This window comes from Pelecanus crispus, chromosome 1 (assembly GCF_030463565.1).
Source record: "Pelecanus crispus isolate bPelCri1 chromosome 1, bPelCri1.pri, whole genome shotgun sequence".
Classification (NCBI taxonomy): Eukaryota; Metazoa; Chordata; class Aves; order Pelecaniformes; family Pelecanidae; genus Pelecanus; species Pelecanus crispus.
Genome location: NC_134643.1, coordinates 120825075 through 120968041, shown reverse-complemented (window position 1 = coordinate 120968041; position 142967 = coordinate 120825075). Strand labels below are relative to the sequence as shown.

General features: G+C 39.7%; 5 protein-coding genes across 13 annotated transcripts; 3 read left to right on the top strand and 2 right to left on the bottom strand.

Annotated features, from left to right (window-relative positions):
* The first annotated feature begins 12361 nt into the window (after nt 1–12361).
* CCT8 (chaperonin containing TCP1 subunit 8) lies at nt 12362–23591 on the top strand. 4 transcript variants are annotated; one of them, XM_075713098.1, is made up of 16 exons: nt 12362–12444; nt 14224–14314; nt 14900–14979; nt 15584–15733; nt 16013–16193; nt 16940–17001; nt 17686–17823; nt 18267–18445; nt 19410–19476; nt 19557–19644; nt 19751–19866; nt 21131–21202; nt 21428–21592; nt 22023–22142; nt 22590–22688; nt 23358–23377. In XM_075713098.1, exons 1-15 carry the CDS (start codon nt 12385–12387, stop codon nt 22680–22682), a joined length of 1662 nt encoding a protein of 553 aa, XP_075569213.1. In that variant the 5' UTR covers nt 12362–12384; the 3' UTR covers nt 22683–22688; nt 23358–23377. The 4 variants fall into 4 exon arrangements, with proteins under 4 accessions (XP_075569213.1, XP_075569222.1, XP_075569207.1 ...); XM_075713107.1 differs by lacking the exon at nt 22590–22688 and having other exon boundaries at nt 23358–23591; XM_075713092.1 differs by having other exon boundaries at nt 22590–23400.
* A 2252-nt stretch (nt 23592–25843) lies between these two features.
* Nucleotides 25844–46754, bottom strand: USP16 (ubiquitin specific peptidase 16). 3 transcript variants are annotated; one of them, XM_075711739.1, is made up of 18 exons: nt 46724–46754; nt 44536–44634; nt 41809–41987; nt 41042–41145; nt 38593–38696; nt 36613–36794; nt 35529–35621; nt 34703–34833; nt 34237–34324; nt 33286–33364; nt 32302–32393; nt 31433–31489; nt 30093–30260; nt 28809–29481; nt 28001–28095; nt 26685–26771; nt 26221–26377; nt 25844–26110 (listed from the first exon to the last, which is right to left on the bottom strand). In XM_075711739.1, exons 2-18 carry the CDS (start codon nt 44594–44596, stop codon nt 25986–25988), a joined length of 2475 nt encoding a protein of 824 aa, XP_075567854.1. In that variant the 5' UTR covers nt 44597–44634; nt 46724–46754; the 3' UTR covers nt 25844–25985. The 3 variants fall into 3 exon arrangements, with proteins under 3 accessions (XP_075567854.1, XP_075567855.1, XP_075567856.1); XM_075711740.1 differs by having other exon boundaries at nt 36613–36791; XM_075711741.1 differs by lacking the exon at nt 26685–26771.
* A 373-nt stretch (nt 46755–47127) lies between these two features.
* On the top strand, nt 47128–50668 carry RWDD2B (RWD domain containing 2B). Its single transcript, XM_075718779.1, has 5 exons — nt 47128–47197; nt 47318–47536; nt 47629–47696; nt 48399–48764; nt 49472–50668. The coding sequence occupies exons 2-5, from the start codon at nt 47330–47332 to the stop codon at nt 49707–49709; spliced, it is 879 nt and encodes a 292-aa protein (XP_075574894.1). The 5' UTR covers nt 47128–47197; nt 47318–47329; the 3' UTR covers nt 49710–50668.
* A 475-nt stretch (nt 50669–51143) lies between these two features.
* LTN1 (listerin E3 ubiquitin protein ligase 1) lies at nt 51144–82751 on the top strand. Of its 4 annotated transcripts, XM_075711479.1 has the most exons (30): nt 51144–51188; nt 52733–52936; nt 53271–53369; nt 54419–54649; nt 55432–55484; nt 55932–56112; nt 56795–56968; nt 58060–58250; nt 59543–59690; nt 60070–60855; nt 61368–61409; nt 62474–62666; nt 65141–65380; nt 66371–66524; nt 66807–66957; nt 67675–67876; nt 68855–69014; nt 69177–69281; nt 69542–69684; nt 71593–71728; nt 72574–72718; nt 74551–74764; nt 75039–75276; nt 76183–76257; nt 77189–77375; nt 77829–78000; nt 79143–79363; nt 79874–80068; nt 80715–80882; nt 81702–82751. In XM_075711479.1, exons 1-30 carry the CDS (start codon nt 51147–51149, stop codon nt 81762–81764), a joined length of 5313 nt encoding a protein of 1770 aa, XP_075567594.1. In that variant the 5' UTR covers nt 51144–51146; the 3' UTR covers nt 81765–82751. The 4 variants fall into 4 exon arrangements, with proteins under 4 accessions (XP_075567594.1, XP_075567598.1, XP_075567611.1 ...); XM_075711483.1 differs by lacking the exon at nt 61368–61409; XM_075711496.1 differs by lacking the exons at nt 77829–78000; nt 79143–79363; nt 79874–80068; nt 80715–80882; nt 81702–82751 and adding an exon at nt 76632–76663 and having other exon boundaries at nt 77189–77219.
* Nucleotides 82752–86003: 3252 nt separating this feature from the next.
* Nucleotides 86004–98974, bottom strand: HEMK2 (HemK methyltransferase 2, ETF1 glutamine and histone H4 lysine). Its single transcript, XM_075713001.1, has 7 exons — nt 98901–98974; nt 90713–90898; nt 89608–89697; nt 88884–88974; nt 87900–87983; nt 87164–87305; nt 86004–86110 (listed from the first exon to the last, which is right to left on the bottom strand). Exons 1-7 carry the CDS (start codon nt 98972–98974, stop codon nt 86004–86006), a joined length of 774 nt encoding a protein of 257 aa, XP_075569116.1.
* Nucleotides 98975–142967: the final 43993 nt, after the last annotated feature.

Below are 142967 nucleotides of genomic sequence, written 5' to 3'. Positions count from 1 at the left end.
GTCGACCCCTAGGGTTTTGGAGTCAGGGATACAGAGGATCCGAAGCCCGCTATATTCCAACTGAGAAAGAGATATTGGCAGCATATGAAGGAGTTCGAGCTGCTTCGGAAGTGGTTGGTACTGAAGCACAGCTCCTGCTGGCACCCAGACTGCCAGTGCTGGGCTGGATGTTCAAAGGGAGGGTCCCCTCTACACATCATGCAACTGATGCTACGTGGAGTAAGTGGGTCCCACTGATCACACAACGGGCTCAAATAGGAAACCCCAGTCGCCCAGGAATCTTGGAAGCGATCATGGACTGGCCAGAAGGCAAAAACCTTAGAATATCACTAGAGGAGGAGGTGACACGTGCTGAAGAGGCCCCACTGTATAATAAATTGCCAGAAAATGAAAAGTAATATGCCCTGTTCACTGATGGGTCCTGTTGTCTTGTGGGAAAGCATCGGAGGTGGAAAGCTGCTGTATGGAGTCCTATACGACAAGTCGCAGAAGCTGCTGAAGGAGAAGGGGAGTCGAGTCAGTTTGCAGAGGTGAAAGCCATCCAGCTGGCTTTAGATATTGCTGAACGAGAAAAGTGGCCAGTACTTTATCTCCATACTGACTCATGGATGGTGGCAAATGCCCTGTGGGGGTGGTTGCAGCAATGGAAGCAAAGCAACTGGCAGCGCAGAGGCAAACCCATCTGGGCTGCCACACTGTGGCAAGATATCGCTGCCTGGGTAGAGAACCTGGTTGTAAAAGTTCGTCATGTAGATGCTCATGTACCCAAGAGTCGGGCCACTGAAGAACATCAAAACAACCAGCAGGCGGATCAGGCTGCTAAGATTGAAGTGGCTCAGGTGGATTTGGACTGGCAACATAAGGGTGAATTATTTATAGCTTGGTGGGCCCATGACGCCTCAGGCCATCAAGGAAGAGATGCAACATATAGATGGGCTCGTGATCGAGGGGTGGACTTAACTATGGACAGTATTGCACAGGTTATTCATGAGTGTGAAACATGCGCTGCAATCAAGCAAGCTAAGTGGTTCAAGCCCCTCGGGTATAGTGAACGATGGCTGAAATATAAATATGGGGAGGTCTGGCAGATTGATTACATCACACTCCCACAGACCCACCAAGGCAAGCGCTATGTGCTCACCATGGTGGAAGCAACCACTGGATGGCTGGAAACATATCCCGTGCCCCATGCCACCGCCCACAACACCATCCTGGGCCTTAAAAAACAAGTCCTGTGGCGACATGGCACCCCAGAAAGAATCGAGTCAGACAACGGGACTCATTTCCGAAACAACCTCATAGACACCTGGGCCAAAGAGCACAGCATTGAGTGGGTATATCACATCCCTTACCATGCACCAGCCTCCGGGCAAATTGAACGATACAATGGACTGTTAAAGACTACCCTGAGAGCAATGGGTGGTGGGACATTCAAACATTGGGATACACATTTAGCAAAAGCCACCTGGTTAGTCAACACCAGGGGATCTGCCAATCGAGCTGGCCCTGCCCAATCAAAACTTCTACGTACTGTAGAAGGAGATAAAGTCCCTGTAGTGCACATAAAAAATATACTGGGGAAGACAGTCTGGGTGACTTCCCCCTCTGGCAAAGGCAAACCCATTCGTGGGATTACTTTTGCTCAAGGACCTGGGTGCACTTGGTGGGTGATGTGAAAGGATGGGGAAGTCCAATGTGTACCTCAAGGGAATTTGATTTTGGGTGAAAATAGTCAATGAACTGAATTGTATGATATTAATTGCTTTATAATACTGTATGTTATCTCTTAACTGTATGTTATCTCTTAACTGCATGTTAATATAATAATATAGTAGGTTAATATTAAGTATATAATACTGTATATTATGATTGCTATATGCCACATCAATCATATTACAGTAAGAATTGCCCAGGTTAATGAAAATGAACTTTGATGAAACCGTGTTGGAATAAGAACTGGCTTCAGCATGCAACAATCCAACACTGCACACCACCTCGCCTGCTCTGAAAGACTGTGATGACAGATGGAACCCAAAGTCATGGGCTAAATGAACTCAACGGACATTTTAGAGGGATGGCCCATAGACGAAGGGAATGATATCTGTGTATAGGGAAACCAGTGGTGATTAATTAAAACACATTGGAGAGGGGAGGGCCCGTGCATGACGTAGATGGTATAGAATAAGGGGTGGATACTGTCCTGGTTTCAGCTGGGATAGAGTTAATTTTCTTCCTAGTAGCAGGCAGAGTGCTGTGGTTTGGATTTAGTAGGAGAAGAATGTTGATAACATGCTGATGTTTTTAGTTGTTGCTAAGCATTGCTTATGCTAGTCAAGGACTTTTCAGCTTCCCATGCTCTGCCAGGTGCACAAGAAACTGGGAGGGGGCACAGCCAGAATAGTTGATCCAAACTGACCAAAGGGCTATTCCATACCATATGACGTCATGCTCAGTATAGAAACTGGGGGGGGGTTGGCCGGGGAGCAGCGATCGCTGCTCGGGAACTGTCTGGGTATTGGTTGGCGGGTGGTGAGCAACTGCATTGTGCATCACTTGCTTTGTATATTATTATTGTTATTATCATTATTATATTGTTATTATTATCATTACTATTTTACTTTATTTCAATTATTGAACTGTTCTTATCTCAACCCAGGAGTGTTTCTCACTCTTACTCCTCCGATTCTCTCCCCCATCCCATCGGGGTAGGGGGAGTGAGCGAGCGGCTGCGTGGTGCTTAGTTGCTGGCTGGGGCTAAACCACGACACCAGTATAGCATATTAATGTAAAACTCCTTAATCAGAGTAAATCAGGTAATTTCTTTAACAAGAAGTTGCCTTTGCTACAGCAATTTTTGTCAAAAAACAACATTGATTCCCCATACCATGTTCATGCAAGCCCCTAACGACATCTTTCAATTTTATGATTTTCTTCATGTGGTCATCCACAATAATCCAAGAACAAAACGATATCTCTAAACTAAACCTGTACTGAATCTTTCTTAATTTCTTTACTCCTTTTTTTTTTTTTTTAAAGTTCTGTTGGCAATACCAGCTAATTGTTTTAATACCATGAACTTAAATGCAGGCTGCCGTAGCTCCTGCTTGAGCTCTCTAAATCCTGATTCTCATGTGAGAGTGACAGGAATACCACCTTCACAGGGAGGCAGCAGTGAATACTGATCTTTAAATTATCTGAATTACAGGCTCCTGATAAAAATGTTTAAGATTCTCATCTTGCAAAATACGACATCTCTATCTATATGTGAAGCTTCATCATACTTTGAATGCCTTTCCTTTAGATGAGTAGTTAGATCTCAGTGTCTGGTAACTGTCCATTTCAGATGAAACATTATGAAACACAAGACTGCAGTCTCAAGTAGCCATCAATGGCATCATAAGAAAAGCTGTAAGATATGTGGGGTAGCACATACATTTTGGGGGGAAAATTGTACATTCCAAGTTACAGTTCAGATCATCAACTTGTCTGCCACTTGAGTATTACAAGTCTTCAAACACAGTGCAAAATTAGGAAATTACTATTGACATACCTAACACGAAAATTACTCCTGTTCCATTCACTTAGTTCCTACAGTTTTACAGCCATTTATAAAGTGACAGTGGTTTAAAATGAACAAAACTTGCTATTAATAAAACCCACAATTCCTGAAATGTCAAATCCAGTAACAGAGTACTGTTTACTAGAACTGGATAGTTTGTATTACCACAGCTTAGCAGTTGATGAGATTTCAATTTTAAAGCATTGCTTTCAAAAGTTGCAAAAAACATGGCATGTAGATATGATGGACTGCTTTTGAATTTTAAAAATGCAAAAAAGTAAGAAAAACTGTTTCAAATATTTGTTCTCTTAAAACTTTTTTTACAAGCCATAATTTGCCATAATGATTATAAAATAGTGAAAATTTCACTTGCTGATGAACCCCGCCCTTTATTTTTAAGTTCTGAATATCCAAATTTTACAAGGTTTTTGCTATTCATCTTCACACTACCACTCACAGGTTTTACCGTAAACTCACTTAAGCCTCCTAAACCCAAGAAATAGACACAAAAAGTTAAAGCACTATGTTCCTATGAGACTGTAAGATGTTATGCAGAGGATTCATTCTTTTCTCCAAGAAACATCGAAAGTACATATCTGCGATCTTTTAACACAGGCAACTAGAGATAGATGCACAACTGAAACCAACCTTTTCTTTTGAGCTGCTGAGAAGTCTGCAGGAGGGCTATTGGGGCATTTGGAACCTTTTGGAAACATGTATCATACAACAGTCAAAACCCTGTAGTCCCACTTATTCTAAGAGTTCCCTTATTTTCACCCTGCTGATGGTCCTGGGGCAATTTATCTTAACTACTGAGTCTGATCATAGATTAACTGAATAAGACACACCATTACTAGTAACTTAACCTACATCATCGGTGGGTAAAATCACAAGGATTTATTTTTATTTGGTTTTTTACAGTAAAAATACTGTACATGGCACCCTTAAAAGCATACACTCTGTATTTCACTGTTTCAGCTTGGACTGTGATTCTAGTATGTAAAATCAATTATTAGCTCTCAAATTCACAATCCTTTATAAGTCTCATCAGAATAGAGCATTTTCTTTTGTAGTTCTACTGTACATGCCAGTGGTAACAGAAATTCAAGATTGAAGACAAATTGCTGGTTAGACTGTATTATAGGGGATTGGAGGCATGGAGACGCAATGAAGTACCCTGCTAGGTGTGAGCTCAAATTTCAGGGACTCTAAGGGCTTGAAAAGCAGGCATCAAACTGCTGATAAGAGCAAAAGGAGTTACACTCGTGTTTTCAAAAGCATCGTAAATGGAATCGCACACTGCTGAATGACTGCTTTGGGTTTCCCATCTTTCCCAAAGATATCTTTCTGAACCCTATTCCACTGTATTTTTCTGAGTTCATGAACAAAGCAAGTCAAATGTCTTCTTTTATTAATAAAGCAAATTAAGTTCAAATGAAGCAAACACATAGCAGTATGGTTTGGAGTCCTGTACACTCTGCCTTCCACCACTCCTTTCTGTGAAGGTGGTGGCTTCTGGGCCAACCTATCCAAAGCCTTTGTAAGTGATCAAACAAGACAACTGCACTCTCAGAGTTTTTGCAGGTGTTGGGAACATAGATGACTCCCTCCTAAACCCACGACATGCTGATGTTCAAAGTAAGAGTGGTGGTATGGCTTACTGCCACATATTGTCCCACTTCAAGCACCAGTTTAATGTCTTCTGCTGTCACTTTGCCAGCTGGCTGACAACAAGGACATCTGTTAGTGGATCAAAATAACTGATGTGATGCTGTAGTATATGTTTTGGACCATTTTCATGCAAGAGAATGATTAGCAGAGAATCTGTCACAATCTCATACATGGCTTACTGATGCCCATATTTTAGTCAATAGAACTCAGAACCTGGACCATAAAGACGCATAACAAACATTTAGACATTCACTTCACTGTACTATGTTAAAAAAACCAAAAATAGAAATGAAGAAGCTTAAATGCGTCACAGATGAAATCTACTTTGCTAAGCAATGAACACCTAGCCTGGAGAGTTGGTAAGATAAGCAATACTGATGATGAAAAATAGTTGGAACAATTATCCTTCAAAAGCAAAAAAGGCAGAGATTTTTTTACCGCTCAATTACTGTTTCAAGGCTTTTAACCCCAATACAGGGTTTGGAATTAAATCTCGCTCATAGCCAACAAGGAAAACTACTGACACTGCTGAGTCAGGGATGTGGTGTTGCCACCTTCACCTTGGAACTTCCAAGTCTGGTAACATCCTTTTGCTTCCCTCAGCCTAGTTCTCTTGTTCTTATTTCACCCATTCATTGTGTAGTACGCAAAGCATCCAGAGATCAAATACTTAGCAAATATACGCAAATCTGAGTGAAGTAATATGGCATTTCGGTAGCTTTACGTATCGTCATAGCACAGTACAAACATTAGTTCCTGCTGATTAGATGTACATTAGGGTGATTTTCTTATTAAATAAACCTCCAGTACATTAACTTTTCTTTTGTTGTACACCTTACAACACCGGTACATTCACAATTACCTATTTTGAAAGTGTTTATTAGAAAATGTTCTCTGCTTATTCTTTATATGTAAACTGTGTTGCACTGCTTAAATGATACTTTGGCAACTGTCCATAATCATTTTATTCATATATATCTGTTACTTATTTTTCTCTACCATGGAACTTAAATAGCAACGGCATAGTCTTCAACTTAACAGGTTTTTTAGGCAGTAGGCAATGTGTCTACTCTTCAGAGACGAGATCACACTTTTGGGATTTCGCATGCAATACTGGGAACAAGTCCCGTGTGATAGTCCCAACTTTTGGCATGAATCCATTCCGTGGCCTTTGGCCCTTACTACACTATGGCATGATTCCCTTATTTGCACAACGTGCTATAGTAGCTCCTGCTTTGCAGAAGTGCACAGTGTTTATTCATTGATTTTTCTTTAAACACTTCAAGAATCATGTAGGAAAGACTATGCATTACTGTGTGAGCTATGATTCAGTTACAGCTAGGAAGGTTATGCAGTGCAGAAATGAGGGCTGCAAAAGTGTCTTTAGAATTCTTTTGATTCACAACCAAGCACAGATTCAGGCCAATTTCCTAGCTGCTGGCAGATATACAGAGCTGACAGAGTAGCAAGGAAATAATGGGACACACAGAAGTTCCCCAGGTCATGCTGGTGGGTCACGCTCTGTGCTGGCTGCAAGAAGAGTGCTCTGCAGACCCTGGGCCCAACTCAGAGACAGGTGGGCCAGGAGTCTCCCACTGACCTGCATTCTGGAGAATTAATGGATTTCTCAACAGGTATATTCAGATGACACATGATTAAGAACCCTAAAGTTAATCCCCAAATAAGAATGGGGACAATATGAGAAACAAAATTTTCAGTTACTTGGGCAAGGTCTTTAAAATTATTTGAGTAGAGAAACAAAGTATTAAAAATTGTAAAAACCTCTGTCTTTATCCTGAAGATCTAGTACTGTTTTAGACCATCCTTAGAAAATTCCAGATTGAGCATCCAAGTCAAGGCATGACACAGTGAAGAAAGAAGACCACAGATCTCAGTGGCCCAGGCACCAGCCAACATAAGTTGTGGTCTTGATCTCAGAATCCTACCTTTTAGCTACATTTTTTTTCTGCTTAGTGTCTGCAGAGCTGAAAGAAATACAAATTAGGTGTGATAGTAGCTTGTTTCCAGGGGTCTGCAGGCAGTTATTTATTTTATTCTTCACGACTTCATTTGGGTGTGCTATTTCTGCAGAAGTCTTTAGCTATTCAATCCAGAGCCTGCCACCCTCTTCCAGTATTTCCTATCTTTTCTAATTACAGCCTAAAATTACTATTTCCCTCACTCCTCAGTTTGATGTCCTCCAAGTTTCCACATCCCATAGGTACGGATAAATTCTTCCCACCCCAACAAGAAGAACTGAACTTTCAATAGCAGTTGGCTTGTATTTCCAGGTACTTGCAGGCTCCTGTGCGCTCCACTGGAAAAAAGTTCCCATATGACCACTTTGAAAAATGAAGAGAGATGTTTCTCTCGCCCTTATCTGATACCAGATTTGACCTCCTCATGCACAACAGAACTCACCATCTAGAAGACATGCCATTTTTGCCCAATTATGCTTTCTTTCTCATGACATCAAAACCAGAAAGACCTCAATAATTTTGCTTTCTCTTATGATGCTCTTGAATTGCATTTTCATGTGTACTGTACCAGTGTCACAGTATGATTTTATACCTTGATTGTACCTGCAATACAAAATCAATACAAACTGCATAGATTCCTTTCTGAGACTATTATCCTTTCCAATCTTGTTTGTTTGGAGGAACCTCTGAATTCTTGCCAGTTGTGCAGGTAGAATCAAACATACTGGATCCTTAACTCAGCTGGGGACTGTCACCACTATTTTAATATGTCAACATTTTCAAACAATTTAATCTACTGATCTCATGCAAAGGCAATATCCCTCTAAAACCCCCAGAAGTGCTTTCCAGTGACTCGAGCTAACTGGATTAGCTATAACAGAAAGCACATATACTGAGGTAGGCATACACCAATGGTAAGGAAATCTTGCTTTCCTGTCTAGCTTGCAATCCTCTGCACCAGCAAGCGAGATAAGCCCAGGATGAGGGTAGTGTTTAACCCAGGAGCTGTGGACCAATGACCTAAGAAGTACTTAGTTGATTACAAGTACTCTAGTTGATTAGAGTGCTCTTTCTCATTATGTCACAAGTGAGATAAGCACAATCTGGGAAAAGCTGATGTAACTGCTGCTGCTGTTACTAAGAGAATTATGTTCGCTCTGAATGTTCAGCCCTATGTGGTTCACAATTCTCTGTTTCATGTATAAGCATGATTCTATGCAAACTAGGTATGGTCCTCAGGCTTCCCTCAACATGCCACTCACATTTTTTCATTGGCCAGATGTCAGTGTCGTTGGACAAACACAGTCAGATGTTATACTCACAACTTCAGCAGATACTCTTCTTCTACCCCTTGTTTTCCAATCGCTCAGGTTCCCACTGCTGAATAAGCAAATAGAAATTAACATTCTGTCCTTTTTATGAACTTCCCAAGATCTTGTTAAAATTTTACCATCCTAGAATTTGATAAACATGTGCCTACAGATAAGCTGGGGATTTCCACGTGTACAGTAATAGATTTTGGCTGGTGAAAGGGCAGCCAACTGCCAATAGCCAACCCTCTGACCTTTGGATGGTCTTTTAGCACAGCAATGTCTGTGCGGAACATAAATGGTGTAGATGAGTAGCTAAAAAAAGATCAAGGCCAAGTCAAAGTCGTGATTAGACAGAGAGTCCCAAATAACTCCTGATTATAACAGAAAGAGATGTTTTAGTGATAGTTTAATACAGATTTATATATATATATATGTATATTGTGTATATTCATAATCACAAACACAGATATATATTTTAGCTTTTGTGGTACTTCTGGCTTTAAAAAATGTAGCTAGCATAAGCTTCAATAAAGGCATTGTACCAACAGGGCAGTTCCAGAAATATTTGAAGATAGCATAAGGCAGCACTGCCACAGAGAGACTGCTGCCCTCTCTCCCTTCATCTCTCCTTGTGCCAGCCCAAGGCTTTGCAGAGCCATGTCATGAGCAGGAAAGCGGAAAGCTGGCCAAGCTTCTTTTGGGTTAGCCTTAATGCAGATCCCTAATCTGGTTCATTGCACGGGTGCACAAATGTTTGGCAAGAGAGGATTTAAGAGAAGGGGATGGAGAATGCAGAGGTGAAACAAGCAGCCAGAGATGGGACTGCCTTTGTGGCCACTGTCCTTGCTTAAAATACTGGACCTGGAATGTGGAATCATTGAGCAACACTGACTTTATGACTCTGCAATATTATGAGTAGAAGCAAACATGGGTGAATTTACTTCTCCAAGCAAAAGCAACACATAGGAAGAAGCCTAAACAGGAGTGAACTGGACAGCTGAAGTGCTGAACAAGAAGAGCTGAGTCTTTCACCCCAAGCTGCTTATTTTACTCAAGCAGAGTTGACCTAACAAGAAGCGCCATGCCATGCTGCAGTGGTTACTGTTGGCCTGCATGAGCTGACTTTGTGTTTTGCTGTAGTTCCAACATTATGCAAGCTACATTGCCTGTATGTAATCACTTGAGAGACTAATTAAATAACAGCATTTTAATTATTGAAGACTCAGAACGGGAATGTCACCTTCTTCATAGGATGAATACTTGCAAGGTTAACACACCACATTGCCACCAATAATGACCCTTGATTTAATTTCTGAGCTAACATTTACCAAGGTTCTGATGAAGTGAGTGCTTTGGGGAGGCCATCCCTGAAAAATCAGAGGACAGAGTTCAGAAGTTATGAAAAGATAAATACTCAGCCTTTCTTGTTATGGAAAAGTTATAATGAATGCAAACTTGAGAAGTATTTCTAATAGTTTAAAATCCCATTTCTTTAGCATCCTACATGCTATTGCATTGATTCCTCTGGCACTTCTCTTAGTGAAAATCAAGGAAGGATAATAATACCAATGTATACCAATGAGCTCAGAAACACTTTTTAACACAAATCAGTCCTCTTTGAGGCATCATAATTTAAACCCAGGTTAGCAATCCACCTAGGCAAGTGATAGGATCCTACAGGAAAAGAGCCATGGATTTTCTGGCTGAAGACTGCAAAATTTCCAGGGAGCCATTTCGTCATTTAACCATTCTACTTCCTATCTGGAAAAAAATGTACTCATGTTAAGTCCTGCAACAATGAGGTAGCTACATCCAGATGATGGCACTGAGAATGTAAAATATACAGTAAAAAAGTGATAAAACTTTTAAGTGTTGATGAATCACTAGAGACTTCCTTGAGGTCATGCAGGGTATTAGTCACAGAGAGCTGAAATGCATCCTGCAGTTACTGATCAGCAGTTTAACCACTTGAACCATCTTTCCTCTCTGTACTAAAATTAATGTCTCTGACTAGAATGCATTCATCTATTGGCCTAATGCCTGTGACTTCATGCTCATGACTATGAAAAGTCTTCTGCATTGACTTAGGGGAAAGTACCTCCTCTGACCTCCGGGGCTAACAATAGATGGCAGAAGCTGCTTTATAAAATACAGTTACCGGTATCTTGGCTGTAGAACAGGACGGACTCTTCCTTCTTTCCTAGCTGCACTGTAGTGCAGATACATTGGAAGAGAGAAGAGAGGGGTAAATGGGCTTGTGGCCCTATGCCAAACACCAGCACTTCCCTTTGGAAGTGCCCACACGCCTTGGTCACAGTAGTCAGGGCTAAATAGGTTCCCTCTTCTGCTTCATGTGGCATCTGCCTCTAAGTACTTCTAGCAAAACCACATACATATTTTTTGAAGGTCATTCATGGGGTGCTTTCTGTAGTTTTGCTTTCTATCACCACTCCTTTTTACACTGCCATGATGTGTTAGAGGTAAAACTTATGGAATTTTAAGAATTATAGGATGGTAAAACTAACCCAAGTGTGTCCTCTTGAGGTTGCTTAAGCAACACATATAAAATGATTTAATTAACCTTGCAGGAGGCCTATCTGTGCTGCAGAGGTGGAGCAACTCAGTCTCTGTTGGGTTACAGGCTCAGATACTGTGTGGGCTAAACGCACCAGTGTTGTTTCTATGGCCTTGAAGTTCTCATCTTGAAACAGTATGTTTGATTTTGTGTGGCACAGAAGCAAAGTTAATAAAACTTACCAAACCTAAAGCAGCTCCATATAGAAGCAGCTCCACTGTCTCCTGGCTCCTGTGACCTCTGCTACTTTTAGAGATGTCAAGGTGAGTCTCCAAAATACTCTTCGGCATGTCCTGTAGCATGCATATTACTTGGGATTACCCTGGACAATAAGGATTTGACTGTAGTCTTCCTATCAGCACATTTCGATTCCATTTGACCAGGTCAGGTATGCACTAAATACTGAACTGGAGTCTGCAAGGTTTTATGACCAGTTTTTGCTATTGGTGGCAATGAAGGCTCTTAACTAGTGGTTTCTGGGATGCGTATCACTAAACATACTCAGAGAAATGCCTGGGAGACAGTATGCTGAGCTCAGCTGTGAAAGAAAGGCTCTGAAGGAGCCAACATCAGCCGCCGCCACAATACTGTGCATCGCTTTACTACATGGACGACGTTTTCTATGAAAGACCACCACCACTTGGCACCCCTGACAAAAAGAGGCAGTGAGTTGCACATAGTACAATGAATCAAGCGATGCCATCATCTTACTTCGGTTGGTTTCATTTAGCTAAAGCAGGACGCACGACCACAGGACAAGCCAGCCATCCCTCAAGCCAGCACTCTCCAAACGCCACCCGCCCCTATCAGCCTTGGTTCCCTTTCAGCACCTCAGAGGCCTTTATCCGGCTGCCGCCTGGGCGGGCTTATGGCGGCCGCAGCCGGGAGACCGCGAGAAGCGACGAGACCCTCAGGCGAGCCGGCGCCTCAGGCGACCCGGCTTTCGGGAATCCCTCCCGCCCGAGGAGCAAGGGGTCGGCCGGAGCTGGAAGCCGGGGCCTGAGCGCCACCCATCGCCAGTCGCGGGGCGAAGCAGGGAACAGGGCCCGGCCCCACAGCACCTGAGGCCGCCCGACGGGCGCCGGCGCCCCGCCCCGCCATCGACCTTCCCTGGGAGCAACTCCTCCGGCCTGCGGGCAGCCCGCCTGCCGCCATCGACCTTCCCTGGGAGCAACTCGTCCGGCCTGCGGGCAGCCCGCCTGCCGCCATCGCGCCTGCGCCCTCCCTCTCTCCCTCCCGTCGTCCCCGGCGCGCCGCGGTGCCTGGCAGGAACGGAGCGGAGCGGAGATGGCGCTGCACGTCCCCAAGGCCCCGGGCTTCGCCCAGATGCTCAAGGAGGGGGCGAAGGTGAGAGCGGCGCCGGGCAGGCGCCCTTCCCTCGGGAGGAGGCGGGGGAAGAAGTCTCGGCGTGGCGGCGCGGGGAAGGTTCTGGAAGGCCGGCGGGGCCCGCAGGCTCCACGCGTCCGGCGGGGCGGGGCGGGGGCCTGGCGGGGGAGGGGGGGGGCTTCGCGCTCGCCGCCCGCCGGCTTTGCTGCCCTCGGCGGCCCGTGCGGGGCGGGGGCGGGTCTGCACCGAGCCGCCGCTGAGGGCGCGGGGAGGCGGCGGCGGTGGAGGGCGGCGCCTGGCGCACGCGGCCTTCGAGAAAGCTCTGTCGGGGCCGGCATCCCCGCGTCCGTCCATCCGTCTGTCCCCCTGTCCCCCTCCCCCCCTCCCTCTCCCTCCCGTCCCGGAGGCGCTGCCTCTGCTGCTCGGGGACTCTCGGTGGGTTCCGGGCGCCGATGAGCTCTGCCGAGCTGTGCCCCGGCGCCGTGCCTTGGCTGGGAGCACGGTGTCGGGGGGTGGTGGTGGTGGTGGTGGTGGTGGTGGTGGTGGTGGTGGTGGTGGTGCTCTGCTGGGAGAGGTTTTGGAGGGGGCGGCGGCAAAATTACACCGGGCCCGATAGATCTAGCTGTTCAGGAGTGTCCCGCTTGTCATGTATAGCCCTTGGCTCTTTGCTGCTGCTGTGCCTGTAAGAAAAGTACCTTTGTCAGTGTTGTAGAGTAACATGATACTTCCCATATATTCCCTTTCCATATATCCATTTTCATTGATGTTTGACGTTAACGTAGTATAGATTTTGGTAGTAGTCAAGGACTGTGCCTGATAAAGCAGAAGCTTTCTTTGAAAAAGTGGACAGAAAGCAAGCAGGGTTGGTTTTTTTCTTTTTTTAAAGTTGCAGGGGAAAACAAAAGAAGAAAATTTCTGGTTGCTTAATAGGAAGGAAAGTGAAGTTAGCAACTCGTAAAGCCCGCTATTTTTCTTTTCAGAATCTTTCTTGGAGACAAAGAATGGCATATGTCAAAGACAGGGGGAGAGCAGGGAAACAAAGTGGCTTAGTTGCTGGTTTTGTAATAGAGAATTCAAGGCCAGAATAGCAAGAGCTGTCTTTTACAAAAGAAGGAGGCAGCTGGCATTCTGAGATGTTTGTTTTGTATTTAGAGAATAAATATTTTTAGAGATTACTTTTCTCCTTTCTGTTATGGGCCACACAGTATGTTTTACCCTGCTCTTTCATAAGGCCATTTCTGGGGATCCATCCTTTTCTTAAGGCTTCCAAACTGAAGCCAGGCTGATCAGCTTCTCAAACACAAGTGATTTATGAATCATTCTGCTCCTGAATTTTCAGACTGCACACGTTTGAACACAGAACTGAGTTAAACGATTTTTGTGGAATACAGACCTGTGAGTAAAGAAACATGTACAAAAACACATGCTTACAAAACCCTTGCCCCTCTCCAGTCTGGTATTGGTTATTTTCTATTTCCCTTTGGTATGCCATTGACTTTTTTTGAAGACTTAGAGATGCAAACTGTATTGAAAATTGAGTCATTGTTCAAATTTTCTGTTCAGAAACTTACTGTGCCTGCTGAGCTGCCTAGTTGAGAAGGAGTGCACAGTAGTTCTTTTCTCACTGTCTTTGGGTAAGGTTTAGTTTCTGTTTAAACTTTAAGTGAAATACTAAATCTAAGTTAATCAGAAACTTTCATGGACTGAGTAGATTATTGCTGCTTTGACGAGAAATGGCTTGTTCATCCCTTTCTTTTTTGTTAGAAAGGCAAATTTTGAGCAGAATGTTTTTCTTTTTAGCATTATTCAGGACTCGAAGAAGCTGTCTATAGGAACATCCAGGCATGCAAAGAACTTGCTCAAACCACCCGTACAGCTTATGGACCAAATGGTAAGTAAATCCTAAAAGTATTGTAGTGGTTTTGAGCAGAATGTTAATGTTTGAAGCCTAAACCTACATTGACAAAGAAACAACTGTTTGTTGAGGAAACACATTGGACTTGCTCTAGAACTCTACATATAGTCTTTGTGGTTATACAGATCAGACTTTGTTTGGTTAGCTCTGAAGTTACACACAATGTACCTGCCTTTGCCAGGTTTTTATACCAGTTACTGTGTCCTCTTTGCTGTCTTACTGCTATATGGAAGACCTACAAAAATTAAAGGAAAGACAGTAACTTGGTAGGTAGTCATAAAGAACATAACCAAACCATGTCCAGTCAGATATACCAAAACAAAAGGTGTTCTCCAGTATCAATTAATTAAATGATGTACTAATATTTCTGAAGAGAGAGCTGCTTATTCAGAAATTACTGATTTCTCTTTAATGTCGCACGCTCCCAAGTGTTATTTTGCAAAAATCTTTTTGGTTCTTGAATGATCAATAGGGCTATCGTTTTAATGTGTAAGATGTATCTGAAAGTTAAGAAACAGTATCTCTGTACAAGATTATTTTTAATTTTTTTTCCCCTGTTAGGAATGAACAAAATGGTTATCAATCACCTGGAGAAGCTTTTTGTTACAAATGATGCTGCTACTATCTTGAGAGAGCTGGAGGTAAGTTTTCTTGCTTCAGAAGATGTCAGTTGTGAACTAGTGTTTCTGTTCATGAGCTGCTATGGTTCTGAATGTTAATAAGGAAATACATGTCACCCTGCCAGATGATTTACATATGTCATTTGTCATTTACATATGTCATTTACATTTTTCACTGGATTTGAGTGAAGTCAATGGGCTATATCCACTGTGAGGAACTCTTTTGTAAAGCAGCATTAAGTAGTTGCAGGAGATGCTTAATAATTGCCTACTTTTTTTTTTTCCCTAAAACCAGTGTAGATTTAGAAGAGGGTATGGCTAGACAATACAGTGTTTGGAAGGCCGAATGAAATAGCTGTTGTGTTAACCTCCCAGTGTTGGTGGTTGCTGTGTTCTCCTGATCCCCGCCTGCCCCCCCCCCCCCCCCCATTATGTTTGTACTTTTGCTTATTAGGGAAGTTAGCCAATTAAGATAATCTGTGCTGCTTTCTTTTCCTAATTTGTGCATTCTTAGTATCTTTAGATACAATTTGAAATAGGAGAGCTTATACTGGATGAACAGAAAAACCTGGAGCTGTGGTCTAGGTGGGATGTTAGTAAGTAAGATGTGTAACTTTTTTTAAAGGTCCAGCATCCTGCTGCAAAAATGCTTGTGATGGCTTCCCACATGCAAGAGCAAGAAGTTGGAGATGGAACAAACTTTGTCCTTGTTTTTGCTGGAGTTCTTCTGGAGCTAGCAGAAGACCTTCTGAGGATGGGGTTATCAGTGTCAGAGGCAAGTTATATTGTTATTACAATTCACATAGCTTGAACTCAGGCTGCTGTTGGTCAGTATTCTTGGGTCATAACATTGTGAATTGTCTGCTTCCTTTTGAATTAATTTTTTGAGAGAGATGTATGGAGAGGAACAGTGTATGTTTTGCTGCTTGTGATTGCTTGCTTCCCTTGTAAGCTTTGGCATTTATTAATGTTCTGTGGCCCTTCAAAAAGGAGATATAAGCAGTATGAATGCATAGTGAAGTGGTGTAGTGAATATTTATTGTTTGTTGCACAGGTGATTGAAGGATATGAAAAGGCTTGCAAGAAAGCCCTAGAAATTCTTCCAGACTTGGTGTGCTGTTCTGCAAAGAACCTTCGAGACGTTGAAGAAGTGGCATCTTTGTTGCACACCTCAGTGATGAGCAAACAATATGGCAATGAACAATTTTTGTCAAAGCTTATTGCTCAGGCCTGTGGTAAGTGGACAAGAACAGGTGTGTGTGCGTGCATCTCAAAAACTGAGTAGGTTTGCTTATGACCATTACTAGTATCTTCATGTAAGATAAAAGGTATAGTTAGTTTATCAGGTTGAATTGGATAGAATGCTTTAGCCTCTGAAATGAGTACAACCTTTCTCGTGTTGAACTTTTCATTGGCACTGAGGCTCAGAAAAGGTTTGTGTTTTCTACTAAATGTTTATAGAAATAGCTTTCTAGACTTTTTAAAGCAGAAATCCATCTTTCTTATTCTTTTTTTTTTTTTATCATTAGGAAGATGTATTACACTTCAGATAAGCTGTTACTAGTCTCAGCCACAGAACAATGGAAGCAAGACTTTAGTTGTGTAGAGTTGTTTTCTCCCTTTAGATTTCCAAGAAAAAACTTTCATGTCTAGTTCAAGTGTTTCCTCAAAATATTCTGGATCAGATTTCATTCTTGAATGTACATGCCTAAATGGATATTCGGACTTTATTTAACTGAGCAGCCTGAGTAGATGTTGCTTTCTGATTACTACATTGTAAAAACAAAATTTCTGTTTCTCCTGATGCGGGTTATTAGCAGACTGTAATTGCCTTAAATTTAGGCAGGCATCTCAAACCATTGAGTTTTAGTACTTCAGAAAAACTCCAGGCATTATTTGTGGTGGTTGTGTTCTACTTTATTCATGAAACAAGACAAATTCATTCTTTTTTTTTTTCTTTTTTTTTTTCCCCCCCAAACAGTTTCTATTCTTCCTGATTCTGGTCATTTCAATGTTGATAATATCAGAGTGTGCAAAATTGTGGTAAGTTGGACGTAGCTAGCTTTACTTTATTATTAAGGTAAACAGTTTAATAAAAGTTAATTTTTAGGTTTTAGAAAAAGCACTTTCAAAGTTCAATTCTAATCTCTCTTGTGTTGCGGCATGCATGGTAAGTTTTGGAAATTGGTCTTTACATTCCTTGTTTAGCGCCCAGAAGCAGCTTTCAGAAACAAAAATACTTTACATTGAAAGTTTATGCTGAATCAGATACATTAACCTAATTATACGCAAGGATGCTGATTGCATCTTTGCTGCAGAAGCAGTCACAAGATTAGGCTAAGATGCAAGCTGGCAGAAATGTAGCCATCTGATCTTGGTTCTTTTTGTTAGGTCTCAGTATGGTATGTAGGATTGGAACAAGTTTGTATCTACTATGAATTTCCTCCTGTGTCTTTTCCCTGCTAATAAATACAAAACAAGTTGAGCATAGAAAATGAACATCATAGGCCTTAACCTGGCCCACCAACTAATCTTAAAATGGGAATGTGCAAGACAATGTTGATGTTGCTAAATCAGCTTAAGTCTTATTTCTTGGTGCTGCAATGAAAACTTAGGTTGCTACATTCAAATAAATGTAAGGACTGCTTTTCATAAAGGGTAGTGCAGCTTTCTGGCAGTAAATGATCAAACTTATGACTTTCCCCCTTTCCATTTCTTTCCTTTCAGGGTGCTGGTATCTCTGCTTCCTCAGTACTGCATGGAATGGTTTTTAAAAAAGAAACTGAAGGAGATGTTACTTCTGTCAAAGATGCAAAAATAGCTGTGTATTCCTGCCCTTTTGATGGTATGATAACTGAAACTAAGGTATGTAGAAGCTCAAAATAAGTTACGTGTCTATTTATGCTCATGTGCTCTTATTTTTAGACTTATCTAAATAAATAAGTATTCTTGACACTTGGTGTTCGAGATATTTTTGTTAATATTGAGTTCATTAGTTTAAAAAAGTTCATAGAAAACATCTGAACCTAATTTTGCTTTACAGGGTTTTTGGGGTTGGGGAAGTGGTGTTGGTTTCGTTGGGTTATTTGAGCCAAGCTACATGCTAGAACGTCTGAACCTCAAGGTTGTGCAGGAATGCTAGAATTGCCTTTTTTGACTTGTTTTACCCCATTGCCTGGGAAGGGTGGGAGCACTATAAAATAGGATAACTTGAGGTTTATGGATACGTTGGTAGGCGAAATGGTTAGTCAAAAACTTTTAGGCATGTAGTTAACACTGAATTGATAACAGTGTATGTGTTTTACTAGGGCACCGTACTTATAAAGAATGCTGAAGAACTGATGAATTTCAGTAAGGGAGAAGAAAACCTAATGGATTTGCAAGTCAAAGCTATCGCTGATAGTGGTGCAAATGTAGTAGTAACAGGTGGCAAAGTGGCAGACATGGCACTTCATTATGCCAACAAATACAATCTTATGTTAGTCAGGTAAGTACTAGAAGAGCATAAAAACATTTGATCTACCAGGTTTATGAAATGTACTTGCCATATTGTCTCTTGCCTCAAACGAATTAGAAACAAAATATTGCAGACAGTTTGGTTTTCTAGTGGATCAAAACCTGAGCTACAATTCAGTTGTTTCATAGCTTATGTTTTTTGATAGTATTTCACCTCTGTATGACAGCTAACTGGAGAGTAACTTGTGTATATGGTACCGTTGTTTTGGTTTAAGTGCCTTTATAGCACAACTGAAATCAAGAATATAAAAATTTGTGGATCTAGTGAAGAGGGATGTGGCCTCAAGACTACACCATAACGGTTCTTCCTGGTCACAGTCCTCATGTGATGCTTTAGCAATGATGAGATGTGCCTCCGTGCATCACTAGTTTATTGATGGATGGAAGAACTAATTCTTAATACTTTGCTGTCATTTTTGCGGGCCTTAAATCTTCTTACCTATAAATAAAGCATGTTTGTGTGTCCTTGAAATATATTCTGCAAAACATAAAAGTCAGCAGCAGCAGCTCTCACATCTCACACAAATAAGTGGTCCTTTGTTGCAAGCTGTAACTCTGGTGGTGGTGTCCAAAAAGTTTGAACTTCTATAAATGGAGCATGATACTGTAATCTCTTGCATAACAATGAAGGATTATTATAGGGGTGTTGTAAACATCAGTTCAAGTCTTACATACTAGAAGATGAAGTTTGATAATTTCCATGTATCTGAACTACTTACTTGTTTTTAGATTTTTGGGAAATAGTCTTTGCATAGCATCGTGAAAATAGATAATTATAACTTGAAAAAATAGGTGAGTGGATTTTATGACGTGATGCAGTAAATTCTGTTAGATGTCGTTCGTTTACAAAATGCTGCCAAGTTAAGAGAATATGCGTATTTGTTGACATTTGTTCTGGAAACCTGTTATTAGAATGACTGTTTTTGTTTTTAAAGGTTGAACTCGAAGTGGGATCTGAGAAGACTCTGTAAAACTGTTAGTGCAACAGCCCTACCCAGACTGGTATGGACTTTTCAAATGAGGAGCAGAAGGGAGAGTACTGATGAGCAGGTTCACTTTTTAACTCTTGTTTTTCTTTCCAGACTCCCCCTACTCTAGAAGAAATGGGTCACTGCGATAGTGTCTATTTATCAGAGGTTGGGGATACACAAGTAGTTGTGTTTAAACATGGTACGTATGTTCTGTAGAACTCCTAATGCTACTGTTCTAGAAGTATGATGTTTGTATGTGGTTTACATCTAACAAACTTAAGTAATGCACATGTATTTCTGAACAGAAAAGGAGGATGGTGCCATTTCTACCATACTCATTCGTGGATCTACAGACAATCTGATGGATGACATAGAGAGAGCAGTGGATGATGGTGTAAATACTTTCAAAATACTCACAAGGGTAAGTAACCAGAACACTACAGTTATCAAAACTGAGCTATGGATCAGTTTGAGGCAAGGCTGGTACTTGCTTTGTGCTCATTTGTGATAAAGGCTGTAGCAGATACTTACATTATCAGCTTAGGAGCCTTCTTGAGGTGTAGAGAAGGCTGTGTAGCATCGAGGTATAGAGGGCTGTGTAAAGAAGATTGTTGCTGACATAAAAGATAGTGCTGAGCAGGTACTGCACTCAGTTTTCCAGCAATGAGTGAGTTCTTGAAGATAGATTAGTTGTACCACTTTCTAATGGCAGTCATCTCTTGACTGTTTTCTCTAAATGTTTTGTAATGTTCCTTGGAAACCAGGCACAGAAGAAAAGCTGGATAGCTTTGTTTGTCACTGGGGATCAGGAGGAACTGACTGGTTGCAGACTAAATTTCTAATTCATTGGTGACAAGACATGCTACCTCCGCATACTACAGATACGCTTTACAGATGAAAGAACTCAGTTCTTTTAAGTTTTTTCTGAGCAGCTTTTGTGGACTTGAATATTCTTCTTTCCTTTTTTTTTTTTTTTTAATACAAAAGTTTGTGTATTTACTCAGAAGGTGGCATGTAAAAAATGCTAAACTTCTATTTGACGCTTAATGTCCTGTACATACCAAGACATGCACATTGATTTAGAGTACAGAAACAGCTATAGACTGAGCATTGTGTCCAGGAGTGGTCCTGACTTAAGATTTATGATGATTACTTTTCTGTTTAAAAGGATGGGAGTTCTTAAGTGAATGCTAGTTTGCCAAAGGATATACAAAATGCTTAATTTAAAACAAAACAAAAACCCCAGCACCTTGTGATACCTGTTGACATATTAAACAATACAGTACAGTAGATCAGTTTCCTGCATGATACTTCCCAGCAAGTTAATGGAAAAGATGAGAAAATCTAGGAAGTTTATTACTAGTTAGCCAAGAGTTGAAATTACTTTTTTTAAAAAACCAAACAAATGAAACCCCCGAAACCCCAAAAACCCCAGACGCAAAACCAGCTGCATTATTATTTTGCTTTTAACAAAAGAAGCTATTTTTCTTCAAAGACATCTGGAATGAATGAGTAAATTCTGGTAGATTTCTCTTAAATGCATGTTTGTTCTGAAGTGGATTCTTAATAAGTCTGTGTGGGATAAAGTTCTGTCGCATTCTTGATAGAGTATATAAATTCTATAAAGTGAAAATTAATATGATGCTTTTAGCAAAATGCTGTGTTTTGGGATGGTCTGTTCACAGGATAAACGTCTTGTTCCTGGAGGTGGTGCAACAGAGATCGAATTAGCCAAGCAGATCACATCTTATGGAGAGGTACAGCAAATGGGCTTTTCGACTTTTAGTTTTTTGTGTATACACACACGTATATACATATACATGTACTTCGATATATATGACTTATGAAAAAATATTTATATTTTGCTATAAAATAATATGTATATGTGTATTAATGCATATAAATCAATAAAAAATGTGGGGGGAAAATGCTTCCCTTATCTTACGATTTTTGAAATGCTGGTGCTTTCAACTTCACTTTAGACTTGTCCTGGGCTTGACCAATATGCCATCAAGAAGTTTGCTGAGGCATTTGAAGCCATTCCTCGAGCACTGGCAGAAAACTCTGGAGTAAAGGCTAACGAAGTCATCTCCAAACTTTATGCTGTGCATCAGGAAGGGAACAAAAATGTTGGATTTGATATTGAGGTAAATAGTCTCTCGCATTACTTGGTGCCCTGCAGTACAGGATTGTATTTAAAAGTACTTCTGTCAGCATGAAGTATTTATAGATTAATTTAAATCATTGAAGCTCTGTGTTGCACAGTCTAGAAGAATAACTTCTTAGAATTGTAATACTGAAGTGGAGTTTTTTTCATCAGCAAGCGGTTAAATTCAGTGTAGTATAGTCTTATGTAGGAGGTACAGTGAGATACTGAACTAATGTGATAGAGAATAGTCTTTAGTAATTACTTACTTTGTCTTCCTGCTAATGGATTAGGAATGAAGGTTTTCTGAAGAGAGAAGATGAGATCAGAAAAATGATAACTTGTTCTAAACCTGTAACCTTGAAAACCCAGTAACTTGCTGGGTAGAAGCCTGAGAAGGTTTTGAATAATGTTTTTTCCCCATCCAATAGGCTGAAGCTGCTGCTGTGAAGGATATGTTGGAAGCTGGTGTATTAGACACATACCTTGGAAAATCCTGGGGTATCAAGCTAGCTACAAATGCAGCAGTAACTGTCCTAAGGGTAGATCAGGTAAGCTTACAAGTAATTTAGCGGCTGAACTGAAACCTTTAACTTCATGTGCAGAACACTAATGTAAATGGGTGAATCTTGTGGGAATGCAAGGCATAAAAATATGACACTTGAAAACATGGTTTATTTATTTCTGAAAGCCAGGAAGTAGTTTGTTCAAGAGCTCATAATTTGGAATGTTGCAATGTTGCTGCTTCCATAGGAGTGCTATTAATGTTTCAGGGTTTTTTTTGTTAAGATTTGACAGTTGATACTTGTATCCAGAAACTTACCCTAACTATTCTAGGAACAAGATTTAACACAAGAAACCTTCTGTCAGATACTGTTTTTACATGAAAATACATCTTAGAGGAAAAATGGAGGTTATAATCTTAATGATAAAAATCTTAACTTCATATATTTTGTGGAACTTTAGCAAAAATGTATTTGCATGTAAAATTTCTGTAGATTATTATGGCAAAAACAGCAGGTGGTCCAAAAGCCCCTAAGCAACAAGGACATTGGGATAAGGATGACTGGAAAGATGAGCCTGAAAAATAGCGTGCAGTAAGCTCTGTTTCTCTAGCAGAGAGGTATCTGTGTGTGAGTGCATGCATGAGTATATTGACAAGCACATGGCAGATGATAACTCTCTTGAGGATGTGTAACACTGCTGTTCTACCTCTGCTGATTGCTACATTTTGTATTTGTGCCTTTGCAAATGAATTTTACTCCTAAACCCAAATGTTCATTGAAGGGATGACACATGCGGTTTTACTTTTACCTCACTTGTCACTATAGCAAGTGCAGAAAATGAGCCTTTTAATGTGGTAGTACTAGTGGACTTTATGCTTTTAAAGTATAATGTTTAGACTCGGTAATTGAGAACAATAGCTCTGATAATTCTGCTTTCTGTAGTGTGCATCCTGTAAACCAGTCACTCGTTAGCTTATTTAAGCACTCGCTTTCTGTAGACTAATGGCAGTCTTCATTTGCATGCAAAAATGAGGCAAAAGCCCTTTTGTATATCACAGCTTAGCTTCTGCCATTTTCAAGAAAAAAATAACTAATTTGTGAGTATCTCAATTAGATGGATAATGATATTCACTGGCTTATGTTCAGAGTAGGGAAACTGCATGAATTTACTGAATGTTGACAGTCAGCATCATATGGCTGTAAGTGCAGTAGGAGACTGATTCTAACCTTATCTTTTTGTACTTCCCTGTTATCTTCAAGATCATTATGGCAAAACCAGCTGGCGGCCCTAAACCTCCATCAGGAAAGAAAGATTGGGATGAAGACCAAAACGATTGAACAATATAACTGTACTTAAGTGACATGGTTATGTGAGTTTTTTAATATTCCAGTTGGACCCTGTCACAATGTTTTGCTCTCTTGCCTTTTAAGTTATGAACTGTGTCCAGTGGAGTGCAGAATTTCAAACACTTCAATAAACGTACTCACTCACTGTTAAAATGTTAACTGTCCTTTTATTTGGACTTAGCATGATGAGGGTTTTCCTAGAATGTGAATCTGCAGGCACGTGTGTGGGATGGCAGTGTGTGGGTGTGGTGGGCTGACAGTGGCTGGCTGCCAGGTACCCCTACCTCACCAGGGCAGAGGCGGAAAATAAGTCGATAAAAGCTCGTGGGCTGCGATAAAGATGGGGAGATCACTTACCAGATTCAGTGTGCGGAAAATTAATTTATTACTAATTAAAAATACTGCTGGAGGGTGAGAAACAAGAACAAAAACTAAACCACCTTCCTCTTCACTTCTTCCCAGGCTCAGCAGTGCTCCTTCACTTCCAATTCCTCTACCTCCCCCCCCTGGCCCTGAGTGGTGTGGGGAATGGGGGCTGCCTACACACACTTTGCCCTGCCCCCGGGGTACAGCCCTTCTTCAGCATGGGGATCCTCTGCATAGGTTGCAGTCTATCAGGAAGAACTGCTCCTGTGTGGTCCTCCATGGCCTGCAGTTTCTGGCAGGAAAACCTGCCAGCCTCTGGGCTGCAGCTTCCCCCAAGGCCCCCAGCCACCTGCTCTGGCCTGGGGGCTCCATGGCTGCAGTGTGGATGTCCACTGTGGTCCTCTCCATGAGCCGCAGGGACAACCTACTCCAGCGTGGTCTCTCCAGGGGATTCCTGCTCGGGCGCCTGGAGCACCTCCTCTCACGCGGGTGCTCGCAGGGCTGTTTCTCACACTTTTCCCCCTCGCTGCTGGGCAGTGTTTTGCCCTTTCTTACACAGCCTTTCCTCAAGGTGCCACCAGCTTGGCTGTGGGGCTCAGCTGTGCCCTGGGGTGGGTCTGTTGGAGCCAGCTGTGTCTGGCATCAGACACACCTGGCCTCTCCTCAAGGATGCTACATCTACAGCCCACCCCACCATTGTGACACCTGCACCCAGTACAGTGGTTGAGGGAGACCGACCATGAGCCTGCTGCAGGGAGCATGTAACCAGGAAGCATCCTCTATAATTGTTGCAGCTCTTTGTGCTCTTAATTGTGCTCCTTACCCAGCATTTGAGTGTAGTAAGTCAAATGAGTATTGAAATAAGTATGGCAGCAGGTCTGTGGTCCATGCCTATGTTCATTTTTGTTACGTCCATGTATTTCACCTTCACCCTTTCTTCACACTCTCAGAACAGCAGCCTGACAGCAGTGAACTGCATCTCACTCTAATGGCCTTAAAAATAAATGCTGACCAGTGATAGTTAGCATGATGCAGAGTGCTGGCATCTTTCAACTGAAGGCCCCTGTTGAGAGTCTTCTTGGAAAGTAAACAGCTTGTGTATCTCAGGCTAGCTTGAAAGGAGAACTGCACTTGAAATTCAAGCCACTTCAATAATTAATCCTTTTATTACTCTTGCCAGTGCTACTCCATTTCACAGCCAGAAGGGAGTGGAAGGCTAAATCAAGTCTGGAACTATCTTATGCCTAAATAAGGCTGCCATACAACGGCTACACTAATGCTCGCTTTACACTCAGTTGCTGGTGTGGCTGAAAAATAAACTCAGCGAGTTTTCAGAAGGATTGGCATACTGATATAGTCAGCTGCACAAGAGCTACTGCTGACTGTAAGAGTAACAAGAATACCTAAGACTGCCCATTTTCTTAGTGAGGCTGTTCCGAAAAATGCACTGAACGTAAGCAGCTGCTGCTCTCGCATGGAGGAGCCAAGATTTTATTTCTGTGAAACCCAATGTTAGGCCTAGCCTGTGGAGAACTTTCCAGTTACAAGTCACTGCGGGACTAGTTTTCTACCCCCTCCCGTGCAGAAAGGCTAAGCTGGAGTGCCTGTAGTGAAAAGGAGAGATCTGAGCTCTCGGCCTTGCCAAAATACCAGCATAAGGTTCCCACACAGAAGAATTCCCAGAGAGTTTGCAAACTGGACATAAACAGAGAGCAGAGAGCGAGCTGATGCTGAATTTGTCTCAGGTCTAAGATGCGTAGGGAGAAACAGCTTCATACCCTTGGAACCCAGTCCTAAAAAAATATACATGGAACAGATGAGAGTCGAGATAACTGTAATCCAAAATTATGGTTGGTCTCTTTAAAGTGAAACAGTTGCTAAGTAAGATGTATAGCACTTGCAGGAAACTAAAAGCAGCAGTTGCTTGTCTGCGCCAACACAGAAATTACTCAATGGAAGCTCAAAGCTGTAATTTTGAAAAAACTTTTATTTAAAAGTAGTGAAAACACTGGAAAAAGTATAAGTTAACCATTTGTCAGTGTGTCTAAGAAGCCTGAAGTTTTTCCCACAGTTGTATACAGTAGCTCCAATGTTTAGCAACATGATTTGCAAGTCCCTGCCTTCTTTCAGACTGCTTCAAGATGGCTGCACATACATGAAGGCTTCTCAGATGAGTTACAGCAGTCGCTCATAGAACAGGAGATAAGCTTGCGAGCTCAGCACTTTCGATGCAGACACGGCTTGTACATGGGTGTCACTGATGTAGAACCACTGTCCTTTTACTGGTTCAGTTTCTAAAGCTGCGAAAGGAAGAATTCAGGAGCAAAAGTTATTACAAAGAACTGAAGCAATCAACCCTGTTACTGTTCTGCAGTAAGCAGTAATTTGTAAAATATTTCTAATTATTTACCTTGGGGAGACTGTCCTTGAAGGACAAGATCAGCGAGATGGTTGTTCATACTTCTCATTTTAGCATAAGCAGTGTAGTGCCCAGACCTCATTGTTCCACTATGTTCAACAACTCCATAGAGAGAGTACAGTACTTTTGTGTTCCCTTCAGCCACGTTCTATAAAAGCAAAAGTTTAGGTACATCAGTCACGCACTGGGCTTCAAGCAAGGCCAGAATGTAAACTGTTCACCTTGCTTTGATTTGTTTGCTGATGAAAGGGAAGCTGGTCATTACAGATTCGTGCAAGCACTACAGCTATGATCAGTGCAAGTACACTGACTCAAGTACAAGTTGCACTTGTAAGTTATTATCGCACAAGATAACTGAAGCTTCAAAAGCATTCTACAAAGATTCTGCTAAGCAGCTTAACTGTGAAAGCGTGTTAGAACATGGGAAAGGAGAATCTGACTGTTTTCCCACTTACTTTACATTTAACTGTACAGAAAGGAGCCAAGTCTATCACTTCTGGAAACTTGATGTGCCTGTTAACCTTCCGTAGATTAAATCCAGCCTTAAACAGACAAAGTAGGGGAAAAACCCATAGGGTTAAAGTGTAGCATATTAAAGCCGTGCTTAGTTACTAAATGTTTCAGGTTAAAGTTTCAATGATACAAAATTAGTTCTACATTACATGAAATTGGGAAAAAGCAACATTTTTTATTTCTTTTCTCCAATGCCCAAGGTTTTCCTGTATTACCTCCTCACCCCCACATGCTGCACTGGAGCACAAGTTACGACAACTCTTCAACTCACTCTTACAGTAACTTAACAGTAGCAAAAGTGGAAAAAGAAGCAGCTCTAATGTACTTTTGTAACTATGAGGACATCTCTTGCTTCTCAGATACTGTAGTATGCCTGAGGATCTAATTTTATACTGTCAAAACTGATGTAACTTCTACTCCCACCTTATTCAAATAGTCTTCCAGTATCAAACTGGAAAAACAAAAGGAGATGACGACAAATGTTATTTCCTTAATCACGTCACAGTCTCTTGGAATAGACTACTCATTTACTATTTCCTCTGTGGAATTGCTTTTCGTCTACTTGAAGTCACCTCCCTTATTTTTCAAATATTTTGATGAAAATCTGAACAGCTTTAAATTTAGAAAAGGCCATACTGTCTCCCATCCCCATTCCTTTCCTCTTTCTGTCTTGAAAAGCTAAAGCCCCAAATTAAAAATTTTCCTACAACTTGGAAAAAAAGGTAAGCCACTTTACTTCAGTGTCTATAAATAAGGTTTCAGTTGCATTGCTTTCCATTCATCCCTTTTTTTTTCCTCCTTCCCTCAGTCAGGCTCAGAATCCTCTCTTTTCCTAGTCCACTGACCTATTTGTTACATTCATTTAGTAAGGGATCCTATTCTATCTGTAATGAAATGTAAGAGACCACAAATTGCTGTAGTAGCAGGAAACAATTAATGCTAAGATACTGCTTAATACAGTAAGCAGTAACAAGAGTGAGGGAATATATTGCAAATAAGCTCACAAAACAGTGTCTTCCAGTTAACTAATGGAATATTCCTTCAGTAAAACACACCCCAACTCCTCAAAGACCACAAAACCCAACACTGCACACCAATGCCTTCCAAACCTTGGAAAAAAAACTAAACCAAAACAGTCTTACAGGAAATGAAAATATGCTAACATTAGTTTTAAGTTAAGCTAGTACTATGTGCATGCATAAATACTAAACTGATACTATATACATACACATTTTTTCAATATCAGCCTCCTACTTACCTGTTGAAACCTCTTTAAGTGAAGAGTTAAAATAGGAGGAGCAAGAGAGATTAGCATCTGCTTTTTGGCATTAGTATAAACATATTTCTTTTCACCTGCAGAAAAGAAAAACCACCAATTATTAACATCTAAACAAATGTTACAGCAAGAATTTATTTTCACTATTTAAATTGTTACAATGTCATCCACTACAATTGAGAAACTGAACACTCCCCTTTAACATGATGAACTGTACAACAGCTGCCATCTTGCAGATCCCATATCACAAAAGTAACTGCTCACACCATGTCTGAGCAGTGTCAGCACAAGCAGGATGAATTCTTGCTCATCTTCTACAACTCTCATAATCAGAAATTGCACATGGCTTTTACTGGCCTTTTGAGTAAACCCCACATAATTTCCCTATGACTGTCACAGCAGAATTTTCACATTTGAGGAAAGAACAGAAAAGTCACCTGCTAAATAACTACCCCCTATATTCATCCACATAGTGAATTTTTAGATAGAAATGCCCTTTGCCCTCCTCCCAAACCCAAGACCAAAACCACTCCTCTTTGCTCACTCTTCTTTTTCAGTCCCACAGTATTCTGTACCCAAGCTTGTGAGCCTACTATTCTGGCTCAATTAAGAACAAACTTGTATTAATCTGTGTGAAAGAGGTTCTCATAACCTACCCACTGAATACTAGTTCAACTGATCCAAGTTAAGGTTATACAAATGCCACTTTAGGGACATTCCCCCCCTTACCCACACAAGGAGCAGATAGGGACATATTTAAAGTTTTATTTTAGAAGGTAATTTGTCATACTTTTTATGTTCTTCTTTGGTCCATAATGTCTTTGTGTACATACATCACAGAGTAGTTTGTTGGCCTCAGTAAGTTTTTCATTACGGGTAAATTGATACAAACAGTGATAGATTGAACCTTCTTCCGGGTTCAGATCTTCCCTGTTTGCAAGAGTACAAAATGCTGTTTCTGGATCTTCAGTCGATACTTCACATGTCTTGATGGGAACAGTTTGAAGGTCATCTAAAATACTCGTATCAGATTCAGCATCGGCACCCAAGTGTAGTTTCGAAAAGTTGGTAGCAAGTTCTTCCTCATCTTCATTTTCATCATCCTCATCTTTCAAAGATAGGTTGTCAAGGCCATTGACAAACTTTATAGGAGAATCTAAGCCTTCCACAGGGAGATCCACGAGAGGCTCATTTTCTACACGCTCTTGTTCTGGCTTTCCTGTATTTTCATGCATGCTCTGAACTTCTGTACTATTTCCCTGCATATTCAAGTCTTTTTGAGTTAAGCAGTGATCTTCACAATCATTTGATGATTCCTCTTCTTGTTTCATATCAGGAGTTTCAGAGTTAATTTCTACCTCTGATTCTTGGTTATACTCGACATCTTTTTCTGACTGTTCAGTTGCACAGATATCTGTCAAGTGAAGCACCTTTCCTTGAAGTTTTTGCTGGCGGCGCTGGCTCTGTAAATTAGAATACAAAATATATAAGAATACAAAAACCAGCAAGTTTAATTATATTTAGCATTTCTTACCATTTCTTTATCAAAATTTTCGTAGCATGCCATAGCTGCAAAAGGTGGTGAGGGGAATAATCTATGATTTAATGATCAGAGATGATCAGTTCAACCAACGCTGAGTTTATCCTCACTCAGATATAGTTCCCACCGCTCCTTGTTACACAGTGTCTTCAAAATACAACTAATGATTCCCCTGATATCTTCCCAATCCTTTCTTATGTCTGTATTCTAAAGTTTTGTGAATATTCTTGCAATTAATGACTGGAGAACAGCTACCTGATACAAATTAATGCTACTTCAGACAGGCAACATAAATTCCACATTTCTCTGGATATTAGCTTACTCCTAGCACACGAACACTTAACAGAACATGTAACTTCTTAATAGCAAAGACGTAGATACAACTGGTCTTTTCAGCTGTGCATTTGAGTGAGGAGAAATTCTAACATGTCTCCTTCTCCCCCATCTAAACCAAAGAAGCGAAAAGAATTTGTTTTACCAGAAGTTGCAAGCACTTCATTAATTATTAAAAGTGAAATATTTATCAAAACCAACCTTGGCTTGCTTTTTGGCCTGTTTCTTTGCTTTTTTCTGAAGGTGCTTACTTGTACCAGGGGGCTCATCTCTCTGCTTAAGATAACGGTCATTGTTTTTATCCTCTTCATCTTCAGATTCCTTCTCTTTGGTTTTTTTAACGTTTCTCTCGTTTGTGATTTTTATTTTCTACAAAAACCAGAAAGCCAGAAAACAACCACAGAAGTACAGATGTTACTATCCTGAATAACAAAACAGTATTCCAAAGAAAACTGTAGGGATGAGATGTTACCTGAGTTTTCAGCTCAAGAGATAATATTTTAGTGACTATAACATACAACTAACTCATTTATCCCACCCTGATGTTTACAGAAGAGGTGTCTCACTCCAGAGGGAGTCCATGTGAAACAATGACTTGCAGAATGAAATAGTATGAAAATGTAAGGCTATCAAGGGCCGAATTCTGAACCTGTCAAGGGGCAACATTACCTTTGGCTCTAACAGATGTAAATCTCATTAAATGCACTGAAGAGTAACGTTTTTACACAAGCGGAGACATTTTCAGTTGAACTGCCTGCCACCAAATTTGTTTGCTTCTGCTAAAATGAGATTTGTTTGTTGCAGAAGACATATGATCCCTTTGGCTGAGGGGGTTTCATTTCAAGATTTACTCATTAGCTTGTGTGTGAGCAGTGCAACATAGCAAATGTGAACTATTACGTATACAGATTACCAATATGAAACACAAAGCAAATCAGGTATTTTGAGTGTCTGGAGATTGATCAAATAAATCCATATTGATCGAATAAGTATTCACATGCTATCCTACCAATGTTGCTTAACTTACTGAATAACCTGAATATTATGCGAAGTATTCTTGCACTCAGTGCAGAAAAATGGATGAAAAAAGTAAAATAAACAAACAAACAAATAAATAAATAAAGCATTGAAGCAACCACTAGGCACCCATCTCGTGAAATTTATTTCAGTTTTACAACAGTGAAGGTGAATTAGGAAACACTGTTTTTTGCAACTCTGTCTTCTACAACAGTGAGACAACATTGGAACATACTAGATTATTCCCTAAGCCAATCTCTACATTAGGAACATTAACTGACAAAGCAGCAAGGTCACTGATAGACTATCAGTGTTTTTCCAGTCAATTTATGAGCTGCAACTTACAGGAATGACTGTCATGAAAATCTTACTCTCTGTCTTTCTGGGCAAATTTATAATTTTAACTTCCAAAAGAGACATTTAGAAAGAGGCATAAATTAATTCTCTAGTAATTATATAATAAAGGTGTTTTCATACAAGCAAACAAAAACTAAGCCAAAAAGTAAGCATGTACAATTTCTTACCTGATCATCTAGTACGGGAAGTGACAAATCAAGGAAAGACTCATGGACCAAGGATACCTTTAAATGAATATTTAGGAGTCCAATTTAATTTTGTTTGGAAGTGGCTGGCTTGCTGTCAATAGGCTTATTTGTATGTAGCCTTGTTTGCATTCAATGCATGCTTTCACATGTGCATACAAACATAAAACACAGCTAATCTACCTTCACAAACAGCTATCCATGACCAAAATCTAGCAGTCACATTACTATAGAAATAAACAAGAAATACTTTTACAAATTTCAGTTTTCTAGTGCCCTAGACTGTGAGAACCCAACTTAGGGCCTATGAGATTGACATCTGCAATCTGTCATGACATTCATCTAGCCCACTAATACCCTGAATAACTTCATTCTCAGGATCCATTATCCCAATAGTGCCTTCTTGCTTAACTATTCTCCTGGCAATCCCATGGTCATTCCAGTGTGGGAAAGGGAGACACCTAATCACCTGATGAAAAAGAAAAGGGCCCCTGGAGCATACTGCTGGTAACAGAACAATTCAGCCACTCTACAATTTGTAGCACTGGAAGGTGTTTACCAAGAATCTGAAAGTGAATTCTTCCTGCAGAGGCAGCTTGCTGTTGCTGACCTCTTTTTCTGGAAGTCTTTTGAAAGGGACTGAAAGATTAGCTTTATAACATAAGGGAAGACAGATTCCAGCCAAATCATGCCCCTCTTTGAAAAGCATGCAGCTAGTCAACTCTTAGAAGTGTATTAACTGAAGCAAACCTCTCCAATGTCACTTATTCCTACATATAGTTACTTCAGGATTCTCCTGCAGATTACATAAAATTATACTCTAAGCTACTCAAAGCAGGCAGTTTACTTACAGTTCTGCATTCCTCACACATAATCGTACTGGTTAATTCTCCACCAAAGATTCGATCTACAAAACTCTGTATTCCCTTTTTCTTTTCATATTCTGAGAATTGACAAGGTATATAGTAAAAAGTTAATAATATTACATATAACATACTAGCAACCATATAATATACTAGCAACTAATTTAGTTATGGCATACCAAATATAAAAAAAGAGAATACAGTATGCATGATGCATGACGGAATGTGTTAGCCTGTTCTAGTTTCGTCAGGAAGTACAGCAAGATTCTTAAATTAAGATCCTTTCGTGTATCAAAGGAATAGGGGCAAAAACACATTTGCAGAAGACAGTTTGACTGAAACAACACCTTTACCACTTTCTCAACTTGAACGCATTTCCCTGTTTTCTCAGAAGTATTGCATCCCAGTAAGAGATCCTGTTTTCTCTCAGGACTTAACTCAAAAAACTGTCTGAACCTAAAAAACAAGCACCAACTTTTGTCTGTACAGGTGCCTTACAAAAAACCACTAATTTCCTCAAGTTATATTTTAAACTTGCTTTTCATCTTCTAACCTAAGCCATGTTGAGAAGTTTAAAAATTATTCTGTTCACTGTTTGGTTTTTTTTATACCACTGTTAAGTAACAATGGACTATTAGGACTGAATCAATCATTACATTCGTGCTAATATTTTAATTTCTTACACAATATTTGACTGATGAAATACTACCCAAACATATTTTGCTGTATAATGTCTATAGGATCAACTCTCTCTTACACTGTTAAGAAGGAAACACCACCAAGTTCAGTAATACATTTAAATAAATAGACTAACACTATTGAGCTTTATATTCTAGATACACACATATTCAAGAGATGACCTAAAGTTCTACAATTAAACATGTATCTTTCCATTGATACTATTAGTGTTACTTTGTGTACTTCAGTGAAACAGAAGATTTTAAATTATCACATCAGTAACATGTATTTTACCTTTAATTTTCTTTTTAAGTTCTTCTTCATTTTGTTTGTTTGAGTCAGTCAGTGCCTTCAGTATTCCAACACTTATTTGCTGAAATTTTCAAATCAAATACACACTTTAAAATTTTCTAAACTAATTCAGTTAATCAGTTCATTTTACAAAATGTTTCAGATGGAGGAAAAAGTTTAATCTTCACCAATTAAGAGACTCAATACAAACACACACAACTGCCTGCAAGACACAAAATAGTTCCTGTGGATATTAAAAAAACCCAACCAACTGAGAAACCAGGTTCCAAATGTAATATTGCAATTAGTATGTAAGAAAATCAGTCTAAGGATGAAATACTTTCCCAAATTAAAACTAGCAAAAAATTAATGGAGTTTCCACAAGTGAACTTCCAGGCATTTTAGAAATGAAGACAAAAAGGGCATTCATTAGGGTGCCCACATACTCCAAACCCACTTTTTCTGTAGAAGTTTCGGACAAGTCAATCTGTTTCTGAAGGACAACAGACATTTATATTAGAAGTGTTGAATTAACCAAAGACCTTTAGAGCAAGCAAAACTGAACCTTTCTACTTATTAGAAGAGCATAGAGAATAACCAGTACACTGCTTTCTAAAAAGGCAGAAAATATCATTACCTTAGAAACCTAAACAATGTGTGCAATGTATGTAAGAGATATAGGCCACAAACAAACGTCTTCTGTTGAACAGTTCTGTTAAATGAAAATAGTAATACCCGTGGTCGCTCCTTCACAACCCCACTGCTTAGAGGCTGCCTGGTTCTACAGCTCTGTTGCTAATCTGCTTCAAGTGCGTGCTATGGGCAACAGAAACCACTCTACAGAGGTTGACTTGACTTAGCTCAGAAAGAACGTTCTTTCTCCTCTCAGCAGAGGAGAAAGGCTTGGTCTGGGGTCTGAAGAAAGGTATGCAGAACTATGAAATTAGCACTCACTTGGATTTCTTCTGCTCTCATTCCATCAAGTAAGTAACGAAGCAACTCATGACTGTCTTGCTGCTGATAACCTTTAAATCGTATTGCTCTGTTAAATGAAACAATAATTGTAAAGTGTAACTGAACTTAGAGATAGACAAAGTAAAAAAAATTCATACCAGACAGAAAAGGACAAAGTCTCAAGCGTGTATGTATATAAAAGCAACAAGTGTCTACATATTGCATTTTCTAAAAATATGAAGCTAGCAAATCAGAATATGTCACTGAATATCTTTCATTTTACTTCTACTAATTTATATTTTGCTCTTTACCCTCTTCTTTCAAAACTTGTTAAGTATTACATAAATTTTGTACGCTGTGATGTGAGCTCAAGAAAAAAGAAAAAGGAAGAAAAATTACCTTTTTTTCAAACTACTAACAAACTTTTTTCATACTCACTATGACATGCAATTGTACAGATACTCACTTTTTACAAACCTGAGCAAAAAGTTCCTTCGGAGTGACTACCCCTTTTTTTGTCTCTTGCATTTCTGTCAGGAATTGATACATGGCTAATGTCAAAGGACCCGGCTGATCTAGTTTTATCAGCTGAGGTTCCTGTTTTAAACAAAAGCAACAAAGTTGTTTTGCCTTAATTTGGTGACAGATCCTGCTGGACTAAGTTTTTCCTTACCTAAACACTTCAGTTCTTGAAAACATTATTACAAAATAAATACACAAAATTCCAAAATGGCAATAAGTTAACCTGACAAAAACAATCAACACATGGTTTCTCATGAGATGATACCAAAGCACTGGGCTAAGAATCACTAATTATTTATTGCTTAGTTTCAACTCCGGATTTCTTGCTTTTATTAGGAAAAAAACCCCACCCTCTTAAAACGCATAACCCTTCTTTCCCATCCAAATCTCTCACTGTAATGACAGGTGTGTTATTTAAGTTAGTGCTGCAGACATCCTCTAGTTTCCTATTTTGCATTTAGACAAGTGACACCTATAGCAAGTTAGATATTTTCATCCTTTAAATAACTTAATCACAATGTAAATACTCCTCTGCTGACAACTAATACTTAAAGAGTATTGAATCACTGCTCTTTCACTTTGAATGAAAGACCTCCGCTGACTTCAAAAGCAGCTTTACGAAGTCAATGGTGAAGTTCCCACTGACTTTGCATCTTAATCTTGTTAGTATTTAGCTGAAACAGCTTTAAAGTCCAGAGGTGAGTATTGCTTGTTTCTTTAACAGATTGGAAGGGTGGGGAGAAACACTATGAAGGTCAAAGCATATATACCATGGATAACTCAGGTGACTCAATTTTAACTGTTGTGCCAGGCATTTTAGCTTCTTTAAGCAGCTCCCTCAGGACTGGTGTTTGTGATAAATTCTGTAGAACATAAAAGAAAGAAAAAGATTAGTAACTGGGGAACAAGAGGAAGGGCAGCTGAGTTCCACTGGTCATGGAATTTGTACCAACCAGATTAGCAGCAATTTATTTTTCCCAAACACAGAACTAGAGTGGTAACTACCACTCTGGAAATTCTAACAGCATTTAACAGTTAAAGGTACATTCCATACAGCTAATGAGACTTCCAAGTGTCCTCTATATATATTACTTTAGATTGCAAAAACCCTAAATGTACTATTCTTCTACAGACTGATCTTTTGACAGTCTATTTACTAGTGTCTTTCTAAAATCAAAAAATAAAATGGAGTGAGCACATTTGCTTGGTTTAAAACAACTTAAAAAAAAAATCAAACTATTTATTAAAACCTGCAAGTACAGTGGGAATTTTGAGTGAAGCTTCAAGTATCAAGAGCCAAAGAGCACAAGATTACATATGAGTTTTAATACACATGAAAGAGCAAGTTTATTCTATCCAAACACTTCTTAACTGAGCAAGACGCACAAGTTGGCAATGCAATATGCTCATCCTGTTAATATTTACTTTTATTTGATTTCCTGTTGCTGAGAGAGACATTTTTGTTTCAGTAAACACTCACAGTCTTTTGGGTATTAATGTCCTGTATTCTGAGAGGTCAGCAAGGGGGATGTGCCAGACTATTTTATTTTTTTTACTAAACTAGGAAGTTGGCATGCTTATTCTCTATCAGTGAAAGATGCTGTCCCTCAGACAGGGCAGTTTGTTCTATCTTCCCTTAGAGCAAGTCTGAACCTGCAGCTCCATTTCTTCATATTTCTCTGGGCCAACACACTATTTTTAGAATGAACCCATCATTCTTGGCAGATAAAAATCACATTCTAATTGTGTCACTGTACAATACTGGGGGTGGGGCTGGGGTTGTTGTGGGTTGTGGTGGTTTTTTTTCCTCTTGCTATTCAAAATTTTTTTTAAGAGCAGCAATAACTCCCATACCTGCATCACTGCATTAAAGAAACATGTATTCCCCAAGTTACTAAGTCCTTTCACAGTCACTTCCAAGTTAGTACTTGAACAAGAATTCTCTTCTTTAAGCGAGACTTCTTTTTCTTGCTCATTTTTGCTGTCTTTCTCTACTTTTTTATTTCCGAATTCTTTGTTCTCTTGTTGTTTTTCTACTGAAATTATAAAAAAAACACACCAAATATTAACCCAATAGCAGAGAACAGGCTAGGAAAAAGTTACTATAGGCAGCAGCAATCTACAATGTTTAAAACTTAAACATATGATAATTAATTCTGTAATTGCATAAATGTAACACTACTGGTTTAGGTTCTTAAACTGTCTAGGTAACAGGAGTTAAAAGAGAAACAAACCAAACAAAAAAACACAAGTTTTTTTGAATCTGAAATGCCATTTCAGATCTGCATAAAAATGCCACTTGGCCCACAAGCCATTCATGCCAACAATCTCTGAAAGTCTGCATGTGTTAGCTGAAATTTAATTCCTGTTGCAAAATCACCTATGTTAGGTCTTTATACAACACCCAACATGATGGCATCCGAGATAATATCCCTTTTGACATGGCACTATTGTCTGAAATGAAATGCACAGGCCTCCCACTGTCAAAACATTCTCATGTTCATTTCATGAGCCTAAACAGATGAAACTGGAAGGTTTTCAAAACACATTAAAGATATTTTCCCCAAAATTACTTTGGTGTATAGCTCAAAGTTTCAATGACCTGTTTAATAAAACCATAAAGGAATTCCAGGTAATTTTCAGAATAACACCCCCATTGGTTCTGTCAGTTTGGTAGTCTAGTATTGATAAGGTTTCTGATAAATAGGGCTGTGAGCCAAGATTAACTTTATTTTAAAGTAATGCCAGCTCAGAGAAAGCAAGGAAACCAGGCAATAAAATCTTTGCAGATGGCCAAGGAACAGATGGATGGACAACAACAGATGGAACACCTGAAACAGACAACAACTGCACCCAGGTATTCATCCATTTTCCAGTTCAAACCGGACAAGAAAATTCTGGCAACCAATATGAAGTTCAAACAGTAGATGTAGAGAAACTACGTATCTGGGAAAGACTGACCAAAACCACTCAAAGATTCTCGTCGTTGTGTGAAAACCTCAGCTGCTTCCTGAACAAATACTCAGCCAGCCACTTGGCACTGCTGGATGGTTGTGATCTACTTCCCAAGCGGGCTATGATTTCACCCAAGTGTAGGATGGTGTTGGAATTTTTGATAGCCATGAGTTACAGCACTTGATATGCAAATTCTTCCAAGTTTGCTAGTGGAAATGCCTTGTACAAAACCAGTTTTCCATTGTGGAAACTGGGGGGTTTTGCTGGGTTTGCTTCCTTTTAAACAACTGTGTTTGCAGACAGACTGCAGGCTGAATACGCTATTTTAGAGAGCTCTGAATGCACTGCAGCTACCTATACTAAATGTACAGACCCAGCAGACAAATCCTCTTGTATACTCCTTCCATTAGGAAATGTGCTGCAACAGCTGGAGACTTAGTCATTCCAGCTGATACATCCACAAATACCTACAAAAATACTTTTAAAAAATCAGATCAAGTTATCCTTAAGCAATGACAATTTTCCTTCAGATCTCAAGACAGACTGAGCAATACTAATGAATAAACACAGCAATTAAGTAAAGTCAATTCCTTACTCACATAACAACGAAACGTCATATTTTTAAAAAAAAAGTCATGGTAAAACTGTATTTTTTTTTCCTTCTATTCCTATATTTCTGGTCTGTAAAAGTTTAGGGGACACTGAGCAAAAGGAAGAAATTAGCTTTTTAATTTACCATAAGGTGCTTCAAAAGTTAAATCAAATTTCATGTACATTCTTGATTTACAGTACTGTCTCCTACATTTAAGGGACTTTCTGATTTACTGCATGTATACTCTACTTAAACGTATATATATACATATACTTATACGTACTTACCTGTACGTGATGAGTCAGTACAAACTTGTTTTCTAACATAATCCACAGTCTGACCCAACTGGGATGAAGTATTATATGGGACTTCATTATCACATATGTAGCACCTGTCTCCGCACCCCCCCCAAAGAAAAACAATTAATCCCATTTTTTTTCCTATTGTTTAAAAATCCTAAACTATTTGTTTGTTTGATGCAATACATTACACAAAGTTATAAAATTAATGAGATTTATTTTAAGATTTAGAAGTCTTAGAGAAGAGTTAAATCTATTTCTTATCAAGGAAATACAAAGTGTAAAAATTATCTTTACTAAATCGTTTCAGTGACTGGAGGCTACAATTTACAAATATAAATTAGACCCTTAAAAGAGGTGCTTAGAAACCTAGTCTGCAAGAAAGATAAATGCAGGGAAAATTTTGCCAAAAATCAAGAAATTAAGCTATCAGGCCCGAAAGGAAATGACTCACAAATGTTATGGCATGGAAAGATATTCTTAGTATTCCAGCCAAGCAAGTACTTCATTATATTTAAATTGGATAAGAAACAAATCAGTGTCCTCCATTAGTCCTGCACGCTTTTATTTGCTCTTCCATTGCTGATATAAATCTATTTGTCTCTTTATGAGCAAAGAAGTGCGTGGTTAGGCCACTAATCTGTTTTAAACAAAACTGTGAGAGAAGCTGCAGTGACAAAGGCTCAAGTAAGAGTAAAATTCTGCCAGAACACATACAGCTGAAGGAGAGTTGTATATACCGATTTCATAGTTCTGCCCAATCAACTCTTTGAAGAGGTGACAAAAGGTACTGAAGAGAATGCAAATACTTCTGCACTTTTAAACATACCAATTACAGTTCTCAGGCACAAATGCATTTAGCAGATTTCAGGATTACCATAAGTCAGACTCTATTTTCTGATATTAAAAGCAGCAGAAGTCTGCAGCAAAGTGTTTCCCTATATCTCTAGCATCCCTGGAATTAGCTGCAATTTTCACATTTCTTCATGTCTCATTGAAAAAAATAGCTCAACCTTTGGATCCCTCAGTATGTATTTATTGTCTGTTTGCTTACTTATGAAAATAGGCATTCTCACTCCTGGAATAACAAATGATAGTTACTTCCATGGGTAATTTTTAACATCATAACCTCCCATCCATCAAAAATTTTTATAGGGAGCCTTGAAGGAATCAAGGGATTGGAAAGAAGTTTTTTCAAAGGTGGATGGAAAAACATTAAGTAGATCCAACTGGTAAGTCATACCAGTATTGAAAATATGTACAAGGGCACTTGTAACCCCAGAAGAGCAGAACTCAATGAATTATTAGAACTCTCCTCTTTCTCTCCATGTTCAAAACCTTTTCTTTTAACCATTTACAGGTACTGTTCAAGTCCAGTTTCAACCACATACGCATGCACACTATACAGAGACTTATTCATACATTCACAGCATTAATAAATTCTGATCAAAAAGGCTTTTGCTTTTATGTACCAAGTCCACTGTGAAAAACAGTTCTTGATTGTAGGTTTGATTTATAACAATAATTTACACCCAATATATCAATCTGAATAATTTCCTGTGCAAGTTTGTATAACCAAGAAATTCTAGAAGCAAAATATCTTGCTTAGACAACTTCCTCTCATTCACAAGTACTTTGATTTAAAAACTATATAAATTTTAGAGCAGAGAAAATAAAGCCCTTTAAAAATCATTGCATATAAGACTGTTTCATTGCATATAAGACTGTTAACTATGATCAAGTAAAGAGATAATGTTAAATAAAATTAACATAATGACAAATACTAAGTTTAAAAAAAGGTTACAAAGCAAAATGAAAGCTCTTTATGTAAGGCACAGTATTTCTGTATGGCACAGTTTGGAGAATTAAGGTTCCCCCTTATACAGTAACGTGCTATTCCTTTTTGAGAATATTCCCTTCAGGAGAAGTGTTTTTAAGAGAAGGAAATACTACCAGGGACATGGAATTTGTATTGACTGATCCAGTAGCATCTTGTAATTCTACAGTTGTGCTTCTTAACTACACATATGCATTAAGAACTCATATTTATTGGGAAAATAGAAGTAATTAAGTTTGTCACTAACTGTGCATCAGAAAGCAGCTTCTCCCAAACCTGAAAATTAAAGATTTAGAGCTACATAACAACAGGTTTCTACACATCAGTATTCTGACCAAGTAAAAGCAGTAAAATATGAAGTCAACAGCATTTACTAGTTGGTCAATTTCAACTTCAGTTATGAAAATTTTCCATTCATAAATTTTACAAGTAATACTTATTCAGCAAATCTCAAAGACTGCTAGGAATTTTGTGTGTGGAAATGCTTTACAAATTTCTAGAGTTAAGTCCTAGAAATCACAAAGAAAAGAAAGCACAAGTTACATCCTAGCCTCTGTTGCCCTCTAGCTACATCTTATAACTGTTGCCTGACAAACTCACCACACACTCCAGTTGTCCAAACTGAGAACCAAACAATGGGGATCTGATCTCGGCGTTGTATAATGCTTTAAAGCATGCTGTTCTTGAGAATTTCTGCCACAGCCCTATAATGTTGATAACCAGAAGTGTCACAAAATCCAGTTGACTATCAATGAAACATACATAAAGTCAGAGTATAAACAAAAGATTAAAATGAAAACTGATGAATTATGTTAAACTAATTAGGATGATTAGGGTCTCTATTTCAAGACACTCATTTCTGCAGAGAGAGAAGTAACTTACTGGGTGTAGAACAACTATAAAGTTGCTCAGGGACCAAACATCTAATTTACAAATTCCAGTTTGAACAGCTTGAAGAATGAAACAGAACAAAACTAAAAACCTCTTCAGCATGCATAGTTCTAAGTTTAATAAACTAATGTTAGCACAAGATCTTATTGTAAAAATCACAAATTAGGAGCACTAACAGAAATTTTTATTTTCTTAGCAAAATAATTTGGACTTTCTAGGAAAATAAGTCCTTAGGATGATGTTTTAGCCTTAAGTCTGCTAAATGCCTTTGTGCCAAGCTTCTAAGTACTTCGTTTGCAATTCAGAGCAGACATTTTTATCACACTAAAGTATATCAAATAATTTATGTAGCACCACATTTACAATAAAAAAAAAAAAAAAGAGAGAATACAAGTTTAATTAGAAGCTCCTTTGTTCCACTATATTATGAGGCATGGGAAGATATTAAGATTAATTCACAACAAAACAAGAGATACCCTATGGCCACATTTTAGACATAACCATATCGAAGGGCTTTCATCAGTCTCCTCCTCAGATTTCTCTTGTGTCTTATTGTCTGCCTTGCAGTCCTGACAAACATGCCATTCCACGTTCAGTAGTGCCTTTTTCAGATGACCTTGTTCCAATCCTTTACGAATATGCTTGCACCCAGGTTCTACAAAATAAAAAGCACAAGAAGGACTTAGGTATCATAACAAATGCAAATATCTCTAGGCTTCAACGACACAGGCAGCAATCCAGAAGATAGCCTTTCTAGAGCCAAAGAAGCATTGACAACTTAGCAGATGTATCAGAAAGAAACCCTCTGTTTACCCCCATTCACAATCCCGGGATACTGCTGCTGCATCCTGAACTACTGCACTAATGTTAAAAAAAAAAAAAAAAAAGTATCACTCAAATCTACATCAAGTCAGAGGAGTTGACAACCTTTGGATACAAACCTACGTATTGTGCCAGCTGTGGGCTTCTATTATTGTAGCGTTATGATTCCCACACCTCCCAGGGAGCAGCCACAGCCCGCTGCCACAGATCCCAGTCACCAAGGCAGCACCTGGCTGGCCTATAAAGGTGGACATTATAGATGTTACACTTCCAGCTGAGCTGCCTCAGTGAAATTATGCAGCAGACTACAGTAAAGAAAGAACAGCAGAGTCATCCTACCTATACCATTATCACTTCGCACTACAACACTACACCCTACTTGGAGCTGCACCTTCTGGGCCTGGTGTGAACTCCATCTATTTAACCAAATTCTGCTAAGAGCGGTTAAACTGAGAACAGGGACCTGTTGCTAAGAGCTACTATCAGGAGTTTAATTATCTTATTTCTTTTTTGTTTTATTTTTAAGGTTGTTGGTTACACTGTCACTTGCGCAAAGAGAAGCTGTCTGTAAGCCGAAGTCATGTACAGAGAAATTGTGATTGACAGACAATGCATATGCAAACTGATTCAAGTTCTTCCAAATAAAAAATGAGGAACGTATTTTTTTCACTGTAGGTTTCTAAGACATTTAGCAGCATTAGCCTACAATACAAATTCTTTAGTATTTGCAGTTACAAATGTCTAAATTTGCAAATACAGGGTCAAATATCTGACAGTACAAAGAGTTACCTCAAAAGTCAAAAAGCACAGAGTAAACAAACCTATGCTAAGAGAAAAATGTTGTATGTACCTAATATGTTTAAAAAAAAAATCACATTTTTATGAAACTATTATTGAGAGGAATTACATATCTGTTTACATAATTCAACTGTATTAAGTCCTTTGCTACAGAGGTATTTTTATTGCTCAGATAGCATAACAGCTCTGAATCTACCTTTGTTGAGGACCGCATGCAAGATTACAACCTCAAGATAGAAAACTTTTCTTGGCATGAGCTGAAACTGGTAAAAAGTTTTGTACCTACAGTTCTGTTTCTGTACAAGATTATAGGATTTTACCACGGTACAAATGCTAGCCAATAAGAGCCAATTACGGATATTTAGATGCATTCTTTAAGCCTTTTTAAAAAACACAAGCTTTATCTACAACTTCAAAATTGTGCTTTTTAAACAAACCTTTTGTATATTGGCCACTACTATACAGCGGAATTACTCACAATGATCAGTCTTAGACTACATTTGTGGCTTTGCAGGACTTTGTCATGGTAAGCTAATCTATTTTTAGCCAAAGAAGTGAGATGTCACCAGCAATTGCACCATAACTGATTTTTTTGCTGGAGAAAAATGAGGAACAGTCACAGCAGACATTGATCTTGATTCTGGGCGGGGGGGAAGACAAAAGAAGCTAAAAAGCCATAGGAGACAGAAGCTACCACAAGACCAGGACAACCGGGAAACGGAAGTAGCATAGACTTGAATTTAAAATAAAGAGGCCATCACACTGAGCCTCTTGGCTAAAACTGTAAGTGCTCTCTCTCCCAGCTAAATTAGTATGGCTCAACTCATTTCCCCAGTCAGGATCAAGACAAAAGATGGGCAAGACATAATCTGTGACCTGGTAGATGAGATGGTAGAAGAGAATGCTACACAGCACAAGCAAACCCAAGAGCTATAATAGGGTAAACAGGGTTAACAAGATAACAAATAACATTTCAACACAGGGGTGAGATCCACCTAGAAGGATAACATTAACAACCTGGGATTTTCTCTAAAGGAATAGAAGGCAAGGAAGAGAAAGAGGTTTTAATGAAAAGGTACTATGACTGGAAAGCTGAGCTGTCCAGGGCCAGTACTAAATAAGTTGCTAGTGTAAAGACAAATGGTTTCTCAGAAATATTTTAATCACAATCTTTTTTGCTAAAGCGAGAATCTTCTGCAACAAAATCTTCAGTAGGAAAATGCTAGTTAAACCTACCATGACAAGCTTAGCAGATGACTCTGCAAACCCTTTACATTCTGAGGAATTTGATACGATTCAATACGATCTGTGTATCAGTAAAGAAGGGTGTCTCTGAGTTTCTTGAAACCCAGAAAATACTCCTGGTTTCCAAGACAGGATTATTGCTTTTGAGCATACTTAGAGAAGTAGCAACACTAATGTTTCTCGGTAGACTTCAGTTTCAATTATACAAACCCACACTTTGTAAATGAGACTTCAAAGCCAGTGACTAGTGTAAAGGTCTTCTAATATTAATGAGTTTTCAAGCCCTCTTTGAGGTTAAAACAAACATTAAGACCACAGACTTCTTTGAGGAAACATACCCAGCGTATCCAGAGACTCATCAGACTGTGCAGTTTTGCCTTTGATGCGTTTCTTTCCCATATTTGTAGTCTGTAATTTTTCTTACATGGAACAGTGACCTAGCAAAGAAAAACAGTAAATCAGAAACTAGGTTTTGGTTTTACTTGTTCATTGCTAAACAATAAATTATTTCTATGGCCAAGATGCCCCTTCAGGTGAATTAACTTGTTTCAATTTGACATTTTCAAAAGAAAATAAATTAATTATACTTTAACATGAAACAGCTGTAACTGTTGTAAAGGCAAGACCAGTGTGAATTATAAAAACCAAATGATTTAAAACCTTAAATAAAAAGCATTGCACAAAAGATCAAGATGGAAAACTTAAGTATCAAAAATCCTATAAGCCTTTAGGACTTGTATTTTAATAACACAGGGATTTTAGGGAAAAGACTTGGGCTTGTCCCAATTAAATCTTCAAGTTTTTCCGCAATTACAGTCTTTCAGTTTTCTTTACTACTAATTTCTCGTATCTTTGATGAAATCTGACACAGGCAAGTATCTGATTTTTCAATTTCTTCACTGCAGTAGATTTATCATCGCCTTCCCAACATATCAAGCAAATAATTCAGATGGGGTCTGCTATTTGGTATGGCTGTAAACCCTTCTAGACAAGAGTGATCTACCACTACAGAGTCCTAAGTCAAGTGCTTGCCTTCAAAAAGTTGGCTACTGCACATATGGTAGGACATTTTTAACTTCTAGTCTGTAGCCCTTGTAAGGCCCTTTGCCTTATCTCACAAAAGGTCTTCAAAAAGATCAGGTAAACTTAAAAATCAACATATGCTACACAATGAAAACATGCAAGCTAAAAGGGTTCAAAATCAAGTCTCAGCAGTCTTATGTGGCCTCTGCAGGTGGGCTTCACCCTGCTGTCCACCCCTCCCATAAACACGCTAGCACATCGCTAAGTCTGACTTGTAACATCTGTCCGTTCAAAACAATTTCTGAGCTCATACTCAGCAGCACACCAGCCACGGAGAACAGCCGCCCGCTTGGAGCTGTCACAGCTGAAAAACGCAGCCAGCCCAAGAGAATCGCAGAGAAACTAAGCTGGGAAGAGTATGGGCAATATACCCGCTGAGGACTTTTTGTACGAAAACCTTTTCGAAGCATGCTTTTAGGACAGATTGCCCAGTTGTTAAATGACAAGCAGGCAGCCACTTCATCAGGAGCGGAATTACCAACTTTTGCAGCTTCAAGTTCAATTCGTCCAGAAAAAGAAACGACAGTTCATCCAACGAACTCCCTGTACAGCGCATTTTTCGGCAAAAAGCTACAACACACGATCTTACGTAAACAACTCTAAACCGTTAAAATCCTTTCCAAATTGACTTTGCTCCCGCCAGGCCAGCGTGAACACACGCTGCTGTTAAATTAACCCTCGCGGTGTCTGGGCTGACTTGTCTGACAGGCTCTTCTCCAGCCTCTTCCACGGAACATCCCACACGAGGAAAAGCGCTGCAGAGCCCAGGAGCTAAAGCAATAAAATGAGCATTTAGGGTTTTTTTTTTAATATATCTTGGGTTTTTTTTAATATATTTTGGGTTTTTTTTTTCTTCCCCCAGTAAGAAAGAGCGGTCTGCAAACGACCAAAAGCGCACCTGCGTCGGACAGAGACCCGGGAAAAACGCCCAGAGAGGCACGCCTGGGAAACCAGCGGGGCGCGGCGGGCGCCTGTGGCGGGCAGCAGGCCCGGGCCCCGGAGGCTCCGCCGGACACCTCCGGCCAGCGGGGAGCCGACACGCCCCGTCCCGAGGGCAGCGGCGGGGAGCAGGTGCGCCCCGGGATTGGGCAGGGAGCGGCTGGGCCCAGGCCGCCCCCCGGGCCGCCCCCCCTCACTCACCCCGTCCCGCGGGCCGCGCCGCCCACGTGCTCCCCGGCCCCGCCGCGCGCGCACGCTCGCCCCGCCGCCGCGCACCCCGCCGCCCTGCACCGCCCCGCCTGCTTCCGATTGGCCCGCGCCCGCCCCCAGCGCCTTCACTGGCAGGGGCCGCAGCCAATAGGGAAAGCCGAGCGCCCCGGCCGGAGCGGAGGTTGCCGAGCGCCGGCGGAGTGAGTCCCGGGGCGGCGGCGAGAGGGCGGCCGCGGTGGTAGAGGCGCGACGGCAGGACCGGGGAGAGGGGCGGGGGGCGCTTCCGTCCCTCACCTGCCGGTGCCGGGGGGCGAACGACTTGGTGGCGCATGGCTGGGTCTCGGGGTAGCCCGGCAACTTCACCTCATCCCCGGGCGGCTGGGCGACGGTCACCGGCTGCCATGCGCGCTTCCGGCGCGTTGCATTGTGGGGCCGTGAGGACACGGCGTGGGGGGGAGGGCGGTGACGGCGGACGGTGGGGGGGTGGGGACGTGTCAGCGCATGCGCTGCGGGGCTGGCGGGCCGGGCCCGGGCCTCGCAGGCTGGGCCTTGCCGGGCCGGGTCGGCGGGGGAGCGGAGCCTCCCCAGGTGTGCTAACGCCCGCCTCCGCGGCCGCCAAAGCGTCAGAGGCGGCTGCGCCCCAGGTGTTGCGGCCCTGTGAGACAGACATTGATTTGGTGACGCACCACCACGTCCTGTCCCACCGCGGATCGATGGAGACCTCACGGACTGCCGCGGAGTGCCTTCATCCGTCCAACTGCCCCACATGTATGAGCTAGTTTTGATGGGCTTGGTTGTAAGGATTAATGTGATGTACGCGGAGGTAGTTAACGAACTTACTCCCATATTCGAGCCCTGTTCTTCCTCCCTAATTTCTTCTCTGCTTAGGAAACAACAGAAATGACTAACCGAGAAGAAGCTGAGATACAAATTTCGGAATTAGATTTACTCGCTAGCATGTTTCCTTACGAGGAAGAGTTCATTGTGACTGACCAGCTGGCTGTAGCAGAACTGAAGCACTATGTTGAAAATGAGTCTGCAGAGATGCCCTCTTCAAAAGTTCAGTTTATACTGAATGTAAAGCCAGAGGTCTCTAATGCCTCTATGGTATTGTAAACACTTTTTTTTTTTTTTTACTTTTTATTTGTGGGATTTTACTTGGGCTTACTTGGGCTGAACATTTGCTCATTTGTTTTTAGGTGGAATTCTCTATGGCCTGTGCCTTACCATTTAAATATCCAACTGTTCTACCAGAAGTTACTGTGAGGTATGGCATTAAAAGTACAGCTAATAAAAACATTTAGAAGCTACGGTGTACTACATAAATACAGTCATAATAGAAAAAAACAGTCCTTTTTTGATAGTTTCCTGTCAAATTAAACCAGATGTCTTCGACAACAGTGTTGAAGAAAAACTGATCTCCAAGGTTATGATTTCTCTGGTGTCCTCAGCAAATAAGTGGGAATAATGGGAAAAGCGTGGAAGAGTGCCACCTTCTGTACAGAGGTGTTACATGCAGCTGCTGTTCATAGGTCTGATGCTCTAGGAGAGACACTTGTCCATTTGGACAAGGCTTAACACTAACTAAAGGAGCGAAAATTTAGTCAATTGTCTTATTCTTCCCTTGTCAAAATGCTGTTACTCCCAGGCTTCTGTTATTTTTTATTGGAACATTTCTGTTTAAAGAAGTAGCCTTGCATATTACGGGAAATTAGTTCAGCTGCCGTACTTTTCAAGTACCCTTTTCTTGATTTTGATTTACACATTGGTAGTACTGTAGGTGAACTCAAGAATTAGCACACCAATTAAATACTAATTAAGACCTTTTCATAGCTAATATGACTTAAGAATCAATAGCAAGTGCACACCATCTAAATATGGCCTGATTTTTTGGCAGCTTGAAGTAAAACTGTTTGAAAACCATGCTAAATTGTAAGCATATTACAACTGCATTTGTATTTTTCTTTAGGTCGTCATTATTAAGCCGCTCTCAGCAGATTCACCTGAACTCTGACCTAAAAACATATTTGATGCAAAACTGCAGTGGTGAGCCCTGCATGTTGAGTGCAAGGGAATGGGTTAAAGACCACGCAGCTGCTTACATTGACAAAGAGCTTTCGTCTTCCTCGGTGACAACATCAAATGCCATGCAGTCAGAAGACATCACATTCACTCGATTGTGGATCTATAGTCATCACATTTACAACAAGCAAAAAAGAAAGAATATTATTGACTGGGCCAAGGAGCTCGCTCTGTCAGGGTTTTGCATGCCAGGGAAACCAGGTGTTGTTTGTGTAGAAGGTCTACAAAGTAGTTGTGAAGAGTTCTGGTCAAGGTTAGTTTTTCTTTGTACTTAAATACCATTAGTAGTTAGAATATCACATTTCATGTGGTGTATGTGGCCAGAAGGTGGGAAATCCAACCACCTTCCAATCTATTAAAGTCTGCAAAGTATTTGTGTTTATCATAATGTATTTACAACTCTGAATATACACTGTACTGTTGGTTACAGCAATCAAAGCTACTAGTACTGCATGGTGCACACTTATTTCTGTTTTACCTTCCTCTCTATTTCAGTTCTATAGCGATGGACTGCGGTACCCCAGTCGTGTTAGATATGTACGCTGTTATATTGCTTTACATTTGTGTTTTATTGTGCTCCCAGAATTTATATTTCTGGGTGATGCAGACTAAATTAATGTTGCCATTTGATTATAACAGCTAAGGGAGTAGGAGAATATGAAAATTCTTAGCATAGGCAAGGCAGAAGTGAGCACGGAATTTGAAACCACGTCTTCACCAATTATTTTGTGAGGAATAAAATTAAGGTTTTTGAATCCTGGGGAGATACAAAAAACCAAGCTCCTGCTTATGGGAGTGTTTACATGTGAGTAGTATTTCTGTGACCAGCTAGGGAACCATTATCTCTGTCAACATATACATACGAATGGAATGTATTGACTTCTGTGATCATAGCTATTTCATAGTATTTTCTAAAACAGCCTTTATTTTATAGAGTCGTATTTCTCCAATTGCTTTCAGAGTAAGAAGATTAACGTGGAAAAGAATTCTCATTCGGCACAGAGAAGATGTTTCTCTGGAAGGTGGAGGACATGCTGAGATTCAGAAACAAAGAAAGTTCTCCACTTTGGAAGAAAAATGTTTTGATGCACATGGTGCCAGAGGAAATCATATGGATTTGGGGCAGCTGTATCGGTTTTTAGAAGAAAAAGGATGTGCTGACATTTTTCAAATGTACTTTGGGGTTGAAGGGCATTGAAGGGCTTGAAGATAATCACAGGTCCAAGTGGTGATTTTCGTAAGTTAATCCTCCTAACAGATTCCTTAACTGTTCTGCAACAGTTGATCAGAGAGGGAATTAATAATTTGTGGTTTATATGATGATTCCAGTTTTCAATGAAAACAAATATTTGGTGAAATCCTGAACAATGAAAATGACTAAATGAATGCCTTATTACACTTTCTGGTGTTAAGGACATTTATGGGGTACATACCTAATTACAGTGAAAGAAAACATGTTCGATAATCTACTGGGCAGTTATGGAATTATAGATGAATGAATAGATGGAGTTATGGTGAATGAATACATGAATAGGAAGAGACAAAAATGAAGCGTGGATATCTCGGGAGAGGAAATGTGATGTTTACGCTATTTGTTACTGTTTACATACACTACACCAAGACTTTGTTGTAACAATCTTTTCTTCTACTTTCTACCTGAAAGCATATTAAGCCACAAGATTAATGTTTTATTTAAAAAAAAAAAAAAGTTCACAAAAGCCTTCTTCATGCCAACAGGTTGAGCTAGGATGCCTACCCTAAGGCTTAAGAATTTTCCGTAGGTAAAAGCGTACATGCAAGCAGGGCAGAGGCTGTGGTGGCTCCACTGCTGTAGCTGCGGAGTCTGGTCTGTTTACTCGCGTAAAAGGAGAAGCTTCCAAGGATTGGGCTCCCTTATGGTACACTCCAAACCAGCAAAATGATCCTTACCGTGCTGAGTTCACAAGTTGCAGTCCGCTGATTTAAAGTGCATTATGCTGCATCTGGTTTTGAGTCTGGTTTCAACCACGTTGTATCAATGAATGCTAATTTGTTTCTTTCCTTATGGATTCTGTATCTAAATGACACAGAGGTCATAAAAAGCAGACGTTGGTTGCTTCTGGCGTTGATTAAAAATTTCTGTGTGGATGCCGTAACATTCCTAGCATTCGGGTCTCTGGTATGGGCTTGGTCACCTTTTCTAGTCGTGCTTCGCAGTGATTTCATTCGACGAGCGCAGGTTTGGCTCTGTATGAATCTTTGCCAAATCGTAAGTCCTCGTACAAGAACACGGGGGCTTTGCAAAGGACCCGCGATACGCTTGGAAGCCTCCCCACCTTCAAGACGTGTTGGCGGGTACAAAGTTTAGGGACGTTTCCACGAGATGCCGTCGCGCTATTTCACAACAACGCGCTGGCGACTATTGCACCCCTTCGCAGTTTCCCTGTCGGCGCCCGCTCCCCTGTTACCGGCGCCTTTCCGCGGGAGAGGGGCGGCGCCCCGGCCACCGGCGCTCCCCGCAGGCCCGCCGGCGGACCCACGCACCTCCGCGGGTTGATGCGGGCGCCGGGCCCCGCCCTCCGGAAGCGCCGCGCCCCCCCGCCCCGGCCGCGCAGCTCTTCGCTCCCGGCCGGTGCCCAGCGCCGCAGCCGCCATCATGGGGGGCAAGAACAAGCAGCGAACCAAGGGCAACGTGCGGGTGAGCGCGCCCCGCGGGGCGGAGGGCCGCCGCGCTCCGCTCCGCTCCGCCCCGCCCGTGGGCCCCGGCTACCGCGCGGCCTCCACCGGTGGCTCCGGGCGGCCTGGGCGGGGAGGGCGGCGGGGCACAGGCCTCGGGGCTGGGGCTTCTGGCAGCGGCGGGCAGATTAAAGCCGCCCTTCCCGCTGCCGTGCGAAGGGGGCTGCAGGCCGCCGGAGCCCGTCCCGCGCTGGGAGGCGGCGCTGCCTTCGGGCCCGCTCGCAGTGGCGGGGCCGGGGCCGGGCTTCCGGGGGGGGCTCTTGGCCTGGGTCCGGGCTTCAGGGGAGCGTGACGGCAGCTTCCTGTGGGCTTTGTACGCGTTTTCCGGAGAGGGGCAAGGGGGGGGGGGGTGTAAGTTCGGCCAGGTACCGGTGGGTACGCTTAGTGCGTTTTTCTGTGGCCACCTTGGAGCACACCTGTCGCGGTGTCTCCGTCTTGCCACCGGGCCTGAAGTGGTGTGACAGCCGTCGTAGGTGGCACTCGCTCAGGGTGGGAGAGTTGTGGGCGAAGCGTTGTGTTCAGGTTATGCAATTCCTACCGATCGTCTCCTTCTCACGTATTTAGAGAAGACTAGGGAACACAAAGAAGCGTGTCCCTATAGTTGAGGGTTCACATGCAGAAAAAATGACATTAATCTGTAGATATGGTAGTCGGGTAAAATGTGGCTTACATACCTCAAGACAATCAGAAAAGTATGATGAACTTCAACAAATTGTCATTACTTTAAAAAAAAAAAACACACAAACCACAAACCCAAACCTCACAGAACTGCAACTGTCATTAGGAAGTAAAAGGTATTTGGACTATAAGGTATCGCAGAGAACGGTAAAGCATCAGTCGGTTTTGGGACAGTCTTTTCAAAAGAGTGTGGCTGACATATAAACATGAGCCACTGATACGAGGAGCAAGGTGTTGACTTAACTGGGGCAAACCAGAAGAGATGCTGAACTCCAAAACACTCACTGTAATGCTAATGGGATAGTATTATGCTGTGTTACATATGTACCCTTTTGTTCCATTCCTCTAAATCCTTCTTGGCCCCTTTGTTGCTGGTAGCATCCTTTGTTTTCTGCGTGTTCTTATTTTTCCCAGTGATATGAAGAGCATTCCTTGGGAGCTGTATTGGTCCATATACAATAACATGAGAAGAACTAGTAAAAACAGAAGTAGTGAAGGAGGGTAAATGGTTTCTTAAGAAATTGTTCGCCTACAGAAGGACTTTTCTGTTATACTTTTTTGTATGTGTATAAAACCAATATGATTTTCCGTAAGTATTTGTGATTAAAATCACTATGAGAGAAGGGAGTGCTGATTCTAGAGAAGAATAATTTTCTAGGTCAAACTTCTATGTTTACAGCATAGGTGCCTTTTTTTGTGAGACTTTGTTTTAAATAGAAGGTTAATTATGCAGTATAAATAGGATCTTTATTTCAAATGCATGATGTGTGCAAAATAAAGTAAAATGACTGAAATAGATAACTGACTTCTGTCCCTGTTTTTTGTTAGCCTTCTAGCAGTGGCCGAGCTGCAGAGCTCCTCGCCAAAGAACGTGGAACAGTGCCTGGGTTTATTGGCTTTGGAACATCTCAGAGTGATCTAGGATATGTTCCTGCAGTTCAAGGAGCAGAGGAAATAGACAGCCTTGTGGATGCTGATTTTCGAATGGTGTTGCGAAAACTTTCTAAAAGGGATATCACAACAAAATTAAAAGTGGGTGTATCCTTTGTCCCCCATAAAATTTTTTTTATCAGAAAACAAAACATTTTTCTTAAGGATGGGAGAGGAATAGATCAAGGTAGATAATTCTAATGTCATATTGGTAAATTTGCTAGAACTGCAATCCAGAAGGTATCTTGGGGGACTTATAAAAAGGTCCATCACACAATGCTGATGGAGCATTCATAAAATTAACTCTATAGAAGCTCAATTGCAAGAAATGAATTGCTTTTTGAAAAAGAGAGTTGCAATGTCTGGTAGAAGCTGGTAAATTACAGAACACATCTGTCTGACTACTTAAATCATGCTCTTGATATCTTGATTTTAGGCTATGCAAGAGTTTGGGACAATGTGCAAGGAAAGAGAAGCGGAAGTTGTTAAAGGTGTTCTTCCTTACTGGCCAAGAATTTATTGTAAAATCTCACTGGTAAGAATTAAAAACTCTAAATTAAAAACTTTTCTGGATACTTCCTGTGAAAAGCTCTAAGGCAGTCTTTATTGGTATATCTAACTTTATTGGAATTACTGACTTGTTCTAGGAAAAACATGAAGTTGAAGGAAAGTTGCGTTCTTTATTGTGGAGGTGTTTCAGTATTGGCAGTGGGTGGAATCTTGAACTGTTGATGCCTAGGCTGTACTTGCTGGACGGAGATAGTTGTTTGTTAGACCTTTATGTTAAAAAGATGACAAGATATTTCTTCTCATGAAATGTTCTTTTATGTAGATTCCCAAATGGCTAAAGAGAATGTACTGTTCAGTTAACATAATTATTCATCTTTTTGATCTAGGACTAATATTTGACCAGACTTAATATTTAAAAAAAAAAACCAAACCATAAAAAAACCCACAAAAAAATCCCAAACATGAAAAGACCATGCATAACCACAATCCATAATTTTCCAATATATTTAATACATCTCCAAATTGTCTGGACTGGGTACTGTTGGAAACATGATATTGGACAAAATGAATCACTACTCGGATCCATTAGAGCAATTCCTAGTATTTCTTTCAGAAGCCAAGAGCATAGAAGGTCATGATGTTGTAAATTCATACACAAATAATGGATAATGATGCACAGTTCATTGTAGGTTTATGGTCATTTTAATCCAAAAAGTGTCTTCAAGGCTTCCTGTTTCTCTTGCCTCTTCTGTTAAATATTTGTATAAAATGGAAATAGAAACTGTAGTTAGGGATATCAGGAAAAGGTTACAATTTTGAATGTACAACGCATTGGGAATATGATGCTGCTAAGTTAGGACTCTCCCCTTATCTAGGGATACCAAGACTTTTTTGTCGTTGTTCTTGCATGTTTTCAAATCTGTATAGCCCAATTCATTGCGAAAATGGCTGAACTGAGGGACAGGTTTGTCATCACTTCTGCTTTGAAGTACCTGGCATCAAAGGTAAATTTCTTAAAACAATAAACCTTTCTCTTTTTCTTTTTTCCCCTTCTTTTTTGTTTTTCTTTAACAGGATCATGATCGCCGTGTGCGAGAAGCAACTCAGCAATCTTTTGAGCAACTGATTCTTAAAGTAAAGAAACACTTAGCTCCTTACTTAAAAAGTATCATGGGATACTGGCTGATTGCTCAATGTGACACTTACTCCCCTGCTGCTTCTGCTGCAAAAGTAGCTTTTGAAAAAGCTTTTCCTTCAAGCAAACAACCTGAAGCCTTAGCATTCTGTAAAGATGAAATTCTTCATGTGAGTTTACACCTATGTATTTCTTTAAGGCTTTGTGTGGAGTATATGTCAACTTTGAGTTGACTTACAAGTTTGAAACTAATCCTGCTCCCGTCTAGTCTTCATGGGTAAATTTCTTTCTCACCTGAAACTTTGCTCCTGCTAATGTGAAGAGAAGACTGAGGCAAAGACACATCCTCTATTTTTTTGACTTGTGGTAGAATGACTGGAACCAGAGGAATGAATATGAAGTGAATTTTCTTGTATGCATTTCTATGTAATGATGCTCAGTCATCACATAATGTTGCTGACAGATGGAATAATGATGCCAGGGTAGTTTAGTTGCAGTGGTAGAGGATTAAAGAATGATGAGCAGTGTTTCAGAGAGCCTCTACAAGTTTAGTTCTGACCAAGGTTAATGCTCTTCTGCCAGTCATATATGAAACTGAATTGACTGAATTTAAAAAGGTGAAAGTTTGCATAGCTAGCCCATCATACGCAAACTTAACCATTTTGTTTTGTCTCAGTTTGGCTTCTTTTTACCAGAAGCCTGTTGTCACAGGACTGCAGCTTAGCAAGTATTATGAAGTCTTGATTCAAACAGTACCACAGCTACTATGTTCAGCAGGAGGCAATTAAATTATGTTCTTGTTCACTAGTGTGTCTAAAATGGGTTTAAAAGACTTGACTCACAGGTGGTGAAATTTTATTGTAGAGCCGTTTCTGAATAATGTATAGGCTATATTATTCACATGTAAATATTAGATTCTCATGTGTATATATGTATTTTTTTTTTTCCCTAGGTCCTTCAAGATCACCTTCTGAAAGAAACACCAGATACACTCAGTGACCCCCAGTATGTTAACCTGCTTTAATGTATATGGTTTAAGTCTGGGTCTGTATTGGGTTCTCTGTCCCTGGACGTAGTGGATTTAGTTTTGTTTCAGGAGACAGAATAGTTATTTGAGTCCAAATCCCAGGAACTTTCTTTGGGACTGAAGTATAAAAGCTTTTGAAAGTGTTATCAGTTGTCTATTCTTGTTTCAGCTCTTTTAGGAGTAGCATTTTTGAACAGCTGGAAGATGAGGTGACTTTAAACTCTCTCTTTTTCTAACGCTTTATAATGTAATTTGGTAGTGTTAGAACTTATGGAAAGTTTACATATTTACATTGCTGGCACCTGAAATCAAAAGAACAACACAGAAAAACTGAAGCCAGTTTAGTTTAGACAGTTTAGAAGAGCTTGAGAACCCTACTGATTTATTTATGGTTCACTTTAATTTGTTTTGTTTTGTTTTCTGAGAACTGTACCAGAGGAAGAAAGGGAAGCAAAATTTTTCCGGATTCTGACCTGTTCCTTGTTAGCTTTAAAAAAGTTGCTTAGCATGTTGCCAAAGAAAGAGATGCATTCATTGGAGGAAAAGTTAATGTCACTTCTGTCCCAAAACAAATTTTGGAAATACGGCAAACACAGCATACCACAGGTGACTTTTTTATTTCTTCTTTATTTTGGTTGGTTTTAGTTAAAGATAATATACTGAACCTGAGCAAGTATTAATTACTTGTATTCTACAAGAATGAACTTTGTACTTTGCTGAATTATGTTTGAAACAGCCTTCAAATTTTGAGGCCTTAAAAAGATAGTATTGCTCTAAAATTTGCCCAATAGGCTAATTTGTTATTTCCGTGCCACCATCATCTACTACTTGGCAATCTGCCATTATTTTAAATTCATGTGAAAGATACAGACCGTGTCAGCTTACTGCATGTGTTCTTTGTGCTTTTGAATTTTCATTTTTTTAAACCATTTTAATGGTCTTTGGTCTGCTAAGACCAATAGTGCATAGAGTACTGAATTGATTCTGGTAGTATTTTGTTAAAAAGTTTTAAGGTGCTTTTGGGAAAACGTGCCTTTTGAGAAGTATATTAAAATAAAATTTTTGATAAGCGTTTTATCACTAAACAAATTACTTCAAAATATTGAACAGGCTTACCAAATAATTCCTTTATTTTTCTTTAATAATATTTGAACCTTTGCTGATGTGGTAAAATACGGGGACCACGTGTTGTAAGTTACGGTGACTTTAAAAGGAATGTTATAAACTATATGTAGTGACAAAGTGTTGTCATTTGACTAAAATTTTGTTTTTCTGTGGCCTGTTTCAGGTTCGCTCAGCTTTCTTTGAGCTGGCTTCTGCTTTTTGCCAGTACTTGCCTGAGCTGGTGAAAACTGAAGCACCAAGAGTTTGTCCTGCTGTTCTTCTCAGCATTGATGACAGTGATGCTGTGGTGTGTCCTGCTCTTTGGGAAGCTGTACTTTATGCTATCACCACTATTGAGGTAAACCTAAGGGGCAGAGGTAAAACTAATGTGAGAAACCTAAGGGGCAGATATTTCACTCAAATTTAACTTTTCACCAAGTGCCATTGTTCTCTCTGTAGAATTAGGAAGAACAGCTTGACTGGGTTTTCTTTATTATTAATAACATGAACTTATCAATGCTACGTGCTCCTTCTTCCTCCTTAGGGTTTCAGCGTAACTTTCAAATATATTGTGTCCAGCGTGTCTGAGAATCAGAGTTGTTTTATAAGTTTAATTAAATTAACCTGAATCCCCTTGATTAAAAATAGTTACTAATTAGTAAAATAATACTTAAAGCCTTTTTCTTGGTTAAAGACAGTTACAAGAATGACCTGCAGTGCATTTTTGGTTTGTTTGTTTCCCCTTCTAATTTAATGCTTGGTTCTTTTTTTTTTTTTTTTTTTTTAACTTTAAGAGAAATAGCAGCTTTGAATTTTTTAGCAGAATGAATGGTGTTGCCATAGGCTGGGACGCTTTGAGGGTTTAATGCTGCAGATCTCTTTTGTAACTGCTGGTATAAAAAGTAACAATTTATGGGGAAAAAAGTCTTGTTCAGCTTGCTGAATATAGGTATCTGGAACTATGATAAATCAGATCAGATGACAAAAAACTTTGGGGTGTGTGGGGAAAGTGCCAAGGTATTTTGTAACCATCAGAAGATTTTTGAGGGGAGTTTTGAAGTTAGTGATGCTTCTAAAGTTAGGATTTTGAAATCATTGCTTATTCTTGATAATAAGAACTCAGAATTAAATACAGGACCAGTGACAATAATGATTTTTATGAAGCATACTTAAAGCATTATTAAAGAGAAGCCTTTAATTGCAGTTTGCTAACAAGGAAGATCCACTGATTTTAAACAATACAGAAGCAGTTTTATCACGTTAGCTTCTTAAATTCACAAACTGAAATAGGGAGAAAGTGATTTTTAAAAATACTGGCAAGTGAATTTAAATTTTACAGTAGCTTGTTTCAGCTACAACATAGGGAGGTAGATTAAATGTCTAGCTTGGGAGTTCTTCCTAGGCAACATATTCTCATTTCATTTACAATAAGTATATTTCTTTCTGTAGGACTGTTGGAGTCATGTAAATGCCAAAAAGGGAGTTCTACCAAAGCTATGGACAGTGCTTCGAGAAGGTGGACGAGGACTAGCTACCGTTATATACCCAAATCTCTTGCCGTTCATTAGCAAGGTACCTCCTGGCATTGCAGAACCAAAGCTGGAATATTTCAGAACTTTTTTCAGCTCTATAATTCAAGGGTATGAACCACAAATTTTATTTTTTTTTTTTTTAATCGGTCTCTTTTACATTTGGAAATAGAACTAATCTTCTTTAAGCATTTAAAGATAAGTAACATGTCATTTGGCTTGAGGATATTTAAATATGCTTTAATTGTTTATTTGAGAAAAGGCTGTTTTCACAGTGATACTTGAAAATCATATTTTTGATATACTTTTAAGTATCCAAAACTAGAGTCAGTCCTTTGTGTCTGTCACTATTGTCTTAAACCTTCAGCCTCCTTTTTGATTGTATTACGTCTTCCTTACCTAAAGCGTTCTTATCTTTCCTTGTCAAAGCTTTGTGTTTATTCCATGGTGAGTTTTAAAATGGGAAATTAATTTAAAACTAAGAGTGGCTTTGAAGATATCAGGCTCTTTCTTCTCACCAGTGTGTAATTATGACAGAGGTTATTAGGGATTAGCACTGTGATTGTGAAATTTCACATACACAGGGACTTTAATTCTTGTGATACTGGTTTTTAAAGGATTGAAACTGCTATCATTATTTGCCTTTAAAATACATGAAAACCAGCTTTGTATCAAATCTAATTTAAGTAGATGCACGTGCATTGTGTACTCAAAAGCATATGTAAGTTATTTTATGAAAGACTAAAATGTAACTTATTTAAACAAAAATCAATTCTCAATTGATGTTGGCGTGGCCATTAGCAGAGCTTTTGGAGAAGAGAGCTGGTTTTGAAAAGTGTATAGAATCTTATTGCAAGTAGTAAAATGGTTGTAATATTTGTACGGTAATTTGTGTGGTCTAATTTTTATTAAAAAGCAAACAAATCACAGTTGTTTAGACTCAAACTGGCTATGGTGAAACTGTCTTTGGGTGGCTTTTTGTTTTAGGTTTTTTTTTTTTTTCTTTAATGTCAGAAAGTGACACCTTCTAAACCTTGGTGGTGTGTGTAGAAAATTGCAAAGGGGTTTTGACAAAGAGGTGAAACAGTATACAGTATGCTTGACTGGATATGTTTTCTCTATTTACATAAATATTTTTTTATGAATGCTAAAACTAGATGAAAAAGTTAGTTTAATATAAGTTATAGTAAATGCCTGGATTTCTTGTTTTGACTCTTCAAATATGTCCTATGGAATTTGTTTTGATCTGACTCCTATCAATGGTTCTGTGATCCTATATTCTCATATTGGTGTTGTCTGGATAAGAACAACATAACCAAGGTTACATTCATTATGTACATACTGGGTTTCTCAGAAGCATAGATGACTGAGCATGCCCTCCCTCCGATGTTGCCTTTCAATAGGTTGTCAAGTGAGCGAGCAATAGCTAGCCCTTCAGAGAGTTCAGCAATTATAACTGCATTTATGGAATGTCTGCGCTTTGCCATACTACAGAAAATAGATGAAGGAGATGACCAAAGACAAATTCATCAAATGCTTATATATGAGCAGGTATTTATTAGAAATACTTAATATTGTTGTATGTACTTTTAATAATTCAAAGTTAAAGAAAACTGTACATTTCTGTGAGGATTTACTTCTCTGTTGAAAGTTTCACTATTTTATGGAAAAAATAATCTTACTGAATTTAGTCAATTTTTTTCTTCCTATAAAATCATCCTTTTACTGTCCAGTTTAAATTATATTTTTTTAAAAAAAAAAGCATCCCACTCTGTACATTTTTATTAAGTGTTCAAGCACGAGTAATTCTGATGTTTTCAGAATTGCTTCCTGAGTGTTTTTCAAAATGATAGAATTTCCTGGTATTATAAAGAATAAAATGATCATCTAATTGGATCACTGTTCTTCAATAATTTTTTTGTCTTCATAGCTAATTCCTCTTACCGATGCTGTACTTAAGGAGCCCAGGTTACAAAATGGACCGTTATTTTATCAAATAGCAGAAACACTGAGCTCCTGGGAAGCTAAAGTAGAACTCTCCAATGATGATGGCACAGATGGAGTTTTCCAGAAACTGCTGTCAAATTTTTGGGACCATCTTTTAAAAATGTGTGTACTTCATGTTGATACGTTGGATGCTGATGAGAAATCATTGTTTGCCATATCTGGTATGCTAGAAATTCTTCAGAATCCAAGGACTGCTACAAAACCAAACAACAGAAAATCTCTAAAAATCAGATTTACAGATGGGGATGAATCTGAAAGAAACACAGGGAATGGAAAGCTCGCAGAAGTGAGAAGTAGTGACTCTGAAATACAGGCTGACTTGCAACATAATTCACTTCTAAGGAAAGAACCTTTAGAGAATTTAGTCTGCAACCTTGCTGAACTGAGTATTGTGTATGTCAACGAACAGAAGTCAGAACAGCATTTGAAATTTCTCTCTGCCCTGCTCAACTCTTTTTCTTCAAACAGAGTTTTTCAAGTACTTTTAGAGCAAGGAAATGATGCAAGTTCTCCTCAGGCTGAATCCCAAAACAAAATTAAAGCTTATCATGAAAGTCCATCTGTACAATTTCTGTATATGAATTTAATAACTTGGCTGAAAGAAGACTGGAGGAAAGACACCCATTTTCTCGTTGACATTTTGTACAGTGTGCTTAATTGTTGCAACAGTAATGATGAAAGGAAAATTGTTCTTGATGATTTAACAAAGGTATGACTTGCACATTTTGTTATTAGTTTTTATCAAAGTGACTACTCTTTTTGTGGGCTGTGGTTGGTTAATCATTTTATTTTGGGGCTGTGGAATGGAAGATCTTCTACATGAACTTGGATAAGTTCAGCTTAAGGTAGATTTAGGAAAGGTTGACATGACAGTGTTGGGGTGAAAGGTTATGACATATGTCCCTTTCTATATGGTATAAATCATTTTAAAAAAAAAAAGTAACATTGGAATTTCTCTGTTCTTGCTTCTTTATACAGTGTGCTTTTATACTAGTCATCAGTGACCTTTCCTATAAAAACAGTCCCTTACTGATCTGTGTGGTAGTGAAAGACTTGGAAGCCAAAAATGATATAATCAATAACTTTGTTACTGAAATTTAGCAACTTCTGCTTATCCCCTGCAGAAAATAAAGTTGTAAAACAAACAGTTAAAATGGTATTAAATGCTTCCTATTCAGCAAAGAATTTGTTAAATATTGTGGAACTTTTTTTTCTTTTCAGATGGATCTGAAATGGATTATTTTTCTCCAGATAATTCAAAAGGTACCTCAAGTCTTTTTTGTTCTTGTTTTGCATAGTTTTGAATGTTTCCCTGGTGTTAGCTTTGGGAGTTGCACCTGTTTGATATACTTCTTTTTTTTTATTATTATTATTTAAGTAGTGATAATTTCCATAGTTTGAAAATCTTGTAGTAATAGTTTCAGAGTGTTGTTTGTTTTAACTGTGTTTAAATCTGGGGACAAACTTAGAAATCAAATGATGATACCAAAACGAAAGCATCTTTGTCCCTTCTGTTTTTGGTCAGTTTGCTCTTTGAGCCAGGGGGATTCCTGATTTGTTTCGGGCCATCCTTTCTAAGCTAGGGAGAATAGAGTTGGGTATTAGACCAATAATTTAAATGATTGTTTGTATCATCACCTGAACATCATCGTGCTTACAAGGCAAAGATAGTATACCATTTTTTCACATGGGATATTGAGAGACTGACATTTAAGTGATTGCCTGGGATGAAATATGAAGTGCATTACAAATTTTTGGACAAGAACTCACAGCACTTGATTTACAATCCAGTGTGTTGACCATAATCTCTTTCCTCACAGATACTGTCTATTTTCGGAATCGTCAGTTTTTATTATTTTGTAACTTAAAATGGCTAATCACCAAAACAATGTTTTTCTGATGTGACCTTCTATTTCTTTTTATAGAAGTTCGGATGCTGTAAATAGATTTTATGTTAAATAGATTTCATTTCGGCCAACCTGGTCATCCAAAAGTTATCTTCCTAACTCCAATGTAGGCATTCCCTGGGCTCTGTAGTTGGAGAAAAGGAAAAAGAAATGCTTTCAGAAGGTGACTTGTTTCACTCTAAAGCAGAGGTCTGACCTAGCCATAAGTTGCTGTCTGTGACCATAAAGAAAGTTAGGCGGATTGTTGCAGACATAAACACCTAGAGACTTATGGTTTATGACAGATGATATGTTTCCCACTCTGTGTGTGATACAATTCCCCCTCTGTGTGTGCAGGTTTGACATATTAATCTTATGCTTAGTTAGTAATAGAAGTTAATACCCTCAAAAGATTATTAGAATTATTTTCTTGTGATTCAGGCTTGTTCAAGTACAACAAAACTTTCCTTAGTCTCTGACTGGCTGAAAGGAGATACACTTGGAGAAAGACTTGTAATGCTGGCAGATGATCTGTGTCACCTGGGTTTAAAACCTGTAGTAGCCTCATCAGAATCATCCTCTTCAGAAAGGTGGACCCTCCTGAGCTTAGTGTTGTCGCAACACATTAAAAATGGTAAGCATATTTATTCCTTGGAGTTTGTGAAGTGTGAATACCACACTTAAGGTTTGTAGAAGGTTGGAAGGAATTTGAGATCTTCCAGAATGCTTAATTTGTAATGTCTAGGCTTTCTTCTGGTTTTTGTTTTGTTTTTTTTTTTTAATTTGTTTTGTTGTTGCTGTTGTTTTTGGGTTTTGGGGTTTTTGTTTGTTTGGTTTTTTAACCTGAGCCAATTAACCATGTCCAGTTTAATTTCATAAACACTAACTTGCAGCAGCAGCATTGCAATTTTTTTGGTCTGCATTGCTAAACAAAAGTCAGTGTTTAAAGAACAGATTCAGTTTTGCGAGTCTGGAAAACTTGAGGAAAATTTAAGTAGGTTTGATTTATTAGCTTATGTGCTGTAAAATAATACTAGTTTTTAAACCATACCATCTAAAGTTTACCTTCAAAACTAGAATATCAAAAATCAACAGTTATGGACCCATGCGTGTGTTGGTTATAACTTGTTACAGGACCTATGAATTGCTCTAAACCATTTTCAGTTAGATTAATGTATTTTAAAAACTGTGTGTGTGCACTTCTACTGTATATGTAATCTATCTTTTATTAACAACATCCTATTTAATTTCTTCCTTGTGTTTTGTGACATCTGTGATACAGACTTCTGCTGGAGTTCAATTTTCTTGATGTTTTCCATGTCAACTTGTCATTTGTATTTTGTTAAACTCAGCATTTGCTTTGATCCCTGAGGTAACAAGCTTCAGTTTATCTGAATGCTGGGCACATTTGTGGTGCTTTTAAGTTTCAAAGATGCACACAAGTTGGCTGCAGTGGATGTTCATAGATAGTGCATCTTGAAGGTGTCATAAGATTGTTATTTCTGTTACTGGAACTTTTGATGTAGAGGAGCATCAGGAAAACCTGTTCCCTCCCTGCAGAGAGTTCAACAAAATTGTTCACTTGTGAGTCAGTGGTGTCCTAGGGCTGATTGTCCAGTGACGTAGCTTTTTGGTTCTAGAGCTTGAGGTATTGCTGAGCTCAGGCATTCATTTTGTGCTGGGTGCTGTGTGACCTGTTTTTAATGCATGTTGGATGAAGTCCAAGAGACCTTCAGGAACTATGGTTCTTCTCGACTTAGTGATTTAGGCCAAAATAGAGTAAGTGGACTTTCAAAAAGATTTTTGATGAGAGTTCTCATCAAAGTTTCTCAAGGTAGACTGTCATGCAGTAAATGGAAGGGCCTTTCATGGATCAGTAACCTATCAGATGATAGGAATTAAAGGGGAAAAAGGATAAATACTGAAAAGATGATAATTGTTTCTGGTAAATTATTCGGAGTAATCAAAACTGAAACTTTAGGGAGCTGTGGCAGTGTGTTGTGATACTGAATGATTAACTGATATAATTACAAATTAATTTCAAACCCAATAAATATCAGAAGTATACATGGGAAGAACACAATTGTAACTATCTGTTCAATGGTAGGCTCTGACCTGTTAAAACTCAGAAAAGAGATCTTCAGTCAGATGGTTCCCTGTAAATGTCAGGTTGGTGCTCAGCAATAAAAAATGAATACAGGTTATTAGAAGATGCTGTGAAAAGAACAGAGGACAAATGAAAATTATTACAGCATTGGTGTGTCAATATCTTGAATACTGCCTGCAGTTTTGGTCATTACAATGTTCTTGGTGACCTATATGCTTTTGAAAAAAGGTGTGATAGAATTAGTATATGCTCAAAGGAAGATGGCAGGGATGGTTAGGCAAATTCAGTGGCCTCTGCTTGTAGAGGCAATAACACAGACTAGAATTTTTCAGTGTGCAATGAAAGTGATTGGGGATGGGGTTGTGGTAAAGAGCCATAAAATCATAATTTGTATGCAAAAGCAAATAGGAAGAAATTTTTCCTTGTTTCTTTAAACAGAAGAGCCTGAGTTTGCTTACAGATGTTTAGATAGTGGGCTTGAGGAAAGCGAAAAGTATACTTCTTCATACAGTTCATAAGTAAATAATGGAACTCATTGCCACAGGATGCTGTGGAGTTTGAGGATAAATGGGATTAGCCTACTTCAGTCCAGTGAGAAAGGGACTAAGCATATTCATGGAAGATTGGTCTGATTTGGTTAGTTATATGCAATGGTCCAGGTGTAATCTCTGGCTTGCAATAGATTAGCAGAAGCTAGGAAGTCATAAAAGGGGAAGAGATGACTCTGCACTTGCTGTATTTTATATATCTTTTGTCTAAGCTGCTTCAGCTGGTTTAGAGAAAGGATACTTGGCAATGTGAAACTTTGTCTAGGTGATCCTAGATAACTGTAGAACACAAAAGAGAGTTGAGGTATAAGTTAGACTGAAACTACTTTGCACTTTATTTTGCATTCAAAACTAGTAAATAAAAGACAAATCAGTACATATTAATATGATGCCTTTGAATGATCATGTTTATCAAGTAATCAAAGCATACTGTCTTTTGCCTCTCCCCAACAGAATCTTTGATTGGTGAAACTTTTGTTGAAAGGATTATTGATAAACTTCAAGCCGCTCTGTCTAAAGCTAAGGATCTTTCTGAAGCTGGAAATACTGAACCATCAGTATCTTTCATCTGTGATGTAGCCTCAAGCTTTTTCAGCTCAGTTAAAGGGTGTCTGCTGATGCCATCCTCAGAAGACTTGCTGCTTACCATCTTCCAATTGTGTGCTCAGAGGCAGGATGCTATGCACTTAACAGGTAATTTGGAAAAAGAACTTCAACCAAACTTTTTTTATAGTTGATGGTTACATCTAAATTCTTCTTTTTCATGAAACAGATTCAAGTATATAAAAGAATATTGAGTTCACAGACATTGAACACTTGCAGCTGTAACTGACATGAAAATTTGTGCTTTAATTTACAATGCCAGTAGTTACTATTAAACAGCAAGTGCTGTACATCTTTACAAGGATTTTAAACTTTTTCGATGTTGGTATCCCTGTGCTTCAGCTATCTTTGAGGCTGTGATATTCCACACTTTCTGGAGTGTTACATAAATTATTTAAGGCCTATGAAATACAAAGAATGAGCTTTTTTTTTGCTTATTCTGCAATGTGAGGTTCCTATGAAAAAATGTGTGCAATCACTTCATTAGTAATACATATATTTATTCTGAAACCATTTATATTGATCAAGTTGCTCTGACCTATTTCTCTCTCTACCAGCATCTCATTTTCAGACTGAGATCCTGATTTATTTTTTTTAAATGTAGAATTTAAGGGTGAATAAGTTGGTATATGCGTTTACTGATATAGATACAAAGGAGGAAATGTTGCAATATTGTCGTAGAGATGAAATAGGACAATACTAACCTGGAAACCACTGCTTTGCAAATCAGTATTGATGTTGTGAATGTTCAGTATTTCAGTACTTTAAAAAGATCTGCAATTTTGAAGACCGTATGAACATATTGTAGTAGAAAACAGGAACATCACTCTTATTCTCAAATAAATATTACCCGTGTGTCAAAGTTAATTTAAAATTGCTCTACAACAAGAAACCTGTATATTTGCGCTTGATAGTTATTGCATGTAACCACATAGAAAAGAGAATTCTTTTCCTGCTCTAGGACCTTCAGACACGTGATCATTGCTGTATGCTGTAGGTTGTAATTTGAATTTACCTGTTTGTGGTGGTTTTGCTTGTCTGTTTATTGGTTTGTTGGGTTTTTTTTCCCCCCTACAATAGATTTACTTGTATGTAAATTAAAACACACTTGGATGTCTGGTGTAGATTCACTTGTGCGTCAACTTCGGAGTGTGCAGAAACAGAGTACCTTTTTGCGTAAATCTGCACTGTGGGTCAAGAATCAAATTCAGTCTTCCTCTTTGGATGTTAAAAGGTAATTGTGATGTTCATGTCCCTTTCCTCATATGTTGTTCTCCAAAACAGACAAAGATCAGTGCTGTACTATTCTTTATTTAATTGACATCTGTGTTACTGAGAGTTTTTTCAGCCTGTCAGAGGTGAGAACTGTGGCGTAGACCGTAACTTAAAATGCCATTCATATAGCATGTATATAGCATTGATACAATGTATATAGCATTGTATCAATGTAAAATAAAGCAGCTTGCTTTTACTGGATAGTGCCAAACTTGTTTGCAGTGTTTTCTCCTTTTCTCAGCCTTCAGGTTTTGATCTCTGCAGTTAGTGATTTGTTGTCTAAGCTTATGCAAGCTGACGGACAGTCTGGATATCTTGTGGGAGCTTATGTTGAGCATGTCACACCAGACAAAACTGAGTGGGGGAAATTGCACGAGTCTCTATCCACTGAGGTATGAAAATAGTAATGCACTTGCATGCGGTAGTCAATTTACCTCAAGTCTCTGTCCTTTAGGGTAATAAGCATTCTTTATTTTGACATGGCACTGCAGTTATGAATTTGCATATGTCTGTGTAAAGGTTTTTTTCAGCCTCTGTCTGTGACAGAGGACAAAATCTATACGTTTATGGCCCCATCCAGTACTACTGGAGAAAAGCAAAATCTATGAAGTTACCCTTTTCTGCATGGAGCACCAGGAACTTACTTTACAATTCAGGAATTTTGTCTGACAGAATACACATCATGAAGGTGTTCTTACCTTTAATTCCTCTATAAGATCCATTTTGTGAAAGACACCAATATCTGCAGAGGAACCACTGACTGTCAACAAAATGCTGATGTACATAGAGTGGAGAGTGGGGAAGGACATAAATTTCCTGTCCAACTACCAATCTTCAGTAACCATAGTATTTCTTGTAAAATATATAGAGTTCTAAAGACACGTATTTATTTCTGAGGCAGCAATGTAGTTTCAAGTTACTGCTGTGCATTTAGGGGTTTTTTAATATGCTGGAGTGCGTCATCCTCACCATTGTGCTTTTGGTGTTAATATGTATCTTTCATTGTTTTTTAATAATTCTGAAATTTCAGGGTTAAACAGATCATAGCTCTTTTATCATCATTAAAATGTCAATTATTTATTCATACTCTTTTTATGCACGTATTACAGTGGATGCACAAACCTCTTTTGGAAGGAAGGCTTAGTATAAATTGTGAACCTTTGGGATCATGCATCGGGCTGTGTGGTGCAACTAAACTTCCAGGCCATCTGTGTACTTCAGCCTTATTAAGTAAAATGGCGCTACTTGTGTTGGAAAATGGTATAGTCCATGGAAATGATGATGCTGAAAGAAAGAAAATTGACAATATAAGTAAGTTACAATGGTAAAACTTAAAGGAATTTGATTTTATAGTAGTTGTAAATTAACCTGAATTGATAATTAGAAATGAATAGTTAAAGTTTGGAATGATAGTTAAAGTTTGGCATATAGGTATGGGAAATCATCCTTTTACCTTTTGTTGTTTTCTTTTTTCTTTAGTTCTTCTTTAAAAGTGTAAGTATGCACAAGTACAGTGTTTATATTTCTAGGACCTTTTGTGATTATATACATTCTATCTCAACAGAACTTTGAATTTGGTGAAGTTTGAATTTACGATCAACTTCAAAGTTGTTCATTGCCAAAATACATGGTGCATTGGCATGAGGGGGCAATAGGAACTGTATCCATGCCATCAAATAAACGCCCTGAGTGTTTAGCCATAATGTAAAGATACTCTGAGGCAGCAATTTTTCGTAATTCCGCCAGGTGGAATCTTGTTTCTTTTTGGCTATGGAATGCTCAAATTAGAGCCAGCATTATCAAGTTAACAATTCTATCTCCAAAAGTCTCACCATGATGAGAAGTGTAATTGTTCAGTGTGGGTCTTTGTGAACTAATGAAGAAATCACGTGCTAACTATTAGTATCAAATGTGTTTGTTTTTTTACTGGACTTAGATCCTGATTGCCTTGTCTGTAAGGAATATATCTTTTAAAAAAAAAAAAAAAAGAGAGAGAGAATAGAGAGGAGTTAGAGTTCTTCTCATGCATGATTTGCTTTAAAATTTCCCAAACATCTAGAATAGATTATTATAGCCTTTTCTTCTCTTGTATTTTATGATGCAATGGCAGATACCCAGTTCATGCTCTGAAGCAGCTGAGATTGTGTGTAAATGTCATCTTTTTAATGCATTAAAAACATACTTAAAAAAAAAATTACAAAACCCAACAAAACCTTGACCTGAAACTTCTTGCTTATGCACTGACTATATTCAGCAGTTGTTTGTAAACAACAACCTTTGTTTAATTAGTTGCAGAGCTGTTGTACTCATTACAGTGGATTGAAGAATTGGAGAATCCTCCTTATCTGCTTCTGGAATATATTCATATGTTAGAAGAAATGCACATCACATATGAGAAGTTCAGTACACTTAGTAATACAATTAGCCTTCAGCAAACAATATTTGATAGGTATGTAAGAACAAGTAAAACAGCCCTTAACTCTGTCTTCATATTTTACATTGTATAAAGTGCCACCATATTTCCTTTTGTGTATTCAAACTTTATCCAAATGCTTTTGTTATGAACTGTGCATCTCTGTATATTAACCAGGGTCTTTGTTCTTCTTTGAAGATCAGAGGAACATGGAAGACTGTGGTCCTTAACCATGGCTAAAGTGATTCGTGCGGAAAACACTGTATCCTGTGAGATGAAACAACTTTTTAAGACAACAGAAGGGTACCTTAATACTGCTGCCTATAATCTTTCAGTTTGTTGCAAATGTTGATTAATGTTAAGTGATACTGGTTCTGATGAATGACAACTGAAGGCTGAAAATTTGGTAATATATGTGTATGGTATGCAAAAGTGAGACTCAGTTTAGTGTGTGGGATTAGTTACATCATAGGATATTAGATCATTATGAACCATTTGACATTTTGTTTACTAGCTAAATTTTTGGGTTTGTTTCATTCTTGATGTTTTGCTTGTATGAATAGGTTTCTGCCATTAACAGAGGGCAGATTGCATACACTTCAGTGTCTGTCACCTTTTTTAATTGAGGAAGAAAAGAAAGAACTCATCTTCCACTGTGTGGCCAAACTTATGACATGCACACAGACAGAGCTTTCCAGCACTGATGGTGAGTATGTTCTTACCTCAGTCCACTTTGTTAGAAGTTAAGATCGTTATTTTGTACTAATGTTTGCTTTTAGATAAAACCTGTTAACTATAATAATATTGTTTTTCCTAGAACAAAATGTCTTCTCAGTTTGCATATTTCTTCTAGACTGTTTGGCGTAGTGGTTTTCTGCCTTATTAAGGAAGTACAAGCTATATTGTCTGGTACAAAATTAGAACTAGAGGATTTAGGCTGATACTGTTAAAAGAATTTTGATACTGGCATACTTCTTGTTTGGTCTATCTCATTTAAACACACCTGTAAATATCAAGGTTTTCAATTAATCATTTAGGCTTTACACAGCATACAAAAATATTACTGTTGTCAACTGGTAGTGTCACGATTGTCTTCAGATGTTTTAGCAAGAACTCTTTCACAGTTTATGTATAATTTTTGAGTAGTTCTTCCAGTGCATGGGATATAGCTTGCAGAGCCAGAACTGCTGCACCTACACTTTCAGCAGCTTTTGAAAAATTACTTAGAGGTGATTGAGGTGTGTTATAATACTGCTTTAATTATCCTTTAGAAAACCTTTATATTTTCACAAACTTGTTGCTTTTCAAGAAAATTCTTTGGAAATGTTCACATACAGTTCTACACGTTTGAATTAGATGTCACTTAAAAGAACGAACTTTCTCTTTTTTTTTTTCTCAGTACTGCTTTTGTGCTTTCTTGCACATACTCTTATTGATCAGCCTATATAAAAACCTGAAAGTTGATACTGTATTTTTTAACAGAACTGTGCTTACTTAAATTGAAAAAACTATCTTTGGTGACTTTAAACTGTGGACATCTCTCCCTTGACAGTGTCCTCAGGTTTTCAGATGAGTTCTCCAAATGGATGTCCTCAAAGTGTCAAAATTTTCAGTGTTAGTGTGATGTAGCAGTTGAGAGGAATCTTGAATCTTTCTGCTGTGGTAGTTTCCCTAACTCTTACTCTTCGGACTTAGTTAAGCTTTCCTGGCTTTCTGAGTGAACTGGTGAACCAACCAAATGTGGCTGTGAAACTTTAAACAGAAAATGGGAAAAAGAATCCTCACTTCTCCCCTGCTGTGGAGTGTTCTTGTTTGTAACACTGGTCTGCATTTTCCTTTCTGCTTTTTCTCATTTTCCTAGGGATTCCTGAGCAGACAATATATACCCAAATTTTCCCATTAAGTGTGACATAGGTTGTAGGCTTACCATTCAACTTTTAATTTTTTTTTCAGATCAGGAAAGTGCTGATAAAGTTCTTGTAAATCATTGCACTGCTGCTTAAGTGAAGTAGGTTTTTTGTTTGTTTGTTTTTGCTGTGCATAAATGGTACTTTAATTAACTCGGTTCTTTGTCATTATGCTTGTAAGAGAAGTTCTCGTTCTCCAAGAAAGCTAGATACATGCAATTTTCCTTAAAAATGGAAAACAGCACTAATGCAACACTAGTACTTCACTCTGAAAGTAAAAATTGACACTCTTACAATAATATTGGAATTCACAACTCGCAGTTACATTTACTTAATTATCTGTTCAAATTACTGCTAAGCATACTACAGTTTTAGTAGCACAAATAGAATTAAATCTTAGCAGATATTTTTCCTCTTTGTTAATTGTATAAACCAACAACCTTATAGGAGGTTTTGGTTGGTTTGAGGGTGGTGTTTTTTGTTCTTGCTTTTTTTTTTTTAAGTTTGGGTTGGATATAGTATTTTTGATTCAAAGAGTATATATAGTATTTTTGTTCAACGAAGAAAGCTTAGGTATTATCCAAACTATCTTATGATATTAATGTTAAGTTCAAATAAAATGACCCAGTCAATTGACATACATTCTAATGTTTGTTTTGCCTTGATAATTAAGACCTATTGAGTATGATATTTTTATTACGTTATAGGAGCATTTGGTTGTCTTTCCATTTTGAACTCCTGCTTGAATGATAGAAGTATTGATTGTGATCACCTACTACCTGGAATACTAAAAGTCATAATATCTTGGAAAAATGATAATGAGGACAGCTTTCTCTTTAGCTGGTGGGTGCAACTTTGAGATAATTTGATTTTTTCTTTTTTTTAAATTTCTAAAACAAGAGTTTAAAAATACACAGCGGTTATTAACTCAAACAAAATGAACAAAATCAATTTGGAAGTTACAACCGCCATCCAGTGCTTTAATATTACATTTTTAAGCCTTTGTAGAACTGCATCCCTCAGTTTAATATACCTGTCAACTGTTTTCAAAAGCATTCAGAACTGACCAACTTTTGTAAGTGGTGCTGGATATTTAGTTCCAAATTCTGATTGTTTATTTAGGTAGCAGAAGAAAAACTTGGATACCAAACTTAGGTATCTGTTTTTTAAAATTCTGGACCTGAAAGTGTAACTTGTAAAGCTTCCAGCAAGGAGTGAAAATATGCTGACGTTCATTTGTCTTGAGTATAGTGAGAAAAATCCAGGCAGCAAAGTCTCAAAATAATGTACGCTATTTGGACATTTCAGGGCTTATATTTTATTTTTAAAATTAGTAACTTAAATGATTATTTTTCTTGCATTGATTTAGTTAAAATTGCTAAATTTCACAGTTTATGTAAGTATATTACTTGAGTGAATGTGTAAACTGTACAATTTTAGGAATCTGTATAACATGCAAATGAACAAGTAGCTATGATAGACTGTTTTGTACCTGTTGACTGACTTATTTAGATTTGGCAGCTAATGTAGTATTCTAACTTTGAAAAATGGAGTATCAAAAGCACATAGGGCACAGCCTGGTGCAAGACTAATTTGTTCTAAGAGGAGGAGCGAAGGCAAGAATATAAATACTCCTGTCTACAACATGAAGATACGTAATCTTTAGTTGGGTTTTTTTTTTATTGCAGCAATCTGAAAGAAACAAGTGCTCAGTTGCTTGGTTTCAACATAGAGATGATTCGTTACCTTCCCTTGTTGCTGAAGTATTCCACAGCTCCTTTGGCTGATAATGAATGGGACTTTATCATGTGCTCCATGCTGGCTTGGTTAGAGGTAATATGAAAGAGACTGTTACTAACCATTGTATTGCAGCTTTTAATAGGATCCTCCTGATGCCCTCTGAACCTCCTGGACTGATGCAGGGGAGGAAGGGGGTAAAAAAATAGGCTATGAAATAACTAAATTTTTATAATCTTACTGGGATGTCTGATTGACATTTCATCATAAATTTTTGAAAGCTGTATGTTAAAAGTTCGCCTATCTATTTACAAAGTGGAAAGTTGGGTATCAGGGTGGTACAGCAAAGCATTGTAGAAGCTATGCCACATAGCAATTAAATGTGAACAAAGATGCACGAGGATTGCCAAGAGAAATTGAAATCAGAGTGCTCCTAATGGTTCTTACTTGGAGTTCAGAACACAGTGGTCTTAACAGTTTTAACTTTGTTTTGTCTAATGTGTGTATTAACTTTCTAGTACCTTAGAGTAATGATCAATGTTAACAGCTGGATACTCAGCATTTCAAAGACAACTTATTTTAAAAAGCTTCTCAGTTGAAATCCAGAATGAAGAAAATAAACTTTACCTACTGGATGAGTGCTAATGTTCCATCCCCAGTTTTGACCTACTTACCTTTTTAGATTATTCTCTGGATATGGCAGGCACATAGTTAGAATCATAGAATCGTTTAGGTTGGAGAAGACCTTTAGGATCATCCAGTCCAACCATTAACCTAACATTACCAAGTCCACACTAAACCAATTAAGGATAGACTAGACTAAACCATGTCCCGAAGTGCCACGTCTACCCATTTTTTGAACACTTCCAGGGATGGTGACTCCACCACCTCTCTGGGCAGCCTGTTCCAATGCTTGACTACCCTTTCCATGAAGAAATTTTTCCTAATATCCAATCTAAACCTCCCCTGGCGCAGCTTGAGCCCATCATTATCTCAGCTTAGCAAATATTTGACAAATTGCACAAAATCCTTTTTTCGTTGAACTTTGACAAAGGTCATGTTTGGCTTAAAAGCACAAGCAATACTATACCTTCTGTTTCTTTTTGCATATGGAGATGAAATTATCTTCTTAAAAAAAAAATTTTTTTTTTTTATAATTATAGCACCCTCTGTCACTACACAATTATAAGGGCAGGCTGGAAACTTCCATGTGGCATTTCTTGGTCTCAGGATAAATCTTCTTACCTATGCTGTATGTCCCTCAAAACTGTATTTTTTTTTTTTTTTAAAAAGAACCTAAACGGCAAATGTGTATGGAAAACTTGTTGCATAGATTAAGTGCTTGGGAATATTTTTAATGTTTAATGATACTCCTTTTTTGGGGAAACTAGTAAGAATAAAAATAAAAAGAAGGACGTGTGTTGGGGGAGAGGAAATATTCTCCTGATCTCCACTTCAATAATTTCCAGTTTACAGTAGTGTATTGCCAATTTCCTTTTGCAATTTGGAAAAACAAGCATGATATTGGTACGGCTTTTATGTTTTGGTGAGAAAAGTGAGAGCACTTCACATATCAATTTTGGCTCACTTGGCTGCCTGCACCAGTGCTCCAGATAAGCTACAGCTGCGTACATTTCTATTTGAATCCACTTGGTGGCAGTTTCTGTCATTATAACAAAGGTTGTATAAGGGAAGCAATCCAGGATTCTAAATGTTGATGAGACTTGGAAATAATTTTCAACAAGTCTTACTAAAATACAGATTATATTTTTAAACTTTTTTCTTTTTTCCCCCAAATCGTTTTAAAATGGTCTTTGCAATTGAGTCTTCTGTGAAATTACACTTTCTGGTATAGACAGGGAATGTGAAATGGATATTTTAAAGCAAATTTATAGTTAAGAAATCTTCCTCTTTTTTTTTCCTCCTAGACAACAAGTGAAAGCCGTTCACTTTATCATGTCCCGCTTGTGCAGATTTTTGCTTGTGTCAGTTGTGACTTGGCATCTGCCCTTAGTGCTTACTTTGAAGCTGCAGCTCCTGAAACTACTGAAAACCTTCCTGTGAACTTGATCAGTGAATGGAAGGAATTCTTTTCTGAAGGAATTCACAATTTGCTGTTACCTTTGTTGGTGAAAGTCACAGGCAAGTATATGGCAAGGAGGGTAATAGTGGTACCTGTCAGGCTATTCTGAAATAGAACTTGATGGGATGTATTTTTTAATTTATAGGAATATTATGTCAACATAGCTTATAAAAAGTCATGTTTTGAGCACTTACATGCTAATTAGTAAAATAATTGCACTTTTAAGATTAGATGGATTCTGATAAGCAGATTCTGAGTTGTTTCTAGTAATGCTTGTTTATGATATCATCCATACGTTCTGTATCACAACTTGTCTTTCTCTATTTTAAATAGGAGAAAACAAAAATGCATCTGAAGGCTCCTTTCAGAACTCTGTGTTAACATCTTTGGGTGAAGCTCTAACGTACATCTCAACGGACCAGTTGCTAAACCATAAATTGCCAGCAAAGTTTGTTGCAGGCCAGAAAACAAATCTTCCAGATAAACTCCAGACTCTACTAAATACGTTATCACCATTGTTGCTTTTCCGGGCTAGACCTGTACAGATTTCTGTCTACCATATGTTGTATAAGTAAGAATCAACAAATTTCTCACCTCCCTTGCCTCCCTGCCCCGCCTTTTTAAAAAAAAAGTGCTATAGAACATGCACTTACAGATGTGTTTAGTGAAGGCATGTTCCATTATGGGAGAAAATCCTTAACTGGGCAATTTGTGTTCTGTATTGGAGAGCATTATATAAAGTTATGAATGCTAAATTTAATTGTAAAAGTAGACTAAATATATACTGAGAAATTTTACTGCAGTACACGAAGGTACAATTTTATTTTCTGTACCATAGTCACATAGATAGCAGTTTCACAGCTATAAAGCTATTTATTTTTAGCCCCTATTTTTAACACTCAGAGAATCCTAAAATGTAAACTGAAATATTCCAGGTTTGATCTGGGTCTGACAGTATCATTAAATAGTATGACCTTTTTATTTTCACTAATTTAGATAAGAAAATGAAGAAAGTGAATAAAAATGGATAGTATTCTTGTGAACTTTTTGGATATCTCTAATACCAAAAGAGAGAATACAGAATTTGAAAAATAGTATATGTGCATTTGACAGCTCAAAATGCAAATTGCGAGGCAGATGGCTTAAGCATAAGAAGCTACCATTATTTTTCACTTATACTGAGACATAAAGTTGCAACAGCTTTATTCTGAGATAGAGAAGTTTATTTTAGCGTGACTCAGGAAGTGTAAAAGGTCTGAAAAAGAACCGAGCAAAGCTATATGCTCAGTTGGCTGTCATTCAGGAACCAACTTTGCAATGGTGACATGCCTCTTAAAGATTCTGTGTTGTTATTAATGAACAATTGCCATTATATTATTGCTTGTCATTAATGTTGACATTGATAAGCAAAGAACTATGTATCACATATATTAAAATAGTTAAAATTAAATCTGGTTTCCTTTCTATATTTCTATAGATTAATGCCTGAATTGCCTAAATTTGATGACGAAGATCTCAAATCTTATGGTGATGAAGAGGAGGAATCAGCATTGTGTGTATTTTTTCCTCATGTTCTTTTACGACTGTTTTCCGTATCTTTAAAATGTGTTACAAGAGCTGAGATTTGCAGCAGAGTAGTTGTCTGTCAGGAGATGTTAAAAGAAAGAAAAATGACATGGCTATGACAATAGGGTCATACATACTGAAAATATTCAATATAATTGGTTATCGGCCTTTGTGCTAAAACTGGAAGCAGTATTTGCAGTTATTTTGTAGGTACAGTTACTAGAGTAAGTGCAACATATATGCTCTATATTGTAAAATCTTGACAGATTTTTACTGGACTGCTGTATTCAGAATGTGTCCAGCTGCAGCAGTAACTTCAGTTTCTTGAACCTCCAAAATTGACCTGGGTGGTTTATACAGCCTGAATCTGATAAAGTCAACAGTTTGAAGAGGTAATACGGTAACTGATTTAAGAAAAAAAAATATTTTTTTTTTTTTTTTTTTTTTTTACCTCAGCCCAATGGTTAATACCTTTTTTTACTATGGAGTTGCAAAAGGCTTTTGGATCCAATGCCAAAACCCAAACCCAACACATTCAGTGATTAGGAGATCTAGTGTTCAGTTGCTGCTTTGTTGGTGTGGCTTGACAAACAAAAGCAAGCAAGCAAACCAGCTGTCCGTGATGTAGACTAAATCAGCTCAGCCATAGACCACTTACAGATTAAGTGATCAGCATTCAGTTTATATTCGTCTTGCAAGAGGTAAAAACACCAACTGTCCATTTCAAGAAAAAAAAAATTAAAATTTTAAAATCTAGCATTAATGTGTGAATCTGAAAGTAAATTTTTCTGTAAAAAAAAGCCCCTTTTTACATACCTGGCTTTACTAATAGATTTTGAGGAAAGCTGTGAATATAAATTCAGCTAATATGCTGCTCAAGATTTGAGTTTACTATGCCCGATAACATTTTTCCATAGATCACCTCCAGCAGCTCTTATGTCTGTCCTGGCCACTCAAGAACTCTTGCTAGAAAATATCCTGGAATGCATTCCAGTTGGAGAATTTGCAGTTATTCAGCCTCTGAGTGATGAGTTCTGCCTTGTTCTAGGATATCTTCTCACTTGGAAGTTAACATTAGCTTTCTTCAAAGCAGCTTCTTCTCAGGTATATGTTCAGAGTCTTTTCCTTTTAACTGAATTTCTTAACATGTTTATTTGGTTTGAATCTTGATGTTTCATCCAGCCTTTTTATTCTTTTAATTATGTATCTTCTGACCTCTTGTTTTTGTGGAGTTGGTGGAATTCTGAAAGTATCAGTAGACTCAGATTTCTGCATTGCAGTAGTTTAAGGATGGTAATATTAGAGTAATAAAGAATAAAGATTCATTAATAGATTATTCTTTCTGGCATTTTCAAACAAGTTTGCTACATTTTATGATCTTCTAATCATTCAAAATGGTGCAGACAACTAAACAGTCTTCTGAACACTTGTTCTGAATCACAGTCTTGCTTTTCTTCCCTGCAGAAACATATTTGTATTATTTACAGAGTAAGCTATATATGTTAGGTCTCATCTGTATTTTTTGTGTGTTTTGTTTCGGTTTTTTAACATTCTCAGCTGCGAGTTCTCTACTCACAATACCTTAGAAGAACTAAAAGCTTGAATAAACTGCTTTATCACTTGTTCAGGCTTATGCCTGAAAACCCTGTCTTTTCTGGGCCAACTTCAGAAGTTCCAAATAAGGACACAAAAACTTTCTTTACTGAAGAGCTTCATTTAGATGTCAAAGGTTAGTAAAAATTGTATTTGTGCATTTGAAAGAGTTTTGATATTGCTGAAGTTTAAATATGCTTTTCTGCTTAAAAAATATGTCTTAAGAAGATCTTACCTGTAAAATAGATACACACACAGAGAGACAAATACATAAATATCTTTAAAAATCTTTGGCTAACACTCCCCATTTGAAGCTTAACCAAAATTGAAATGTTTATCAGAAAAAACAAGGAAAAAAATATAGGAAATGCTTAGATTATTCATGTAGGGCAGAAATAATACATTGCTACTATCTGAATCCTGAATGTATGCAAAGACTCCAAAATACTAAAAATGTGTGATCTATTCTGGGACTTCTCTATTGCTTCTAGATACTTTTTTTTTCAATGCCAAAGGGAATTTCTAGATTTTTTTCTTCTATTTTAATACATAAATAAAAACAAATTAAAAATATATTTTAATCTATATTTTTTGAAATATTTGAGATGTTAAATTGTGTGTTGTTTTTGTCACACTGTTCAGAAGACCCAGTTAATCAACCATGATGAGAGAAGATACACTGGGTTTTTTAGCTGAGAAACATGAAAAAGAGAACTAGTTTTGAAAGTTATTTCATTGAAATTGTTATTTTGTGTACCTGTATAGATGTAAGCAAAGATACTGAGTTTCCATTTCTTAATTTTTTGCTTGAACATCACTGTACGTTGCAGAACAATTTATCTGGATGACAGTAAAAAAGAATTACTAACATGACATCCCAAGAGAAAGATTTCCCTTATCTCTTTATGCACTTCTGTAGAACACAGCAAACCTAAACCGTGCTCCAAATGTCTTATTGTTTGTTCACTCCAAAGTGAGCATTTTGTCATGTCTAGAATATAAAATCATTCTTGATTTCTGGTAGTCCACCTAGAGTTCATCTTGAAATTAGAAGATGAATCCCCAGTTGTGAACTATTAGTCTAAGAAACAAAGAAACCAGACTGATGGAGAAAGGCAGAGTCAAACAAGCACTTACAGTAGCAAATATAGAAGGAGCATATACATGAAATTCCGGTTACCACAGCTATGCTGGTATCAAAATTTTATGTGGTGTGGAGGAACCAACATTTGTGAGTAATGTGTTAGAGTATTTCAACATCCTTTCTTTCCCTGCCAGGGACAGGAATCCTGTCATCCCAGATTCCGCACTTGGCCTGCTCTGTGTACCATATAACACTGAAAGACTTGCCAGCCATGGTCAGGCTTTGGTGGAATAGCTGTGAGAAACGTGTCTTCAATGTTGTAGATAAATTTACGAGCAAATATGTCAGCAGCGTGCTTTCTTCACAAGAAATATCTTCTGTTCAGACTAGCACACAGTTATTTAATGGCATGACGGTTAGTAAGACTTCTTGTCCTTTTTACTTTAGTTTTTTGCAAACATTTTAAGAAATGTTACTTCTTAGAACCAGACTGTATTACAGTGTTTTATATGATTGCATTTTTGTTGTTCTAAATGACCGATGAAAACATAATTTAGCTTGATATTGATAATTAAGTTGATGTTTATTAATATTTTCTTTGGAAAAAGAATGAAAAGAATGGATTTTACAATGTTGGAGAAGTTGAGGAGGTAAGTGGAAGATACTGCTATCAATATACTTCTTTTTGGTTTATTAAAAAAGGTAATCAATTAGTAGATTGAAAGATGGCTGGTAATTTCTGGTTTGCCAAGATAGGAGTAGATTTTTATTTGCTTTGAGAAAAGTATTTTCGTGGTCTAAGAAAATTGTTTAATGTGTGTAGTAAAGTATTTATGGTTTTTTTATATATATATGTATAAAAAAAAGACTAGAGATGGTGCATAGCTCTCTGTTGAGTTTTTTAATATGTGCCTTTTTTTCATAGGTAAAAGCTCGGTCTGCGGCACGGGAAGTCATTGCTACCTATTCAGTTGATGATATATTTATTGAACTAATAATACAGCTTCCATCAAATTACCCACTGGGATCCATAACAGTTGAGAGTGGTAAGAGGGTTGGTGTGGCCGTACAGCAATGGCGCAACTGGATGCTACAGTTAAGCACATACCTTACACATCAGGTGAGTTTAGAGAAAGCCCATAGTTTTGAAAACTACATTTGAGTCCTGATAATAGAAAAATATTCCTAGTAATGTAATGTTATTTAGATCTGTATAATGGATCTCATGAGTAGATTGCAAAGGACTTCATAGAATTGGTCGCTCTTACCATCTGCTTTTCTCCAGATGCTGAAACAGAGCGGTAAAATTATCTGCCTAGTAAGTCCTGTTAAATCTGTAGCCAAAGTTGAAAATGAAGATCTCTTAAGACATGGGCCAGTGTTTGCCCCATGTGGCAATGTCATCTCAACTATAATTTGAGGGAAAAACAAACAAAAAACCCAGTACGTTAAATTCTCTAAAAGATTGGTGGCTGCTGAAGTTGCATCATCTGTGGTTAGAACAAAACAAAACAGTGACTGAAAATTCTAAAATCACCTTTTAAGTGCTCCTAAGTGCATTCTTTTCGTTGTGATGAATGCTTGCATTTCTATAGATCAGACTACCATCTGTATTTCATGTGTTGGCTTTACAAATTATTCACTGCATATATTGCATATAATTTCAGCTTATGAAGCCTTCAGGCTTTCCTTCATGTGCTTATGAATAACAGTAAGAATATTCTGAAGGAATTTTACAGTATTAACAACTCTTTTCCCTCTGTTAGAATGGAAGTATTATGGAAGGCTTATCTTTGTGGAAAAATAATGTGGATAAACGTTTTGAGGGCGTTGAAGATTGCATGATCTGTTTTTCAGTCATTCATGGTTCCAACTATTCTCTTCCCAAAAAAGCTTGCAGAACATGCAAGAAAAAGTTTCATTCAGCTTGCTTGGTAAGTACTTAAGACTAAATTTTTTTAAACAGGCAAAATGTCCATTTATAGCTTGAACCAGGAACTTCTATTGTAATACCACCAGTTCTCCATTATGTTGTTGGAGTACGTGGGATTATCTGAACTTATAAATTACTTATATGGATTTTGTACTGTAAAGCTGTAAGGGCATGTAATGAGAGAGGGGTTGCTACACTTCACGGATAACAACTATCCATTTTGTGTTCACTAAGACCTAAGCCATTACATCTGCACAGGGTGTTGCAACAGCATCTTCTTGTTATCAGCTCAGATATGGGAATAGAAAAGGTTAAATTTAAATTTATGCGGCATGCTCTGTAGTAAACTATGCTGATCTAGATAATTAACATTTAACTATATCCAAGCCATCATATCTTAAAGGTCATTCCAACCTAAACGATTCTATGATTCTATAAGCATTGGTTGTATGGTTACAGAGTATACTGGAACAGGTTGGCATCTGTATGGCCATACAGTGGAGGAATTATTGCTGCTTTAAAAATGCTATCTTTTTATGCTAAAATGAGACTGGATGAGAATTCCTTTGTGTCAGGTTTTTTAGAACAAAACTTTAGTATTGTGTGTGTGTGTGTGTGTGTAATATGTGTGTGTATATACATGCACACATACACAAGTAGAAAGTGGGTTTTTTACTGTTTCTTGTTGGGTTTTTTTTAAGTATAGTTAATGTTTTGGTACTTACATTAATTGGCAAATAATGGTTAATATTGGTGATATACCAATGTTCCTGATATTCAGCTTGTATTTGTATATTAAACAGTTGTATTTCTCTTTCAGTACAAATGGTTCACATCCAGCAACAAATCCACCTGTCCGCTCTGTCGAGAGACATTTTTCTGAAATAAAACGGTGTTTCTTCTTTCTGTGAGCTAAGTAATAAAATGAAGAGGAAGCAATAAACTGTATGTTGAAAGAAGCTAACTGGGAATGTCAGTTACTTTAAATTCTTGACTAGTGGGATATGAAACATATTTACCTCTGGACTGTTTTTTGTAAGTTTGAAGATTCTTCTTTGATATAAAGAAATATATAAAAATAATTTATTTTAATTTGTATATTTTTAAGGTATTGAGATATGTTAAAATTTCAGAAATAATGCAGAGTTATGTCTGAAAAGTGGTGTTTAAGCCACAGCATAGTTGATTAAAACCTCTTATTTTAGGTATAATCTAACATGGTGTTATGCACTTAACCCAGGTCATGCCTGTTTATATAACAGGTGAATTTAACATAGGTGGTATAAAGACTTGATTTTTTATTATAGTGCATTCATAGTAGTTCCTTTTATGGGGAAAGAAGAATGTTGTTGCTGTTAGACATTAAGGCGTGGAACTAGGGTGATAACCTTCTGTTAAAGCATAAAATTTAAACACAGCATGCTCTAAATTAACATCTTTATAAACAGAGCTTTCACCTTTTAACAGTCTCATTTTCCCCAAAAAACTCAGCCATCCAGCACCCTAAAAACATGAAAACTCGGAAGCCCAAGTAAGTAGAGAGAGTACAATCATTCCTGCATGACAATGAAAAACACTACCTATTTATTGACGATTGGCTTTTAAAGAGAAGGCATACACACTGATCGATTCTTGTTTTCATTATTTGAGTTAATGTCTTCATTAGCTGGCAAATTAATTATCACTGAATGTACACTGTACTTCCACTGTCCCATAATAATAAGGACTCTAAGTGAACATGACATATATCAGAATTTAATATTGTCTTCAACTATACATTTTTTTCATGCTTTTTTTTTTTTTTAACAGCAGTAGCATACTAATATGTTCTAGCTTGGATGGTGTTTGTGGTGGTTTTCTTTGAAAAGTCAATAAATACTTTTGTCTATCTCTGTAGTCTCTGGATTGCTGTCTCTTCCTCTGTGTGATAAACTTTCAGAGATGAATAGTATCAATTTTCCAATACCAAGTTTATAGCGTACTCAACTGGCTGTACCTCAACAGCTGGGTTTTTTAGATCTTGTATGTTTTCTCAGCATTGCTACCTCTTGAGGTGACAGCTCTAGAAATGATTTTTAGCTGTTGATAACTTAAGTCTATATTTTTAACAGGTAACACGGGGCTTCCAGAAGAGAAGTTTCCTGAAATTTTTTTTGAGAGAGAATGGAAAGGATTTAAAGCTGGTATTGAAAAGGTCTAACTGAAAACAGATTAAGGAGCAAGCTGTATTGTTTTCATAATTACTGATACTAAGCCTCCAGGATTGTCTCCATTGCATCGCTGTGTTTCAGACAAGACTGGTTATTCCAAATGACTTATTTGCAAGTTCAGTAACTGATTTGAAGGCTAGTTGTGGTTAACCAGGTATTGCTTGAAAAGAGACATCTTAAACTCTTCTAGCAGACCCTGACTTGCAAATTGTCTACTAGGAACAGCCTGTGGAGAGCTTCTGTCTTGGTTCTGTTAGAAGAAAGAGGTGCAGGTGCTTGCAAAGCAGCAGGATGTCTTTTGACACTGGTACTTGCTGACAGAGCAGTGCCTCGGGGTCTGGGGGAACAGGAGTTTTGCTTTCTTCTTGGTAAGTTTGACACTACACAGAAAGTCTGTATCTGCCATGTGGCTTATTCTCATGTGCACTGAATGCAGCAACATGCCTCCCCAAACTCCCCAGAAACAGTATTGCATTCTTTGGTCCTTTAGAAGGGAGTAGGTGTGCCCTGGCAAATGCTAAGTGTACATGCAGACCTCTATGTAGACATAGCAAGTTTCAAAATTTTAAATAAAAAAAAAAATAAAAGGATATCTGGCCTGTCCCTAGTTCCCAGTCTTCACCAGGATGATGGTAACATAACAGGAATCAGTTCTTGCAGAACTCACCTATGTTCTTAACTTGGATTGCATTTTGGCAAGTGCTTCTACTGAAGCTGCAGCAGACAGTGGGGCCAAGAGAACTGACTCATGATTTATTAAAGTGGACACATATATTTTCTTGTCCAAATATCCAGCTGTTAGACAGTCCAGTGCAATCGTTTTTTGTTGAAAGCATGTTATGTTTTATTACAGTTTCTGTTCTGATTTTCATTATTCTGTCCCTTATAATTTAAAACTGCATACACTGTTGAGCATTGTGATGTACTGTGCCAGATGACTGCTCTTTTTTATCTTTGATTACCTCTTTTAAAACTAATTCTTTAGTTACAACTAAAAGCTAGACAGATTAACTAAAACTTCCTTTTGCTATGTAGTTTGATTCTATTACGTGTTTTGACTACATCTTAAAACTTTCTTTTGATGTTGTGACTCTTGCTCAGCAACCTAACTTTGTTAGCGAAAGCGGTTAACAACACAAAACTCCTAAAGCGGTCTAAAGATGACAGCATTTTGGTTCGTTCTAACAGCCCTACGGCTGTAATTATAACCTCAAAAAACATGACTCTATATAAAAGCAAAGTTGCTAAGCATAAACCTCCTCTCCTTACAGTTTTGTAAGGGAAAACTGAACAAAAAAAAAGTGTGGCTTTGCAAGGGTCTGCCATCAAGTCAAAAAGGCTCTAGAAGCAGGAAGCAGTTGAATTGAAATATGACTTCTCAGAACTGACTAGTTGGTAAGCTGCAAGAGGAAACCTTTGCTTAAATTCTTCAACGGAAAACTCTGGAAACACATTATTTCATAGATGGCCCCAAAGTTTCCTCTCATTTTCTGACCTTTGACATTCCTTAGGCAAGTTATTCAGAAGGGTAAGAAGCAACAAAGTCCTGAGTATAGCCTCACTTTGGTGAATGAAGGGCATTTTTTTAGACTCAGTAGTTTCAATTACTGGAATTTCTTGCATTGAGCATGCATGTCGAGTAACATCCTTAACATGACACAGTCTTCCCTCTAAACCCTCCTACTGCGTGTTTGTGTTCGTGTTCATATTCATGTTTATCCATATAAAATTGACAGAAAAGTTACTGAAGGAGATGCAATAGCTGTGTTTGACTTGTGGAATTGCAGCATTGCTCTTCAGTAGCCTTCTAAGCTGGGGAATGGTGACTCAAGATGTAAAACAATCACCACTGTATACCTCCTGCTATTCAGTCCTTGCTGTGTTCTCTTCAGGATGGTATAAAGGAACAACTTCTATGCCAGACCATTGTAAGTTGGCTTTTGACCTGTATCAGTCAAAAGCAGCTTCTCACATTCCATTGTGGTAAAATCCCTCAAATGGTCTAGCTAGGTTTAGTCACATGTTCCTGCAAACAGTACCTACCCTTCTTACGTGTTACTCTGCCTGTCCAAAAACTCCTTTTTTCACTCTCCTAGAGAAGTTTTTTGGGTGGTCAGATCAAAACACGGAAGAACTTTTAATGTTTGTACAAGCTGGCTAAGTGCAGAGTTGTAAGTTTAGTTCCAAAGTCTTAAATGGAGTACTCTTTTCAGTGCCTCAGCATCCTGCTTAATACCTTTCCATAGATGAGAACCCTTAATCTAATCCCCATCTCCATGATAGTACCCTCCTTGGAAAATGGCATAAAAGGGAGCACAATCACCACAATATTTTGCCCAGAAGACTCCAGGAGAGTAACGGCTTGCCTTTGTCACAGCTCTTGAGATACCCTTACACTTCCTTCTATTCAGAAGTACACTGTTTCCTTACTACATAAACAAACTCAGTAATTGCGCCTTAGACCTGCAAGAGTGCCCGATACTACGTCAAAATGAGTAACACTGATTCCAGCTATTCATTTAAACGCAGCGTTGGTATAGACTAGCTATTAAAACAGGAATAATTGTATCAAGTACATTATTTTAATAAGTCACAATGACAAATATACAAATACCTATTTACAGAGGAAAAAGTCTTTAGTGCTTAAGTGCAAGTGCAACAAGGTGGAGTATTTCACAGTTCCCCGACACCTGTCCTGCAGATAGCCAGTGGACAACTGTAGCTCTGACAACAGATGATAGCTGGTTAACATCCAGAATAAAAATAGTCTTGATCAGTTTCACTGCAGTAATCGGGAAGTGAGGATACACCTTAAGAGGGTGAGAATCTTGGCTTAAAAATTGATTTCACAACTTCAGTACTCTGTGTTCAGCTTTCTGCATGTCTAGTATCTGGAAGGTGAAGAGCAGTTATCAAGGCTTCCTAAATTTGAGGATAGTAAGCATCTCTTGTCCTGCTTGCCTGGAAAGTACTCGTGTGCCTTCTAAGCCACGTTTCTTCATTGTTTCCAGAATTTCATCTATAATTGAAAGTGCAGTGTTACAACCCAGTTTATATAGAAATTGGCTATAAGAGGCAGTGTTAAAGTACCTACCAAACATAAGCTATAAAGCAAAGTTTATAAACTGTGTCCTCCTACTCTTTCAGACAGTAGTTTTTTTATGCAAAGTAGTCTTCCACCAAGAACAAATAACGTTTACAATTTACTAACTGAGGTTCTGTATTTTGGTATTATTAATAGCAATGAACAATTCAATTATGAAGCTAATTTGTAGGAGAAACTGAAATCTGTAGCACCTTCTCCCAAAAGCTGCCTAATCAATCAGGTGCAAAAGAATAATCTTTCTTCTTGAAACTACTACATAACATACAGCTATTAAGCATTAGATCAGGAGGAGCAAGTCCAAATCTTTTCTCTACACATGCCAAAATGAAAGACCTCACATTTCCAGCTAAAGGCTTTTGCCTTTTAAGTTTACAATGCCATTCTCTTTCACGAAAAATGACTGGCCTGACTTCGGTACTTAGTGCAGAAGATTTACAGTTACCTTTCAGACTTGGAACTGAAGTCTTGCAGAGCTGCTGGGCTCATGACCTGCATATTACCATTTTCCAAACTAGCCTAGAGAGTTCTTAGTTTTGGTAAATTTGCTTGTATTTTTGGTCTAGCTCACCATACACTGGATGCACAAGGCATGAATTTGGAAAAAGGATTCCAAGAGAGATCAGGTTATGTAGAAGACCCTCTGTAGATTAGACACCCACACAAACTTGAAAAATGAGAAGCACAAGAGTCCACAGAGATGCCACAGTTCGTATGAAGCATGCAGATACACTTTAGCTGCCTGTAGCATTTCTAAAAAATGACCTAGAACACCTATATGAATTCCAGTACCTACTGTCAATCTTCAATTAGTTGCTATCACCGCATTAGATTCAATTGATGGTATGTACTACTTTTTCTTGTTTACTGAAGTCTGATAATCTACAGAACATTGCTGTGATCAACATTTTGATTAATACAGTGTTAAATCTGGTTTGGCACATGTAAGGGTCCAAGGAAAGTGATCACCTGGATTATTTTCTTTAATTGTGACCAAGTAGAATAATCCTCCTGGTGAAAGTAGGTCTGGTACTAATGGAAAAACTCTATCCATTACTTCTCTGCCCTTTTTGCCACCAGCCCAGGATGCCTCTATTCCGTGGCTTTCCACCTAGGAAGAATGAAAGCAAAGATTGTCTTAATACAGAACGATAGAAGTTTCAGTGGTATAAGAGAAATGTCACCATAATCTCTACCTTTAGGTGTCTGTCGTTACAAGTCTGACAACTTTGATTCTGCAGATTAGTTTATGCAGCAAAATGACTTCAAAACTACTTCCTACACGATGAACATACTAGGTGGCCAGTAAACCCTTTAAGTGTTCCTGGGTCCAATTCTGAGAGCTGGAGTCTGCAGAAGCAGAGGATATTTATTTTGCAGGGAACAAATGCATTTTCCATTTAAAGTCTTCTGTAAGAATACCTTAGCATGCCTAACAGAAGTCTTACATGGTTTACTTGGTGGAGAAACTAGGTACTGAGAAGCAGCAGCTAGCAATCCTTATTCCCATGTATAAGCAGCTTTAGTAAGTCATTTTCACTAAAACAGTGCTGTTAGAAGTGCTGTTATGACAGCGCTGGTCTTACAACATCCTTTACCATTTAAAAAAAACCCTGCAGTTTTCATACCAGAGCTGATTTGATTTGCCATCTCTCCTCTGACAGTAGAAATACCATTTTTATTGTCTATTTCAAATTTTTCCTACCTCTTCAGAAGGTGTTACCACATATGGTGGATTAAATAGCAGCAGATCAACCTTCCCATTTAATCCTGGAGACAGTCCTTTGACCTATAGATGATGATTCTTTTGTTATTTTTTTCTTCGAAACACAAAGAATGCAAACATTGTGTAAAAATGCAGTTACACAGTGCTGGATATTCCAAGCATTTCAGCCCAACTCGGGAACACTAAACTTTACTTTCTATGTGCAAGAGAAGCATCAAGAAGAAGTACCTGAGCATAGCAAAAGAGTTTTAGTAGTTTTAAGACTGTGTTATGTATGGGATGTAGAAGAGCAAGAGACGCATATGCGGACACAAAGGTAGTACTTTATTCTTGCTCAGCTCAGAATTTGAGTTAGATATAAAAGAATTTGAATTTATCATTGGTTAACGCTTGTTACCCGAAATGACCAATCTGTGACAACTCCAGTTCAGTTCTCAAGTACGAGCAGTTGTCCATCCATTTTAAATCACATTTATTGTTGCCTATCTTCATCATCTTTTATAAACATATATTCAGGGTATTTTAAAGAAATATCTTGCTAAAGAGATGAGAAGATTTTCTCCACATCAAATTTTGTAAAAACCAAAAAGTAACAACATACACAGTTTGTAATTAAATCAGAAATAGTGGAGAACCAAGAATTGCGTAGCATCAGAGGAAGGGCTATGACAATGTCAGGTCACTGCAGAGTTCCTTGTGCAGCATTTTCCAAACTATGTCTATATAATTTATTTTTAAAATTAATTCAATTAATTTAAAGCTTAAATTTTAATTTTAGTGCTTAAGTAGTTTGTTCTTCCCTTCTTTCAGAAACACTTTGGCATTTTGCTGTTTTCTTTTTTTCATCCATGCTCATTAAGAGAACGTTTGTTCTAGACTTTTGGTCACTTTTCAGTATCTCTAATAAGTATTAAAAAAATTACAAAAACTATAAAGAAGATACTATTAAAACATCTATCTTACCAAGTCAGTAATGACTGGCTGAAGGTGAACATTGTTGAGCAGAGCTGTCTCCAGTGTACAGTAAGCTGCCATCGGGTTGATATCTGTACATCTAAAAGCAAGATATTACAAAGTGTAAGTTACTGGCTACTGTATCTGAAAGTTTAAACCTGTGAACCGCATGCTAATTTATGTACTCTCAATGAAAATAACCTTTCCTGCATCCTTTCCTTTGCAAGTAAATAGCAAAAAATAGCCAGTAAAATACACGCAATGTTATCAGCAGCTAAACCACTCAGCGCTACACTGGCAGTTTTAATGACTGACTGAAAGCTGAAGTATAGGAGTTCCTTTTCAATTCTAGCTCTGCATAAATATATATACATACAAGTCTCTAATAAAATTCAATTATTGCCAACACCCAGATAACTAATATTATGTAAGTTAGTAAGACTAGTAAGTAGCTAAAATTTAGGATTCAACCCAGCAAACATAAGTGTAAGCTTAGCAATTTGTCCAAGAAGTGGGAAAATGGAATTTAGCTGCATGACTACTTAATTGCTACAGAACCTGAAGTAAATAGTTCAGGGTCTCTTTACTTTGATTTCCATATCTGTAGAATTGAGGCAATATTTCTTTGTGAAAAGAACAGTTCTTAAAATGTGAAAATATAAAGTATTTATGTGAGGACTAAGTATTCTTTATTATTGCATGCAACAATTTAAGTAAGTACTATTATACTTACATGTACAGTGCACTGGATCCGATAATGGAAGAAGCTAGAAATGTTGAAACCACACCAGATCCAGATCCTATTTCAAGGCAGATATCAACTCTAAAGAGAGAAAACTCTGGATGACTTTTATCTGTAACACATACGATCACCTGCAACGGACGCAGAATTAGTCAAGACAGTGTTATGAAACCTGCTGCCGAGGTGTCCTTCTCCCAAAGAGGCTGAAACTCTTGCTGATCGTACGGCCCTCAAAGCCCACATTCTGTCATCTGTTGCCTAATGGCTGCCAGGTCTACTTGTGCCCATACAGACAATTCCTGGCTATCACAAGCCACTCTGGGAAACACCTATGTTTCCCCGTGTGCCTAACATTACAGTTTCCGTTAACTACACAAGCTCAACAGTACAGGCTACATTTCCACAGCATTTGTTACACATTTATTGCAGCAAGATCAAACTCCAACAGAAGTCACAGCAGATGACCACGAAGCCACACAACGAAAGCACGACTCAAATGCGGAATACCTCGGGAGGGTTTCAGCTAGCTCTGGACAAACAGCAGTGGCAGGCAATTGCAAAATAATCACGCATAAGGTTAACTCCTTGGGCGATTTCTACGGCGTTTGTAGTTACGTTGACGGCTGTGGAGACGACAGCCACCGGCAGCGGGCGGTGACCGAAGCAACCACGCAACTCCTGTAGCTTCTTCAGGGCCGAGACACGGAGGTTTTACCGCATTCAAACGCGCGCTGCTGGCCAGCAAACTAAGCGGCAGCCCTCGGCACAGCCGCTCCTGCAATCACCCTCCCACCCGGCAGCCAACAGGCGGGGGCCGAAGCCCCCCTGAGCAGAGCCGCGGGCACCGCGCTGCCGCGCTCCCTCAGCCCGCCGCCCGGCCGGGGGGGGGCACCGCCTCCCCCCGCCCACCAGGGCCTGAAACCCGGCCCGCAGCCCCCGGGACCAGCGGCCGCGGGGCTCGACACCCCCTCCCCGGCGCCTCCACACCCCGGGCCCGAGGGACGGGGCAGCTGCCCCCTCCCGGCGGCGGGAACCGTTGGCCCAGCCCCCCCCCCCGGCGAGGGCTGCTCCCCACGCCCTTCCCCGCCGCGCCTACCCAGCCTCCCTCAGGCGGGCCGCGTCCCGCTCCAGGGCATCCAGCAGCAGGAAGGTGTCCTCGGCCGGCTCGTACACATCCCGGAACAGCCCCTGCCGCCCCACGTGCTCGTACCGCGGCGTCGGCAGCCCGGGCGCCGCCACCCCAGGCGCCGCCATCCCTTCCCGCCCCGGGGCGCGCATGCGCAGGCGCGCCCGGCCGGCCGCGGCGCGGCAAAGGGGCGGGGCCAAGGGCCGCCAGGGGAAGGCCCGCCCCGCGCGGGGCGGCGGGGGCGCGCCACCGACCCCGCCAATGGGAGGGCGCCGGGCTGGCCCCGCCCCTAGCGCGAGTCTAACGGCCGCCGGCCACGCGGAGCCCCCGTCGGCCTCGCGGTGGGTGAAGCGGCGGCGCTGCCTCGCGGGGACAGCAGCCGTTTTCAGTGACATTCCGACGTCTGCTTTCATCACGCTGATTTAATTGAGCCACATGGCAAATCTTGGCTAGTCAGGAAAGGTCAGTTTGGGTGAGCCTAGCGATCCCCACAGTAGGCGACCCAGCTGTCCCTGAAGATTGTTGTGAAAGGGACCTGCTGCTCTCGCTAATTATTTTTGTGTCAGCTTCCCAAATTAATTGCTTCTCTGTCATGAGAAGTATCACCTTTGCATGGCAAGTTAGCAGGACGCCAACTGAAAGACGTGCTGAGGAAGTTTCTGTGTGGCAATTCTACAGCGAAGCACGCAGGGGAAAGACGTACATTGATACTTGAAGCTCTATTTTCCCAGTGATGAATGAATATGTTTCTGTGATTCTTTGCCAGCAACACTTGAGAGCATCCTTCGGCCCAACCCTGTGAAGTTCCAAATTCAAAGGAAAATGAGGGTCTGCAAAAGTGACAACTGAGGGGAAATTCCAGGGGAAAGATCAGATTAATAATCTCTGCACAACAAAACAGAAATGAACACACAAATTCTGATCAAAAGCAGGAGAGAGAGGCGTGCAAGCTCTGATTCCCATGAAATGTCTGTGTTCAATTATTAATGCACCGAACACTCAAATTCTGAGAGTGAGATCAATGTCTAGGTCAGTGAAGGAAAAGGGTGATTGTCACTGGTCTCCATGTGCACATCGAGCCATTGACCACGACCCTCCGGATGTGACCATCCAGCCAATTCTTCATCCACTGAACAGTCCACCCATCAAATCCATATCTCCCCAATTTAGAGAGAAGGATGTTGTGGGGGACTGTGTCGAAGGCTTTACAGAAGTCCAAATAGATGACATCCATTGCTTTTCTCTTGTCCACTGATGTAGGCACTGCATCTGAGAAGGCCACTAGGTTGGTCAGGCAGGACTTGCCCTCGGTGAAGCCGTGCTGGCTGTCTCGAATCACCTCCCTGTCCTCCATGTGCTTGAGCATAGCTTCTAGGAGGATCTGCTCCATGATCCTCCCAGGCACAGAGGTGAGGCTGACAGGTCGATAGTTCCCAGGGTCCTCCTTTCTTCCCTTTTTAAAAATGGGCACAACATTCCCCTTCTTCCAGTCCCCAGGGACTTCACCTGACTGCCATGACTTTTCAAATATCATGGAGAGTGGCTTGGCAACTACATCAGCTAATTCCCTCAGGACTCTGGGATGCATCTCATTCGGTCCCATAGACTTGTGTACATTCACCTGGAGCACTGCGTCCAGCTCTGGGGCCCTCAGCACAAGAAGGACATGGACCTGCTGGAGCGGGTCCAGAAGAGGGCCACAAAAATGATCCGAGGGCTGGAGCACCTCTGCCACGAGGACAGGCTGAAAGAGTTGGGGTTGTGCAGCCTGGAGAAGAGAAGGCTGCGAGGAGACCTTATTGTGGCCTTCCAGGACTTAAAGGGGGCCTATAGGAAGGATGGGGGCAATCTTCTTAGCAAGGCCTGTTGTGACAGGATGAGAAGTAATGGTTTTAAACTAAAGAAGAATAGATTTAGACTGGATATAAGGAAGAAATTTTTTACAATGAAGGTGGTGAAGCACTGGAACAGGTTGCCGAGAGCGGTAGTGGAGGCCCCATCCCTGGCAACATTCCAGGTCAGGTTGGATGGGGCTCTGAGCACCCTGATCTGGTTAAAGCTGTCCCTGCTCACTGCAGGGGGGTTGGGCTAGATGACCTCTAAAGGTCCCTTCCAACCCAAAGCATTCTATGATTCTATGATTCTATGTTTCTATGGTTCTATGACACTAATAAACAGGGCAGAATCTTAAAATGTTATTTTTATAATAATTTCAAAGAACATCAGTTTTGGGAGAAGAGAACCAAAAAGAACATGTCTACACTAGATTAATCTTTGTTGCCTGTCTTGGGTTTGCATGGCATGGTTTTGGTAGCAGGGCAGGGGCTGCAGGAGCCGCTTCTGTGAGAAGCTGCTAGAAGCTTCCCCTATGGCCAATAGAGCCAACGCCAGCTGGCTCCAAGAAAGACCCACCGCTGGCCAAGGCCAAGCCCATCAGCAATGGTGGTAGCGCCTCTGGGATAACATATTTAAGAAGGGGAGGGGGGGAAGAACCTGATACAAACTGCAGCTGGAGTGAGGAGTGAGAACATGTGAGAGGAACGACCCTGCAGACACCAAGGTCAGTGGGGAAGGAGGGCAGGAGGTGCTCCAGGCGCGGAGCAGAGGTTCCCCTGCAGCCCCTGGAGCAGCCCCTGGTGCGGCAGCTGTGCCCCTGCACCCATGGAGGCCCACGGGGAAGCAGAGACCCACCTGCACCCGGGGAGGGCCCCACGCCGGAGCAGGGGGACGTGCCCGAAGGAGGCTGTGACCCAGGGGAAGCCCGCACTGGAGCAGGCTCCTGGCAGGACCTGTGGACCCACGGAGAGAGAAGCCCAGGCTGGAGCAGGTTTGCTGGCAGCACCTGTGACCCCGCGGGGGACCCACGCAGGAGCAGCCTGCTCCTGAAGGGCTGCACCCCGTGGGGGGGACACGCGCTGGAGCAGTTTGTGAAGAACTGCAGCCTGTGGGAAGGACCAATGTTGGAGAAGTTCATGGAGGACTGTCTCCCGTGGGAGGGACCCCACGCTGGAGCAGGGGAAGAGTGTGAGGCGTCCTCTCCTGAGGAGGAAGGAGCAGCAGAGACGACGTGTGATGAACTGACCCCAACCCCCATTCCCCGTCCCCCTGCACTGCTCACGGGGGAGGACGTAGAGAAAATCAGGAGTGGAGTTGAGCCCGGAAAGAAGCGAGGGGTGGGGGGGTGGTGTTTTAAGATTTGATTTTATTTCTTGTTACCCTACTCAGTTTTGATTGGTAATAAATTAAACTGATTTTCCCCAAGTCGAGTCTGCTTTGAATGTGGCGGTCATTGCTGAGTGATCTCCCTGTCCTTATCTCAACCCACGAGCTTTTTCATTATATTTTCTCTCCCCTGTCCAGTTGAGAAGGGGAGTGACAGAGAGGCTTTGGTGGGCACTTGGCATCCAGCCAGGGTCAATCCACCACATTGCCTTAAGTACATTTAAGGGTTGAGGTGTATCTTGTTTGCTGGCCTCCATATTTGGCTCTGGAGCTAGGGAAAGATAGCGAATTTCCATTTTCCACTTGCAACTGTAAATGGCCTCTGTAAAACAGAGGGTATCTTCCATTCCTACAGAAGAACAACTTGATTTTTGACCAGCTTATAGTTCATGAATGCAGCTAGCTCATTTTGAAGCTAGGTTTATTCTGTTTATTTCTGTATCCACCGTAGGTCAGCTTTGCATAGGAATACAGGAAAACACAGAAAGGGAGTTACTGCTTCATGGGGGGCGTGGTCTCACCCTTTACCCTCCATTGCAAAGAACTGCAAAATAGATACTTTGTCCTGAAAGCTCATAGAACATCTATTCCGCATACCCATATGAGGAAAAAAAGATGTCATCAATGTACTTAGTCCTTGCAGTAACAAGAAATTTGTTTGGGTAAATTCTTAGAGAAAGGACAATGCCTGCACACCACGGGCAAAAAAAGATCAGCAAACGCTGAATCTCTGTGACTCTTACAGCAGGGGACAATTCCATTGTCACTGCAGATGTGGTGACTGGTGTTACCTGACCCAAGTGCTGGGCACCAGCTCACCAGCCAGGTATCTGGAAGACTTAGCTGGAAATTCAGTATTAGTTCATCCTGCCTTACAGCTGCTTTTAGCCGTGGCCCACCTTCAACATTTCCAAGCAAAATCAACATGCTACTCTTTATAGCCTCAAAGCCAATGCCTTTTCAAGTAGCCAACAGAAATTATGAAGAACCATAATCAATATACCAGAAATACGTGCAAAGGATTATGATCAGCCACTAGTAAGCAAGTGTCCTTTATGTCCAATCTTTTGGGGTAAGTCAATGCAATCAGATATCCAGAGGTTAATAATCAGATATCCAAAGAGGAGATTTTAACTCAAGGATCACAGAAATGAAACCATCAAGCTTTATCTTAAAACAGTTTAGGCTCCTTGCTCCACTGTCTAGCATGTAAAGCAATTCTAGAAACTCAGAGGTTCAGAAAACTTCAATTTCCAGAGTAAATTTATTCATGGGCCTGATCTTGTGTTAGTACTACCTTTTAGTGTAAAAAATTATTTGCTTTTAATGTATCCCCCCATATGAAGTGTTGTCATAACCCATCTCAACCTTCATTTCGCCAACAAAATGGACCATTGCTGCGGCCTAATTTATGTCCTTATTGTGCTCTTTACTGAACCTGTTCTGATAGGAGTTATTCTGTCTTTCAACATGGTGTCTGCATACAGACTAAATGAGATCTCAGCCTGTGAGAAGATACTAATGGTTTCCCTTACTAGAAATCCCGTGGCTGATGCAGAGTAGGATTATCACTTTTTTTGTCAGAATGGTGGGTTCTGACAGAGGTATACAATGTCTGCTCTTCCTAAATTAAATTCATCAGTGGAGCAAGATAGGCTGCTTCAGGGGGCAGTAGTGAGCAGGAGCCTGGCTGGAGACAATACCATTTTTTCAATGCAAAAGGAAACCCAGTAGATACTCCTTCATTTCATCTGTCTTCCCAATGATTTGCTTCTGCGCCAGAGGAACAAGTACTTGTAAAGCATATTAAGTTTGCATAAAATTCCATTACTTTGGCAAAATGAAGTCATGTTAAGAGACAGAATTTTGCACTGTGTCCATATTAGGAAAATTAATTCTTTGGATATATTTTTTTAATCTCTACAGGTGGTCGGGCTTTGGAGTGCAGTAGAAGAAATGACTTCACCATCTTCAGCTGTACTGGTTGTTATTTTTGGCTGTTTCATACTTCATGAAATCTGGTTAATTATTATTGGTTTTTTAATACTTATAAGTCCTTCTGGGTGAATTTTATAAAACATTTATTTTTATTGCTTATGTAACTACCTAAAATGTTTTTCTTGGTAGACAACTGTACTGTTTTTGCCAAAACAGATTCTATTTCAATTTTGGGAAATTGTTGGAAAGCTAATATTCCTGTTTTCAGTGGTGCCTGTGCCATGTTATTAAACTAGGCTTTATGGAGATGAAAAATTGTTCTTGACAGGAATCATAACCATTTGTTTACACTAACTAAGCTGTATGGCTCTATCCCATTTGGAATTCAGTGCCGTTCCTCTCATACAGCGATGCTTAACCCGTAACTTCCTAGCTGCTTGTCAGCCCTCAGAGGTCTCCACCATAAACTTCTCAAACATTTCATGGCTGTGTCTGGCCCTCCGCATCCCAGATGAGATGTAGGCCTGTGCTGAACCCGTGAATACTCCAGTTTCGGTGCATCTGAGGAAGTGGAGCCACCAGGATCACTGCAAGGACAGAACTGCTAAGAGAGGTCTGGAAGAAATCTCTTTACCTATGTAGTCCAGCAGGCAACCACATCATCTAATCTCTTTCTTAAACTGAGCAAGTATCTTCCTAAAAGTAGCTAGGTTTCTTGCCATCAATGCTTCTAATGAAAAGCTATTATAACACTTAGTGCTCTAATGATTGGAAACCTTGTAATTCCTAGCCTAAATGTGGTGGTGATAGGTTTTATACTCACTTATTCTTCTGGCAAGTATGTAAGCTTAAGCGGTTCTTTTCATAGTTTTTGCTTGATGGATTTGTAGGCAAAGGAAGGGTCTCATCAGCCTTTGTTTTGCCTGACTAAATAAGACATGCTCTTAAAAGTTTCCTGTCATAAGACATTCTTTTCATTTCTCTTACCACTCTTTTAGACTTTCCGCATATGGATTCAAGTCTGACTTCACCCTGACTGTGACTTGTACAAAATACTCCAGGTAACGCCTTACTGATGCTTTGCAGAATTTACTGGCTTCATTATCTGTCCTGGAACTTTCCTGGTACATCCCAGGATCATGTTTGCATTTTCCTCGCAAAAGTGGTTTCTTACCATTTTGTGATCAGCTGTTTTTCCTCAGTTTTTCCTCAATGGTTTCCAAATAACTGACTATAAAGTGAGAATTCGGTAGTGTTTTATTGTTTTTACTGGTCCACTTTGCATGCCTGTTCCTCATGTTCTGGTCATTTTGTTCCCCCTGCATGATGTCTCCTGACTTCATGTTGTCATCAGAGTGATGGCAAGGATATTGGTAAAAACACTAAGTAAAACCAGCCCCAAGATTGATCTTTCAGGAAGCGAAATTAGTGACTTACTTTTAACCTGATACTATTCCTTTTCAGTATGATATATGACTATCTAACCTTTATTCAGTTTCTTGTTCACCTCGTTTTCTCTGCCAATTCCATCATTTCCAGCTTAGTTCATACTTTTCCACATAACATAACATCAAAAGCTGCATGGGAGTCTAAGTAGATTCACCGTGCTTCATTTTTCTTGTTTAAAAATGGAGACGGACACTGCAGTAACGTAGCGAGATGTACTGCCTTTGCCATCATGGCCAAAATCATCATAGGCCCGTTGTTTTTAAACGTTATCCCAGCTTAACGTTACAGAGCTCCTGCTGCTTACCTTCTTGTATTTTTGAACACACATGCAAAACTTTTTGCTCTGTGCTACTCTACCCTTAATTGGTTTAGTGGTGGACTTGGTAATGTTAGGTTAGTGGTTGGACTGGATGATCTTAAAGGTCTTTTCCAACCTAAACAATTCTATGATTCTATGTTTTACTATCTTTATTAAGACTATTTCAAATTGATTTTAACAGCTCTTATTTTATGTTGTATGTTCTAACTTCTAGCACATAACTTTCTTACAGATCAGTCTTTTTTTCTATTATTTTTTGACACTCTGCATATTCATAGTATCTTGCTTGAGATGGTTATTTAACCAATTAGGCTTGAAGCCTATTCCTGCATGCATTCATTCCCATGCTTCCACCTTTAACCACGATCAAATATTTTCATCCCCTTTTGACCTGAATTAGGAACTCTTTCACATCCACATCCTAAAATCCCTTCCAGTTTGATTTCTTTCATTCAATTTTTCTCTTAATTATTAAAGCTTGTCATTTTAGAATAGTGACTCTTAGTTACAGACTTCCTTTTGTTTTTCCTTGTTTAATTATATTAAATTATTCCGTGGTCAGTCATGTAAGGTTATTTTCCTTTACATCCTTAAAGTAACATACTCATTACTTAGCAAAGTCAAAAGTAGTAGCATCTTTTTACTGCTTCCCTGACTATTAAGTGAAGAACTATGCTACTGTTGATGTGAAGCAGACTTGGTTGTTACTAATTTCTAGTCTTTGGATAATTAACTTCTTTTTCCAAGTGTCACATTTCCCAATTACATTTCCCTTTCTAATCATATTACTGAGTTCCCTAACCATACCAAAAGCCAAACCTTGGAGTTTATACTCCAATAAAACTTTTAGACTCCCCTTTCTCCATAGCTGCTCTCAGATGAGTCAGTGCTGGTTTCAACACAGGGTTCTTTCTTTTGTATTTCTAAGGTGAATAGATTGAATCTTTTTTCACTTCCTGGCTTCCCTACTGACTGATGAAAATTCTTGGCCTTACATCATGACATTGTTTCAATACACCGTGGCATGGTAATGTTTAATCACAGCTGTGGAATTTTTAGACCTGCTAAGGAAAGGTCCAGGAATGACATATTAGAGAGTAAGAATGATGGATACTTGTTTATAGCCTTTCCTGAAAAGATCCCAGAGTGCATGCTAAACTTTACAAACCAATTACAAACTATTCTATTGAAGGAATTACATCACTCATCATTGAAATGCAGCTACCTCAGGGAAAAGGCAAGGAACTTTTTAATAGTGTACAAAAGTATTTCAACACTTCAGGAGAGAAAATGAATAATACCATAATCAACTGAGCAGAAAGAGAATGTTTAGGTAAGTAGTCATATATAGTTGTTTTAACTGGATGTAGGCCAGAAACCTAGGAAAAACCTACTACAAATGAAAAAAATTGAACTGGGATTTTTAAGTCACAAATGATCAAGTCCTTTGGTTTGCATTTGCATCTTAAAACAAAACACCTCAAGCAGCAGAGTCGTAGCAGAGCTTTCTTTTATAACGGGGTTACCAACATTGCCTCCTTCAGTTGGTAGGAATGATGTCTGATTTCCCCAAGAACCTAGAGCAATGTGCCTGCAGGCAGATTGGCTCCTTCAGCTATTTTCAGGGCATTTCTGCTTTTTCTTGCCATGTTAGTTTTTAGAGGTAAATAAGGCTAAAAAATGTTTTATTTCATTGGTTTCTGATAAACAAACTAGCGAGATAAGAGATTCCCTTACTTCCTGCCTGCCCAAATGCTGAAGTCTCTATCATGACTGCTAGTTTTGAGTGTGCTTTCTTATTTCGTCTCCAAAGACTTTGAATGAAGAATTCAGAGAGAAAGAGAGAAAACAGGAAAATTATGTGAAGTCACAAGGCAATATTGCTTCTTGACAATTATAAAAAAATCAGGACCCCTTTTTAAAAAGGTTAAAAATAATGTGGATTGTTCTAATCACTGCGTTAGTCTGTCAGCAACACTTGTGATAGTCTAAAATGTAGCTGTATTCCTTGTATGTTTTAGTTAGAACCATCACCTACAGGAAGATGTAAGGGGTTGATTTGGAATCTCTTACAAATAGCAGAATTCCAGTGCAGTCAGGCTCAATAGGATCATGGCAAGGAATTTATTAAAGAAGTAGCTGGTTTGAAGTAGCTGGTTTGAATGTATGCATACATAATATAGAGACTTTTATTTGGTTTATTTACATTATTAATGAAATGTGTATAACTACAGGGAGCAATGTGATGCAGGAGAAAAACATACTGGCTAGAAGGGCATTTCTCCCAAGGCTGTATACAATAGAAAAAAAATCTTCTAGGATACATGTTCAGCAAACACATTCTAAAAAGGATGAAAAATCTGTCCTGTTTCAGAACTCAGGCTGAACTGGCATTTTCATTACATGAATAATGGATAATTTCTATATTTGTCAGTCCAATGGAACTGGAGTGAAACAGAACTTACAGAACAGCTAAGCAGAACTGACTGAAAAAATTCAGAAGTTTTCCCAAGAGGGACATAATTTCCTGCATCTCCTTAAAAAAGCTCTTTGGTTGCTAAATCTTTCTCTCCTCATTTGATAGAACATTAAAGTCTATAAGCTAGCCAGAGATAACACCTTCCTTTTTGGCTTAGAGAGGGTTTAACAAGGAAATCAAAGAATATGTGCTCAATTTCTAGGATAAAAGCAGGTTGACAAATTGCTCCAATTATCTGAAGTCATTCTGACATTGTACAGGACTGTATAGAGAAGCAGCAACCCTACAGTCAGTTGGTTCTTTAAATTAGTCAGTGTTAGAGAAAACTGTAATAAATACCAATCTTGTCTTATTGTAGGCATATGAGTAGGTACAAATACAGCAGATTAAATCTTTACCTATTTAAAATTATTATAACTTTATTGACTTCAGCAGAGTCATAGCTACTCTAGTGTTCATAAACAGAAGATAGAAAAACTGGACAGAACAATGATAATTGTTCATATACATTTCAGAGTAAATTTGTTGTCACTCTTAGTAAATTGATCACTGCCATGGAAAATCAGTGAAAATCTGCTTAACAAATGCCACAGATAGCATAGGAATAGCTGAGGTTAGAATAGGAGGGAAAATACAATTGGAAATACTATAATACTATTACATATATCGGTGTTGATGTATATAAGCATACATATATTTATAATGGCATTATATAAAAATGGTATTGTATATATGTAATATATGTTACCTGAAGATATATATATATATATTTATATACATAGTTAATCGTGTTTATTGTGTATTGGTTTTGTAAAGCTCATAAATGGGTGATGGAAAGCTGCTAAAGCCAGGGAAAGACTCTGACTTTCTGGAGAACAGATTAGATGCTAGAGAAGGGAAGAGTAAGAATAAAATGTGATTGGAGCTTTTTAAAGTAGTGAATGCTGAAAATTACATTGTATGAACTGAAGAAATCAAAACTTTAAGTGAGTTCTCAGGAACCCATAAAACTTAAAGGCAAGAAATACATTTTTTTCACAGTATATAATTAGGTAAGAGAACTAATTTTCAAAATATGTAAATGAAGCCAGCATTTGGAAGCAATTTATTTAAGGAACAGGCAATAAAAGACACTAACCCTTTTGCTTCAAATAAAAAGCAGCTGTCCACAAATGGGCATTTAGAGTAAGATTTATTAAACGGTTGGGTCATTCAAACATTATGCACTCAGGTTTAATTCTGATGGGGTTACTCTATGTTAAGAGTGACTGGTGAGAGTCGTTAGTAGAAAAAATGTCATTTTCTGTTGACTCGCTGAAGCAGGTTACACCAGGAGTACCAGGAGAAACTCACTAAACAAAGTGATTCCATTTGAACTGAGTCATCTTTAAGGACTGTCCCTAAGAACAACTAAACATTGTGAGGTTTGAGCTGATTTTTTTTTTTAATCTTACTATTTCTATTAAAAGGCCTCTAATTACAGGACCAAAGAGTCACTCAGGCAGGAAGGGGCTTCAGGAGGTCTTTGGTCCAGCCCCCTTCCCAAAACAGGGCCATCCCTGGGATCAGACCAAGCTGCTCAGGGCTTTCTCCAGGCAGGTCTTGAAACCCTCTGAAGATGGAGCCCTCCGAACCTCACTGGTTCCACTCTTTGACTGTCCTCAGGGCAAGAATCCTTTTCTTTATATCCAGCCTGAACGTCTGTTTCAACTTGTGTCCGTTGCTTCTTGTCCTTCCACCAGAGAACTGGTCCTCCCAGTTGTCATCTGAAAACTTGCTTGGGAGTCCTTTATTATACAATGTGCTTGTAAAAATGTCAAGGAAAACACCCACCCGCCCTGTAGAAGATTTTGTGTACCGTGTTCTGGCTGACACTGCCGATACTGATTACACTGACACCGATACTCAGTTAGGCAGGCTGTGGTTCTTGTATTTGTAAATGTTACGTCTCTCTCTTTTTGTTCGGATATATTATGAACATTTTGACAGCATGTTCTTGTCTATACTGTTCCCTGGACAATTTTAATGTGTTCATATAGTCAGTAAAGGAAAGTGTGACTATTAAGAAACTAAACAAAATCTGCATGTAATTGTGTTTTGGGTGGCAGATTTCCCTGTGTGTATTTTAGCATGAAAATCTAATAAGGAGATTTTAAAAAGGATTTTCATTTCAGAACAACCTTGAAATGTCTTTCATAATGACATTTGATAGTCCCATTACAGTCACGCTTCAAAAGCAGGGGGTGTTAGGCAGCTGTCTGCCAAAACACTGAATGTTGATGTAACAAGCTTAGTAGGTACTGGATAGAATATGTCATCAGGCACCTCAGAGGAAAGATTTTCTTGAAGGTTATAGAAATAAAGTATCTTGACAGACTTAGGAAAAAGACACTAATGTTATGCAAAATATATGTTGTCTATAGCTGTATATATTGTAGATGATTGATGAGTATGCATTGTGAAAGTTCAGGTCACTGGTATTCACATAAGGCTATTTTAGTAGAATCATTTCTGAAATCATACATCGTTCAGTCAAAAAAAGAATAGCAAAATTTGGCCCCTAATGAAGGACTTTGTCACACTACAAGACAGTCAAGACTGCCACCAAAGCAGTCTAACTTAAAGCTGAGGACTATGGATGGGAGTCCACATTTGCTATGGCTTTCCAATAGCAACAAACACTTGCTAGCACTTAATAAATAATGAAGCAATCCTGTATTTCATGGGTTATGCAGGTTTTCGAATAACTTTACATCAAGACTTTTCTTTAAATATGTTTCTTAGCTTTTTTAAGGAAAAGTAGAAGAAGATACAAAAAAGCATGACTGAAAGAAGAAACTAAATATACTGTGGGAAGGAGCCTGAAGATTAGCTTCTTTCTGGCTGAGTCAGCCTGATCTACAATCAGAATGTGAAATCTGGGGAACTTTTTTTTTTTTGGCTTGTAAGGCTACATAATGTAACATTTTCATTGGACTACACTCAAATTGAGTCTTTGTCCAGCAACAACAACCTCCTTAAGCTGTCCGTTTTTCACATGCACACCTGTTAATATATTTTAAAGGAAATACTAAAAATATGTTACAAGTAGAGACATAACATATGTCAGTAAGAATAAATGAGGTGATTTAGAATTGTATTAAAATCTTCAAGGTGCCTGGTTGGTGAGCCGTGCTTTAAAGCATTGCAGATTGACCTCAGCTGGAAACAGGATATAGCTGAGCAAGTAAAATTGCTGCAATGGATCCTTGTCACTCCTGCTCTCTTTGTGTAGCACATTACACTCTTGCTTTGGTCTCTTAGTGTGGAGCTAAAGTTTGTAAGAAATGTTGGCAAATATTTTGTCATCTGTGGTGAGTTGGGTCAAACATAGTCAAAAATCTGTAGATCTGAGTCAATTGCATAGCTGCATGCACATTTGGAGGACTGAACTCAAAGCTCCATTTGGTCCCTTTCAGCAGCAAATCCCCAGCTGGAGGCAAAGAGGGAAATAAAAGAGTGGAGATTTATTGCTGCAAAGGCTGAGAAGTTGCGGAGGAACTCACAGGGACAAATTTCCTAGCAAGAAGGAACATTATAAAACAAAAGGCAAGCTCCACCTTGAAACAAGGAAAATGTTATTTGTTTTAGAAAGATCGCTCGAAAACTGCCACCCAAAACATAATTACATGAAGTGTAATATGTAGTCTTTTCATCATGTAATTCATGCAGTTTATGAATATAAAAAGGGAACAGAGAATGATCTTATTTGTCTTAAGATATAGGTGAAAGCAAAAGCAGAAAAGAAACGTGTTGTGTAACAGTGAGCAGAGAAAGGGGAATGATCCCTTGAGATTTCTTTAGCATTCAGGATTAACTCATCCCCACAAAATCCTCAGTAAAGCTCACCATCCCAGTAGTGAAACAGTCTGTGCTCTGCTTTCCAACCTCTACCCGAGGCTGCCATGCCTGATGTCCCAGTGGCTATGTACGTAGCCCTTGGGGTCCTCCCTTGGAGCCCAGCACGGGGGCAGAAGCACCAGGGCAAGAGCCAGCGGTTTGTGGGGAGCTGGAGGACGAGCCCTCTCCACCATCATCAGCTCTACAGAAACAACAGAGCAGAAGCTGGTGAGTCTGAGAGCACATAGACAAAACTGATAACAAGCCCGTTTACAATAGCACATGAAACATTCGTTGTAAGTACTGAAGAGGCATGTGAGCAGTGGTTGTGTTAACTTCTGATGAAAATCTCGGTGTAGTTGAAAAAAAAACCTAGACTTTATGCATGTGCATACTAAGTTCGTGTCACTTTTTATGAATTATTGCAATTCATAATGGTTGGATGGGGCCCTGAGCAACCTGATCGAGTTAAAGGTGTCCCTGCTCACTGCAGGGTGGTTGAGCTAGGTGACCTCTAAAGGTCCCTTCCAACCCAAAGCATTCTATGATTCTATGCTTTCTTGTATAAGATAAATCGCAATTTGTTTTCCTTTTGCTGAGTCTGTACGTGTTTTCTTCAACTGTCACCTATTTCAATGGTAAATCAGAATGTGCCAGAAGAGTTGGGGGACATTTGATCTCCTGGGGCACCTTTGGTGCCTAGACACAAGGACTGGCAGCACCTGTTTTTTTGGAAAGTTATTTCACAAAAGTGTGGGGGGCAGTCTGCCCTCATGAAGCATGCCACTGAGCTGATGGCTGGACCCTTCCTAATCAGGGACAATCTCAAGTCTTTTAAGCCTGGCATATATGTACTGTCATAGAAATAGGATGAATAGCTACAGAAAGGATTAATTGGCAGTGTTAATTTAAATACTAGATGACCATAAATGCAAATGTGAATATTAGTTAGACATCAAAATTGCTATTTTATATTTCTTCTAAAGGAAGTACTGCCTTCTAAAGAGAGTAAATGTTCCCTAAATTGTAGACACCCTCTAGTTATCTATAATACCCTCACTTTGCAAACAACAGTCTTCCAAAACATCACTTTCAAAACTGTAATAGCTTGAACAGATGTTCAGTCAAACAAATATTTTATGAGAGATGTCAGTAAGCTCTAGGAGATAAAATTTGGGATGGAAATCAAAACTTGTAAATAGATACATAAACAAGGCCACTATTTAATAGGTCCACAGGTATGGCACATGGAAGAAAAACATTATAAATCCTTTCTGCCTGTCATAGTCCAGTACATATGTTAAAGAAAACAAAACTAATCAAACACTGAAAGGTGGGCTGATTAGCTAATGTAATTCTCCCAAATAAAATTAATTTCTTCTAAAATAAATTAGATGTTACAGTTAAACCTATCAAATAAAAATTCATATGGCCATGTTTTTTTCATTTCCAGCTTAAAATAACAATACTGACCTTGGCACGAGGCAAATTCTTGAGATTAATGACCAGCTTGGGTTAATGATCCTTGGCCGTGCTGCTGACCTTCATCTCCTCCCAGCCGGTCATTAATCCTCAGAAACTTTACTGCACCTTGATTGTTATTACTTACATAGCCCATGCACGAGCCTCAGGAGCTGTGGCGAATATGTAAGTTGTACTTCGCATTGAGAACTCTTACACCAGAAAACAAAGCAAAACCAGCTTGGAAACTTTAAAAAAACAGAAAGGCAAATTATGTGACTTTGATCAAAGTATTAGTAACAGCCTTCATTGTGTGCTGTTTTCTCTGTATGAGTCTTGGAGCAATTATTGAAGAATATTACAGAATACGAAAATTGTAGCATTTGGCATTGACTATCTGGTTCAGGCATTTCTAAAACAGCTATCAGCTTTGAATTTAAATGCCAAATACAATATTTTGCCTTGATGTAATTCTTCAAAGTACCATTCATTCTTCTTTCACTGGAAATGGTGCAAATCAGAACAATGCTTTTATGAAGGTATAAAATCAGTGGGGAGGTTTTGCTCATCAATTATTTTTTCCTACCCGTCTGTCATGTAGTTAACTCCTGCACTTAGCTACAGCTTATAGATGGAGATTGTGAGGCAGAGAGAAGATGTGATTTGCCTAAGACTTTACAAATAGCCACATATGGAGTTATAATTAGAAGATGAGATTTTTCTAGTTAATGCTGGTGTTAGTGCTCATTCCTGAAGACCATTTTTCCTTCTCTGTCTGTGCTGAGGATGTGGTGTTTATACACCTGATAGAATAGAATCATAGAATCGTTTAGCTTGGAAAAGACCTTTAAGATGATCAAGTCCAACCGTTAACCTAACACTGCCAAGTCCACCACTAAACCATGTCCCTAAGCACCACATCTACATGTCTTTTAAATACCTCCAGGGATGGTGACTCAACCGCTTCCCTGGGCTGCCTGTTCCAGTGCTTGACAATCCTTTCCGTGAAGAAATTTTTCCTAGTATCCAATCTAAACCTCCACTGGCACAATGGCAGGCCGTTTCCTCTCATCCTGTTACTTGTTACTTGGGAGAAGAGACCAACACCCACCTCACTACAGCCTCCTTTCAGGTAGTTGTAGAGAGCAATAAGGTCTCCCCTGAGTGTCCTTTTCTCCAGGCTAAACAACCCCAGTTCCCTCAGCCGCTCCTCATAAGGCCTGTGCTCCAGACCCTTCACCAGCTTCGTTGCCCTTCTCTGGACATGCTCCAGCAACAAAATGTCTTTCTTGTACTGAGGGGCCCAAATACTCATGATGGTATGTGAACCAGAGTTGCCTTTCCTAGCACTAAGAACTTCATCAGATTTCCAGATATAGAAACAAATAAGAAGAAAAATAAGTGACATGATACTCCTTTCTACAGCTGTTTGAACTGGCAGTTCTGGAAAAACAAAGAAACACCACAAAAACCATGACTGAAATCAGACATAAATATTTCATGGTGTCAGAGGTCTTACTGTTAAATTTGGATCTAACTAAACTTCTTTTTCCCTCCAAAAATGAACAAACAAGAAACCAGGGAGTTTGAGCAGAAAGACATCCTAGAATACTTTAGCTGTGTAAGTTCATGTCTGCAGCATTTATTTAAGCAAAGACACTTTTCTTTGCCAGTTAATGGCTTTAAAGGCCAAGGAGGCTAATTACTATAGTGCAGACGACCCTCCTGTAGAAGAGAAGATACATAACCTCAGACAGGGCATATGGAACTTCCTTTATAAAAATACATGTTTGATTTGCAGACTACCTCCTGCCTTGTGTGCGGTGCTTGGAAAGAAACACGGCACACAGCCAGCGTGCCCTGAAGAGGGGCATGGGAATGAAGCGGGTTATTTCTCAGGTGAAACTCAGCGCCGGCGGGGTACAAAGTGCACAAGTTTATGCTTTTCTTTGAAGAAGGCTGGCTTGTTATCTCAGGCGCGCATGCCACGGGTACGCAGAGGGAAACAGAACAGGTGGCGGGCCCTAGCCTGCCTTCATCCTCCCCAGACTGCTCACAAATAGACAGCCGTGGGTGACATCTCTTATGTAAAGATAAATTTGAAATTTATCTTGCTGCTAATGCTGCAACAAGGAGTCATACCTGGGCACAGGTGCTTATTTTCCATCTGTCCATGAGCGTGCCCAGCACTCCATAGCTGGGGGAGTAGGAAAAAATGAATTCCCCAGTCATCAGCAGGCTGAATAATGTCAGCCCAGCTCTGCATCATGCTGGTAAGTCAGAGGCCAGGCTTGGCAGGGTTTGCTTCACTGTGGAGCCCCTGTTCCACCTGGGATGGTAGCAGGCTCCCTGCAGGGTCTTCTGAAGCTGGCTGCTCTTCACTTAGAAGTAATGGGACACCCATTAGAATAGGAAAAAAAAAAACAACCCAGACCTACAAAACCCCATTATGTTCTTAACTCTTAGTCATTACTGGCATGTTTGTAAATGGTTTTGCTAAGGAAACAGGATCTTATTTAGTTTAAAATGGCACGGCATCCTCCATCCTCTTCCATTCTTTGTGACTTTCTCATTTCAGTTTTTTACCAACCTAGGCCCCAGCAATGTTCTGGCTAAGGAAAACTGGATGAGAAGCTGTGGAATTGCTGTATTTTAACCAACTAGGAAGATAACCAGTGAAAGACATAAGGCTTTTTTTCCCATAAACAGTTGATCACAATGTCTTCCCAGCATTCCCAGGTCTGCCAGTCTAAGAGGCAAAAAAAACCAGGAACAGAAATAAAACAGCTATTAAATGTTTTATTTCCAGTGCAATTTCTGGCTCTGTGCAGATGCGGACAGAGCAAGCAAAGGAGTGGTTTTCCCAAGAGAAGAAAAAGCATCAAAATGCAATTACTTTATAAGGACTGTTGTTATGGCAAAGCACTTTTTAATGAGAAGGAGAAGAGTCATCTTTCTTCACACACACTATATATAACTTTATAAACCCTCCTTTTGAACTATTTGTATGCAACATAAGCTGCATCCAAAAATCCATGAAACTCTTTAAAAAGTTAACATTTTATTGAAAGTTTCCGTACTACATTTTCATAATACAAAAGTACAAACAATTTGACTTTTCTCTAGGTCTAAGAGGATTTTACTGAGCTAAAATGAGAAGTAGTTCAGAAGTTAGTCAAAAGTCTGGTTTTAGTACAAACGTAGCATCTTGTAATGGAGGGGAAGAAGGCAGAGAACAGGTCAGAAATGGACAGGGAATTTATCTTTTGAAGCCCCGTGGTCTGATGAGGTAAAGATGGAAATCTTCAGTCAGCAGCAAGATGTTCATAAAACCAGCTGAATCCAGCTAAGGGCTTGTTTTCTGGGGACAGTGGTGGATGCTGGAGGTGGCAGCTGGTTGCCATAACAAGGGACAAGAGGTTGAATATTTCCAGGGGTCAGCCAACCTGGCTGCTGGGAAAAGAAGAAGAGTGAGTGGATGAATAATGAAGGAAGGAATAGGAACTCTCTATCTCAATAGCCCACAACACCATTTTAATATACCAAGCATCTTGATGTACATCTTGGATTACCAGCTAAGATGCAGATTTTTACTTATTTTCAGGGAGACTGAAAGAACTTAATAAGAAAATGTGCAAGTAACAGAAGTTCAATCCATAACATGGACCAAAATGTTTTTTTCTTCATACCTCTTTTGACCTTATGACACTTCACTAACATGAAGTTTATCTAAAAATTCTTTTTTCAAATATTTTTTCTAATGTCACACTGACATTGGAGTATGAGTAATATTTTTAGAAATGTCAGCAATACAGGTAATAAACATTAATGATTTAACTGAAAGTAAAAAATTATGCATGGCTCGTGACCCTTTCAGCCCTTTTCCAGCTCTGTCTCAATATCCCATATCTGAAGCAAACATCCTCAAATATTTAGTTATTGATTAACAGCAGCTAGCTTGAAAAGACTTCTAGAAATGGAGAGCTATATAGACAAACAGACAATGAAATATAGTTTGGTATCTCAACAGAGATTTCTTTCTTTCCTCCTGGCAGGAAAGGAATATATTAATGAAGAGCTCAGGTTACTAAATATATATGACATGCGTACATTTAGTACTGACAGAAGTAGCTTAGTGCCAACCAAGATTTTCCAAAGTCCTTGCAAATCCTTGCTTAAAGGTTTGTTATGCATAATTATGTATTAATGGCAGCAATTTGATGATTTTCATTAAAAAACACATTAAAGGCAGAAGATGCAGAAGACAGAATAACTGTCTTTTTAATAGATTAACAAGGGGATTGAATTAAAATTGCCTGGGTGAATTTAAATTTTATATTCCTTAACTTTTGAATGCCTCATCCTTAACTTTTGAATGCCTCACTTTACAACTGTAATTTTATTTTAGTGTAGTTAAAATGTGTAATGCGGATGTAAAGGAAGAAGAAGATGCACTAAATCAATATACTATAAAATCACCAAAAACCTGCCATAAAACTAAGGGATATCTCTGCAATAAAAGCAGTTTGTCTGGTGATCTTCATGTTGATATTTACCTTCATTGTTAATGGTAATGTTTAACGGCTTCTGACAGCCTGCTCCAAACAGTACAGATAAGTTTCATATTATCCTTATTATCATCTTGCTTAACATATTTTGCTGTGAGGAATTCACAGAAAGAAAAAGCAAAAGTATGACAGGAAACAAGATTCAAAGGAATGAAAGATAATCTCACCTGACATTTGTGCATTAAGGCTGCATCTATGCTATCAATTTATTCTGGAGCTGTAGAGGGGTTTTGAAATGAACTGCTTGCCTCTGGTTTACCATGCATTGATTCAACATATGGAGCGCTTTCGGTATGTGTGAACGGGCATCTCTTTAGAGGAAACCAAACTGGAAGCTCCTCATCAGCTGCATGCGGGGCCTGGATGGGGATACTGTGAGTTGGGGTGTAGCCTGCATCTCTCTGGAAGATCCTCCAGGATCCTCGCTCCCTGCCACTCACATCCACCACTGTCCTGTGCCAGCGCTCCTGGTAGATGTGCAGCTTTTTATATGTTTAGTCCCTTCACCTGCACAGCTGATGGAGTGTGAGGGGAGTGCTTAAGGATTATAGAGGAGTTGGGAGCTTTGGCTCATAGCTCCAGAGAAAGGATCTATATGGCAAGTCTGGCTCCAGTCCCCCTGGAGATGTGGGCTGCAGGAGAGCCTTTCTGCATGGCCGCTGCGTACCGTCACAGTCCATCTGTCTGCCACCCAGCGCCAGCAACCAGCTTCCTCCTGGGGGACTGAGCCCATACAGCCCCCCTAGACATCTCTACACAGATCCTGCCTGAGGGTCTCCTCCTCATCCCAAATGTCGTGGGTGATGGCCAGGGGAATGGTGCCATGCCCAGCAGAAGCAAGGTGCAGAGTCTGTCCCCGTCCCCAGTCACATGAGAGGCAAGCTCGGGCTGAAGCGTTTCTGAGTATTCAGTAGTTATTGGCCAAGGAGGAGCAGCCAGTCATGGTAATTCTCTTCTCCCCGTCCTCTGCATTCCCACCAACACAAGTCACATGGCTGCCTGCATTTGGTGCTGTGCACAGCAGGGGTGCAGGCCTGCCCCTGCACGTCCTCTGCCATGGAGAGCCAGCATGGCACCGAGCTCACCCCTTGGCTTTGAGGGACTGGAGTTCTGCAGGAGCTCAGCAGCCTGCGCACAGGATTGCTTCCCTTCCTGCTTTCAGCAGGCACCCCACAGATGGGATTGGCCAAGGGGTATCCTCCCAGTGCACGAGGTGGGTAGAGAAGAGCTGTTGTGTTCACTGATGGGCCATTGCTACCCATGGAGCACTGAGTCTGGCCATGCTGTCTCCTCCACCATGGTGGTGGGATGAGCATGTGGGCGCTGCAGGTAGCTGCATGTCGGCATGTGGGGAGGCAGCCTGTGGTATTCACTGCCACCCCTGTAGCACATAAGACCATACCTCAGTCTGGATGGCGGTAGCATGGCACAGCTACCTGGTAAGATGCCCCTGGCTTTGCTTGAAGTCACTGTCAACTCCATGGATCAAATCCCTGTCTCCGGCTGTGGACAGGAGCAGACACTTGGACAAGATCATAAGAACAGGGTGGATATGTAGGATTATTCCTAATACATCACCTTGTCTTCCAGTACACAGAAGGGGTGGAAGAAAGTCTTAGTTAATGACCAGCTCTTCTTGCCCAAAATTACCTGCCAAAGGCCTGAGCAGCATCCATCCAGATTAGGTACCCCAGCCTTCACCTCCTTGATGGTGGAAGAACAGGGCCATCACTGCTGTAGCACAGAGAAGGAGAGCATTGGGCTCTCTCTGGATGACCACCTGCAAATTCGGGTGCACAGGAGCCATGGAGGGTGGAAGGAGGAGTGAGGGAGGGCTACGCATACTGCTAAGCAGATTCAAAGCTACGTGGAACACTTGACACAGATGAGTCTTGGACAGGCCTGTAGAGTTAGGGCCTGTACAGGGATCTTCTCTGACCCGTTCTCTGGTGAGGACATAGAAAAGATGCTTAAATCTAACATTACGCCCGCTTCCATCCACCTGAGCGGATTAGGCAGTCCATTTCTCCGTCCAAGGCAGGATCAACAGCACTGTGGTCATTGCTGACAGATACCTATGTGGTGTGTCCCTGAAGATATCTGTGATGCAGGGTCCATAGTTTTCTAGGCAAGCTACTACAATTCCACATGTTCCTTAAAATTAGAAAGGACTTTCCAAAATGCCTATCCTAAACAGCTTTCTTTTCAGTTCAAGCCTGTGACTCCTTGTTGTTTCCACCAAAGACACAGAGAAAAAAGATTACTCCTTGCAGTAACCTGCAGTGAAAGATTGTTATCATGTCTGTCACTTAGGGTAGCTACCTTTGAGTTGTCTGCTCAGTGTGTGTATATATGTATATTATGTTTTTTAAGGCATAATCTCTGAAAAAGCGTTTCACTGGAGGAGTACGTGTTGAAATCTACAGCAAGGGCTGTACAAAAGTTCCTTCCCAAATAAAACTATTATTTAGTGCTTAATTATTTGCTACCAATTTGAATAGATGCTGCAGTTAACTATGGTCACACCCGATTCACAACATATGTGCCAGAACAAGAGGAAAACAATTAGTCCTTCTGTTCTATTCACATCACATTTTCTGCGGAGAAGAAGTTTCTTTCTTCATGCAGGAAGATTTTTAAAAGGGTTTCTTTTTCTCTCTAGCGCTGCCAACATTCCTTTCACATTAGAAAACTTGAACAGATTTAAGCCCTCATTCAAAGCACGGTTTATAGTACAAACATGCTACAGTTGTCAACACACAATGCACAAACACAGGGGGGCAAAAATAGACTGAGTGGAGTGGCCGCTAGCCCGTGTTGCTAAACTACTTGTGGGAGGGGGGAATGAAACTATTTTTATGAACAGCCAGCCAAGCTCTTCGAAGTCTCAGAAAGTCTATATTTGGAGTAATTATATGACTATGTCACATCTTGGCTAATTATGGCAGACATGTTAAATAATGAAATTATTCAGCCATTTCCCTTTGTGTGAGAAATGGCCCCAGATGGTTACCCTCATCCATTTCATACCAGTGTAGTGCAGCAGCACTACTTATTAAGAGCATATGGGGAAATATTTTAAGTGCAGCATAACTAGCTTTATACTGCAGTTCATTTTAAAGAAATAAACAAACTGCAGTAATTCCTCAAATTCTTTATTCCACAAATGTTCTATAAAATTCTTGCTATATGCAGGCTCTTACAACATAATTTTAGAAGTTGGCAAAGGAAATAAGTGTTATAAAAGCAAATCACTATTCTGTAGGATTCACAACGTAAAAAGTGGTGAAATTAGTGTTGTCTATAGGATTTAAGGTATACGCTCAATAATAAAAAAGTTCAATCTCTATAAAATACAATTTACCTCAGCACACTTTTGCTTCATCTGCTTGGATTCCACAGGTTAGCTTTATAACACAACCAAGGAGACAAGAGTTGTTATTGAAATTCCACCTGTCCCCAGTGGTATGTACCGAAAAATGATGCCAAATCTTGCATGATGTCAAAATGAATTCACTCACACAAGAGCAGAATTAGCCTAACTGCAAATATTTGATATTATCCAGACACTCTTAGAAAAGGGAGAAAAGCTAAACTGGGTTGAATTTTGATTAGGGAAAATATTATGCAAAAATGAAGTGCTAAGATTTCTGTTGAATATTCATCTCTGAAAATTATTTCGTTAGCTTTCTCATGTAGTGCTTAGGTGTGCTGGGGCACTGTTATGCAAAGGGATGACAGTAGTATGTACACAAGGCTCTCTTGTTGCATCCTAATTGAACAATACGACAAACTCCAAGCGCTTATGAACATTGATAGAGAGAGTATTCATGGAACAGCACCTGGAAGCCTTACCTTCTAAGATGACAGAATAAAACCAGAATCAGATAGATGTATTGCAGTGCCAGTCCCAAGCTGTTTTTCTAAGAGAACAAAAATCTCTTGTCTTGACTTGTTTGCAGGTGGTCATACATATTAGTTTTTAAGCTCTTTGAGTTTGTGTGCAGGCTGTTTTTTACATAGCGTGTCTGAAATAGGAACCATTTGGAACAGAGTCCTGAGTTAGATTTTTCGAGATTCCTTAGAATTATCCTTAAAAAAAGAGTAGGTTAGCTACATAAAAACTGGCAGAGACGGGGATCTGAAATTGAGTGGGGTTTTTTTAAGAAACATTTGGAATTCAATATCTTTAAAAGTATGATTTCCTCTAAGTGGAAGTCTACCTTTTAAGAGGTGGCCCATAAAGTCTTCTACTGATTCAGGATGCTGGGCCCTTCTTCTAAATGCTTCCTTTCCTACAGCTGCTGCTCAGTAACATTGGCTGGCAGTTCTCTCCAGTCCCATTCAGAAAGGAGCTCAGGCTCTGCAGACTTAGCAAGTCATCCCCTAAAGTCCCTGGCGGGGTGAAACCAGCCTCCCCTGGGAAGATGTCACACTGTGTGGGTGAGGGGACACTGAAGGAACAGATTACAAGAGAAATGCAGGTGTGATTGGGGAAAACTGCATTGTGTGTGTCTGTATGAGAGAGATCTTGCAGAGGAAATGTCAAGAACAGAGATGGAAATACATCAGGATGAAATTGGAGGGAGTTATGAGATACAGTAGAAAACTTGAACAGATTTTGAAGAGGATACAGCCTCTCTTTTACCTAATGGCAATCATTTGGTGATTGGGGGAACAGCGAGGGTGTTAACCATTAGCATACGTGCCTACAGTACACTGGTTTTTGTGGCAATGGTTCCTCATATTAGTGGAGAAATAGGTAACAAACTCATGGAAAGGCTGGAAATAACATGATGTACACAAGTCTTTTGCAAGGCACAAAAGGTTGTCACCACTGAATGATTTAATGGATAATTTCTGTAGCCTATTGTGTTGCATTAAATTGCTGAGTCATCCGTTTTAGTGTCCATGAGGTTTATTAAGGTCAGAGCTTCTTTCTGGTGTCATATTGGGATTGAATTTCTTAATGTAATAGTTAACACGCAGCTCATGAATGGATATTTTTCTCCTGAAAGAGATATTTAGGTGAGAATACTCAATATTAACTTGGGCAGATTTATCAAGAGGATACAGGACAAAAAAAAAAAAAAAAAAAGAAGAAAAAATAAGCAGGAAAGGCTCCAGTATTCCCTGGCAGATAAATCTGTAATGGCTAATGTATCTGATGGTTGTAGTACCATTTGCTAAACAAAGTTTAGAGTTCCTTTAGTGCATAGTTTGGCAGGACACTGTTGTTCCTTGAGAACATAAAATTCATATGCCTGAATATTGGAAACATATTGTAATTAAAATCATTGCTTTATTAATAGGTGGTTTGCGAGCTATGTGATACCCCACTCCAGCAAAATTGGAAATAGTACTAACAGCCAGACTTGATGAACTGAAACAGGACCTAGAAATTCAACAATCTATTACAAAGTGGGGAAAGCATCTGTATGGATCAGAGAGTATAAGCATGGAAATATACAGGATTTTGAATTGAAGCTGAAAGAATCTTTATTTCTAAAAATACAAGTAGTCTGAAATCTACATAATTTCCTTTGCCACGTTATACATGAGATCATCCTTTAAATGTTCTTAGGAAGGCACTGATGAGACTGAAGGTTCAGAGGGACCTCTTGAGATTTAGCATCCCTAGCACAATGCCATTACACAGGCAGTAGAAGGTGCTCTTGTAACAGCAAATGATGTTCCTTGATTTGACGAGTTAGAGCTCAAAATCATCCTGCCCCTCATGTAGCCCAGCATCCTGTATTTCAAAAGCCATGGAGCCAAATGATTGCACAACCTGATTGTTTTTAATCAAACAAGGCCAGTTTTAGTTACATTGAAGTGTATAGAGAGAGCTATACTTTTCAAGTTTCAGTTGATCTCTTGGGTATCTTCAGACAAAGATTTTTAAATTGTATCAATATATCCTATTGTTGCTAGGATTGCGTGTGGTTTAATGTATGAAGAATGGTGTGAGGGATTTGACTGGAAATAAGGAAATAAAGGTCAGTATCATACATGTACTTCATGCGATACTAGTGTTGGCATAGCCCCTATGGTCTCAGTACCTGAGAGGCAAGTTTTGTAGGATTTCCTCACTATTGCCTGGGATAACAAGTTATTCGATAATAGTTTTCCAAAAGTTTTCCAAAAGGCCTTAATCTCACCTAGATCTTTCCATAGGTCTTAACCACTGGCCCAGCCCTTCTCCTTAAACACTACCCAATGTCCTGATAAGATCTGCCTCTAAAACACAACCACTACTGGCTTCTCCACCTTCCCTTGACTCTCCCAAAAGTTCAAGCCTCCCACAAATTCTTCAACAGAATACACTCGTGATGTGGGAACTTACCCTGTTGCTTTTGCTTGCTTTCTCAAGTCCTCTATCTCTGGCAGCTGTCTTGCCCCACACCCCTGGAAGTTCTGACAACTCTGATGGTGCAGAACAGTTCTCTTAAAAGGAGTAGAAAAGCTAATTTATACTATGTATGTTTTTTCTGTGTATCCATTAGGATAGATCAATGTGAAGGAACTTTTACTGTTTCACAGTGTCAGCTGTTTGGAAATCTACACCTGCAGTCTTCAAGAATGGAAGTTGTGTTTTTTCAGTTAACGGTGGTGGAGGAGAACTCAACCATTCTTCAGTTGTTTTGACAGCCTATCTGGTAGCTGCGATCATGTTTGTATCTGAGCATTGCTGCAGTTCTACAAGAGAGCCAGCGCTTTCCAAGCCCTTTTATGTCCCTAGGTAAAATAAAGCGTGCAAATGTGGAAAAGAGCTTGTGACTGAACATTTGTTGAAGGTTTCTGGTTCCAATGGTTGGGACGTGGATCTTAGCACTTGGAGAATGAGGTTCATGGAAGAGAAACAGATAAGTAACACATGTTCATTTAGCCGGAACGTTTAAAAAAAAAATGTTAACATTTTCTTTAGACATTAATGGATGAGTTTCAATTCATCCCTCCAAGATCTAAAACAACTTACAGCTGTTACTTTCTGGAGGAAGATGCCTCCAGTATTTTAATTCTGATTGTGCACTGGAAACGCCTGTGTATTTTCACTTGCATCTTAGTATCAGTATGTCAATACTACTATCATTATTCTCTAAATAAGTCCTTTTATGGATTTTTATGGTTCATGATGCTTCCCTGTGTGAAGAAAGTGCAGTGCCTCTTTGTTAGACTTCAGTCTGCCAGCAGGTTTTAGTGTCATTTTGATACATACGAAACTCAAGCTAAAATGAAAACTCATCCTTCTAATTATGTAACAAGTTAGAAAGTTAGAAAATAGTGGTAGATGCAGTTTTATGGGCTTAGTAGGTAGTGAAAGGACCCTGATTATTAGGACTAAGGTGTATTAGTTCGGATGACTACATTTCTATCCACCTACCTAGACAAATGCAGCATCATTTTCAGGGGTGTTTGAGCATCTGTAATGAGGTGGAGCAGCAAGGGGTCAGTAAGAGTGAAAACCTGACCATTTTAAAATGAGTGCAGATTGCCTATGAAAACTTTGGGGCAAACCTGAAATGTGGCCGCTAAGGTGCTTATTTGCATGCAATTAACTAGGAACAGTTTAGTTAAAAGATTATTTACACACATTTTTAACTAACACCAATGTCTACCTGCAGAATGAAGCTAGCCTTTCCCATTAAATGTGTTCTAAAAGGTAGAATAATCTACCTGCCATGTTTTAACAATGAAACTTGAACAAAGTCTCCTAAATTTCTTGTAATATGAGATTACATTAACAATATGATCCTATATTGGCTTGTCATCTTGTTCTGTTGTAAATGAAGACACTTGAATGCTATAGACTTGAAAATGGGCCACCAAAGAGAGTCACACAATTAGCAGCACAGATGTGTCAAAGCAGTTTGGAAAAAAAATTAATGAGGAGATGGGCAATGGGTAAATTTTATCATGTGTACTGAAAGCCCAGACTCTCTGAGCTGGTGGCTGCTGCGAGCTGGAGCAGCGTTGTAGAGGGACTTCCATCATATATGCCACAGTGCTGGTTCTGGGCTGGCAATCTATGGTAGACCTTCAGTCTCTTACCTAGGCTACATGTGACTGCTACTGCCTGCATTTCCACTTACTTACCTTGCTTGCTTGCTTTTGGTTTTGCCTCTTATTGAATATGAATGAAGTAATACAGCTTTCTTTTCTTGCAACTTCAAAGCAGTCTTACAGACCTTGCAAAAGTGACAGAAGAGTTACTGAAGAAGCAATTCTTGGTCTATTTTTTCCTGTCATTTAAAGCTACATAGTCTTAGAATCATAAAAATAATTTTAGCTTGTGCTAAGTTACACTTTTTAAAATGATGCTCTTTCCCATTTGAGTAGCACCATCACAGAATCTATTTCAAGGTCCCTTATTTGATCAGGAATAATCTTGCCTTGCCTCAGCTGTCCTTTACAGCTGAGATCAAAGTATCTTAGGTATCTTCTAGAACTGTATCTCCTGATTAATTACCATATTAGTAGCAAGATAAATAAAAAAGATACATGCTTAAAGAAGCCCCAAACATTGCAGATATGAATTAATGCATGAGAACTTGTTAATGATATTTTAGAAGCAAAAAGTAAACTGCTGTTCTGAAGACAAGATTTCCCCCCAAAATAATCAGCAACTCTGGTGCTGCAGTTTCCATACATTATCAACCAAATATAGTTTAAATACAGAATATTTTCAGGAAGTGTCTAATAAACACTCTTGAAAGTGCCACAGTTTGTCCACTCAAAATTAATATAATCTTAAAATCTGATTTCAGTAATGGAATCATATCTAGATAGAGTGAGAAAGTATCAATACACTTCTATAATCCTTTTCTTCATTATTTTCTGAGGGATTTGATTTTAAATAATAAATGTAACTATCTACAATTAAATGAAAAATACTAACCTGGCTTTTTGTATTGACATTATTTCATTTGGAAAGGGAATCTTTTTTTGGGCAATGAAAAAGTATCCTGAGGGGTACTGCAGGGTACACTTCAAGGCACACTTCCTTATGCTGGAGGTCTTGGAACAGTAATTCTAAGCATACAATGTACTTCCATTTCCTTAAGCACTTGTACAGTCTTTGTTAATATAGTACTTGACCTTTCCCAGTCTGTGGTGTGTTCGAGTTATCCATGTGCTGATAAGGCAGGGAAGGACCACTGCCCAATTAGTCAAATAGGGAAATTCAGGCCCAAAGAGATGAACGACCTTAGTTCAGGTTGCTGAAGACATCTGTGACAGAGCAGGGCACTGAAATCACTTCAGATCACAGATCAACATATAGTTAGGGAGATGTGCTTACTCCCAAAATTCACTTAAGTTTGTCTCCTGTTTTCAGCTTCCTATGTACTCTCACTACATACCTCTCACATAATAAAAGCAAACATCAGAAAAAAATATCAAACTCATACTTTTTTATGAAAGAATATTTTAGCAACGGAGAAAATTTTACCTACCTTCTTACAGTTGTAAAACAACTGAATTTTCATCCTACTTAGGATTAAAGTAAAAAACCCACCCCAAAACTGTGAGATCATACACTGAAAAGCTTGCCCATAAGGTGAATACTATGAAATGTTCTGAGGCAGAATGCACAAGTCACTGCCAACGGCAAATGCAGCATCAGTTACATTTAAAAAGTAATCTATACTGATTTTTACATTATAGCTACAAGATGAAACTAAGCATTTGCTAAACAACTTTGGGCTAAGCCATCCAATGCTGGCAAATAGAAAATAATTAGATTTTCTTCAATTACATAGTTTTAGGAAATACTGGCAGCTGTGTTGTCAAAACACTGAATAGTGCTGTGCTAGAAGCCATGTAATTAAGTACACAAAAGGATTAGATTATAGCTTGTTAAAACCATTACTTTTTCACACCTGAGACTATTGCTCTTTGAATTAACAAGAAGAATAGGAGAGCCTGGTTTCAGGCACTGCTTTAAGTCCTATGTTTGCAACAGTATTTTATTTTAAACACTGAAAATTCGGCTCATCTAAATTAAAGAGGATTCTCTTATCTGGATTTTCAAAACAATTTGTTAAAACAGCATTCAACATTTTAGCTCATCATTGCTGATCCACCTAATTTTCTGTCCAAGGATCCTCAGTCTAAAGCTGTTCTCTATCCTTTTATATGTAGTTTTTGTTTTCTATAATCAGTTTACACAAGGATCCACGTAGTCCATTCCCTTTGTTGATGGTGATGTATTACAATGTCAGTTCTCCATATGATGTTCACTTTGAACACTGCCTGTGAGCTGTAACAAGCAAATGTGTCGAAATGCGTAACATTACTGTGGAGATACTTTTGCAGTAACCCAATTCTATCTCCCATAAGCTGCAAGAAAGCTGAACAAAGCACCAGCTCCATTGTCAATTTGGTGAGGCAGCAAAAATGTCTTTTTGGGATTGTAAAAGAACCCTGCAGTGTTGGAAAAGGTATGGCTCCATTGCCACAGCTAAGGGGGAGGCCACCAACATGGCAGTTAAACATGAGAAAGAAGCTTTCAAAAAACCTGAGGGTTTAATACGCCTTGGGAGAAAAAATTGCCAGCCAAACAGCATGCCCGCTCCAGTTTGTGAGGAGCTGAGAGCAGCCACTTCTTTTAATACGCATGCTTTCATCCCCATCCAGTGCTGTTGTGTTTATTGCAATCCACACAAAGCCACTTGCAGATGAATCAATGGAAATGGCAGTGGCTTTGGGGTCCGGTTGTACTTTGTGGTTTTGAGGGAGGAAGGAAGAGCGAGCATTTGTATTTATGTTCTAAATGCAATGCTTTATTTACAGCCCACTGCAGTTGCGCTCATTAGCGATGGTATGCACTACAGACTGAAAAGCTGTGCCAACAAGTTTCCATAAAAATTTTTGAATAAAAAGAATTACATGATCCCATGTCTAGTCAGTTGTTTCTTAACTGAGGCAAAGACTGGTGCGTTGCAAGGCGCAGAATTCCAGATTCAACAGGTATTTCCCTAAATGAACTACTCTGTTCTTCTGCACAATATACAGACATTATCCTTTTAATAGCTTTGGCCTTTAAGATGGCACAGTAACCCACACATCCTCAAACAGTACCACCAGACATCCTCAGGTGCTTTGTTTGGCAGAACGTTTGAACAGAGAAAATATGACAGGTAAAATGATAAATTCACATGGAGAATCATTCCCGTCTCCTAAAAGGCACCCCCCCTCATTACCGCTATAGTCACTGCACTAACATCTTCTGGTGGCTGACGTCACATTCGTGCTTAAAGTAACTTGGGTTTATGCAAACGATGCACTGCAATACGAACAGGGCGTTGGCCTCTGCTGCTTCAGACACAGGACCAGCAGGGACCAGTGCATCCCCACGCTCACAGCACTGTTTCCATTTGCTTTTTCCCATGTGTATTCTTTACACAATTCACTCCTTAAATGGATCTCACATTCCGCCAGCCATCTCTCTCCCCACAACAGATATCCGTCAGAGGACAATCATCATGAAGGGAAAATAGCCAGTGTGGTTTTTTTTTTTTCTTAGATGGATTTTTGGCAAATGGGCAGACAGTTTGAGCATAAATGTTATGAAGTGCAGTTGCCAAGTCACAAGGCATTTTCCTTTTCCTGATCAGCTTGCTCCTCTCAACCCTGTCTGATATAGAGGTTTTGGTGCAGCTACCTCCTGATGTCTGCGTCCTCTAGAGCTATGCCACTCAGACTAGCATCTTTGCCATGTTGCAGCTGATAGGTTTTGCTTGTGCTTCCAGCATACCCCTCCTATTTTTGAAAATTACTTTTCATCATGCTGGTATCTGGGTGACCGGTGTAGTTCTGGCACTTTGAGTCTGCAGCCTGTTCTAGCACCAGCACAAGGGAGGGGAGGGAGGACCAGACAGAGGAGTTTAAGGAAGATTCATTAGCCTTTGCAAACCAAGCGCAATGTTTTTTATGAACAGACGTAACCAATAGCACTGGTCAGAGGCAGACAAGAGTCAGGCAGGCATGGTGTAAGCTCCACACACATTTGTGTCACAGTCAGATCCTGATCTCCAACACCCCCTTTGACCTCATATTCAACTTTCTTTTGAATACAACCTGCCAGCCATGTTCTATTGGGCAGTGTTTTTGCAGTGTGCAGGATGACCTCTGAGGACACTGATGACGTAATTAAGGTATCTCAAAAACTGGGCAAGCTTTAAACCTTCACATGTGGAAGTGCTAGATGTATGCTTGAAAGTCCTCTGATGCCTTGCAGAAATCCAGGTTCACTGTATCCCATCTCTATTTTCCAAATCTTGCTTTAAAGTGAACAGAACAGGAGGAAGTTTATTTTGTGCTGAACATGGGTATGAGTCTAGTTCAGGACTTTGTAATTAGTTAGCTTATTTCACGGGATGCTGCATGTGACCTGCAGCAAGTGATTGCAAAATGAGTAATAAATTAACCTGTAAAAAAATGTGAAACTTTGGCTTCTGATGGATTCCCAAGCAAAAGTGTTGGATGTTATTTTGATTTCTAAGACCTGCAAGTACATGAAGATTTATTTCTCCATCATGCTCCTAGCCTGAAGCCACAGATGTATTTTGCTTATATTGCAAACAGGCTTATCTGGACTTTAGAGTTTAACTTCAGATTAAGCTTTCAGGTGCTAATGCAACAACAACAATTATTTTAAGATGGGTGGTTGTACCTATTCCAGTCACGCTGTGCTGCTTCAGCAGATTTTTAATTCTCATGTATGCATTTATTTTGTAGTTTATCTTAGCATTACAAAAAACATTCTTCAAGAATCTCTTGAAATCCCAGCAGTCTTCTCCTATATACATTGTTTACATACATTGTTATAGGAAAGAATTTCTGACAGGCTGTAAGAAGTCTGGTAATTTTATTCCTGACCTGGACATTAAAGGTTGTGCAAATGTGCTGTGAGAGGCTCTTCCTTATTTTCCTATTCCTTTTTACCCAAACAATTGGCTCAATTAGCTTGCAGAAAGCATCATGTAACTACCACATATAACATCTGAATTTAGGACTCCCATGATATTGGATAGAGAGTGAATTGATCTCACTACAATAATACAGTAGATTTTTGTTTGCAATATATCAAAATATGTTTTTATATTAATATATTTTTGTTCTCCTCTTGCATTCGAACTATTCCCAGCAATGAGAGAAGAACATTGTAAATTCTCTTCTGATTTATGGAACCTTAAATAATTTTCTTCACTGGAACTTATCCTGCTGGTTGTATGGTCAACACATGTTAAACACTTGCTCTGTAAAAGCACTGCTAAGCTCATTAAACTCAGAAGAAACCCCCAAGAATTTAAAAGAAGCTAAAGTAATAATCTAAGTTTAAAATAAATAGAGTGGTTTTCTTTGTCTTAAAAATGTGGTTTTAAAACAGAATGGATAACTTAAAAACATCTACTTTTTGGTAGATTAAGTTTTAGTTTTTTTAAAACCAGAGTTGTAGTTGTAAATGAAAATCTGTAACGCACGCACACATTTAACTAAATATGATAAAGCCTGCAGAATCACACTGTGACAGATGTGCAGACACTGGGGGAGTCAGGAGAGAATTAAGGTATTGCTGTGTTAGGGAGACGGCTCCCTGTTAGAGCCTCTGCGTGAGAAGGGAGACCTGAGGGTGATCCCCTTCTTCCTTTTCTAATGTCTGTCTTAAGGCTACTTCTGAGTTGCGGTGAAGAGCCTAGCGCTGGCACCATGGGACTCGCTACGGGCTGCAAATGCCTGCCCAGAGGCTGCCCCGTGCCCTGTGCTACGGCCAGCGGCGCTCTGACCGCATCCTTCCAGGAGGAAGCCAACTGGGTTTGTCCCTACGGGCTCCTGTCGTACCTTTGCTATAGAGTGTGAATCTCAGGCTTGCACTCTGGCTTCTCGGGGCTGCAGTGCTCTATTCTTGTGCTCTTTGCAAGACATCTGGTTTTGGCTATGGTGAGAGACAGGACAGTGGGGCAGAGGAACCCAGCGCTTTGTATATGCAGGCACTCAATAGTGTACCTGCTTTTTAGGGGCCATTTGGGAAACATAATTTGCAGTCTTCAGGTGCCCACTATGTGGCCGCACGGATGATAATCTGATGATATTTTGGTCTACCTTTGCAACAAAGTCAGCATAGACACTGGGACTGCTGCCAGGTAAACATCAACATGTAATCTGTGATAAATTAGCAGTAACTTTCATGGGAGAGACAAAAATGGTATCCCCCAGAGTCTTTGAAATCACATGAAATACATGATTACTGTACAGATAATTAGGTTTTATATTTGGTTAGGTTTGATACATATTTCTAGGCCCCAAATCGGTGCGTATTTAATAGCAGCTATAACTTCTGGTAGCTCTTAGTCGTTTATGGGAAAGAATTTGATAGTGTTACATTAGTTCTTGGGGGCATGTGTGCCTACATCCACACCTTCTCCTCATGCCTTTGATCCTACACGGTGGTTTTGGAAGATGCCGCCTTTCCTGAATAAGCAGTGAGTGCGGCGCCAGCACACGCTCAGGATTTGGCTACCGGTGGGCAGCAGTGTAGGTACGAGTGCCTACCGCTAGTTACAGTGAGGGCCTCTTTCCCCAGGGGTCTCTGTCAGTACTGTGAATCTTAAATAGTAGCACAGTCAGGCAAGCTCAGCCCACAATGAGGATGCAGGCAATTCTGGGCATTCACCTTGGATCCGATGGTTCCGTTTGAATTTTGAAAATACGTACAGCTGCCTTGTGCATTATAGTTCTCATCTGCAAAATAGAGGTAACACTCTCTTATCTTGCCCACTCCAAAGGGGATGGTGAAATAAAGTTTTTCCCTCTTTGCTCTATTGCTAGGATTTGTGCTTGTTATTTTAACTCCTCTATTTAGTTAAAGTAGGGACTTTCCTCTCTATGATCAGGCCTTCTATTATTTTTTTAAAAAGCAGTTTATTTTCTTGTGTTAAATTTTGTTTAAAGATGCTGTTCAGATTTGTTAACAGTTGATCGCTTATCTTGGAAAACAAGCTTCAAAAAGACATCCAAAGCAAATGTTTTTGTGCAACTCTTTAGACTGCGGGTACAAAGTGAGTGACCTGTAGCCTTTAATTAATAGACACAGTTCACTACCTATTGAATTGTGAATTTAATTGGCAGTGCTGTAAGAATTCCAGAATTTACTGAAGATTTAAATTCCTACAAAAATATGTTACCAAGTTGTCCTGCAAGAAGAATGCTTTTGTTTATACAGCCCTTAGAGTGATTCATCCACATGTTTCTAAATACAGCTGATCTGGGTTTTTGCTAAGGGGGTGAGGTTCTCTTCAGACTTTGATTAAGGCTAAACCACATCCATCTCCATGCAGATGCACAGGAGGCAAATTACAGTCTCCTGAAGGAAGTAGAGAAAAACAACTGATGCCATTCATTTCAGGTGGAGTGTAAACTTGCCTCCATGACTAGATACTGGGGTGGCCACGCAACAAAGAGAGCTGGCCTTGTTCTAAGAGTTTCATACCATATTAGAGGGATTATACCTCACTGTACAGTTCAACCAGGCAAACTGAAAAGTCAGAAGCAAATGTCATTTGGGTTGCGCTGAATACAAAGTTCTTTGAGTTGTTTTCCAACCTGAAAAACCTCTGAAAGGGTTTTGTGGAAAATTCAACAGAATTGGGGCAACATGTTCCTGTCCGGACTCCCTCTAATAGGAACCAAGGAAACAAAGGAGCCAGCTTGCAGAACTTGTGGAGATGGGCTTGATGGCAGTGCCAGTGCCTTCTCCCTTTCATCCAGGCATTTGATAACTAGAGTGCAGGTAGGCTTGACCCACCTCTCTGCCTCATGGGGTTTGAACTTGCTTCCTCTGCAAGAGGTTATCATGGAGAGACTCGACTCTAGACAATGCTGCCTGGGAGTTCCCTAGTTAACAAAGCTCAGCCGTCTCACAGTCCTTTTAAGTCACTAATACCTCACTGATGAGGGTGTCAGCATCAATGGCTCTGATCTGCTGATCTGCTCCTCCTGTGCTGCTTTGCTTGCTGATGTCTGCAGTCCCACATACATACCCTGTTCTTTGGACTGGCCTGCCCTTTCTTCTAAGTACTTGCCCCACCTTCCGCCCCTGTGCCACCCCCCCCCCCCCCCCCCCCCCCAGTATTTCTGCTTCCCTTCTACTTGGTTTAATCCTTGTCCTCATTTGCTTTTGTCACCCCATCAAAACAAGGGAATGACAACCTGTGAATGGCAGATCATAAAGTCACAACAGAAATTACACAGACTGGGATTTTCCAACATAAAGTGCTTCACCCCCATGCATTCAAACTCATTTAAAATGCCTTTGCTTGTTCTTTTTTTCAGCTATGACTATACTTGCATTTGTGTTTTTCAGTTATTCCTTGTCCTGTCTTTGGAGAACTGCCTGCTCTTCTCTTTATTTGGATACTGCTCTTCTCTCTGTTTCTACCTGTATGTTGCACTACGTTCACTCCAACATTGTGATAGCAGAGCTGCCCATTTGCTGCCGTGAGGTGGAGTGGGCCACTTCATAACAAAAGACAAGGTACAGTAGGGATGAGGTGAGAGTACAGACCCCTTAAGACATACTGAACATGCACCAGAGAAGCCTGAAACAGTGTTTTGCTCTTGTAGTTACCCTGTGAAGGCGCTGCATCTCCCCAGGCCCAGTGCCATAGTGCAAGGTTCAGTGCAAAGAGGAGCAGATTGTTTCAGGATCAATAAGTGAAACACATTTGAAACCAGGATATATCTAGATATGGTAGCAGTAGCTGCACAGGCAGGAATTTGTGCAGGGATACAAGAAAGCAGCTTATAATTCACTTTTCTTATGAAAAAGGCAAGAGGTCCAAATCAACTAAACAAGCTCCCTAAAATATTCCCTGTTTTTTATAAAAGTCCTAAGACATCAAGTTGCACCTGATTTAGGAAGTGCCAGGCATAAGATTTTCTGGCCAACCTCAATGCCTCTGAGTTATGATTCAGTTCTGCAAGTATTCTGGCTCAGATCTCATTTACAGTGCATGAAAGACTGCAAAGCAACTCTATATTTGACTTATATGTATAAAAGAAGAGGATTTGTTTTTGCAAATTAGGTGTTCATCTGACATAGATTGAATAAAAAACATGTGATGGCATCCTACAGAGGTAATAGTGTCTTAGACTTTGCCTGCAGTTTATTACAATGTTTACTGCTGAAGACAGGGCTTATTGCCCATCCCAACCTAGTAGCTTTTCTTTGTGTTGCACAGAGAATCCAGTTCAGCAAACATGTACTAACCACATGCAAAAACCTTTTTGCTGAATTGGAGACCTAGCAAATGATGCCTACCACAGTATCTTTTCTTTAAAAAGTAAGTTCTGATGATGATTTTGATTTGGAGAGGTTTCAGTGTCATGTTAAATAAAAGACATCTATAAACTTTCATTACTCTTTCCATACACCATTGCCAATGTTCATTTTTAATATCTTTTCACAGCCCCTTTTCCATTGCATTTAAGCTGCACATTTTTAAGGCAAAACCTACCATCCTAAATACTCCCTTGGCAGCTGCAGCTAGCAGCTCTCACAGAACAGAGGTACCCAGCACTGCACTTGGAAAATGTGCTTTTACTCGTCTACTGATGATGTGTAAAAAGCGATGTGGCAGGTCCTGCTGAAGGTCTCAAGCTGCAAATCAAAGGAAGCAGGTAAATGCACCAATAATTGTTTAGATATCCAATTATATTTGCTACCAAATGGGTGAAAAGTCTCATCAGAGTGTCCTATCTAGTGGAAACCAAAATAGATTACATGCCAGGATCAGCAGGTGGTTGAAATGTATCACATTGTTCCCATGAAATTGTGTCTTACAGGTGTCTGTTTGATGTTTCATTGTGAATAATAATATTAAGGATTTTAGTACCATTCCTCACTATCTGCTTCTGATTTCGTGGAGGTTTATTAAATTCAGATAAGCAAGCTAGGGTAGCAGAGAGGAATTTGAACCTTGTGCTCACCTGTGCCAGATGCTGCAACCAGACAGAGCTGGTTTGCACCACTAGCCGTAGAAGGGTGTTTTATTTTTCCAGAACAGAAGTGGTGGTCATAGCAGTAGCAATACTGTCAAGCCAAATATTAAGCTTTGTCAGTTTGTCTGCCTGTGACAGAGCCCAAAGAGGCTGGAGAAGAGTATGGGAACAGAGTTGACATGTATGGTACTTCTATGTTATTTTCCCAGTCTCCAGCTTTCTGAATCATATGAAGTTTCTGTATAATTAAGAAAACCCTTAACCTGTGCATTTGCTGTAGCTGCCCATTGGTTCATGTAAAATTTTAGCATCCATAGCATCTGCATCCTGCAGGAAGCAGATCTACAGCGTGACAAACCACATCCATTGGTTTGCTCAGAACTTGGATCCTATGAGGTTCGTTTAATGCCCTATAGTTCTTATACTGGAAGAGAAAGCAATACCTCCATGCCATACCATGGTTTTGTAGACCTCTGTCATATTCAATTTCAGGCGTCTCTTTTCCAGTTGAACAGTCCCAGCTGACTATCGTTTGTGGATGTACTGTTGGCTGCAGAAATTGGCATCCCTAACCTTTGCAAACCCACTAAGACTTGGTTGTCCCTAGGCTGCAGGAGATTATCTCTTGCTTTCATTCACAAAACATTGTGTTTAGCAGCTGTGTTGGTAGGAGAGGCACAGAGGTGCCTCTTGGTCCTCTGGAGCTCCTGGGTAGTGCCCCAGTGTTGGAAGCAAAGAATAAAACCATATACACTTAATTTTTTACAGGTCACTTAAGCGGGCATAAATTTTTCAGAGCTGGAATTTGTCCAGCATAGCAGATTTTAACAGAGCTTGTCTCACAAAAAAATGTACCATAGGAATTTTTACTGGTCTTGAGGACTCAAAAACCTGCGACTTCAGTATCCCACCTAGCAGCACAGTGCTTCCTAGGAGCAAGCTGAGACACTGGATCAGACCTGGTGAATCACCAACACTCAGGAACATCCTGAGGACTCCTAAGCTAAATGTTGACTGTGTTTGACCTTGTGTGGTTTGTACAAGATGAAATCCTGATTTTGCATGGGTGGAGCAGATCAGTAACATTCTTCATTAGTTTACTGGCGCCTCCTTGAATTTGGAATTGTGCCCAGCTGTATCGAGTCCCCAGAACTATTTGTTCAAACTGGTGGAGGTTTTGTCTTTTTTAACCATTAATCACTAAATTGTGCAAAGTAAAGAGTGGGAGACAGAGCGAGAGCAGCGTATAGCCACAGACATAATAAATAGTTTACCAAGAATATTAAATGAAGTCACATGTATAATGTGCCGGTTATTTATCTTTAGTCCATGCCAGCTAAGAGCGGACTGAAGTACATTTGCTGACAAGATTTGTGTGCCATCAGGAAAACATTTTATAGAGCTACCACAATAGTCCAGTTATTATACTAAGAACAATGAGGACAGCAGTAACATAGTACCTGAAGAACGCCTCTCAGTCAGAGGATGTTTTTAGGTATGTGGATGGAAAAGATGACAAATTTGCCTCATTGGGAAAAATTTGAAGGCAAATTAAAATATTTTTCCTTTGCAAAGAGTGTGATTTGGCAGTTAATTTTGTAAATGTTAACTCAAACAAAAATGTTTTCCTTTAAAAAAAAAACATTATTCTTTCGCTCTTCGGTTGCGTAAGACAAGCCTGAGACAACCATTTTATTGCTGAAGTCTGTTTAAATTTATCTTGTGACTAATTGGGCTTTGATTAAAGCACAATAAAACATTAAGTGTCTGTAGGCTGAGCCCAATGATTACTTTTCTTTCTTCTCAAAAGATAGATGGCTTTTGAGCCTATATGACCCAATATTTGAAGGTTCTTTAGTCTAAGGAACTACTGGTACTGTAAGTACTTGCAGCAGTACTTACAATTTGTGGTTACTTGCAGTGTGTAGCAATTTGTGGTTACTCGCAGAAGAAAACTACCACATAATGTACAATATTGCTGTGCTATCTTTATGAAAAATACCATCATTTGATTAGCTTGTAGAAACAGTAAATCTTTACTCTCGGGATGGGAGCTGGGAACGCCATGTCTCCAAGACTTTTTGTGAAGTATTCAAAATGTCTCTTGCTCTAAGCATCTGCTATAAGATCCTGTGACTAAGCCCTAACTTAATGTTGATGGCAATTTATGTTCTGCTTGCAGTTACTGTAAGCTGAAGAGTGTGTATTCTGGTTTCCTACCATTTTCTACCACTGAGCATAAAGAAAAAAGAATATATTTATCATCCACATACTTTGTATGTTAATACAAATAAATATTTATTTCTTCCATCCCTCCCCTTCCCTCACTGCCACAAAACTGAGGTGCCCCTAATGGTGGAGCTGGCCTCAGGATCAATACAGAGCTAATGCTTGTGCTTTCTCCTATTATTTTTATACCTTTTTTTAACCCTTGGTTTATTTTTCTGACTTTCTCATGGGTCTGCTGTTGTGCCAGTAGGAAGACTGTACATGACCCATTCAAATCCAGTTGTCACCAACTCTGCCCACTGTTGCTATCCATCTGCACTGGGTTTTCAGATGTGCTGCTGTCCTAAAAGCTCAGCCATGCAGAAAAAAGTCTCTGGCCCAAAACCTGCAGCTGTGAAAGTGTGAATTTATCCCCTAGCACTGAAAGGACAAATTAAAAATTTACATGTGCAATCAGAATTTTTCTTCCTCTTTTCTCTGTTTCTTTACCAGAAAAAAAAAGTGAGTACGAAATACACACTGAAAGGCCTTCTACACTACTGAGGTCATACTCTGAACAACAGCACAGAAAACATGGCATGATATAGTTTCATGTCTATGTAACAGCAGCTTTTATGGAACTTTGTTGAGTTTACAAGACATATTTGTCCACCTGCCAGCTCGGCAGGCTTCTGCTCTTCTTGAAATCCAAGCTGCATTCTCCTTGACTTCTTCATTGTCACCATAACTTTCCACCAGCCAAACTATGTATTGCATTGTATTTATGCAAGCACACGTTCTTCAGATTCTGTTTCTAGTTAATCTTTTCATTCCCTGTCTCCCAGAGGCTGTCTGGAGAGACAGCATTATGGCCTTGGATTTGGAAAATATTGATACACGATGCAGAACAGAAAACTGTTAATTCATGATGCAGAACAGTAAAACATATTGATACATGATGCAGAGCAGAGTCTTACTCATTCTTCCTTAATGGACATGGCTTTGCAGTTCTTAGAAGGGGAGGAAATGAGAATAAATATCTACTTCAGGAAGAAAGTATTATGACTCTTAATATCAGCAGAAATGTATTAATTTTACAGATCTGCTTTCCAGAGCAGGAGCTGACCCTTGTTATGTGCTAGAGTTGACATAATAAATAATTTAGTGGCTAAGGTTAGGTGGTCCATAGGATAGGTAGCATAGGAGTCAAGAGGATTCAAGCCTGTCCTTTGCTTTGCTGTAATTTCACTTAACCAAGTCACTTAAACTCTTTGTGATTCACTTCCCTGATTTTCAGAAATGCTATGAAAATGCACACAAGCAATATTTGGGGTAAACATATCTTAAATGGATTGCAATAACTAGGCTTGCTAATCTTGTTATACTCCTATATAATGCCAAATAATCTTTATTCTGTTGAGTTTTCCAGAAGGACCTGCTAAAAACATGATGGTGATCATGCACAAATTGCAAAATTCATTAATACAGTGTTTTGAAGCTGTTTGTCCTGAAAGTGTTTTCTTCCAGCCAGCAGTTTAGTCTATATGGATATTGTGATTTTTCTTAAGCTGCAGGACGTTGTTTCTCAAAGCCCACAGATTGTTTTGGGGCCACGTGTGCAGGAGGTTACACTTGGTGGTTTGTTTAAAAGCAAGGGACATTGCATGGTATCTTAAGTAGTGTGTTGCCTGAAACCTTGGGCTTTTGGAAATACCTGAGGGGTGATCAGTTTGTGTTGTTCAGTGTTGGTGGATGTTACATGATTATTTCAGATGAGCCATATCACAGCAATAAGACAGAAAGTTAAGAAAAGCAGTCTGCCTGGACTGAACACTGACTTGCACTAATAGTGCCATTAAACCTTCTGCCAACATTTACGAAAGTTTTTTAGCACATGTGAAGGCAGATCCTGCAGCTCCTCCTTGAGGGGTATGAGTTCTCCTTAGTGGCACAAATAGAGCAGTCTGTCACGAAAACGGGGTATGGGATGTGCCTACACCTTGCTGACTGTCCCCCACACTGCAGTCCCTGTGTTTGATCACAACGAATGTGACATAGTCCTAGTCCTCATTGATCAGCAATCTGATATCTCTTGATGCAACCAACATTTTTGTAGGCTTAGTTTACTTGTTGAAGTTGTCCCTTGAAGGACTGTGGTGAGGAGCAAAGAGCAGTGTGGAGCCTGTGGCGTGTGCTGAGGTATCACTATGCAACATTAATGCAATCTCCTTTTCCCTGCCTTGCAGCCTGACTTCTCTGCTGATGCATAGACAGATCTCAGACCTTTCAGGAATGAAAAAAAAAAAGAGAAGGAAAAAGAGCATGAATCATACATAAATCCATCAGTAAAAGACTACCAAATAATGCCTAAAGAATAACATTTCACACAACTTGAATGCATGTGTACATTTCTCAGATAGGACTCCCCCACACACATCCCCCTTGCTGCTCTAAAAATTTCAGCAAATGGCCCACACTAACCCACACCCATGTATTATCCACAAGATGACTCTGCTGGCTGTAAGGTGGTAGGGATGTCTCAGGGCCACCAGAGATGAAGCTTCAGGCCTTCATCACCACAGGCTCCAGAAAGTTTTCAGCAGCACAGTAAGAGCTGAAAGGCTGTCAGCAGCTTAGCTCAACAGCTTCCAGAGAGTGGGACGGCTTCAGTTTGCATCCAGTGGTACATGCTACTGACTGAAGGCTTCACATCCCAGCCCTCAACTGTTCAGCTACCGTTTCCCAGAGCTGGTTCCCAACCAGTGCTGTCATGTTGACTAATACTGTATTACTCTCTGGCACTCTCCAGAGAGTCTGTAAGTCTCATTTACCTCCTGGCTTATACTGTGTTATATATGGACAAATTCTTTCAGATAAGAGCCATCACTTGTGCAATATCTACCCCTGCAGTGTCTTGCTCCATGGCTGAATTTCCTGGTCACCGTGCTAAGGTGAAAACCAGCTCACCCATTTTTCATCAGAGATCAGAGATCAGCTTTCAGAGATCGGCTTTGCTTTCATCAGGGAGGAGAGCCTGCAAAGATCATTGCCCTTCATGTGTACTTTCTCATCCACTTTCATCTACTTTCATCTACTGAACCTGTGCTATGTCTATCAGATCACCTGCATGCTTTGTTCTTAATGCTTCTGAGCCCCTTTGAGAGGAGGGCTCAGAATTTGACACATGTATCTTCCCCCGTGCTTTCACAGAATCATAGAAAAGCTGAGATTGGAAGGGACCTCTTGACATCATCTGTCTTCTCTTGAAAGCAGGGCCTTAGGTTCGGTTATCCAGGGCCCTGTCAAGCCAAATCTGGAGTATTCCCAGTAAAGGAGATTCCACCACTTCTCTGAGCAACTACTTCTAATGCTGAATTGTTCTCACAGATAATATTTTTTTCTTACATCTAGATGGCAGTTACCCTGTAGTGACTTGTGCTCATTGCCTCTTGTCCTGTTGCTGTGCATCCTTGTGAAGACAATACTTCCCTGTACCTCTGTCTACCTCTCTAAAACTGCCTTTTTGGTGTTAGAAGACTGTGATTAGATTCCCTTCTCTTGGCTGAAAAATTAAACTCCAACCTTTCTTTCTGCATCAAGCTCTCCAGCACTCTAATCACCCGTGACTATCATCCACATGTCTCAGATTTTTCAATGTCTCTTTTGAGCAGAGAGAAAGCAAAAGTGGATGAAATAGTCCAGGTGTGTCCTGACAAGTGCCAAGTAGAGAGGAATAATCACATCTCTTGGTTTGCTGGCTGTACTCTTGCTGATGCAAGCCCAGGACACAGTTTGCCACCTTTGCTGCCAGGGCAGACTGCTGGCCCATGCTCAGCTTGCTGTCCGCCCAGACGCCCAGGGCCTTTTCAGCAGAGCTGCTCCCCAGCCAGCCAGTCCCCAGCCTGTACTGCTGCTTGGGATTATTCCATCCCATCTGCAGGACTTTACATTTGTCTTCATTAATCCTCAAACATTTATTGTTTTAACCTGATATTAAATAGCAATCTTGTTGGCTCAGGCTTCCAGCCTGTTGTGGTCTCTCTGTGTGGTGGCTCATCTCCTTCCAGTGTATCTCTTTTCCCAGTTTGGTGTCACCCACAAACTTGGTGTGGGCATTCAGTCCCATTATCCAGATCACTGAAAAATATTTTGAGTAGTATTAGACACCATATCAACCCCTGGGGAATGCTATTTGTGACTGGCTGTTGGCTTGATTTTGAGACATTAATTAACCATCAAATTTTGAGCTTTTAGCTGGGTTTCCACCCATCTTGTTTTGATCTATTCTTTGGATTTCAAGAGAGATCAATGGTGTCAATGCAGATCTGTGGGCTGCAGAGTCCATCAGGCAAGGCAGATTGAACTTTCGTGTCAGAAAAGGTGACTGAGAAAAACAATGAATTTAGGGGGGACACGTCAAAGTGCTAAGGAAAAGGAACAAAAGCTGAATCAAGAAGATGGAGGGAGGAGGAGCAGTCCTGAAAGTAGGAGTTGGAAGCAGTATGTGGGTTTGGTCTTAAAAAAGGACAAAAGTTGGCAATAGAGAAAAAAAGCCTTGCAGGTGTGAAGAGCTGGGTGGCTCTAAGGGGCTAAGTTCCTTTGTAGCAGAGACAGAGGCCTCTGAGAGGCAGCACACGCAGAAGGAAAGCAGAGAGCAGATGAGAGTACAAAAATGAAGGAGAAAGGGTGAGAAGACTAGGGAAAGGAGGGAAAAATAACACTGAAGAGAGAAATGAAGGGGCTCCGTGGGTGAAACTGAAAGTGAGAGGGCAGCACTGAGAGTCACCAAATGAAGTGGACTGATGAAATGGAAAAAATTGTACACCCAAGCTGTAAACCTATGGTGGTATTTGAGTATTTTTCTGCTTTATCACGGTGCAGTATTATCAGGCTAATTCTTGATGATAAAAACTGTCTTATGAACCCACATAACTCTCCTGAGTTGTTCTAAGAAAAGTTAGAAATTTGCATTTTTTCTTGGTATTGCTGAAGATTTTATTTTGGCATCCACCTTTGTCATGTTCCAATGACACATGGAGCAGCTTGCCACATAAATGCACTCATTTATCATCAAAACCTCTTTTAGAGCCCCCTGTGTTTCCCATACTCTAATAAATGCTGAAATTTTCAGCTGGAGCCCACAATACTGTTGGTCTAAAACATAACAGGGTGTGTACATAGATTTTTGGCTTAATCTAGCTCTCACTGAAATTATTGGAAGATTTGCCATTGACGTCAATGGGAAGAGAATTGAGCCCATGATAGGAACTACAGTAGTAATAACAATGCATTTGACTTATATAGCCCTCTCTCTGCTTGCCAGAGGCCTTTGGGCACTGCATGTAAATGAATACAAAACAATAAAAGAGATTAAAATGTCTCTGATTCCTGCAGGATTAGAACGCACAGTGAAAATCAAAGTATGCCTATATATGGGCCACTTCTTATGCAATGGTTCTAACTGTGTCATCACACAGTTTATGGCAGGTCATCACGTACTTGATGTCCACAGAGCTGTTGTGGATTGATCCATGAAACCACCGCCTGCTTAGGGTTTTCTTAGCATGCAAATAAGCACAAAAAATGGATATTGATAGAAGAGAATATTTTTAGGCTTGCAAATCAGCCAGAATCAGTCAAATTCTTGGCCCTGGCCATGTGCTGCTGAGTAGTGTCAGATGCTCACACATACACAAATTGACATTTACAAGGCACGCTGTGCCTAGTGCCAAGTTCAGAAATAAATTGCCTCTTTTGATAGGTTCACCAGAGCCTCCTAAGTACACCAGAGCCTCCTAAGATTCATTTATTGTTTGCTACTGGAGGGACTGGAATGCTCCTGGACACAGAATGGAAATCCATTCAGCGCAGCATAAGGGAAACTACATAAACTGAAGTACAATAACTGTGAAGCTGCAGTTTCATAGGGTAACGTGTTCGGCGTGCTGCATGTGGAGGATTAGGTGCTTGGCTGTCATTAATGGCAATGTGGGCTGGGTAATTAACTCCATGTGTTTGCTGCTGAAAACCTACTCCAATAAATACCAATGCCACTTACCTGGGGAGCATAGAGGAGGCTGGGTCTGACCCCTGGAGCTTTGCTTGTAAAAGATACAGCCCTGAAAGGATTTCCTTCAGCTGCATGGGGATGATGCTGACTGCTGGTGGATCTCCCCAAGAACATGCAGTTGATCCTGGAGGAGGCTGAAGATCCTCATTTTGCCTCTTTGCTTGTCCAGAGCCAATGCGAGATTAAGTTCTGCAAGTCCATGTGAGGCAAAATCTGTACACATTTATAGTACAAGAAAGAGGAAAGCCTTACCGGGTCAGATGATTCATTGATCAAACATACAGCATGCTGTCCCTTAGGCTGACCAGTACAGCTCATGGTATCTCAAAGGAAACATATAATTCACTTAGGCAATTGTGCAATACCGTACAATAATTAGACATGACAAGTATTAGACACAGCAGCCATGAGCTTACTTCTTAGAGCCTGCAAAGCCTATCTAAACATCTTCATGAAGCCCTGAGAGTCAGCGTTTGCCAAATTCAGATTTACCAGGCTTTGTCCTCTTCCTTGGACTGTTTTGCCTCCTGGAGAAGGTACAGGCATTGACTTTGCTGACAAGGCCAGTTCTCAACAGCATTGTCTTTTTTCAGAGAATTATAGTATGGGTTTGGACAGTTAAAAATGATGATCTCTACCACATGGTGCTTTAATATTTATCAAGGGAGCTGAAGAAGACAAAGCTTTACCACAAACTGGCCTAGTTAGGCAAGATGGTGCCTGTGGTGAGAGGTCCTGTTCCCTGTTACGGTAACTGAAAACACTGCAAGAGGAAGATGGGCAGAAGCCTTTTCTGCAGTCATCGGTCTGAAAAAGAGCTTGCATGTCTGCCAGCTTGTCTGGTTTTTCAGATCTGGGGAAGGTCTTGAGTTGTTGTTTTGGTGCCACTAGCAGTAATTTTGTGCGGTCTGTGATGGTCTCCCCTAAGTGAGGGAGGGTGTCTAGGGAGAAGTATGGTCCTCCGTTGGGCTAGCTCATACACGTGGGAAAAACTGGACAGGCTTTGGGGCACACAAGCCCCTTTTGGCTCAGAAGGGTCTCAGCTAGGGTGCCTCATAGCTTACCTGTTTATTCCAGTTTTATCAGTTGGTCTAATGAAAGGTATTGCCTCACGCTGAAAACCTTGCTGTGCTTACATTGATAGTTCCTAGCAGCTTCAATAATACTTCAGAGGTATTTATCCTGTTTAAAACTGACCTGTGCAGCTTCAAGGCATAGTATAAAGAAGTATCATGTGAATGACCTGGTCTCAGCTTCAGCAGTGCCCGTGCTGACAGCTGTGGCTGGGATGGCTGCTCTGGTTTTAGAGAAGTTTAGGCATCTTGATACATATGATACATACATCCCTAAACGTGGTTAACATTTCAAGAATTTCTTGCAACCATAGTTAATGATGAGCCGATGCTGTCTGCAGTCATTTGATACCTCTGGATACGGTGAGCTGTAAAGGTCTGCAGGGAGGATTTGTGTAACTACATACCTGCTTGCCAGCTGCCGTTATTGGAAACAAATGGTCCTGAAATTAGCTATTAATTACTTTGTCACTGTTCATAATTATTTTCTGTGGTTGTTACCAGCCATGAAATATGTTGACTTGACAGACTGGAAGACTGAACAATTCCCAACTATGCAGGCATCTGTGTTGCAACCACTGCCCACTGCCTAACAACAAGGACAGGAGAATCTCTCAGTCTTTAGATAGTGCTTGCATTTTAAGGGCCTATTATCAAGACAAATGGGAAATAAGAAAAGGAATGAGCTAGTCTTCTTCCCTTGATTATACGTGGTTTTAAGGGCAGTGGGAAAACAAGTGCCTGACAGGCATAGTCTCAGGTGCAGTAGAAGCAGAGAGGCAGAGCTGCGAGAGCTCATGCAGACACAGTACCCCCTCACCCCCACAGCACGTCACCTCTGCTTTTAAATACCCTGCTTTTAAATATTTGCCCCCTTTGGGGCCAGAAGGTGGAATCACCTTGTGGAAAAAAAAAAAAAGGGAATACGTTGAGGGAGCATCTTTCCCATCCTTTGCCCTTCCTGTGAGAGGACTTTGGACATTTTAAAATCAGAGTTTGTTTAAAGTGCAAAGAAGCTGAGAAATGGCTTGGGAGCAGTGTGTCAGGGAGGATGGGATTAGCCTGAGGCTTGGACATGTGAACTCCCATTCTTGCCTATTGGTGCCTTAGTAACTGTAACCAAATAGTTCCCAGTCCATTTTTATTAGCAGGCTTTATGTGTTTAGGGATAAATATTAAACTCTACAATTTGGTGTGAATGTCAGCTGTTGATGAAAAGCAGATCCCAGCTGGGACAGCAAGGACATTGCATCCAGGCTGTGTTTGAGGTACATGAGTGGAGCAGTGTGGGAGAGGCTCAGATGAGTTTATTGCTCAAGCCCAGCTCAGGCTGCTGCTTCTCTGTAACTTCAGCCAAAGTCATTTGATCTACTTGAGCATGTGGCTCTTTTCTGCCCTCAGAAATACCTCTCACCACGGTGACATTAATTCCTCCCTTTCTATTCTCTCATGTTGAAAATAAAAATGAAAAAATCCAGCTTTTATTGGCAGAGCATTCTGCTTGTGCCCCTTGTCATCAGGGGACTACACCCACATCTAGCTTCCAGCTCCTGGGTGCAGGGGATGCCTGAGCATGTACAGTGGAGGTACTTGCCCAGGGGCCAGGCTTACAAGGTCTTGCAAGTGCTGTTGGAACATTTGACCCTTAGTTCAGGGCAGTCACACAAGTGCTCTGGGTTAGGAGATGTGTCTTTCTCAGCTCCTTCTGCACCTTCTGTGGAGAGAGAGAGATATGATGTCTCTGGATACTTCACAGCTTTAGGTATGCTCTTGCTTTGAACTGTTCTCTGGAGGAGCCTTTCCTAAAGTACATGGTATTTATGGTATTAGCAACTGTAAACTATTCATAACCGGGAGGCCTAGTTTTTCTCCATTTCTGTAAGAATTCACGCTGCAGGTGCAGGGGACATTGAGCACTGTGTTGAGTGCCAGTGCAGAGCTTTAACTTGACTCTGTGGCCCTGAGATCTTCTTTTTTCTCCATGAAGCCATGAAAAGCAAGGAAGAGAGGATAGCTGGCTTTTCTTCTGGCAGGTTTTGTCTTCCTTGCTTTCCATTTTCACCCTGTTTTATTTAAACCCACCTCCTGACTGTTCCTTGCCCCTTCCCCTTGAAGAGATCTACTGGACTTGACCTGTAATGATGGCTTGGAGTAAGCCTACACCAAGAAGTGGAGCTTGGTGCAAAGATTGCAGAGGTCATCTTGAGCCCCCCTGGTATTGGGTGGCTGGCTGGAGAGGACACAGCTCCAAGCCCAGAGCCAAGCAGCTGGGTGAGCTTGGTGCTGTGCCTAGGCTCCCCAGCCCTGAAGTCAGTAGGGTTAGGAGGCTTCATGTGCTGCTGACTTGGCTGCCAGTAGCTTGAAGATCTGTGCCGGCTACCATGGCACAGTGTGGATGTGCCCTTTGACCATCCATGCACCTACTCTTTTCTCTAGTCTTTCTTGTACAGATCGCCAGCAATACTTCCTTGCCCTTGCTCCAATGTCATCCTTGATCTCCCCACTATCTTTGCTGTACAGGCCAAAAAAGAGAAAAGAGCTTATGTTCTTGGCAGTCAGAGTGGATTAAAACTGGTGTGAGGATGGTGCCTCATTAAGACAGGAGAAGTGCAGATTAGTCAGATCTTCCAATTTTATTTGGGCCAAACTATATTAATATTCTTCCATAAGCAGTTACTGCTGGTCACTAGATACTGATGTAAGGCTACCTGTCAGCTGACCAAAAAGGGCCATTTTTGTGTTTCGTAAACTTTCACCCTGACATTAAACAAGGATACATATTTACTAGTAATCTGTAAAATTTCCAGGATGCTAAGCTGATTTAAAAAGTTTTACTGTTAAACACTTTTTTGAGTGACTGGCTTTAAATGCAGCTCTACCATTAGGCTGAGACTTACAAATGGAGACAGGGCTAGCAAGTACATGCAAAAGCAGAAACTGAAATGACAGTTTATATATAAACTTCATGATTGCAACCATTAATGCACTGGGGGAGCCACATCCTGTTCTGCTGAAAAAAAGGGTATATCTGACCATGCCGTAACAATTTACAAGTTAATTCCCCCCAGGTGCATGTTTAAATGTTCTGCACAAGCCACAAGATGTCAGTCTGGCTACATGAAAATTCAACCACAGTCCTGCACACTGATTCGGTATGATTTTTAACTCTAATATCTCTGGTAACCTAACCTCTTCATTTATCTCTACAATTTGGCCTGCACTTTTCCCCTTTTAAGCATAAATCTCCCTTCTCTTTGCAGTGACTCCTTCCCATAGGGCAAATTGAAAAAATCTCCCATTGAAGACAAAAAACAATGTTAGGGAGTATAATTTACCTCTTATAAAAATAGTTTTTAATATTGATGTGTCCTTGATCTTTACATTTTGGCTACTGTTTTGCTATGCTAACACTTGCAAGGACACATAGTGGCAGTAGGAATTGGTTTTACTATTACACACAATTTCCTTGAAGCAGTTTGTGCAGTAAGAGCATATGTATTAGACAAGTCATGGGTCACTTTCTCTCTCTGTTTCCTTATTTGATCCCTGTGGTACAGTTTAAATTTCCACATGCATTCCCTAAGACCTTTGGTTCAGCAACTGAATGCATATTTTTTTTGTGTCATTGGTATCTGTGGAACTGCAAGTGCTCAGTTCAGGGTGCCCAACCTCATCAGCTATGGGGCTGGATCCCAGTTTTGGAATCCTTCTTGCTGGCTTCCTTGATGTGGTGGTTTCTCTGGCCATGTGCCTGTGTGAGATATGCCTTTAGCTCAACCCCTGCCTCCTAAGAGACTCCTGGGTCTAGTACCAAGCACTTTGATTTGACCAGGCACTGGAAGAAGCATTTGGGTCTTAAGATAAAGCTGACCACGTAGCTACTCCCCATTTGCATCACGAGGGCTGTAGCTACAAGTGTCCAGAAGGCAGGGTCTGGTCCATGGGCTCCTATTGAGACAGTGCTAAATCTTTCAGAACATGACAATCACCCTGAATAAATTTCTTGAGATTATGGATGTTTTCGGGCTCATTCTTTATGTCAGATCAAAGTCTCCTTATATACTAGCAATATTGAAACAATTTACTTTGAAAATTTGCTGTAGAACAGGAGTTAGCACCAGAAGTGTGAGTTCCCAAGGCAGTGAGTGGGTGGATTTTAAACACCAAGCAGCAGGGCAGAGGCAGGGCCAGGAGCTTGGTGCTGTGGCAGCTCAAGAAAGGCATCCATGCAGGACAGCAGCTCATGGCTCCTTACCCTGCTGACTTCTGAATACAGCGAGAACCGAGAGATGCTGCCTTACACAGAGGTGAGATACCACTGATAATATGTGGCATCTTACCTCTCTAACAGCCAGTATCCCCCTGAGCTTCCAGCAGCAGCTGGAACACAGTTTGGGAAAGGATAGCCTGCTCAGACAGCCCCGTCCCCCACCAGCTCAGTGTTCCCAGCGCTGCTGGGGCATCCTGCACTGAGTGCCTTGCACTTCCTCAAGAGCAGCAGCCTGTTTTGCAGCGTGCACTTACACCATGATCAATACCTACTGACTGATGTGTCACCTCCTAGCAACAGGGCGGCAAGATGTGCAAAACCAATCAATCAAGGCACCCGTTAGTCACTCAGCTTCTAGCAGGTCCAACTGACACTTGGTTACACCAGGTCTTAGAGGAGTTACGGTAAATGGTGCAGCTGAGCTGCTCCCTTCAAGGTAGACTTGATGTTCTGAGGTGCCTTATATGCTCTTTGACAGCCAGTGGATATTCTTGATTTATCTTATTACTATAAAACAGTCAGTTCTTTCCACCTTTTCATGCCTATCTTCTTGATCCAGGACCTTTTTCTTTGACCAGGAAAAGATCGTTATGATTATCCTGTAGGACTCCTGGTCTAGCAGTGACTCTGTCCCTGCAAACACCATGCTAATTCTTTGCTTTACAGTCATCAACAAAGACAAATTCATTTGGAAAGAACCAAAGGGATCAGTCTTATGAACTAGTTACCACAGCTTACTGAATTACTGCATGTCAGAGGAGATGGCGTCCATGGCCAGGAGGTATCACTTGGAGCATACCTGGGTTAAACTCATTGGTTTCAACAACCCCTAAGGGTTGCTGTTTTACCTTGCAGACTGGGAGAAGATTCATGGAGGATCATGGTCAGCTGTGGTTGCTCGCCACTGATGTGTGGTAGCTTGCTAAGCCACTGTACCTTGTTACATTCAGCCATGTGCCAGTTCCCTGCAGGGTAATAGCCCAGTGCTGTTTTAGCTGATCTGCTTCTGTAACCTGGAACAGAGATAGACATCTCCACCGTAAGAGCATACTATAGCATGTTTTTAGAGTCCAAGCAACTTTTGCATACAAGAAAAGATGTTTATATTTCTCTGGCTATAGATGTTAGGGGATATATTCTATGAAAACTCAAATTTAATGCTGTAACTGTAACAACACAAATTAAAAAACCAATTTCCATATGTTGCAAAGATATTATGTGCAACTTCTAAACCACTCTTCTTTATCAGCATATTAAAAACTTTCTGGGATATCAAATGTGTTGCA

Excerpts from the sequence above, each read along its gene's own strand:
- CCT8 (XM_075713092.1), top strand. The coding sequence starts at position 12,385 with ATGGCGCTGCACGTCCCCAAGGCCCCGGGCTTCGCCCAGATGCTCAAG. Across the intron at positions 17,002-17,685 it reads TCAGAGTGTGCAAAATTGTG|GGTGCTGGTATCTCTGCTTC; the intron begins GTAAGTTGGACG and ends CTTTCCTTTCAG. Across the intron at positions 19,645-19,750 it reads AGTAGTTGTGTTTAAACATG|AAAAGGAGGATGGTGCCATT; the intron begins GTACGTATGTTC and ends ATTTCTGAACAG.
- USP16 (XM_075711739.1), bottom strand. The coding sequence starts at position 44,596 with ATGGGAAAGAAACGCATCAAAGGCAAAACTGCACAGTCTGATGAGTCT. Across the intron at positions 32,394-33,285 it reads ACTTAAAAAGAAAATTAAAG|AATATGAAAAGAAAAAGGGA; the intron begins GTAAAATACATG and ends GTCAATTCTCAG. Across the intron at positions 26,378-26,684 it reads TCTGTACAGTTAAATGTAAA|AACGTGGCTGAAGGGAACAC; the intron begins GTAAGTGGGAAA and ends TTGCTTTTATAG.
- RWDD2B (XM_075718779.1), top strand. The coding sequence starts at position 47,330 with ATGACTAACCGAGAAGAAGCTGAGATACAAATTTCGGAATTAGATTTA. Across the intron at positions 47,537-47,628 it reads AGGTCTCTAATGCCTCTATG|GTGGAATTCTCTATGGCCTG; the intron begins GTATTGTAAACA and ends ATTTGTTTTTAG. Across the intron at positions 47,697-48,398 it reads CTACCAGAAGTTACTGTGAG|GTCGTCATTATTAAGCCGCT; the intron begins GTATGGCATTAA and ends ATTTTTCTTTAG.
- LTN1 (XM_075711479.1), top strand. The coding sequence starts at position 51,147 with ATGGGGGGCAAGAACAAGCAGCGAACCAAGGGCAACGTGCGG. Across the intron at positions 51,189-52,732 it reads GAACCAAGGGCAACGTGCGG|CCTTCTAGCAGTGGCCGAGC; the intron begins GTGAGCGCGCCC and ends GTTTTTTGTTAG. Across the intron at positions 54,650-55,431 it reads GTAAAGATGAAATTCTTCAT|GTCCTTCAAGATCACCTTCT; the intron begins GTGAGTTTACAC and ends TTTTTTCCCTAG.
- HEMK2 (XM_075713001.1), bottom strand. The coding sequence starts at position 98,974 with ATGGTATTATTCATTTTCTCTCCTGAAGTGTTGAAATACTTTTGTACA. Across the intron at positions 90,899-98,900 it reads AAAAGTTCCTTGCCTTTTCC|GCGCATGCGCGCCCCGGGGC; the intron begins CTGAGGTAGCTG and ends CCGGGCGCGCCT. Across the intron at positions 87,306-87,899 it reads TGGTAACACCTTCTGAAGAG|GTGGAAAGCCACGGAATAGA; the intron begins GTAGGAAAAATT and ends CATTCTTCCTAG.